Genomic DNA, 137,460 nt, shown 5'->3' with positions numbered 1-137,460 from the left:
CCTTTAGATAATGACGTTGTACGTAATACAGGATTCTGGATACGTATAACATAGTGCAACACAGCATTTAAGTAAACGTAAAACAAATAAATGCACTGGCATTATGGTAATATATTTGATCGTATTCTGTTATAATTTGATCGCATTCCTGATAACACTTGATATTTAGCAGAAATGAAGCATAGACGGAGAATAAGTGGAATGACAAAAGCTTTTCAATCAAAATAATGTTATTTACTATAAGAAAATCTAAAGTAAGATAAAAAAAACTCATTAGTCTTGACCGTTTAATGAAAGATTGTGAAGAGAGACAAGTCTTGATTAAAAACAATAGCATTAAGGAAAATGATACTTAAAGATTCGCAACACCATTCATTCAATATCGTTTGAGAGGAAGATTCGCTTTTATTATCAAAAGTAGTGAGCCCGTGTAATTAGCGTCGTATATTAAAAATGCAATTTTTTTAAACAAATGACCCTCGTTTGCACGTCTGCAATGGTACTGACATTGGTATGGATTTCAGTAGGACTAGCTCAACTTGTAATGTAAAGGTAACAAATGTTTTGAAGCTTTGTCTTTTACATACTAAAAAAATGAGGTATACTTCGTATAAAGGGCGTATCAGCGTTATCGCTCGGGTTCTGACATTTTGAAACACGCCTGTCCACGCATGCTTTGCTTAGTGTGAAAGTGGGCATAATCTTTCCGGAAATAACACTTATAACTTAAAAGAACTTCGCCACAATACAACGCAGAACCAGGTGAATTCAAAAATAATACCGATCCACAATTACCAACGTTTGGGGCTTCGCGAAAGTACGCTTGAGAGTCCCTGCATATGCGAACTCTTGATCTTGATTGAGATTCTGATTCCCTATTATTGGGGTATTCAAGGTCGTAAAAGCTAAAATGGAAACCTGACCTGTACTTGACATGTACATTTTTAGTTGATAGCTCGAAGGTGACGGTGGTATTTATGACGATGTCTACAGTAAGCAAATATCTGGTTTGTTACATGCCATACTTACTATTAATCTAAGACTTCAACTATATTAGCGTCAAAATTTCAGTGCAAGAATGGGAGCAACATTAAGCAAAAAAAAATATTTCGTAAGATCAATTGAGGGATCAATGTAAGAAAGTTTTTAAATAGCTATTATATATTGAATTGAAGCGTTAAATGTAAGACTAGCTAAGCAACACAAACAAAACTTTCTGGCATGGGATATTTACCAGTTAATATTAACGTAAGTCCAACAAATGATTTATCTATCATCCGTGAGTAAATTTTCCTAGCAATTGAATCAATGCGTAATAATATATTTCTCGCCCTTTTCGAAAAATTAAAATTATTGTTTTTATGTAGGCACGCCACGGAAAGATGGGGATATATTCATTGTGTCAAAATGTTTGCAACACCTAGAAAAAAACTGAAAAGACTCCGCAAAGAATATACACTTTCTTCTCCAGAATCATATTTTTAATCGATACAAGCGTACCCGTCCGTCGGTCTATCTCTGCGTGATACCCATTTTCTTCGTCGCAAAAATGAAAATATCAACTTGAAATTTCACAAAAAAAATTAGAAGTTCTTGTACCTAGATTGGTATTGACAGTGGGCCGAATCAGCCAAAGTTCACGCCTACAGTACAACGTAAGTTGACACCACCCCGGTTTTTAAGAGCAAAAAAAAAAAAAAAAATGGATTCGTTGTTCGTTATTTATAACCTACATAATGCAAAAAATTGTAAAAATTTACACGTAAATTTTGTAGCCGACCCTATAGTACCTGCACAAAAATACAATAAATTTGCTAGGCCCGCTCAATGTTACAATGTACGAAAATTTCATTTTTTTGTTTTTCGCAACGCTCAAAAGCAAGCTTCAGAGAATCCATAAAGGGCATGCATCCTTAGTCAATGTCAAATTCGCGAGCCCGCTACTAAACATACTACTATTAATACACGTATATTCCACAAAAACGAAAAAAATCAGCCACGCCCATGCAAGATTAGAGGGTATTAAAATTTGATGTTTTCGTTTCTTTTTAGTCCTTTTAAGGAAAAGGGTGCCAAGTGTATAAAAGATTCAGTTTCGGACGAAATTAATTTCCATAGTTGTTGTAAGGGAACATCTTGAACTTCTTCTAAAAGGAATAATTGCTGTTTTTACCGGAGAAAGTAAAAATCATAAGTTCATTTTAAATAACGAAACATGTTTATTTATTTTGACAAAAGCCGGAAAATATGAATTCAGTTATGTGATACATAATTCTTGCAAAGCTTTAACTGTTATAGGCTGAAAGTTGCATGGTTGTCGCTTCTTAAGCCAAAGTAAATGCTTCCCTTTTACAAGATCATCTATGGCATTAGATTAAGAAAATATTTGCGAAATTTAATTTTACAGTCCTGTTTACGGCTTAAAGATAACAAAAACTAGTCAAGCAGTTGAACGGTGGGCCATAGGTATGTATGTAGGTTCTATAAGACGCGTAATGCAAATTGTGTTCTTGAGGATGCAAACCGTATAAAAAATTGAATATAAATTTAGTAGGAGCCTTTTAAGCAGGTGGAGAGGAAGAGAATCGGATATGGCCAAATTGTTGTAATTAAAAATTCATATAAAAGCTAACAATAAAATATTAAAATTCGTTAGAACGTTTATAAATGCATTTACACCTTCAATTTATACGTTTATTGCTTCGAGTTGCAAATTGTTTGACGTTAAAACAAATGAAGACACTTATAGTAGGACGTGGTTAACCTCTACATACACTGCACCACTTTGCTTAATACGATTATTCATATAACGGTTTTTAAAAAAATGGTCCCATATTGGAAGCGATCGAAAAAGTAATCCAATTCGGATAATTTTTAATAGCGTTCGTCCTTGGGCCAAAACATGTCATTGTACCGTAATTCATCAGCAGACTTGCGATCCTAAGTTGAACACAAGAAAACAACAACATTTACAGACGGACGGGCATGCAACCGGGTAACTCTGAATCGATCGGTATAATACAAGGTGAATCTCTTTACCCTTACTGGGTGTTGCGTACGTCCGCACAAACTTAATATACCCACAAATGATATCGAGCATAAAATCGAACTGGTATATTTAGGGACTCTTATATAGAAATTCAATAAACAAGTTCTTTTTCGTTAAACCAATTTGCGAAATGATCAAAAGAAGAAGGAAACAAATGATTTTTAGCTTAGTTGAAACTTCCGGTTATCCTAAAGGGCAAATACCGGAAATGCAGCACAGGCTGTGTAAATTTCGTATGACATACATAAAAATTAGAAAACCATGCACACTAACAAACGAAATGAACAACGAGATATGTAATTAGCATAGAAAACTTGAGATAGAAAAAAAAAAACAATAAAAAAACATACACACACACATGCACACATGCATAAGCAAGTAGCAGCAATTCCTTTATTAGTTTTAGCGAAAGAGCATATAACATATATACGAATTGTTTAATTGGCTGAGTGCACAAAAATAAAACCTTATAAAACCGACACGCGACTATTGCAGGTTAAAAACAGAAAAACGCACACTAGCACTAACTAAGTTCATTTGGGGTGTTTGACCTATAACTGTATGTTTTAGTATAACTTTTCATCTACACCTTTATAACAGAAATGCGGTCAATTGTTCTTTTTTTTCCAATTTTTATTATATTGTTTTTTTGTTTTTTGATGAAAATTCGAAGAAATTTCCACATTTTTTATATTACTTAAATTGAAATTTTTTTTTAATCCATTAATAATTTTCAGCAATGCATTACTTTTTATTCGTAAAAACAAATCGAAAATATCACTCATTAATACATAAAAAAAAAAACCTTTTACATTTTATTGAATTTTCTTTAATAACATAATAACTTCACATACTTCTCTTGTAATAATTTACAATTTGTTCTCCCGAGTTTTATGTCTGTTTTCCTGAGCTGAATATTTGCGAATGATTACGATATCTCTTATAGTATTCATAAACTGAAAAACTTCCTCGTCCTGCTTTGGCAAGAAAAATATTCCGCTCTTAGAGAAATGTAGAAATTATGTTTCGCTCTGGCAAACGAATACAACAGAGCCTTCTTTACCATGTGCACAGTGCAAAAAATTTGATTTGTATAGTATTGTGTGGCTTGTATGATTATCTTACATTGTTATTGCATTGCTTTATGGTAATGCTGTTTACGGATAATGCTCCCGGGCAATTCGATGCATATAGAAGCTATTGGTAAAGAGAAGAATAAAGAAGATTAAGTTCAAAATATTTTATATTAATAAATCGTTTAATTTAAAGAAAGTCAATTTCATATTAATCTCAATAAATTATATTAAACACAAATAAAATATATATGTATATATATATATATATATATATATAATAATAATATTAGAAACAAGTATGGGTTGCAAGTTGAAATTATACTGGAGCAATGACAACGACTTGATTCGAAATCAAAATTTTTTTTAATCTTTTGAAGCTTTTCCCAATGCGTCTTAAAAAAAAACAACAAAACTTCAAAAAAATAAATTATCAAAGCAAGAAGAACCTGCAGAAATACTAAATAAAAGATAGCACATTTTTGCATAAATAAAATTTTGTTTTAATAAATATGTAACACATAAAGATAAAAAATAAACGAGACTCAAAATGTATTTTCTTAAGCTCTTAATCTTTAGAATTTCCCTTTATTTTTTTGCTCAAAACACGGTAAGAAAGAAATGGTTAGCGGAAGAGAGAGAGAGAGAGCGAGGGGGAAGAAAGAAACAAATATGATGAATGAATTTTCAATAAAAAAAAAAATACAACATAAAATTTCTCTTGCACAAATTTCTCTTGCATAAATGTTCTTTAATCCTTTGCGTTTACTCAAACACTGAGTTTTATTTCCCTAACAATTCTACACCCATATTAAATCATTGACATTGATTTGCCCTGGAGAACATTCATTTCATTTGGGCAGAAAAAAGATGTACATTTATATGATCCTCAATTGTTACACAAAATATTTTAATTTATAATTTTGATTATATGAACATAGCGAAACTTTAATATTTTCCTCCTAAATTATACTTATTTTTTTAATTACTCTTTGACTTACTCTTATACTGCTATGTGCACCAATAGCCGAAATATAAATATGAATTGATTTTACGTGTTTTTGCATAGCCGAGCATATAACTTGCATTTCGTTATTGCAACAATCCATATAGTTGGGAGTGTTTTAATTTTGCTGCGTACATTTGCATTGCCAGAACAAGAAAGAACGTCGAAAAAATATTCCCAACACCATGTAATTTTGAAATGGTTTCTTTTAAATTGGTAGTGAAGGTAGCTACACATATAAGCACAAAATTAAGGAAAAATTTCTTTGAAAATTGATTTTTTGAAACAAAAATCAATTAGTAATTCGAAAAAAGAAATGGTTCCCATTGATATATTGAAATATTGAAAGGGAAGCTCAGAAAACCATATACTCTATGATTCGAAAATTCTTTGCCGATGCTTGTTCTTGCTCTTGCTTGTTCCCCAGACATTCAAAACTAAGCTGAGTAAAAAAAGACAAAAAAATTTATAAAATTTATAGGTTTATATTCAAACAAATGAAATAATTAATACTTTTGCTACTTTACAGAAAGAATATTACGTGAGACATAAAGCTCTTTTAACAGATTAGGTGAAACTTAAAGCTCTTTTAACAGATTACGTGAGACTTAAAACTATTTTAACAGATCTCTATGCTAATTTGCAAAGCCGTCGGCAAAAGTCCCCAATTTGAGTAAGAATCTCTGGAGATAATTAATGGGGCTTGGTAACTCTGTGTCTATTCAATTTATGCTCTTCTAAGCAACATCCCTGTCAATAACGATGCTTACTCATATGTGCATTTTTGGAACTAATTCCTTAGAATTTATTGGATTTAATTTTAACACGCAGAATTCTTAAGTAAACAACTGCTATACAGCCTACTATACATTGATTAATCCGCTTCATTCATTATGTTACGATTTGAACCGATATGGTAAGAAAAATCTTTGTAAAATACTTTTTTTTTGCAGCTGTGTCTTAAATATTGTGACAAAGTAGAATAGAACAAATTTTATTTTTTTTTAAACTAAATAATAATATATTGTTATCTATAGAAATGAAAGGAAATATAAAATGAATAAAACAGACGAAAAGAGACTAGGCCTTACCTAGACATAGAACCTAGATAAATTATTTTAAAAACAAATAAACCAGAGTATGTAAAAAAGATCCAAAACGCGAATTCGATAGCGATGGTTCTTTCGAATTTTTTTGGTGCACAAGACATGCCACCCTACACTTAACTGAATATCACTGATATAACGGCTGTGACAGGGTTTAATCAGAGATAGTACAAAATTTCATTTCATGGCTCCACTAAGCGAATTGAAGGGAAAGTTGAGAGAAATGTCTTTCAATGCAGTATTTATACCACTTTTTTTGCGTTTATTATATATAAACGAGCAAGCCAACAAAGATTTACTTTTCATCTTAATCAAAGCTAGTAAATATATTAAAAATTAGATATTGTTGTAGTAATATGTAAAAAATTTTCATAGGAATTTGAAATATGGTGTCAGTGCTTACAAATGTTCCAAATTTATTTAGTGTATCAAGACGCATTAACAATAAGATACTAAAAATTTGCATAATTTAATGTTGATATAATGTACTATATCTACACAAAGGCGGTACATCAGAATATATAAAATTAATCTTTTCACAATTGCAACCCTGTTTTTCATTCGTTTCCACTGGTTTGTTTTGTTCTCTCGAATGAATATGACGTCCATTTTTATTGAGCTAAGCATACATTGGCAGACAGTTACTTGAAAGTTATATTAAAGCAACGATGGCTATTAACTTATTGATAATTTTGGCCAGCATTTACCAATATTGAATTATAACTATGAGTAAAATGTGATAAATTAAAGATAGACAAAGTGGATTTAGTGAACATTTAATAAAAGTAAAATGCAACAAAAGTAAACTCAAAGTTGCCGGGTAAGTAATAGTTTTTAAGGAAGACATTACACCAACAACGTCAAATATATAAACGTGGGTGCGCACTTTTTATAACTAATTGTGATTTTAATATGTATGAACCAAATTAAAATGGTTTGTTCGAGTAGTTTTGACCATTTTTCTTCGGTCTTTTGTGAATTTACTATTTTTTAGTAATTTTTTTTTTTTTTTTTGGCGCAATTTGCCTCTCCCTTTTTTTACATTGATTTCACGCAAGGTTAATATTAATTTCTGGCCTGGAAAGTAAAAGTGTAAAAAGGACGACCATACGTAATAATTTAAAATCTGTATGTGCAACAATTTTTTCGTATGTTTTCTTTATCATATGCTTTTATCAAACAATTTCTTATATCGAATCGTTCGCCGGTAAAAAGAATGTAAAGTGAAGTCATAACAACCGATAAAAGTAAAGGCTTATAACACAAAGGAATATAAACACCTGCTTTACCGCTTAAGTTGCTTTATCTACCACAAAGTATAAAACTTCATAGCATGACCCTTTCGATGAGGTGCCCAACTCATTTCCCTCAGCGATTTTCAAGAAAGGTGAAACAAGGCCAGACATAACGCATCCTAGTCCTGAATTCCCCGGTGCACTAAGTGCTTTATATCTATATGCAAACCCTCCACCCATAGCATATGATACTCCAGCACCAAAGATTCCAGAAGCTACACATACGGGAAGGCAAAAGTGAAATAATTCGTATATTTTACGCGTAATATTAATATGGAGGAATATTTATTTTTATATGTAAATGGTTGCGAGAATAAGTGTTAAAATTTGCTACAATTTTTATGTATTACAAAAAGATCGCCAGAAAAGCAACCGTGTGTTCGGTAGAGCAACGTTTTAACGGGAAACCATAAAGAAAAGAAAACCACATCTAGAGTAGATATCATTTGTTTATCAGGGAATTCAATGTTTTTTCTTTTTTGTCAATTAAGTAAAAAAATTTAATTTAAAGCAACAAAGAAATGTGTTCTAAAAACCAAAAAAAAAAAAACGTAAGTGGATTTTCTTTTGACTTGTCAACATGTGCGTGAAAACTTAGTGTAATGGAAGTTTCTCTTTTATTTTGTATTGTAGTTCGATATTGTGAGTTCGATTAAAAACGTTATTTGCTTTTAAAACCAGGCTGAATAATTACCGTGAGTATTATTGCGAAATTTCTTAAAATGGCAAACGAATCAACTTTTTTGCGATTAAACCGTGGACAGTACTTGATTAAAAAGGTCAAATTCGGATGAAAAGTCTTGATGTTGAATTTCGAGAAGCGTTCAGATTCTTAGTTTTATTCTTGTATATATACAAATCTTTTAAACAGTAAAAAAAGATGCCGATTTAGGTTCATGGCTTGTGCCAGCTAAACCTTATGAAGTAAAGAATTCACAAGATTTCCCAAATGTCAATATGAAAGCGGAAATTATGTATATGCTTTATTACCACATTCATAACACAACTGCATGATCATCACATTCCGTGAGTTCAAAGACCTTCAAGGCGGCAGCGAACGGTAAAATAGAAGATGGGGTACGTGGGGTTCATTGTTAACGTTTGACGGAAGGACCGCCAAGAAATTGATTTTTCTGTGAAGATTAAAATAAAGATTTTTGCTTATGCCAAATTTGAATTTCTAACGCTTAGTTGTATATATATCACAAACATCACTTATAAAAGTCAGTGAAATTATTTGCTCCGTTTACGGAGAAGGCTAGGTGATAAGGCGCTCCAAAAATACTTGAATATGAAAGTAGAAGGGTTTAACTAAATTGTCATGCCGTTTAAGAGCTTCAAAATGAGTAGAATATTAAAAATCTCTCCAAGAATTACTTTCTAAAATGAAATCATAAACAAAGGCAAAAGTTGTGTTTATCCAATATGCTTACGCTTATTGGGTACTTACGACATATACGTTTAGATATTGCAAGTAAACGAAATGAATCCACTATAACCTTTCAGATGAGTTGACAAATTCGAAACTTTTTCTGATGTATATACAAACCGTGTGGATTTTTTTGTTTTCGTATCAAAATCCATGTGGATTTCTGAAGTTCATACAGAACCAATCCTTGAAAGGTTTGCAATGTTTTGCAAACACCGAAAGTTTGATTACATTACGGTTACCAAATGCTTTTGTATGTTCAATATCCTTTGTATCATCTGTTGAGTAAGGATTAGCCAAGCGGTTTTTTTAAGCTAACAATATTTTGGCTTGGAAGAGGTGGTTCTTATGATGACGATGGCTGATCCTGAAAATTCTTTAATAAGAAACTATCTGAAAAATCTAGACTCTTGTCCAATGAACAGAAGTTGATTTTCAGAGACTTGATTCGTTTGCCTTCTCCTAACGAAAGATGATGAATTATTTTAATGTGTCTTGTTTTCAGGAAGCATATCGTAGTCAAGAAACCCAGGGGCTAATATATAGCATTAAATTGATACGTACATATATTAAACGTAATTTATTTTTGCCAAAATGCCGTGGGAGCCAACTACAGAATTTGAAGATGAGATTGTAAGTCTTCAGCCTCAACATGATTTTATATTTGCTTCATTATCGGAACAACCCTTCCAACCAAGGCCTCAGGCCCATATAGACTATGCTCTAAGCCGAAAGAAAAGGGGAAATTCTGAAAATAAATCTCCGAATAAAGTCAACTCAAAGTTAGAGCTCATTGGGGAAATTCAGCGTATAGCAGGCACTAAACCTTTAGGTGAGCAGCCGGCGTTAGATGATTGGGAAGATATTACCACGCTCGAACAAGAAAGTATCGCTATGATGCGCTATTTTGGTTATCATACTTCTACGGATGAACCGTTTAACGTTGATGTTACCTATGCTACGCATCCAGTGAAAAAAGGTGTTGAAATTGCTCATGTTGGGAGGGGTCGTAAGTTTCCTATTCTTCTTGACGAGGATCTATTTGAGTTGAAACCAAAACCTAAGTTGAATAATGTTGACAGCAATTCAAATGCTGGTGATCGGCATCGTTCGTTAAATGATGTTGGGGATAATCGTAAGCTTGACTTACCTCCTGTTGTGACCACCTTGGCAGCATCATCAAGTAATAGTTCTTTTTTTGCTGAAGAATCAGACAAGGACTCCAATGCACCTATTTTGCCTTGTAAACTGGCAGAAAAACAGCGTCATACTTTATTATTGAAAGGTGAAGGAATGAACTTTTACAAAAAATTAGACGACGAAACTTCATCGATGGCTGATGAACATAGCGTCTATGAAACGGCCTGCTCTTCAAGCGTATATGAATCGTCAAATGAAACGAGTTTCAAATCGTTTGATTCCTGGCCTGCCTTAGAATCATCCAAAAAGGGTACCAAAAAATCTAGTTTTAAGGTAAATGTTACAAACGCTGACACCTCCGCTGTCCGATCAATTTCGTATGCTTCCGTTGTAACGAATGCGCAGGAAAGTGAACTAAAACCTGGAAAGAAGAAGGGAAAAAAAGCAAATGGAATATCAAACGAAACTGCTTATAGTTTTCCATTGCAACGTTTCCTTACATCACGTCAAATTTGCAAAAAGAAACGTAGCCAATCTTGATCGTACATATATAATATTGAAGCTTAGTTCATTCATGCGTTCAAAAATATTTCATCTTTCCTATGACACATTTTTCCCACCGGCTATTGGAATAGTCAAAATAATGGAGAAAGCAATTAATTTCTTTTAGTTTGATCTGACTTTCTTGTATATTTCAAGACATTGTAAAAACATTTTTATTTTCTTCACACCTTAAATTGCTCTCAAGGCAAATAAATTTCCCTAAATCTTATTAAAATTAAATTGAACTTGCGAGACGAAACATTTCACTTCCTCAAGATACTCTAGTTTTTTTTTAAATATATCGCGAAACTAAAATGCTTAGTTTTTCGTCTTGTATTTACGTCGAAGTATTTCCTTCTGAATTTCCTTTTCTCTTCTCATTTATAATTCAGAACTCGTGAAGTGCAAACGAAAAGTTACACAAATTGAAATTCACCTATTTCTCGTTGGCAGAAATCATAGACTACAACAATTGCGATTGATATGGTGGTGGATCACTGCTGCTTACATCAAACAGCTTTTCGCAATAGTTTACCCCAACTTAAAGAGTCATCATCATGGCTGATATAAAAAACCTTTTTCATAACAAAAGGTGTCTGTTCTCCACATATTCATTTCGTATAACGATTTTCTCATTTTCTAAAGTTTAGTAAATCCATTCTCGTTTTCAACGCAATTCAACGAGTTCTGAATTACAGTTTTCCTTTTACTTGTTTCAATTTTACTGAATTTTCAATTATAAGTAAGTAAAAATATTAAAAAATGTCCTTCAACGCAATAACATCAAGTTTGTGATGCACAATTAAAAGATAGATTTACATTTAGTATTATTTAAAGTATCATTATGTACAATATTTTTATGAAAGTGATCTAACCACAATTTGTAATTTCTTTAATTTTAGTGAGTGTTACATTGTTTTGTTTGTTCTATTTATGACAATTTTCGTAACTTCATCCAAAATTTCTCCATAATCAGGTTATACTGCGTCAGTTAAAATATTTCTAAGCTATGGTTAAAATAATATGATAAGAGCTTGGTTCAGATTGTTTTTATTATTCAATGTAATTCTCCTAAAAACTTTTGCTTTTTTCCAATTCATATATCCCTTGGTGAGTACAAAAAGCAATTGGCGACGGGAAAAAAATTTTAAGCCCAATCTGGCCACGAAATTTTAAGCCCAATCTGGGCATAAAAATTTTTTTTAAATTTCAACTTGAAACGGTGTTTTTTTCTCGAAATCATTTTTTTTGAGCTAATCTCGCCGCTTATTTATTTAATTTCAGATCTTTTCAATGCAATTTTAATTGCAGCTTCAAAATATTTTGATAAGCTACAACTCGTTGCTTCTAAAGCCGATGAGTGGATGGATTTTTCAAAAAAGAAAAATGTATCATTTTTCCTTATCAGTTTTTTGAAAAGACCCCGAAATTTTTTAAAGGCATTTTTACTTCTCTAACTTTCTATATACAACACTAAATAAAAATTATTCAAGAGGATCCTAAGTTTTCCAAGCACTATTTGATGAAAAAAAATAAAAACTCACCTTTAGTTTTAAATTTTTCTTTATTAAAAATTCCAACAAAAGTTCGATAATCAGTTAAATCCGGCGAACGATTCATGTGTGGTTATAAAAGGTATACAAATAAATTTCTCCAGATTTTTGATAAAATTCAGGTCCATTTAATATATAATTGCTATAAAGTTTAATAATCAAAATACGAATCATCATTGCCGCTTTGGAGGCGAAATGGCCGTCGACTCATTTTCGCCCATCTTCAACTTATGTGGCCAGGCCCAGGCCTGGAGAATTTTGGGGGGGCATTGTAAAACTTCCGAACCTAAGAAGAAAACTATTTTCTTGGTTGTTGGAGACGGACGGACATATGCGAAATTTCATCATTTTCAGGGCAAACATTTGTTTGCCCAAAATACCGCAAACTATTTACTAAAAGCTTCGTAGTTTGCTGCAGTTTCATTTCAAGTCAACTTAATCGTTTCCGTAGCTTAGCGGGGCAAATTTATTGTTTGATTTCCAATCTCTCTACGCGACACAATTATTCTTCAGTCGGTCTTCGATTATAAACTAATAAATCAGAAACCGTGTCATGTTTCATTGATTTGATTCGAAAGACTTTTCCTCATACTTCTGCGCTACTTATTTATAATCAGCGCAATGTAAGTAAGGAGCAAAGATTAGTTACCTTTCACTTTTTACTGTTTTAACATTCGTAAAATAATTCTTTCAATTCTTTGTCGGAATTAACTGAAAATCCGGTGACATTAGGCGATAGGAAAATCAGCTGTTCTTGTTAATATAAGCCTTCCGAAGTCAGTTGTCTTAAAAAAAGTCGGTTTTTGCCAGGAGGTCTTACGAACCTTACAAAAGATGTGCAACCCTCGATTAATTTATCTCGAAAATTGAAAATCGCAAATTGGATAAAAGCTTAAAATAAGTCGCGGTTTTTCTATGCACACATTTTCTTGTCTGAACTTTACTAAGTTGTGGTTCTTTTGTGTCCACTGCCATGTAGCTCAGGGAGGATGTACTGTATAGAACGGCTAATAAACGGACACCGATTATAAAGTGGATGAATACAAAAATATACAACAGAAAAACATGTCTTTACCAATTTCTCTTTCGCTCAATTTTTTTTGTGATGTCAACTGAGCTAAGCCATGGTGACTCCCGCCCTCCATAATTTTAAGTGGGCTTTAATTATTGGAGATATGCAAACTCATCTCAGGCTTGTTTGCCCTCAGATATAAATTCTTGGTTAAACAGATGAACTCAAATGAACTCCCAAAGAGAGTAAAGCAGCTAATTTTGAAACTTAAAATTTTTTTTTTCAGCTGCATGGCTGTTTTCCATATTTTTATGAAAGCGGCAAAGGTGCACGGTTTATATAAAGAAGAAAAAACGTCGTGAAAACTTTAAATTTCTCAGATTAGGATATCACTTCTCATATATTTCCATCATATTATAAAAGATTCATATATTTATCAATTGAGTTAAGACTGAACAGTGAATGACAATTGCATTTTTTGGTTTTATCCATTTTAAATAAAAGGAAAGTAATTGGAACCCTACTATACATATCATATTCCTTCAAAGAAATACAAATGTCTGGTCTCGACGATTTCTCTTTAAATATTTTACTAAACAACGGCTTGTAAGGCACTTGACATTCTTCGCTTTACTCTACGATGCGTTTCATTTCTGTCTTTGGTATGTTTAGGATACTGTAGTGGGCACGAAGTGTAACAGCGACATGTTTGATGACAAGTCTAGCTATTCTCCTGGCAAGATCGCCAACAGTACTGCTTTGCTTCTTTTTTTTATATTTCTATCAAACTACGTTCTGAACGTTTATGTTTTGAAGTGCAGTAAAAGCTCTTTATTCGCGGTTTCACTATTCGCGGATGAAAAAAATGCGACCCAATTCCCATATTCGCGGCTATCAATTTTTTTTTCGCGGGTTTTGAAAATGTAAACAAACAGAATGAAGAGAACCTTATTACTCAATGAATAAAGTATTGTTGCGAAAATCCCTAGTTCATTTTAGCTAAGTAATTTCCCCAAATAACAAATTGCCTAAAGGGCGAAAAACTAAATGCTCATTCGCATCGCGTCATGCAGCTGCCGGCCGACGAAAACCATTAGCGGAAAAGCAGACAGGAATTAAATATAAAACTATGAATTTGGGTATAGTAATACGCTTTTAAAAATGTATATAAATAGAATATTTGTGGAAGGGAGTAGTTAGTAGAAAAAGAATTTCGAGTTGAGCAGCAGAACGATATCCAGAAAAATTTGCAAACCTAATTGCTGGTGGAGTATGCAAACCTGAGCAAGTATTTAATGCAGACGAAACTGCACTGTTTTGGAAGAGAATGCCAAACAATATATTTGCTTCTAAAAGCGAAAAGTCTGCTTCTGGATTTAAGACAGCAAACAGACAGTTACACTGGTGCTATGTTCTAATCACATCTGGAGATTGTGTCATTAAGCCACTGATGCTTTACAGATCGCTTACTTCTCGGGCTTTAAAAAATCAAAACGGGGACAAACTGCCAGTGTTTCGGCGTGCTAATAAGAAGCCGTGGGTTACGAGCGGTATTTTTTGCGACTTGTTCCGGAATTGTTTTGTTCCTGAAGTAGAAGCTTATTTAAAAAACAGAATTTAGACTTTAAAGCACTTCTAGTTTTGGACAATGCATCAGGTCATCCTCGCGAACTTGAAGCTAAGCATCCAGATATAAAAGTGACATTTTTATCTCCCAACACGACGAATTTGCTTCATCCTATCGACCAAGCAATAATCCACGCTTTTAAGCTCTATTACATTAGACAAACCTTCAAAATTATATTAGATAATATGGAATGTAATCATGATATGAATGTTATGGAATGTAGGAAGAAATTTGACGTAGCAAAATGCATCGTAAACATAAAAGAATCATTGAAAGAACTGAAACCACACACATTGAAGTCATGCTGGAAAAAAACGTGGCCTGCCCTGACTGTAGAAAATGACGAAGGATCTGTGCAACTTCAAACATAGCCGAAATCGCGAATGGAATAGGGCGAGATGGGTTCGAACAGATAGGATCAAGTGACATTCAGGAATTGCTTGAATCGCAAGATGAAGATTTGACTGAAACCGACTTGGACGAAATGTTAAATTCACCGCCCATTGAAGAAGAGGCTTCAACAAGCACTGGAAACGTGACATCTAATTTAAAAAGTCTTAGTGAAGGTTTAAGAAAGGCAAATGGTCTTCGCGATTTCTTTATAAACATTGGTCCGTCTGTGGAACGAAGTCCTATTTTTAAGAGGCAAATTGCTAATGCGACTGCTCCGTGTCAGTCTGAATTGAAGGAGCTTTTAAAAACTGTCAAGCAAGAGAAACCTACAAAATTCTTCAAAACATTCCCTAAGCCTTAAGATAATTAATCAAAATGTTCAAAAACTTTAATTAAATTGATTTTTTTTATTTTGTCACCTAGGAACGTATCCCCTATAATCCCATATAAATTACCGTTGCGTATTCACAGTTCCTGTTTTCGCGGCATTTTTGTGGAACGTATCCCCCGAAAATAAGAAGCTTTTACTGTATTTCATGGTATATTTCCAGTAACAAACAATTGACATAAAATGGATTGGTTATTGAATAGTAATTGCACTATCTGATTACGTTTACTCTGACGACATAAACACAAAATTGTATAAATTAGTAATTATTTATGTAACACAAGCGAATAAACAAAACAAGTACGCTACAATGAACAAAAAGAAGTTACCCTGTTCATCATCTCAAAGGTTCTGTTAATTCAGTCTACCTTTGATAATACATATTCTCTTTGCTGCTGCAACCCTCACACTGCTGCTTTAAAATTAGTCGGCGAAAATTAATAGAGTAATTTTTGTAAAAAAATAAATTCTATTTAAGAAATAATATGTAAGCATTAGGTTTAACTCTCTTATTTGATTGGGAATTGAATGAACTTATGTATATCGTGTGTGTCGTATTCCTTATTACTTAACGAGAGTTTAATGATAGATGCTACTGTACCTTTAGATTGTAATATTAGCTTCGAAGATAGAAAAATTTAAGAAGAGAGCATACCTAAATTATAATATAAAAATTGTACGTTTTTTTTTTTTTTTTTAGTTCCATTAGAGTACGAAAATGTTTCAAATTAAAAATAGTAATAATAAAAAATATATATAAATTTTTTAAAAAAGTTGCATTCGTTGTTTTATATGTTTAAACAATTTCCATACGTTTGTCGTCGATGCGCATTCAATTCTGATTTTTGTATTGCTTCGTATTGCTTCATCCTTTCAACTTATTGGCTTATTGAGTGTTTTTTATACCTAGTACGGAAGAAACTACATTTATTAGTTGATGTTCTGATACTGATTATTAAGCCAGGCATTGTAAAGCACATATTGCCTAACCACGAGACCCTGATTCACAAGCCAAAAATTCGAATCAAATATAGAGAAAGCTTTCTTTTTGGTTTAAAATCTCACATGAAATAAGAAGCTTCCTAATAAATGCAGGCTTGTCGAAGGACTAAGAGTATTTGCCTTAAGACAAGATTTTGATTGACACGTTTAGCGAACTACAAGCTTCTGACCAATATACCATACATTGTAGTGAATATAACGATTGCTTGTTTGCGCTTCAAAATAGGAAATTTTTTTCAAAATATTAATTGTGTATGTGGTGGGAATTGTGTATACATGGTTAACGATCAACACGGTGATGGACAATAAAAGTTTCAGTGGGCTGTAAAAATTGAGAGACCGGTTTTTTTTGTGCAGTTTTACCGACGTTTTGCATATATCTATTTCTACTAGAAGAGATCATATTTTGATTCCTTATTTTTATCGGTTTGCCACAGGCGCAAAAACGAAAATAGGATGCTGAAATTTGATACAAATGTTTCGGGAACATCTCGAGAACTAGATCACGTAGAAAAAAAGTGATTATAGCTATTCTTTTCATATAAATAAAAGTCACCAAAATTTCTTGGAATATTACATCCTTTCTATATATATTCCATCTTTTTTAAGGTCGAAAATTAGAAACGTTCGAAATGGCGTATTCGGTAGTTCTAGTGTTAATACTAGTTCTGATAGACGAAATGCGATTAAAAACATTTTGTAAGAGTAGCGCTGAATGCCATCCACAATTACATAGATTCACTTATTTATATATATATATATATATAAATGAGTTATATAAAATGAAATGGGAAATAATCGCCTTTGCATCGCATTGGAACCGAACGTTGTTATAGCGGTTTATTTTGTTACTACGATTCCGGACGAAATCGTTTCTATTAAGTTTAATACTGTAGTAGATATCCTTCTATTATATTACGTTGCTCTGTTTTTCTCTTTTTCTTTTTTTTTACCAAAATGAAAAAGGGCTTTCTTATGGGGCTTAACTATTTTATCGTGAATTTTCAAATTCGATCTTAGGGATTGTTTCTCGACGATTTACTTCGATTAATGCCTTTATTGTGACGCCATCAGGTTCAACTAGAATTCCAGAACTTGTCGCATCGCATCCTCAACATCAAAATTACTGGAACGTAATTTTGTATCCTAGTTTTGGCACTGGTCACTACACGTTCTCACAACTAGGAACATTATAAAAGGCAAGGCCGACCATTAAACACACTACACCATATTGTCTAACATAATTCTTATTTTTGTATGAAATTACTGTTATGCGACAATTTTCATCACCACATATTAAAACATCGATTTTTCTGCTCTACAAAGGACCAATTTTCGTGAAAATTCTTGTTAGAGTAGGATCCAAGACATAGGCCGAGTTGGTCGTAATTTAATTTTTTTATGTTAAATTACTATTATGATATAATTTTCATAATGAAGCATTGAATATTATACCTTTGTGTCGTGTGAATATTATACCGTTCTGTTTTTGTTATATGAGAGGGGTTCAAAAATTTTCTAAGATCGGTCCAAAGTTTTCATACCAATTTAGAATGCCAAAGTATTACTACTTAGTCACTTTTGGCAAGAAATTTTAAAAATTACAAGTTTTTTCATATAACAATTTTTCAAAAATGGGCGTTATATGGAGAGTGGTGGAAAAAGTGAACCGATCCGATGCGCTTTCATTAGCGTTCGTCCTTGGGTCAAAACACGTCAATGTACCAAATTTCATTAAAATATCTCAAAAATTGCCGCCTGCAGCTTGAACAAACATTTACTTGGACGCTACTAACATTCTTATATTTTCCTAGAGTGCTGTTATCGAAAATACTACATCATAAAACATTTCTTCGTAGCAATGCTTGGTATGGAAATGCGCATTAGCTTGACCTTGTGCTTGCTTAGTGGACGAAAAATAAAAGCAAAGCGTACTATGAAATGGAATTTTTATATTTCCAAAATCTCTCAAAACCTCTAGAAATGAGATATGTATTCTAGGTCAGCTATGTCTGTGTATCCGTCTATATACGGTAGTGAACAACAAGAAGGGCATATTAAGTTCCAAACTTTTTCTTATTATCAAGAGTGTCAGCTTGAGTTCCAAAATCGGTAAATTTCTTCTAAATTGTCGCCTTGAAATGCTGAACATTTTCATTTAGAACTTCAAATCGTATTTTAAATTCTTAATGCAATAATCTGTTAAATCGGTACAAAGTCTGAAATATCAAAAAAGCCTGATAAAGTTACAATTATTTGTAGTTTGGACAGTTACTTACAAATTGCTGCCAAATTATAGAAAAATTATAGAAAAATGTAATTTTACGTATTTATATGTGCATGACATACGATACGTTATTTACTACGATCCATATATTGAGTAATGCTCGCTCCATCTTGCAATCAAATATCGTACACAAATTCATGGCAGTTATTGACTCAACGGGCCTAAACGGAATATAATTGCATTCGCGTTTTAACTACAAAGAACCTTTTAAACAAATATATTAAGAGAAAATTTGCTGCACCACACTAATATGCATGCATTTGCAATTGTTTTAATCATAATACGCACCAACAACACCTTAAGTGCGTAAATGCATACATGTGTATTCATATATACACAAAAATCGTTTACGTAGTTATGGGACTGGCAATATGCAAGCATAGCATGTATGCACATCCGTATATACGTAATAAATGAAATTTAGAAATACAAAGAAAAAATCTTGAATCGAACATTAACCCGAAATATAGTCAACAAGGTGGATGAAATTGAAGCAACAATAGATGCTCAGAAAAGAGAAATAGCGGCAGCGCGTGAGAGTTAGTTTATCTCCCAGAAACTGGAAACAAAAGCAAAATGATAAGCAAAGAGAAAGACTGGTAGGAACCTTGAGGCCTTTTCCTCCTTTTTTTCCCAATTGTTTGTTCATGAACCTAAAACAAAACTTTCTATTCAATCTTCTGCTAGCAGGCGTACTCTCATTTAAACGTCTAACTTCTTTAATATCGTGCTTAATTTTTCTTACTTTTTTTTCTATTTTTTTTTTTTTTTTTTAAAGATGAAATGTGTTGCACACATTTATTTGGCTGGTTGCCAAGGTAAAATCGTAAGAAAAAAAAATAATGAATGAAACGGCACTAAAAGGAATGTTCAAGCAAACAAAAAAAAAAAAAGATTGTGTGATTGTGTAAGTGTTGCAGGCAACAAAAAAATTATTTTTCTTCTTTTCAAATATAATGAGAGTTCAGCTAAAGTTAAATAGGAGTACGGCAACACTTCTTCTTCTTCTTATATCTCCTTTTTGTGAGAGGATGTCGAAGCAGGTTTGCGGCTAGGTTAGCTAGTAAAAGACAGGGTATTAATTAAATACGTTAACAGGCAGCAAAGTGCGAAGCAAATTTTCTTAAATTGCAGTAAATGAAAAGAGATCATAGCAGTAGTCCGCAAATTAATTCATATCAGAATTTGTGAAATATGATTAAAGAGTAGATTCTAAGCTTATAAAATCTGTATACAATAATTATTAGGATATAATTGAGATGTGTTTTATGCTTATTAAGTTTTTGAATAGTTCATCAAAGAATGATGTGGTGTATGAATGCATAATAGTTTTAAAGATCCACGATTATAAAGATCCAGTTTTTCAATTAACTATTATTAACATATGAAACTCATATTAAGTTAAAAGAAAAACAAATGAAAACACTGTAGTAGGCCACGGCCCCGCATTAAATATGCTACAGCACTTTACAGTTATCACTGTAACACTTTACTTTGAAAAGTCGAAGACGCAGTTCGATCCGAACCATTTTTAATAGCGTTCGCCGTTGGTTCAAAATACGTCGACGCACCAGATTACATCGAAATATCTCAAGAATTGCCTGTCTGTAAGTTGAGCAAGAAAACACGAGATGGGCAGAAGGACAGACAAGCTTAGAATTACTTTCGGAATCGATTGGTATAATGAAAGGTAGCTCTGTATCAAATCCTACTTGGTATTGCACATGTCGGCACAAAGTTAAAATGCCGTTGTATCGCAAGTGGTGTAGAGCATGATGATAATGCCTTCAAGATTGAAATCCTGTAGCATTTACTTCATTTTGCATCACAATGAAAACGAATGCCATAGAGAGTGAGAGAGAGAGAGCATTTACGTCGGCCAATGCGTTGAAAAATGTCTTCGTTAAGATCGGGGATAAGTAGATATGCCCCATTACGCATATGTTAATTCTCCGCTTGCAAATGTGTAATGTTTATCCTGTTTTTTCTGAAGTCATGCTAAGTACGCTTGACATTTTCCCTTTACGTTAAGTGGTGTCTTCCATAGGGAACGCTTCTGACCCCATAAACTTTTAATAACTCAACTCTTTGGACTCTTGCGCTTCCTCGTTACAGCTTTTAATAGTTAATTAATTTCTTTACTCGAAAAAGATTAGGGATTGCATGCATTGCTTCGGATTTTTTACTTTAATTATTTGTTTATCGGAACTAATATACTGACCGTTAAATGTCGAGGGAACTATGGAATTTTAATCACGAATTTGCGTAGTTTACGAACGCTGTTAGAGTAGAAACTAGCACGGGAAGATATTTTGGATGATTACCTTCAAAATAGCAAGATAAAATTGCATTCGCCTTCAAACAAATATACGAGCTGGAAAAATATCTTGCAGTTGAACACAGATGATTTGTAAGTTGTCTCTTTGTATCTGAAGTTAGATCACTCACTATCTTTTGCAGGCTACGGGCTTTTACGGACCGTTTTTTGTTGGAATTTTAGATAGGCGTCATTAACTGCACATACAGAGTTTCAATAGTCAATATTTGCTATGATAAACTATTGAGGGCGACGAACAACGCTTTTGAGATCCGAACTGTGTCGCCAATGATCAAAGTTGGCAGCAAACTTCTTAATTTTTAGTGGACTTTACGCCCGTCCGCGAATGAGCAGTATAGATGTGTTTGGAATTTTTTAATGCGTTCCGTTTTACATATGTACAAATGGGATCCCATTTTAAAAAGACGTTACAAAAGTGTCATCTAAACCTTGCATCGTTTTCGGAGCTCTGCTGTGGACCAAGTCTTTGTTAACTCGTCATATATGACATCTGTTTTGTATTATAATTTTTACGCGTTAACTCCTTACGAATTAAGAAATCTACAGTTTTTCGTAGTGCCCACCACTTAACCCGCTGACGTAAATGACGTTTGTAGACGCCCATTGCTTGTACTTGTAGATGCGCACGACATCTATAACAATCTTATATTCTTAGTATTACAAAATAAAAAAAAGTGTGAGAGAGAAAAATGCTTTTGGAAGCATTCAATGATTTTAAAGTGAGCGTCAACGTGTTAAAGCCGATACAGAGTGTCTTTAGTTATGAAGTCCTCTTGGGACCTTGTTTGCCAATTATATTCTGATTATCTTGCTGATATGGCGCGGCGTCAAAATGTCACAAAAATAAGATCAACAGGTAGCAGTTCCCAGATCTCCGATGTGTATCGAATAGAGCTTACCGTTTCTCGATCTCTGCTAAGTAGGTAGTGTGCGTAGGTACACCAAAGTAGTAATATCTACACATATGCACACATTCGTATGTATGCACATAAAAAAGAAAAATATGTTTGTTGTTGCTTTATGTATATGTTAAATATCATGAGATGCTGTCACGAATAAGAGAGATGCTACTAAGGAAGAATTCACATTATACTGAATTTTTAAGTGCAAAAAGTATATATATATATATATATATATATATATGTATACATGTACGCATGGACGTCTCAGAATAACACATCATACGGAGGATGCATACACTCTCTAAACTTTGAATGTAGATAAAAGCAACAGTAACGAGTAACAGCAGTAAAAAATGGCGCGCGCGCAAATTTAACACATTTGCCGCGCAACTCAAGCGACAAAATGTTAAAACCAAAAAGAAATGGGGAAAAAAACTTCAAACCAAACCTCATGAAATAAAAAACGATTTCTTATGTTCACCAAAAAGACTCCACTTCACTTCACTTCACTTCACTTCAATACGTACAAGTCGCACGCAAACATATACATGGGCCTGATATTAAATCGAAGGACAGACGACAACTTCTTATTATAGTTCATCATCGGCATCATTACTGTTGTCGTTATTTTTATGTTTTATATTTTTTATACTAACATTTTTTTTTCTTTTTATTTTCGTTTTTTCCTTTTTCATCTTACACACTAAAACCACAGGGTATGGGTGAATAGGTGGTAGCGTGTTGCTGAGATGCTGTTGCTAAATGTATGCGATTTATGCATGAATTTGGTGCCTACGAGTAATTTTGTTGTCCATAAATTTTGCGTGTAGCTATGTATGCTCTGTAAATGTGCATCTGTGCTAAGTTATATGCATCTGTGTGTGTGTATGTATGTATCTATGTATGTATGTATGTATGTATGTTCGTGTTTGTGTGATATTGATGTATGTGGTGTTGCCTGACTTCATGTATCATCGGACCGTATATAAAAGCTGCAGGAAGAGCTTAAGGCTTCGTTTTTAACTATTTCAGCTAACCAATATATCGACCAACCAACCAATTCTCTCTATATACCTATAAATTGAGTGTATTGGAAGCCTTAAATTTTTTTTGTCTTTTGTTCTTTTCACTTGAGAAATAAATAAGCAAGTATAATAAAAGAAGAAAAAAAAAATTAAATAAATAAAAAAAAAAAAGAAGAGAAACCGGCGGCAGCAGACGCAACCCCTTAAAAAATATGTGTTAGTATATACTATTAAACCTAGGTTTTGGTTTCTTCAAATAATCGCCGATGCCTATGCACATGTGTTCTCATAAGAATTGAGAGTCGAGTCATCGTCGGTTAGAAATCCCAAAGAGAGAGCAGTGGTAGTTTTGAAAAAAAGAAGCATATCTTTTTTTGTCACATTGAGTTGGTTGCCGCCTGTTCATGTGGTGGTTTTGCAGTTTTGTTTTAACTCTAGCTTGCTTACGTTGCAAGGAATTTATCGAGAAAATATTAAATGCAAACTAAACATCAATTATTATTTATTCAAATTAAATTACTGCTAATGTTTTCGCTTCTCGTAATTACGTTAAACTAAAAAAAAAAATATTGTTTCGTTAAATAAAATTAGATTCACTTAAATTTATTACATATACAAAGAGAAATATGTTTTACTATGAAAAAGATGTTTTTTTTTTTATCAAACTTTAAAAAAAAAAATCTTAAATATATACTTAGACGTCATTTATAATTTTTTTTTGCTGGTCGAACGAGACGTTACTTTTTGTAAAACATCCCTGTGATAAACGAAAAACAAACAAACAAAAAAAAAAAAAAAAAAAAAGAAGGGAACCAAAAAAGCACTTGGAAAAGCGAATACGATATGTGTGGTGAAATAATTTTAATTGTTGCTAATTTTCTTAATACGCTGACAGTAATGTTCGTGTGCTTCACTACTCGTAAACGCGGTGTAAAATTCAAACATTTATCCCGAGCTAATAACATTTGAGGATTTTTCCGGGATATCTTATTAAAATAAGTAAGAAAATCTGCAAGAATTTGTTGATATATTACAAATAGTAATTCATCCTCAGGTAACAATAACTAACTCGTGATCACCAGATTCAGTCTTAATAAGTTTTGTGTTACAGGGATAGTCAGATTCATTCTTAATAAATTTTATTTTAAACCGAAAAAAGTTTTTCAATCTATTTGGCGACAATTTAGACCATTGTCTGCATATTGAACTTACGAATATTCGTGAAGAATAGCAGATACTGTCTGCTTCATGTTAAGATTGGATAATGGATATACTTTCTTGATATAAGGCGGTTAATTTTCTATCGTATATTATCTATTGCCTTTTCTTGTTAATTGTGATCGAAACAATTATTAAAGACTTGACAAAGATAGTCACATGCTTTCTTCTAATAATCGTTTTATTGGTGTAGTTGCCTGTTGTCTTAATTAGTTGAAAGCACATTGCAGAGACCGCGCCGTTCAATGTTATATCGCTCGTGTGAAAAATGTTTGTAGGGATAGTTGTTTTGATTTTGCTGATGAAATCAAATGTCATTAATAACTTATAAAAGCGAGATCAACTGAAAACATTCTGAAAACGATATTCTTATGAAAATAGTCATTTTGCTCGGCTTAAGCAGAGTACAGCATCGTTATGATGCAAATGGACATATAAGAATAATTAATTACGCCAATGTAACTAGAATAATGTCTTCACCCCTTGCCCTATTTTTGGGCAGACGGTGACTAGGCACGTGTAAACCTTCTTTGACCGGAGGCTAATTTTAATGACACATTTCAGGGAAATGTTGAAGCAAGCACTGTTCCATCAACAAATGATAAAATCAAAGGAATTACAACCAAAGTCGTAAGGCAAACTCAAATGTAGAAAACTTTAAAGACAAAATTTCATTATGGATATACGGATTTCTTATGTAGAATCGGAACTTGTTTTGATTAAGTGTGCGTCGCGACAGGTTAACAATCTTTTTCGCTATTCATCTCTTAGCTCTCTTGATATTATATTTCTTACCACTCTGAAGTGACAATTCATAAGTTTGACTTTTCTAAAACTCAACAAAAAAAAGCTGAAATCTCCTTTAGACCAGAATTTAGACTTCCACTGTCTAATGTGTAATTGTGAAATTCTTCTTAAATGTGAAAACGGTAATCTCCGGCGGCCGATTAATATTCTCCCGAACAATGTTTGCCTGCAGACTATACATAATTGGCGAAAACGTATGACGATGCATTAATGAATTTCTCAATTCGCTATTGCTATGACTAAATTATTTGCAAGAAAAATGGGAATATAAAGCTGAAAATGAACTAGAAATCGGAATTATTTTAAATTTTTTTCGTAAGTTAGATCGCTTTAAATTGTCCGAAGTACGGTAGACCCAAGTTAAATTATTCCATTTGTGCAAAATTATAGTATTTTTTATAGACAACTTCAAATCGGGTTCTACGCGTTACCATTATACTTTTAATTGGATAAGAGCAATTGTCTCTGCCTTTAGAAACTCTTCGAAGCAAGAAATTTCGCAATCACTAGTAGCTTGTAAAACCAATCTGAAATAAAATAAAGGGATGATTAGCAGATAAATGAAAAAAGCATACAATATGCTGTAATGCATTTTAAATTGGGTAAAGTATTTGCCGGGAATGGATAGGGGTATGTCATAAGTCAATTTACATACTTTTTACTAGCAAACGATTATTTTGCGTTTTCGAATGCTGGGCATTTTCATTAAAATACTCGCTAATAAGACAAACAAGAATTTAAAAATTCTCTAGTCCGACTATCCCATTTGATTAGCTATGTTTACGCAGATCAAGCGATTTTTATATCCTACCCCATCTTTTTTACAATGGCATATTAAGTTTATGCGGATGTGTGCAAAACCTAAAAGCGCCAACCGGTAGAAAGTCACTTTTCGCATCGATCTAAGTCTGTCTGTCTATCTGTCTTATTTCCTTTTGCTTAAACTACAGGCCGGAATCTTTGTAATATTTTGATGAAATTTTGTACACTGACGTGTTTTCGGTCAAGGACGAACGTTATTGAAAATGGTTTGGATAAGACCATATTTCCGACCACTTCTCAGATAACGCCTTATTCTAAAAAGTCGATCCATGGATTGAACATTAGATTCTGTATTGGTGGGCTGTGCTCCACTATAGCCCGTTTACTTGCTTTTTTTTTTTAAATGTAAAAATCAACAGAAGCGCTGTTGACATGCCCCTGTAGGCCGATACTTCAGTGATTTCCATGCTTAATAGTCATTGTGTAAGCAGTGTACCAGCTGAGTATAAGGTTTCATGGATTTAGAGAATTTTCGTCGACAGCGTCATTCATCGTCTTATTATCTCCTGCATATGACGCCTTCTTTTCTTATTTTTTTTTTTTAATTTGGCCAGCACGGATTGAATATAAACAAGTAAAGACAATGTAGTGGGCCACACTAGCTATTCATATAACCACCTTTTAGAGTAAGGCGTTATATGCAAAGTGCTCGTAATAGTGGTCCGATCTGAACCATTTCTAGTAGTGTTGGGCAAAAATACTTTATTGTACTCAATTTCAAGTTACGGTCTGTAGATTGAACACAAAAAAATAAGACGAACAGACAATCCTAACTCGGTTCAGAAAGTGATTCTGAATTAATCGGTATCACAAAAGGTGGGTTCTGTCGCAAGTCCTGCTGGGTGTTGCATACATCTGCACAAACCTAATATATCCTTGTACCGCAACTGATGTAGGATATAAAAGTTTCAATGTGACCTTAGTTCCAGAGTGATTTTTCTTTTAACTATCTCGTTGACAATTGACACAAAATTTGTTTGTTGTAACATAACTGCTTCAATGTTCAAAGCAGTAGAGTTAAAAGCGGTTCTGTTAAGGAAATTGAATTAAGAAATCAGCATGAAAAGATTTCTTGGAAAATCTCACAGAGATTTCGTCTACTCCTCTACTAAAACATGCAAATTTGATATTTAAGGAAAAAAGATAAAAATTCTATGAAGCTGTGTCGAAGGAAACAAACTTTAATCACGTACGCAATTATAAATAAAGTAGGAAATGAATATTCACAAAAGCAGTGACATATGAGAGCAAAGTTATCCAATGTTACGTCGCAAATAAAAACGGAAAAGTAAACCAAATAAAGACGGGATATGTATTTCTATCTAGCTTAGCTTAATTGCTCTGTTTTTAATTTAAATTTACTTATAAATTAATAATAGACATGCGCGCGAGTCGAAGATGTCAGGTATGTAAATCGAAATTGGCCGAATAACAAATCGCGGAATCAAATTTCAGCGGGGTCGAGTCTGCTTGCAGTCGTAGCTACACAGAGTTCTTGGGTGCTAACGGTATAATATTTAGCGCACACCCAGTAGGCTGCTGCCACCTCCCTGTCTCTTATCTTCTCTCTTACCGTCTCCAAGTTAGAAGACCTCCTCTATGCGATGCGATGTATTAAAAAGAAAAAAGTCTAGGGAATGTGGGCAAAATGGTAAAATAAGTAAATAGTGATTACGCGGAAAAAGAGGTGGCTTCCAACTTATATGATTTCATTTTGCTTTTGAAAATGATAAATATGGAAACGAATTCGAAAACATTTAGGGTTCGCTTATAAATTTCTTTATTTTTAATTGCTCTTTGAAAACTCATTTATGTATTTTCACCAGAATTTTTCTCTAAAATGTTGATTTCCATTTCTTTAACTATTCGAAATGCTTTTACTTTTAGTGAATTTTTTAGTGTTTTGATTTTCCAGTATTCACTAATAATAAATCCCGCATCTAACCAAGATATAATGACGAAAACGTAAATCCCTTGTACTATCACTTTCAGACGAAAAGTGTACATAAGCAATTTCTAATCTGAAGAGAAAGAAGAACTAAATAAGGTCCGTAATGAGGACTGGCTAGGTACACCTACCGGGCACGTGCATCCCAGGCTGCGTCTACTGTCTATCTCTCTTTCTCTGCCCACTTCGCTCTGAGCATCATTTTAACGCTGGTGTAGAGGGGCATGTCTGAGTGGTATACATAAAATGTATGCGATAATTATTCGTGATTTGCATGAAATTCTGAAGTATTAGCTTGTGTGCTGCTACCTACTGTGATAACCACACGTATAAATTCTGTGAAAACACATTATAAAAATTGCAGATATATATATATGTATTAGTTTGGGGAAAAAGAAATCCATTATTTTTATATGAACTTCAGGACTTTATTTAACATGCTTCGGATTATCCGATTTGGGTCAAATATGCACCGTTTTGTTGTACGATTTGTTGCCATTTTAAAGGTAACTTCAAAATACCTCTCTCATAGAAGTCCTGGTCTCTATTTGTAAAAAATTCTAGTAGTCGATTTTCACAATCCTCCCTAGATTCCAATTTTTTATCATTAAAGAAATTTTGCAATGCAAGAAAAAGATGATAATCGCTTGGTGCCAAGTCCGGACTGTATGGCGGATGCATTAAAACTTCCCAACCAAGCTCCCGAAGTTTCTGGCGAGTCACTGTAGATGTGTGTGGCCTAGCGTTGTCCTGGTGGAACACGACACCTCTCCTGTTGGCCAATTCTGGCTGTTTCTGGTCAATCGCTATCTTCAAACGGTCCAGTTGTTGACAGTAGAGATCAGAATTTAGCGTTTGGCCATATGGAAGCAACTCATAATAAATAATCCCCTTCCAGTCCCACCTAATGCATAGCAAAACCTTCCTGGCCGTTTGAGGTGCTTCACCGCTCTTTGAGCACGATCGTTTTCGCACAGGGTTATCGTATGTGATCCATTTCTCATCTCCAGTCACCATCCGTTTAAGAAATGGGTCTATCTCATTCCGTTTGGCCAGGGCTTCGCAGATGGAAATTCAATCCATCATGTTTTTTTCTGTTAATTGGTGTGGCACCCAAACATCGAGCTTCTTTTTGAATCCAGCTTTGTGTAAAAGGTTTAAAACTGTTTTATGGTCGGTTTTTAGCTCCTGGACGATATTACGACTGCTAACATGCCGGTCAACTTCGATCATTTTTCCGATTTTATCGACATTTTCGACGACCGGCCTACCTGTGCGAGGTGCATCTTTAACATCAAAAATTTCTGAACGGAATCTACGAAACCAAAATTGCACATAATTGGCTGTTACAGTATCGGAACCATAAACACCATTCACAATTTTAGCCGCCTGGCTTGCATTTTCGCCTTTGTCAAAGAAAAACTGTAAAATATACCGAATTTTCTCTTTGTTCACTTCCATTTTTAACACGCTATAACTCACAACTGAATGCACCAAACAAAAAACAGCAAAAGAATTTTTTTTACTGCGAAATGTACAGTATGTAAATGTACAGTATCGGAAATTGTTTGATTGATACTTTACGAGAAATCTATCATTGCAGCCATCTACCGAAAAAAGAATGGATTTCTTTTTCCCCAAACTAATATATAACATATATGACTAAATGTAATTGCGTGCGCAGCATTAGTAGAGCAGATGTTACTTGCAAACTAATGGTCGGAAGGTTACTAAATTTTGACCCATTCCGCTGAAAAAGTGGTGCTCTCTACAAATCATGCATTCGTCAAGAGGCATTCTACGTCTTTATATCATCCTACGGACTTACTCAGTGATATACCGTCACTTTATGGTAGAATTTTTGACGTTCGCTCCGCATGTCAATAAAATAAAGTTTATCGGCAAAACTACTTTCCCTTTCATTTCAGCTCGGAAAACGTTATTCTCTTACAAATAGGTCACGATATTGCCTTAATCATTGTATTTTCATTCTCTACGGCTCAGTATAGCCGCCATCAACAAGTGAGTGTCGAACAGTTAGTTTTTGTGAATGTGATTGCCCGTTTTTTCTTTTGGCTTTTTTCGTTTAAGCAAACGATATGATCTTGCTTATTAACTAAGCCAATAAACTTAAAGCGTTCTATTCGCTGCGTATGATTTGTTACAGAGATTGATGTGTTAGATCTAATAAACCATAATTATGCTGACCATCAATTCTCAAGTTGTAAGCCGTAGATAGAGCGCGTTTACATTCCACCTTTTAAAATCGAGGAACGGCATTGGTGATACGAAATCATGAAATCATGAAGTGCATAAATTCGAATTTTTTTCAACGTAAGTTTGTTTATTAAACTTTTAGGACGATTGTCGAAAAAAGTGTTTCTGCTAAATTCCAAATTATTTCTTGTACCTGATAGGCATACCTTTTTTGTTTTTTTTTTTTTCTCTCTTTTAAAGTAATGTGATCTGTGTAAATCTACCAAGAGTAAAAGTATCGAAATTGAAATATATACAGACAGACGGACGTGACAAATTCGATCTTAAAATCACGTTCGAGCTATGGATGTATAAATAGATGTAAACATATACGCGCATGTGTTAGAATTGCATGTATGTACCTGTAAACGACACCTACATGTATGGGTACAACCAAAAAAAAAAAAAAATAATAATAATAATAATCAAACCAGAAATGCTGGAATTACCACTTGTCGTGTTGCACACATGAAATCATCAGTTGTTAAGTAAAGCATAAAAAAAGAAAATGAAAAATAAAACCAAAAAAAGGTTCTTTCAGGGCGCTTCGCGAACTTCCACGCATCCTAAAAAATGCAACACCATAAATGAAATAAGCGCGCGTGCGCGTGTGTATTTGTAATTTGCCTGAGTTTATATTTTATTGCAAGTTTTCTATATGTGTCTCGCAACTAGAGATCTTGCCATTGAAAACAAATCATACCAAAATGAAAAATGACGACAGCAAACTGAATTTTTGTTTTTTGAAAAAGCGCTAAAATTGAAATAAACATAAAAAAAAAAAAAAAATGATAATAATAAGTTATCTACATCGTTCCTCTGTATTAAACTGGTGACTTTTCCTTTGTATATGTTTTTTTTTCTGGGATGCTGTTTGCAGTTAGCAACCCATCGACGAGAACGAGACGTTAAGGTTAACTAAAACGGGATAGTAACCTAAACTCTTCAACTTCCATTCGCATATTTATGTATACATATAAACGCATACATGTATAAATGTATCCATATCAACGATGAAAAAAAACAAAACATTTTGCAGAAACGCACACACACTCTCACTGTACCTCTGGCACTATGCAACAAGATTTTGGATAACTGGCAACTTTTATATGCTTTTTTTTTTTCTTTTTTACTATCACCAGCACCAGTACCAGCAACAGTATATACCACCACATCAAGTCCTATTAGTAGTTGGCAACGTGTATATACACATATGCATATCTGTGAACGGCCGAACATCGTTTTGCCAGCCGCTTCTACAAAAACTTTTAAATATTTCTTTTTGTCGTTATCCCAGTTTTTTCTTTCAATTTTTTTTCTTTTTTTCTTTAAATCAAATTTTTCACTCTATTTACTACCAACGCAACTATCTTCAGCCAACAGTTTTCTTACCTCTCTCTATTTATTTTTTATTTATTTTATTTTTATTTATTTATTTATTTATTTTTATTTTTTTTTTTTAATGATTCTTAAGCTTTATTTATGTTATACCCCTTTGTATAGGTCTATGATTCCTTTTGCCACGCAGAAACGATTGTTTGTTATTTATTTTACTCGTTTATTCGTTCGTATGGTTATCGGTCGTTGTTGTTAATCCATGAAGATGGGCGCGAACACTTGACTTGAACTCGCCCTCAAGCAACGTATCTCATAAATACATTGAGCTTGAAAGTGCACATAAGGCAAACTGAAGCAAGGCTTAAAAGTATTCCTTTATTAACATCGTGTAAAGTTATGGAAATCATTGCTATATAAGAGGTTAAGCTGATTTTTTTTTTTGGTTTTCATGCATGAAATAAAAGTTACGAAAGTTATACTTATCTTTAGACCAGCGGTTCGATGCTTACGACTGTAATGATCGCAAAGCTATATCCGTTAGTTGTTGTCGGAAACTTAAATAAAGTATTTGCCAAAATTCTCAAGTCTGAAAATCCCAATATCAGATGCGAACGGTGTGAAGATGGCTAAACCCGCTGGCGGTGATCAATTGTATACATCTTAATTGTAAGGGATCACTGCGGCGTGAATGCATATTATTGTACGCAATAGCTTCGGAGCAAACCTTCAAATTTTGTTACCTCTATAAACATGAAACATTTATTTTCTATTTATTTATTAATTAAGAGGTCAACAGTTTTTTTGAACTTTTGAATTGGAAACATTTTTGAACTGAATCCCTAGAAACCTTCCATTGCGGCGCACTCTATTGCATTGATCACCGACATCTGTTCGTGAAAATGGTAAAGCAATGCGAATACAGGCAATGATTAAATTCGATAATATTGACCTTTCTCTACATAAAATGACTTGAGTTATTCAGTACGTACAGACGCTAATCATGGAACTCTCAAAAATGAATTTTCGATATTCATCAGTTTTGTTGTTCGATTTGAAGAAATTTTTTACCAAAGTTTACCAAACACTTTTAAAAACTTATTATTATCCTGCTGCATCATATCGCAAATTCGCGGATTTATTTTCAACTGGTTAAAGGTGGGGATCTTGATTTCAATGGGAAAGGACGGCCTGGAGGACCAAAGAAGTTTAAAGACAATGAATTGCAATATTTATTGGACGAAAATCCAGCTTAAACTCTTAAACAGCTTAACAGTTGATGAATACATGTTCTAGATGCGATGGTATAGATCCAAAAGGGGTGAAAATGGCTGCCTAACCCAACAACGCAGTTTCATTACTTGCCAGGCGTACTGTGACTAACGACGAAAGGCGGATCTGCTACAGTAATGGGGAGTTCTGTCGCACACAGCATATTCACTTGGCGTAGCCCATTCTGATAACCACTTGTCCAGATCGATGTAGCATGGCTTGACTGGCACGCGGTTTCGAAGAAGTGCGAAAATATGTCGCTGCCAAACCCATATTCTTACGACATGGTATCGCCATATTGCCAGAAAGATGCGAAAGTCGCAGAAAACGATTGAAAATATTTTGATTACCATATATTGAACCTTAGTCATCTTAACAATTATCTTTTTCGAGCGAAAAAATTATCAAATTACATGCGAGATCCTGTTTCAGAACGTGGTCCGCAATGCTGTGCTGAGAAAAAGCCATTTAGCACAAAAGGATGTTGCTGTAACCTGATTTTGGTAGTACCTTGATCGACCAAAGATAGTCGCTTAGAGCGCGGCTTATCAGAGAGCTCGATATTGCCCATTTGAAGTTGTTTGAATCATCTTCCGCATGTTCTATCAGAGACTGCACCTTTACCAAAGGCTTTCAATACCGTTCTATACGTTCCTGCACCATTTTCTCCTTGCGTCTCACTTAATGCTACTATGGACTATATTCGCTTAGTTTATTTGTTAGGTCTCACTAATTAACTCTGGGCTAGACGCATACACTAATCTCCTCTAACCTTAATAACTTCACGGGGATTTTAATGCCACAGTCGAAAGGACATATCTGTCCTATGTGTTGGTAGGCTACTACAGTAAACATTTTTCTAATTAACCTGAAAATTTAAGAAATTCAACTAAAATCCACATCGAATGCGAACCATTCAATCCATATGAAATTTTCTTCCCCCCCAAAAAAAAAAACCTAATCTTAGACATTCGCTTCTCGATACAGCGATTAGGATTAGCTAATATCCAAATCGAATATTCTTATAACCCTATTAAGGATGGGGTAGATGAAAGAATGGTAAGATAAGAGTATGCAAACCAAATATAAATTCCAACGTAACGAAGAATAACTTTGTATTAAACTCACCCAAATTGAGGAACTAGAATGCAATGTGCTCCGACCCTCGGGACTGCTGGAGTAAGAGTGTGCAAATCGCTTCATATAAGCAGTTTGCAGTTTATGAGCTTTTTTGCCATTTAATTATTTCACAAAACTTCTTTTTAAGTCTGTTGCCTATTTACTGTTTGAAAAATTCTTGTAAAACCTTGATTTGCTGATGTCTATTCTTCCACGACTACAATACACGAAAAACACGTTATCAATTTAAATTTTTTTTTTTTTTTTAGCTGGATGCCAAGACGTTTTTTGCTTTTCCTTTAACTCTCTAAAAATAACTTATTGGTAACAGGCTTTTCAACTTATTTTTAGCTTTGTCTTCTTTTTTTTTTTCTTTTTTTTTTTGTTTCTTTCCGAGAGAATTTAATGATTGCGTTGGTAATGGTTTCTGTATGTGCACAATATGTATACGAGCAGTATATCAGTTCAGTTTGTGAAGGTGCTTCGTATTTTTTTCACCAAATGTTTGGGCAACAACAGCAACGACAACAACAACGACAACGACAACAATCGAAAAATCTCCATTAAAAAGAGGTTTTGCCGCATTAAGGATAACAGCTTAGTAGAGTTTTCCGCTCTTAACAAAGCTTTAGTTAACAGCTTCTAATTTACTAACTCGATCGAAGATAAATTTATTGATAATGCAAATCATTATCGCTTTGCTCCTTTTTTTTCTTTCCTTCTTATCTTTGTAGTTAATTAAAACTGCTTAATAAAATGAATGTCGTAAAAAGTAAGATGATACGAACCGATAAATTTCATTCAAATGGATTGCGATCGATTAACACGTTGAATGCCATGCGAGTTTTCAAGAAAATCTTCGCCTGCGCATTGCCATATCGTACTGTACTACAACACCGGTGCAAAATAATCTTGTATTAACAGTTACTTATCATAGTGAAAGATTATTAAATACCACCATAGATTATATATTTTGGAGAATTATACAGACTTTGGTTATTCGTCAACAGTGAATTAACATGATGCGGCCTTATGAGAACTTTTACTGTCTTCCGAATCTCGATGACTTGACGGTATTTCAACGATCAATCCTAAGATAATGAAAGATTTCCGCAATCTCTACTAAGAACAATTTTAAAGCTTTTAAAATACTTGCAGTAAAGTACTTAGGTGCCGTAGAATTACGTTTTATAGGCCACATAAAGTAGGTCCTGATCTAGGCGCCATTCGTAACCTGGGTAAAGCACATTCAACAGAGAGTCTTTTAGGGACTTTACCTATTGCCACAAAACTTTAACTAGAGTCAGCCGCTTTGCATGCTGTATACTCTTGTTTGATTTGGAACTGCTTTTGCGAATATAGCTCAAAGAACTGCAGAGCGTTGACGCTTTGGGCATAATCTGACAATACGATGAAAAGAATAAATTTTACAACAATGATAGATAAAAATTTAACGCCTAATTTGAATAGATTGGCTTGGGTAAACCCTTTTTGCTATTCATTATTGAATATAAAGGAAGAACCTTTTAAATCAGTTTGAGAAAAGTTTTAAGATCGCAATCGTTATTCCATTAAACAAACCTCTTTTGCTATTGACACAGATTCTGGATGTACGTGTGTTTTGTTGCGTCTCTCCTAATACGATGAATAGCGGGATTAAAATTATTTCTCAGATCTCCAATTTACTGATCCCTATACAAGCTGTTTGTGATCGTCTGAATTTAATATCGAATCCTCAGACAGTGTCGCCAGGTTATTGAGCGATGTACTTTTCGGGGATCTCAACGGTTTTGTAGTCAAAAGACGACAAAAGCAAAAAAGATGCGCGATCATTCCAGAAGCTGTACAATCTTGAAGCTTGTTGGCCGAAAGTAATATTATCACAAATAAAAATCTCAAATCATTGTTTTATATACGTCTTGACATAATGGATATCCATATAAATCATCTCGTATCCAGGCCATCAATGTCATTGCAATCTCGAACCCTTAAAGCCTTAACAAGTTGTTGTTCGAGCTATTGCCGCATTACACAAATCAAGGAAAAGTCTTCGCTTTATTAATTCTTGTCCCCAATTTTATATGGTTCAAGTTTTAAAGACAGGTATAGGCAATTCAAACTTCATGGACGTTCATTCATTTCTTTTTTTACTTCGAACTTGCGAACCTAGCTTTAGAAGCTTGACGGATTGATTTGAAAATAAAACGCTTCATTTACGGAATGTCTAGATAATACATTAAAATACATATTCTATAATATGCAGTCTTTCCAAATTTCATCCCTGACGACATAATAAAACAATTTTGATATTTGATGAAGAGTATTTTCTAGTCCACATTAGGACAAATTACAAACAAAGCGACTACGCTGTAGAGTTTGCATCTATCAAAGGAAAAGAAATAAAAATATATATACTCTATATGTGATTCGCTTTAATCAAATTTCAACTATCTTGGGCTATGTTAGCTCAGCCTAGGACCCAGTCCTCGTTACATCGGTCGATCTACAATCACTTCCCCATTTTATTTAAGCGTGTCTGTCTATTGTCCGTCTCGTTATCTTGTGTTCTACCCACAGGCCACATATCTTGAAATATTTGACTGCAATTTGATGCACCGATGCCTTTTGGCCCAAGGACGAACGCTATTGAAAATGATTCGAATCGGACCACTTTTTCGACCATTTTCCATATAACGCCTTATTTTGAAAAATCGATGTACAAGTAACTATTGGGTGGTGTACCGTATTTAACAGCGAGTTGTCAGCCACTACAACGTTTTCATTTCTTTTGAAATTAGGCGTATAATCTAACAAACATAGTTTGAAAAATAAAGTTGATATAAAATTTGCATTTTGACTCAGACTAGTCATCAGACTAAATTTAAAAGCCCTTAACACGGGCCCGCCTATAATTGGCAGAAAAAATCATTTGCCGAATGTAAGCTACAAAATAACTTAAAATGTAATATCAAGAAAAAAAATAACTAAAAGTAAACATGACGTCAACATATAGTACACAACAAAATTCATCTGAGCCCTAAATTAAGATACTGGGATATATATGGATGAGTGAATGTGAGCTTATTTATATCTTATTAATAGTGATAAATGAGAAAAAATGAAATATAAAGAAGTATTTTGATTCAATTTACCCGTCTTTGCATCCTACACCCCATTGTCCGACACAATTCTTATTTTTGTCATAGAAAACAAACTATACACCCTGTTTTTATATGGACTTACTATTATAGAAGTATATGTTAAAAATTTGGAAAATAAAGGCTTACTTTTCGTAGGAAAGTTGTTGTACCCAAAAATTAAAGTAGGTGTTCAAAATTCAGAAAAGCTTATTCTTACATTAAATTATTAATATGAGTCAATTTTCATCACAACATAATTAAATTTTGACTTTTCTGTCTAAAATTTTCATAAAGACCCTTATTAGAGTAGGCTAAATGGACCGATATGGTCCAATTTTACGATTTGGTTTTCATCATAAAGCATTGAAAATTATACAATTAAAAATGGCCAGACCCCGTCTAAAGTTTTCGCACCAATTTCGAATGTCGAAATGTTATTATATAGCCGCTTTTGTCAAGAAATTTTGAAAGTTGCAATTTTGCCAAATAACATCATCTCAAAACATGGAGAGCGGCCGAAGAAGTGGACCGATCCAAACCGTTATCCACCGTCCTTGAGTCAAAACACGTCGTAATAACCTAAAAATTGGAAACTGCGACGTGAACACCAATTTACATCAAACGGACAGAGAGGCTTACATCGATCCAATTATTCTGAATCGATCAGTACGATAGAATATGGGTCTATCTTAAGCCTTTCTGCGCGTTACATAAGTCCGCGTTAACCTTATATACCCTGTACCATAATTGGTTTACCGTATAAAAAGTTATATACAGGCAAACCTGTTTTTGTGCAGTAGATAGGGACCGCAGAAAAAAAACCGCACAAAAAAAAATATTCAAAAACTTCATAAATAGCTATAAGAAATAATTTTTCACAGCATATTAAAGAAAATTTTTTTTATGCGGCAGAGAGGGACCGCATAAAAAAAGTCTCACTTAGAAAATATGTCAAAGCTTTACGAAATAGCAAGAAAGTGCTTTCCAAACAAAATAAATAATTAAATTACACATTGAAACATTTAAAAAAATTTTAATTTCTCATTTTATACAAGGAGAAATTTTCAAAATGTACATAACGCAATATGTACTACTCGTCGTAGTTCAAAACGCGCATATTTTTGCGATGAACTCTCCATCGATGGGGATTCGTTTTCGAGTTGAGTCGTTAATCCAAAATATAAGGGCCTTTTCCGTTTTCTCTATTAAAATATTTCTAGAATATGATATTCTTTTACCACTTTCGTTTGTTGCAGAATTTTTAGATTCATTTATTCTACTTGCACGTTTTTGTATTGCTCTTATAGTGGATTCACCTAATTTATATTCTTTACCAAGAGCTGTGGATCCTTCACCATCTGCTAGTCTATTTAATATTGCAATTTTAGTTTCTAATGTAATTGTCTTTCTTTTCACTTTTTTTTGGTTACGATTATTCATTTTAAGGCAGTACTTATAACTAAAAATAAAATAAAAATCATAAAAAAACTATATCTAAATAGGGAAAACAATTAATTTACCTTTAATCTCACTATAAAATTAATCCTGTGTTAATGGTTAAAAGGTCAGCAATTAACTAAAGTTATTAGATGGCGCAGTGTGTATTGAAATTGGCTGATGCAATATATGCATAAGAACATTGAGCATGCCTAATGAAATAGGCTGATGCAATAGGTATGAAAATGGCTGTTGCAATGTGTACATACACACTGATAGCAAAAAAAGTGATGCCAACACAGTTCAGATTGACCTAACCTCTCGGCGAAATTCAATGTGTCGATATTCATATACCGCACAAAAAAAAATCGCACAAAAAGAATCGCACAAAAAAAAGATTCGCACAAAAAGAATCGCACAAAAAAAAGCGCATAAAAAAATACCGAACAAAAACAGGTTTGACTGTATATATCTTTATATGTAGATGTTATAAGCGTTAATACATATATTTCCAACCTTTCAACTGAACAAACTTAAGACTGTAGGAGGACTTAGTTCGGTTTGGTTACATAAACACCATTGATTATTAGATTGACGTATAGTTACTAGATTGGGTATAGTTACTACTTATGTATGTCGAAATATTTAAACTAAACAAATGATTTGAACAGTCATACTGGGAAAAATTTAGGGTTGCAGATAAAATACGAGACTTTTTTTTTTTGCCAACTGATTTGCCTTGCCAGTAAATGAACTCTATTCATATATTTGTTTCGTTAACACCGTAGCACAATATATAAAAATTTTATGTGTGCACTATAGATAAAATTGTGAATTCATAATCCTTAGTTTCGTTTTTAATAGTTGAACGTAGACGAAAGTGCGCATGTTCACATCAATTTATTATGTAGTTAGGTAAAAATATGAAAACCATGACCATACCAACCAAATTTAAATGTAAACACGAACATGCAAACAACACTAAAGAAATCATTAAACTCTTTGAATGTTCGTACATAATGTACACGCTTCGAAGAGTTATTTTTACTCTCATAGGAGCATAAATACTTTTTTCTTTCCTTTTTTTTCGAAATTTACTCCTCTTTTTTGATATTTATTGAGATACATGACCAGGTATTTTTCTTTTGTAAAAGACTTTTAGTTTTTGGTTTTACATATATTTTTGTGTCTGTATACATACCTATATAGTAGTATTTAACGCATAAAAGGTAAACGTGTATACCTTTAAGAATTTTAAGTGTTTTTGTCGAATAAACGTAGAAGCCAAAGTGCTGCTTATCAAAAAAAAAAAAAAAAAAAAAGAAAAAAAAAAAGGACAAATGATAATTATTTCGGCCACCGAAATTTCATTAAAGTTCGTAAAGTATAAGGTAACAGCTGTTGTTCAGCTGTTCGTCCTATCGAGGATGTCAGCAAAAAACTAATAAAATTTTTGCAACAATTCAAGTGTATTCAAGCCTATGGATAAATGCGTCAAACTAGACAAAGGCACTGCATTTGCAAATGTTTGCTTGTTATTTAAAATCTATACATTATTTTCTTCTTAATGACGTAGTTTCAAGAGTAGTGCGGAGTAGGGGCGGAAATGTGGCAAAACTGATGTGAAATCGTCGACTTATCGGGAGTATATCGTTCTCAAGCGTAATAAATTTATTGTAACATATCACTCAATAAGTTTCGTGTTTGACATATCTCTGGCGTCACTGTTGACAGACCCATACGATCAATGGATAGCATCAACTTTCAAACGTTTTGAAATTTCATGATGTTCTTGCAATTTGTTTATAGGTTACGGTTGTTTTAGTGACGCTACTTTTGTTATTTTGAAAAAAATAGAAAAATTTGAATTTCGTTTGTTGATTAGGCATTGGCTAGAAAGATGTTACGGCGACTTCTGTCTGTCCAAAAAAAAAAAGTTTGTGAGGAGTTTGCATATTTTAACGCAGTCGTATGAACCCCGATGATACTATGAACGATCTGGCCGAGCGAATTTGATGGTGGAGCCGCGTTTAAGACATGGATTAATCAATACACTGCAGAGTCGAATTGGCGGTCAGTCGAGTGGACGGCAACCATCGAAAAACCTCCAAAGCAACCAAAAAAGTATTGCCACTAACACAAATGTAACTTGTACACTGATGGTCCAAGCCTTATAAAATTTGGAAATGCATTGTTTGAAGACTGGCACTATCCAGAAATCATATGCATCAGTAAATAGTGTTGCCATATATGTGTCAGACCGGCTACTTATTGGGTGATGTGATACAGGATCCTTTGATTGTGAGTGACCCTCAGCACGTTAATTGGTGCCTTTAATTTCGCAAATTAACCCGCATTTTAATTAAATGAATATTTATTATCCTGTTGCAATATTTTGAACATAAAATAACCTGAATTTTTCATTTCAATTTTGCGGATACTATAAAACCATGAAGCAATTTTCTTCTGTCGTTCCTGCTTAGTACTATTGTGTAATAGTATTAGAGTTTGTAGTAGTAGTATGTAGAGTTTCATGTCAATATATTCATTATATTCAATTGACGCATAATTACACGTGTTTTCGTGGATATACAAGAGTGAGTTTTTCGATCTTTTCTATATCTGCGAAAGTGTGATTTCTGAAATGAGAACAATATGGAACACAGGATCTATGTATATGACCCTAGAATAAACTGACCAATTGAGCGAATATTGTGCAAAAAGTCTACCAAGACCTATGGAACCGGCAAATTCATGGTGATACTAAAAGTTATTTCCGATTATCGCGGCGTTGCTTGTTATATATTCTTCTGCCGTAAAATTGATTTGAAGCACTAAATATTTTTATTTTATAAACAATTTCACCTTACTAGTAATTTTTGTCTTTCAAATTTTATTTTTCATAAATGCTTCGATAATATATTCAAAACCGAAAAAAAACGAAAGAGAACCAGGAATTAAAAAAAAAAATTACTATATTTATTTTATTGTTATTTCTCTTTCTAACAATGGTTGTTTTCATGTTTCATTTTTTCAGATAATAATCAGTATCGCGAATAACAAATGATGCCTTATCAAAAAGTCAACTGGTATTTTTGCAGCAAATAATTGAGTTCAACAATACAAAGCTTTCAAAAAGTAGATATATAAGCAACCAACACCTTTAAATTTAAATTAATCGTATAAATTAAAAGAAAAAGGAAAGCCAGACCGAGCAACACGTATCTTTTCCTTGTGAAATTATGCTTAAGAGCAATAAAAACAACAAGAGAAATATCAGCAACAAAACATAAAAATCTCAATCACTCTATCATAATACAAAACGTAGCAATCTTCCTTATTGTCGGCTTGTCTTGTCACTCAGTCAGCCATTGAACCAAACAAAGCAGCCATCCACTAACTAAACGAAACTACCTAACCATCGAAAATACCATCTGTACATCAGCGTTATGACTTGAAGGCCAGACACATTATTCAAGCATTCAACTGAACAAAAAGTACAAACACATACATCTATCATTTGTACTATATTTCTAGCCTTTTATCGATTATAGGCGCATATAGAGGTGCATATACACTCACACATAAACAAACATTTACGCATATATATATGCACAAATACACATTTACAGAAACATATAGATATAGTCTTTTTACCATCAACAGCATTAACGCCGCTCTTTTGAGCTCTTTTGAGCGTTTGCCAAGCAGTATACATAGTAAAACCGGTTTCGAATTTGTTTGCCATTTCTTACTCGGTACAGCAGCCAAATTTGAAAAATTAGTGACATCGAAATCATCTAAAAGAAAAATTAAAATTGGATAAAAAAGAAAAATAAAACCAGATATCATTTTTCAGTTCATTTTCGTGGCATATAAGATTGTTGTTATTATTGCCCCTTATCGAAATAGAGAAAAGTGAAAGAAAGTTGTCTTGTGCCTTATTTTTATCTACACTATGTCCGCCAAAATATTGGCACCAACAACAGATGTTGACGAAGCTGGCAAAAACTCGGCTGGCAACGAAAATAACTCTACTGATGATGATAAGAGTGCCTCTATAATTGCAACAATGTCAGGCAATAGCAACGGTAACAATAATAATAATCGTGAATTTGTTGAAGGTTGGACTTTGGCTCAAACATTAGGCGAAGGTGCTTATGGGGAGTAAGTAAAAAAAGCAAACATATTTTGATTGCAATCATTATAAAAAATTACTTATTATATTTTTTTTTAGCTGAAAAAGAGCAAAAAAAAAAAAATTGAAAACCAACAGTTACATATTCGTACATAAAAAAATCTTTCCATTGCTTTGTGTGGTCGATCGTAAATGCAAACGAGAAAGTTTTAGGCCAAAACATTCCGCTTGCTTTGATATTTAACCTTTAAGTTGCACGATATATTCAACATAATTGCATGATACATAAAAGTTAAAGCAAAATGTAATTTCGCAATGATGTTTTGTTGCCCCTATAGGCGGCCATGAACTAGAAATGTTTAAAACGCTTTATATTAGCGAAGGGACAGTTTTCACGATCTTAGCGAGCACAATAATCAAGTTCGTATGTATTTCACCCTATAGTAAAGCATTTGATTCCGTTAATCACTATCTTGCAAATTTATGCATACTTGTATATTCTTATTTCTCGTTCATCCATTTTCATAAGAAGTGATAATAATAAATGCTCTCAATTAGGCTATGCTCTCTGCTTTCATTAAAGTTTTTTAACGAGTTTTGTGCGTCATCTCCTCGAATTTATCCGCGAGAGAATAATTACTTTATTAGAATAAATTTCTTCATGCATTTATTCGAATACTTAAAAATTTTATCTAATAATCATTAAAAAAAAAAAAAATGGCCTCGCGCGTGGTTGGGGAAATATAGATTTTTTTTATAGCATCACCTAGGCCGTACTATTAACATACCTCAATTCCCACTGATTGACCTTAAAGTTCTTCGATGTAAGTTTTTTTAAAGATATTGATTTAAAACAAGTAAAAACACTACAGCTCACTATTAAATACGCTACACCGTCTCGCTTCATGCAGTTGTTCATATAATGACCTTTCGACAAAAGTCATAGCGGAAGAGCGCGAAAAGGTGGTTCGATCTAAATCATTTTCAATAGAGTTCGTCTTTGGATCGAACAACGTTGGTGTATCAAATTTCAACAAACTTTCATTAGCTGCAATCGATTTAGAAGTTTTCCGGTAAATAAAAGGTGGCTCCATCTCAAGTCCTTTACGTCGTTGTATACATTCGTATACATTTAATATAATTCTGTGTCACAAGTTGTATAGGGTATAAATAAAAATTGGCAAGATTTCAGCAAAATTGGGCCAAAAACCTTTTTACTAAGCAACCAAAAAAAAATCGTGCATGTTTTACTAGAAAACGTTTTTTAATAAAGGTCAATGATGCGACGGACGCCATTAAAATTTTAGATGGTATTTTTGAAAAATCGTATTTTTAAGTCGCATAAAGTGTTGGACCTGCCATAAAACTCTTTGGACACCGCTGTCAAGTGTTCAACACAATAATAAAAAGTAGAAAAAAAGACTGCATTTAAGCGGTAAAATTACTTTATGTGCATTAGCATTGTGGACATTTTTTGAAATTTGTGTAGAAAAATTCAAAATATTAATATACGACTTTCTATAAACATAAGACGAACTTTTTTTTAGCGTACCGCCTATAACAAGAAGGTAACGATTTCCGGAAAATTTAACTTAAATATGGGTGTGCATCGGGAGGAGCTTTTCGTTTGCGAAACTTTTATTTTAAAAAGTTTTGTTCCTTAAAGAAATATTTCGCTTGAAAATTGTCCAAAGAACTCGCGAACTCAAATCTCAGTTCGGTAAAGTTTACTTTGGTCCTAGCCTATACTGAGTGCTTAGTGAGTAATGGCATAACGCACCTACCGATGCGATGGGTACGCACCTAGTAGGTTTGTTACTGTCACACCCTTATCTCTTCCCCTCTCTTCAGTTCTTTCTATTCACCATCATGTCACGCATATAGCAAACAACCTCCGAGTGATCGATCAAATAAAAATGTTAGTTTCGAATTCAACTAGTTATTATTTCGAATTATCTATCAAGTGCCCTCATATCAATTTAAATTCCAATAATTCTAAACTGACTCTACTTAACAACTTCCGAATGAATACCATAACAATATCTTGCCGAATGACGATGTTTATCGATGTTTTGCAACTTTCTAGGTTAATTGGCCCCCATATGACAGGTAGGCGTTTATTTGTCAATATTCGTATCAATAAAATCGAGTTACAGGTCAATTTAATTTATCATTGAATGAAATCTTCAATTCTCTTTCACTCATTTCTGAACAAAATCATATAAATGTTGAGAACATTGCGTGTATCCTCTGCGAATGCTGCTGCTCCTAGTGTAGTATATCAACGTGCCTATGTTATTTGGATAGTGCCATCTTATAGTGTAGACTAAACCACTGAGTGTTTATGACAAGTGCTAACAAGAAGCATTAAGGTTCATTCCTTTTTTATTTTTCACTTATTTGTATACAGAATCATTAAGGTTTAACTAGAAGAGAGATGGATGCAAAATATATATAGCGCGTGTGTCAAATTGGCACAGAGACTTTATCTCTACTCTACGTCACGTCTTTAATTCTCTTAGATTAAATTTGTTAAATTAAATTTTCTCTTAAGTATGTATATATGTACAAGAGATGTGCTCAAATAATCCCACACTCTACAGGTTCAAAAATACCGGATATCCAACTCCTAACCTGTCGTCTCGTACGCTGCATCCTAGAGTGTAATCAATTCCAAACGAAATTATTGAAGAAAGACGTTTGCGAATTTTCGACTTTTCCTCCCGTTTTATTTTATTTTAGTTTTTTTTTTGCTTTTCTTCCCTCCGGTTGAATAATACCCATTAAAGCCACTTGTCACTTTCAAATTGCGTTTTAGATCGTTTCATGCATATTTTACTATTTATCGATATTTGATGAACCTCTACACCTTCTACACCTTTATTTCGATCTTTTCAGCGCACTTGTTCACCCCCGTTATTAACCTTCTTGTTACCTTCGCTTATGATGAAATTGATATCATTCTGTTCATCTTCAAATTTATTCTCTCTTTCTGTTATTTTGAATTCCATTAATGAGTTCTCACAAGATTATTAAGGGTTGTATTATAATATATTGAATTGTTAGCTGCTTTTTTAAAATCTTGAAAAAATGAAGTCGCAAACTTTTTGTTTTATTTATTATCTGGACAATATGGATCGAATTATTTCCACCTTTTCATGTGCTCTTCTTGGGAATCAAGCTTGAATATGTTTCAAAAAAAAAATATAGATATAAAACATTATAGTGGGACGCGGCCAACCATTAAATGCCTTACAGCATTTCGTTTGACACAGTCAGCCGTGTAATGATTTTCTGAAATAAGGTTTTATATGGGGAATGGTTGAAAAAGTTTTTCGATCCGAACTGTTTTTAATAACGTTCACCGTTGGGCCAAGACATGTCGTTGTACCTAACTTCATCAAAATATCTCAAAAATTGTGACCTGTAGGTTGAACGCAAGAAAACAATGCAGACGGACAGACAGACAGACAAGCTTAGCCGTGACCAACCACGTTGGTGTATCAAATTTCATCAAGCACAAGAACAGCAAACGAGCAAATAAACTGAAATTGATGCAGAAACTGATTGTGAATCTGTCGGTATAACAAAAGATGGGTCGGTCTGTCTCAAGCTCTTTTGGGTGTTGCATAGATCCGCACAAACTTACTGCATCTTTGTACTACAAGTAGGGTGCAGGGTGAGTCTATCTCAAGTTCTTCTGCATAGATGCGCACAAACTTAATATATCCTTGCGCCACAAGGAGGGGTGTGGAGTATAAAAATCTGTTAAAAACTTTTAGTGGATGTCGTCCTTAATTTCAGAAAAATAATTTATTAAGATCTCAAAATGAGTTCTGGATTTTGCCATTGCACAGCATATAGACAACGGGGCTTTCGACTTTCGAACAAATACACTAAGAGAAAATAACTTTCTATTTGCTTATGCCAGTTTCAGTTTATGTCAGTTTTTGCTAACATTAAAATTTAGAACTTGCTTTAGGATCTGCATTGTAATTGCAAGTTGAGTTACTTGCTCATAAGCTTGAACGACATCTGCGTTTCTTACGTAAGCGTGATGTATGTCTAGGACAAACTAAGTACCAAAAGCAAACGTTGGAATAGCTGAAAGCCAGCTTCGTTTTGCTTTGCCGAAACCTTTATATCTGGTAAGGAAATTATCGATAAAATCCGACTCAAATCGGAAAATCGTCATTTAGACGAGAAGGAAGTGACTTTGAATTTCAATGCCAAACCATGAATCGGAAAGAGAAAGTTTAGTTGACGTTTTGAGCTTGAAATGTATTGCGACACGTGTTCATCCAGAGAAACACGATGTCCTCGTTCTTGTGCGGAAGTGTGTTGACGATTTGCTTTTCTCAAAGCTCAAATTCGAATTTCGCGAAAGGCATTCGCGGCATAAAAGAAAACTCGAGCAAGCAAGGGCCATTCGTTTTCTTTCGAAGAGAGGGTCCGCTGGCACTGTACTGAGCGCATGTCCTTCGACCGAGTTTTCCCACTTTCAATACCATCTTGCTTGCAAGTACTTCCAATGTTTGCGCCAAACTTGAGGACGATGTCTTCATTTTATATGTGCGAGCAGGAGAATGTTTATTAGGCGGATTACAAGGGTATATACACACTGAACTGACATCATTTTGCCCAAAGACAAATCCTATTGAAAACGGTTTAATATCCGACCACTTTTTCAACAATCTCCCTTATAATGCCTTATTTTAAAGAATCGTTGCATTGAAAACGAAATTGCAAAGTGCAAAATTTAAAATATGTAAATTTATACAAGTAGATGGACAAACAGACGGATATGCTTATGATGCATTTTACATATTATGGATTTTCTAAGGCCTTCTTCTCTGCATTGCAAAGGTTTGGTCAAAATGAATGTATCCTCCTTCTTGTATAGTGGGTAGTTTCTTGAAAAAGAGATATCATATAAACCTTGACAATTAATTACTGTTTGGTTCCAATTTTATGGGTTACACTGAGAGTAATTATATGGATGTTAAGAACATTTTAAATTTAAATTAATTAAAATCTTTAAAATGGTGCTATGAATGAATAATTATTTCATAAAGGAAAATTTAGAAAGGACATATCATGTTAACTTTTCTGAATACAAACTTAGTTACTACTAAAGTGTAGTCTTGCAGTTGGTTTTAAAACCAAAGAAGAAGAAAAAAAAAAAAGAGAAATTGTTGCTTGCAGTGTACTATCGTTTGTGATAATCAAGTTTCTTTGGTGGATACTTTAAAGCGAAGTAAATTACATTTTAGATTGTACTTGCAGTCCAAGTCCATGTGTGATGCACACAGGTAGCTGCCTATATGGAGATGTCACGCTCACGCTTTTGAAAAAGAAAAACCGAGAAATGAGCCAATAAACCGGAAATCTTTCAAACACTTCCTTCCGGCATTTTAAAGAAAGCAGAAAGAAATATCTACACATTTTCCTACTATTACCACGTTATGTATACCTTAGATGCTTATGTAAACATTTACCTACAATACTCGTATAATCATACAATGAAGACACTACATCGTCAGGCGCATGCCTAAGGGTAAAAGAGAAAATTATTTGCTGAATATATGCAACATGGTATACTACACGTATAATATTAGTACACAAACAAGTTTGTACCTTAAATAATGAAAACTGTTTTTTTTTTTTTTTTTTTAGAAAGAATCAAATCAAGTAGTGAAACCTGAAAGTCGAAAAAAGGACACAGAAATGTAGGCATATATATATACATATATATATATATATATATATATACATATGTATGCATAAATATATAAAAGGAATATTATAAGTGCATAAGTTTCTTTCCTTTCGTTTGCTCTCCCTCTCTCGTTCTCTTCTTCCGTGTTTAAGCATTAGATAAAGTAGTATTATTGTGTGTATCCTTAACGCGTATACAACTCATATACGTTATATGCGGTATACATACAATACATACAATAGTGGTGGTGGATAGTTCTTAATGGTAGTTTTTCTCTTTTATCAGAGAAACTAAAAACATGCCTTCTCTTCGTTTCAAAAATTTTTTAAATGTATATTCCTTTCTATATGTACCTATATAAATATATATATACATATATATATATATATAAAATTATTCTATTGTATTTTCTATATACTAACAGAGTAAAATTGTTGATTAACCGTCAAACCGGTGAAGCTGTTGCTATGAAAATGGTCGATTTAAAAAAGCATTCGGATGCTGTATTATCCGTTCGTAAAGAAATATGCATACAAAGAATGTTACAGGACCAACACATTCTCCGATTTTACGGTAATCGTTCAAGTGGACACATTGAATATATATTCCTGGAATATGCAGCCGGTGGTGAATTATTCGATCGTATCGGTAAGTGAATTAATACTAAAAATTTTCATTTAAAAATTTAAGTAAAAGTTTTACCAACAACTCTAATTAATAAAAGTGAACAAAGTGCTTGATATTTAGCAGTGCTTAACATATTTCTCTAAATGTGATTACCGCAAAAGCAAGTCGTTTGGTTAACGTATACGTAAACATGGATATACAGTGCGTTGCCCATTCTTAATCATTGTTTTTCCTTCTTGTTTATTACACACACACACACACACACACCCATACACACCCAATAGCTATGTATATAGAAAGCTATATACGCGCGTGTGGGCATCTATATAAAGGCAAATACAACTGGTCCACAAAAATACCTCTTCACGTTTTGCACATGTCCTATTGCCCGTTGCCTATACAAGAAATAGAAAAAAATCAAAATCCATAACGATTTTATAAAATCGTTAATTTTACATTTCATTTACATATCCATATATCCGGTATATTATTGTTTATAGGCTAATTAGATTGGAATCAAATAAAAGGATAATTCAGAGAGGGAGAGAGATGCATATAATAGACAAGAAATATTATTCCCACAAATACCGCACTTGCACAAACTTAACTCCAGCTTAACAGCCAGGCTTTATAAAGTGCGCATATTTTCAATTGGCCTGATGGACGTACATTTCACAAAACTATGCGTTTATCTATCTCCTTGATTGCGCTCAAATCAGATGCTGGGCATTCTCAGGCTACTCACAATCGCTCTAAAAATATTATGTTTGGAGTAAACATTAAAAGAAAAAAGCAATCAAACGGAAACATCGTTTAATCAGCCACTCAGTGCAATTAGTTCGGTTTGGTCGACCTACTTTCTTAGCAGTATCTTACCTTTCCTTGCATACTTTGCTTGCTATTTGTTATATATTTAACACAGAAGTCGAAGATGCTCTAAGTCGTTCGAAGTAAACCAAATTTCTGTTACTTCAGTTCCGCAATATTCATGGATGAATATACAAAAACCTTATAAAGTGTACATATTCTTGATCAGCATTAAATTCTACGCGTAAAGTGTCCATAATCTTAAGGTTCCAAATCGATGAAGTTAAGGCCACTTTCAACATACACATGTTCAAGAGATACGTTTTCACGTCGTAACGCAATTTAATGAATACTTAAGCGTAACACTAAAATATATCTAATCAAAGGCTTACGCAAAACCAAATGTTATTTATGCGAACTCACCCTCAGCTTATAATTTTAGCCTTAAAAATATTTGCTCGCCCCTGACGTGATTTTCAATAATTTACAAACGACTTGGCAAAGAAAATCGACTTATCTTATACTTGTGAAGTCTATATGTATAAATAAAATTTATATACTAACAAATTACGGTAACATGGTAACATCATTACGATTGAGAAAAGATAAAACAAAATTTACACATGCATGCATGCATTCGTTCGAAGATTTGTGCTAAGTTGCTTTCTTTTTTCGCGTCTAATGCACACAAATCAAAGCAAGAAACTGAAAAAAAGAATAAGAAAATGACTAAAATTTATAACACAACTTCCAACAGTTCACAGGGAAAAGAAATATTGCCACATGTGCGCTGATATTATGTGGGTGACAAACCTATGCAAGATTGTCGTCAATCGTCTAAAAAAAAAACAAAGCTTCGAAAAAACCATATATACATAAATATATATGTTTATATGTTATTATACATACATACATATATACATATATATATATATATAAGTTATATATATTAGTTCAATGAATGTTGATTGCAACCACTACGCGTAGGTTTGTTAGTTTTTCCCATTTCAATCCCTGAACACCCCGAAAGGGGGTGTTTTGACAGAAGCTCGCCTGGTTAGAATAGTCTAAGTAGGATAATTTGAAAATTTGCATAATTTATTTAAACAAACAAAACATTGGGCTAATCTTTGATTTGGATCGTGGTCTCAATGGAAATAAGAAGCACTTTATCCGTGCAAAAAGATATACACTTGAGTTGCTTGCTGCAGAGAACGCTAACATAGTTCATACTGAAATAGGAATATGTTTAATATGTACTTAGCTATTAATTCGCTCGTACAGGCTGGCGGTGTTCGTATTTCAATTTGATTTAATTTCTTTATGAAATATGAGAATAAAATGAAATGAATGGTGATCACTTTTATACCCTACACCACTTATGTTATACAGGGTAGAGTCTATTTGGTTAATGCGGACGTGTATAACATGTAGAAAGCTTTAAGATAGACCCATCTTTTTTTTTATATGAATTGCTCTGAGCCTGCTTCTCCATCTGTCCACCTGATGTCCGTCCATGTAAGATTGTATTCAAGCTATAAGTTGCATTTTTTTAGATATTTTGATGAAATTTGGTACAGTGACGCATTTTAACCTATCGACGTACGCTGTCGAATATGGTTCGGACCGGTTCACTTTTCCCATCACTCCCTATATAACGCCCTATTCTGAAAAATTGTTATATGGAAAAAGCTGTTATTTTCAAAATTTATCGGAAAAAGTGACCAATTAGTAGTATTACGGCATTCTAAAGTGGTATGAAAACTTCGGAACGGCTGAGAAGATTTTTGAACACCCTCTCATATAAAGAATTTTTACTTGTTTTTTATTATTGCATTGTTGTCGTTGTCGATTTGGGTTTTATCCTCACACGCGCACACATTTTAATCTTCTGCTTCAGGCCTTCTCTCTAGACACTTTCATAAGAAGAACTTTAAAACTTTTTGACTCTGCCAACCGTAGAAACTTATCGACTCACAACTCCTTAGAATAACATATGACGGGAGACGATAATGCAATAAGTGTTTTACTAATTGATCTCCTATAAAGCTGTAGCATTTGCTTAAAAATACAGGAACATTTAAATCAAATCCGATTCAATCTAACTATTCATGTTTGCAAAATGTTAGCCAAACAAAGTCGCACCCGACTTCCCGACGAACACCTCACGTCTTTAAATTTCGTTGATTTCGAAACTTTTCCACTCCCTGAATTAGTGTCGAGGGAGAAGTGTAAGAAATAAGCCGTGGGAGAGCTCTCTGTGACAATTTGTGTAGAGATAAATAAAGTCTTACAGATTACAATTGTAAATGTCTTCAGGAATCCGTATGCACTTATTCGTTACAACGCAAAGTACGCCTACTCCATCTTCTGATGCGCTGCATCAGTCTATTCTGCTACAAAAAGTTTTCGCAGACACCCAGCCGTACAATTTCTATAATACTTTATTAATAGTCAGTAGTGGCGGGATAAACATCTTCATTAGAAATGAATTGAGAAATCACAAATTGCAACGACATCCAAGTTAAATAACATTTGTACGACTCTCTTTGTAAGCGTTAATTAATCGAATATCTTGCGTAGATTTATATAGGAGCTTCATCGCATACTAGTTTCTGTGTCTGCTGCACACACAAATAAGATAGCAAATGGATTTTACAACAATGAAGATGAAAATAAGCAATTAATATTTAATACACATTGGCGTGGGCACAATACGAATACACCGCAATTCCCATCTGTCACTAATGATATATTTCAAGCTGCGCATATGTGTGCTTATGAAAAAGTAGTAACTTCACATTAACTGATTGGGTATCATTTAATATAATATATAACATAATTATTTCAATATTGGATTTGTAATACTAAGAAAAACACGTCAACTTCTGTATTGGATGGAGCTTTTTAGTTTTTCTATTATCAATCTAACTGAAATCGAAAATTTCAAACGGCGGTTAAGGACAATACAGAGTAATATTTAGCAAGAAAAAACACCGAATAAAATATTAAATCTAACGAAGGTAGCATTAATTAGTCCCCAATTCCAGCGTATGTGGGCGAAACAACTTCATGCACTTTCGAAACGCTTTAATCTTGTAGATATGTAGTACTTTAAGGGGGACGATCACTGTGTACTGCATGAAAGCAAAACGTATTCATATAAGGAAATTCAAGGAAAATTTAAAGCATACATTTAGGTATTAAAAAAGAAAAAATGAATCTTGAAAAGTATTAAAAAAAGGCAACGCAGAAACTGTTCTCGTAAAGCAGGGATAATAGTAAGTTTAAATCTAAAGCAAGGAAGAAATTACTTAACACTAGAGCTACCCTGTGGATCAATTTGACTTTGATTTGACATTGAAAGACCTTTAAATAACTACCTATAGTCAAATTTTCTCGATCTAGCCTAGTTTAGAAGATCTAACCTAGTTATGAGTTCTATCAAAGTGTTCGTTGGCACAAACATTCCTTAGGCGATTAAGAAATCAAAGATTAAGCAGCGAAAACACTGCGCCTACCACACTATCGACTATTCGAAATAAGGTGTTGTATGGAAAGTGGCTGATAAAGTGCTCCGAACTGCATCATTTCCAAAAGTTTTCACTGTTGCACCACGACATGGTGGTATATCTAATTTGATCAAAGTATCACAAAAATTGTGACCTTTAGGTTGAGCACAAGCAAACCAGGCCAGCTGAGATCATAATAAATTCATGTGAGGAGAGAAGTCAATAGGAAGTATTGGAGTTATATGCTGCGTACCGTTTTGAAAAATCATGCTTCGAGTAAAACACGGTCGAAGCTTCAAGAACCCGTAATAACACTATGTTCGAAAAATCCAATTTTCGGACAATTTAAAATTTTGCCACGCCCCTAGTCATTTTTTTTATACCATTGTTAAATATTCCAAGAATCATTTACGGTAATAAAAAATTGATTTTCTGAAAAATTATAGTCGCTCCCTCCTCTCTTAATGTACCTCTTGAAAGACCTACGATTTATGGCAAGCGTCCAATATAAAATGAAATTTCTAGATAACATGGTTTTATTCGGTCTTTTGCCATGCCCACAATTAACAAAAGATCTGCTTGAAGTGATAGGCAGAAGAACTTGGGGGAGATCCACTTTATATTAGACCGATCGATTGAGAATCACTTTCTGATCTAATTACAACAGGTGTGTCCGTCTTGCATTCTTGTGTTTAAGCGATAGGCCGCAATATTTCAAAAATTTTGATGAAACTTGGTACAACGACATAGTTTGGCCGAAGGACGAAGGCTATTGAAAATGGTGCGGGTGGGACGACTTGTTCGACCACGTCCCGTATAACGCCATAATTTGAAAAGTCATTATATGAATAACCGTAGATTGATGTACGATACTAAATAGCGGGCCCAGTGCCATTATAATTTTTAACTTGCTTAAAAGAAACGGACTAGACTTAGTCATGATTTTAAAAATAACTTTGTTCTTAGTTTCATCATGAAATATTATCGTTCATTTGTTGAGAATTATATTGTAAGCGTTTAAACTAGTCGAAGTGACTTAAAACGCGAGAACAATTTTCTGAAAACAAACAGCAACAAAAAATAAAGAAAACTACGATATAAGATATGTAATGATATGTAATTGCTTTACTAACACAACATTATCTTACGTGTGATATACACAAGACAGAAGAGCAATCATAATTTCTTGAAAACTTGTCGTCATCTCAACAAAAGTTAGAATTTTTGACATGACAAATCGACAGAAATGTCCCTGATTTTTTTTTTGTTAAGTATTTGTTCATTGGAAAAATTTCACATTTTTTGTATATCAATTATGAAAAGTAATAAAGTCGGTAATAAAGCGATATTATCTTACAGACCATGACAACGTCAGCTTATGTCTTTAATATATTCTCTATATAGTGAATTTCATATATATATACACTTAATAAAGTGTTTTTTTGCTTTATTATTAACATGTGTACATATCTTTCATTTTTGTTACATCAAACATTTTACGTTAGGCAAGTAATTCATTATGAAAGTTTTATGAAATATTAAAAAAAAACAAAATCAATTAAAGGATCTATTTTGGTAAAATCCTTAACATCCTTATGATTTTGACAAAATAGAAATTTTAAATTCACAATCCTGCATACACACGCAAACACAGACAGACAGACAGACAGATATACGTATATCTAAGCACATCCTTTGCTTCTAAGTAAGCAAGCAAACAAATAAACGTATGTTGTCGTGAATGTAAACAAATTAAACAATTAAAATTGTATAAACGTATCTACGGATGTCTGAAGCATCATGTGTATAACAGGTGTGCAAATAAGTGCTTACAAGTTCTTTAAAAGATGACGTTACATGACGTCTGAGCATTTGTCAAGAGTGATACTATTTATGGAATTTAATTGTTGTCATATTAGCAAGCTTTACCAAGATGTATAAAAGCGATTCGAAATCAAATACCATCATAAGTACTTTTTCTGTTGAAGGCAACCATCCCTAGCAAGAAGCATTAGGCCATATGGATTTGTTTGTGCTGTGTATTCGAACGTAGGAATCTGCAGACAGTCAAGGATTTCTTGTAGAACTCTGTCGTGTGCTTGCTCCGTAATGTGAAAACATATGGAACGTGATTTCGCTGATTTAAATGTCCGATGTGGCCTGAGTGAGACCCTTCAGAAAAACATTGGAAGACAATAATTTGTAAGCGAAGGTCGGTGAAGGCGATAAACAAACGCAACAAATGATGGTGGAACAACTAAATGTGATCATCAGTGCAGGCTTGCATACAATTAACAAAGTCACGTGAGTGATTTAGCATCATAGGTACAAAGGAAAGTCATTTGTACATAGTGCCGTCGATTATGATTACAAAAAGATTTATTTTTAAAATTAAAAATTTTAGTAAAGTGCCCCGTTATGAGCTGCTTTAGTTCAGTTAGCAAATAGTTAAGGAGCGCTAGTATGAAGTCGTCATGTCCGAATTATATTTCGTTTGGCAGGCCATACTCTTACAACGGATCGGTACATGAAATTAGCTACACTTGAGTGCTCGATCGGCAATGGTTCAAAGACTTACCCTCTCCAACTTCAATAATTAGCTATTGATCGTATTTACACTCAAGTGCTGGGTCGGTAGATGCTTAAAGGTCTACCGGTCGAACGCACTCTCATGACTTCCGAATATTCTCAACAAAAAGTGATGATTTTGAGCAGAATGTGAAGAAAAACAAATTGTGGGCGAAAGTATAACAAAAAACAATAGTTTGTTTTTTCAGCAAGACTTCCATTTGCAAAATCAGTTTACCGAATGTTATACTGGGCCCTCTCTACCCACCTATATTTGATTAATATCAAACGATGGCTTCCTGTTTACCTGAAAAAAGCTTTCATTTTTATAAGAACGCATGGATGCCTTGAAAAGACCAGATGTTCTATAGGAGCGGGATTTAAATTCAGTTAGAAGAATGGGAATAGTATGTAACTGGCAGGAGACAATATTTTTCATAAAATATTCCTTCCCAGTATTCTAACACAAGCGCCTTTTATATAGCAAAAAAAAAAAAAAAAAAAAAACCGGTAGAACTTATTTGCGCATCTACTACTTGCCTTTTACAAACATTCAAGCAATAAACAACAAGGACTGCGTGTAAACTAAGAAGTAGAAATTAAATTATATACCTTAACCAAGGGCAAGTCTTTTCACAATTGCATGGAAGCATGGAAAAGCAAGTTAGTTATTTATCCTTTCGTTTTGTTAATAAAAAAAAACTACGAAGATTAAATTCGTCCTACGGTCATTCTTGAAATACTCTTTCTTTCCTTTTTAAAAATTTTTATATAATTAATTACATTGGATTAGTTGAAACAGGCAAATAACGTTCGGCTAACCTCTGATCAGTACACTAACTTAAGAGTCAAAGAACTTTTTAGAAAGTTAATGTGAATTAACTGGAAAAAAATGAATTCTTACAGTATCCGATTAGGTTGTTAAGTGATTGACTACAAATACTTACAACAATGACCCCTAAGATTTGGCTCACGGTAAAAACTTAAGTGATTTTAGAATAATGTTTTATACCCATCTGCCGTAAAGGAGCATATTAAAAAATATAGAAATATTCATCGGTAATACATAATTTCTAGATCAGCATGACTGGAGCAATTGATTTAGTGAGATCCATCCTGCACTTCATTGATTAAAACCGCAATTACTGCCGCAAAAATTTTCATGGGAAAGCAACCATGTTCTTTTATCAGGCTAAGATCGAATATTTTGGAAAATCCTCTAATAAGTCATAGCACTTTAGGTTGTGTTCTAACTCCTACTTCGAAATCCCCTTACATCAAATGGAGGTTTCACCCACAATTGTCAAAAGACTGTATGTTCATAAGACAAAATACGCAAACAAATATGATATTTAGTAGCGTGCAATCATCTAAGAAATGCTGCAAAATCGTATAAAGCTTTGATCGGAAACACTTATAACTCACGCTGAGTCCAGCGCAAAATGCAATCGTATGGTCGTTCTACTGTACTAGCAGTTTAGTATATCGCTTTCTGTCCGTGTATGTTGGGCTTTCATTTACACAACGGACGTATGCTGAGTGATCGACCAAACAGTTTAAAAGTATGAAAATTTTGAATTTCAACTATCCCTAATGTTCTCTGGAGTAACTTTTTTCTCCACTACTAATCATTTTACTAACTTCCGTTTGGGCAACGCGCCTGTAATCTCTAGCATATATGATAGGAGACTTCGCTTTGACTCGCTATTGTTGTATTCATTGTTATCGCTAGTGTGCTAGAGTTCGTTGGTCGTCGACCATGCCATAAAAAGATCGTTCATGAGTCTGGTAAGATTTTTTCATTCGCTTGTGAATGCGTTCACAAACTGTTCGAACTGTTTACTTCTTCATAGTAATGTTAGCGACATCAAACATCATATTCGATAAGAGAACAACAAATTTGGAGTTTCATACCACAAACTTTAATAATCCTGCAAGGTCGATCTATGCCCACCAAATAAGAAAATCCATGTCAAGTTTCGTCTTTCTACAAAAACTTTTACGTACACTCCTAACTTTCCATAATCCACTGTAGACAAACGCATGCGGTCAACATGCTTATATGTGCTGCAGAAGAAAAGAGAAATTCAGTTAATAAAGGAGGCCATGAAGGAAGGAAATTTGTGGTTATGTTCATGGAGGGATAAGAACCTAAAATACTTCAATATTGTCAGAGAGGCAAACAGTAAGCTGTAAGCTCGAGAAGGATATATATATCTGTCCTACAATTTAACAAGTAAGAAAGTCATATGCGGCCGAATCTCGCGTACCCACCACTATCTTTTTCGCAGTCTACTCTCCAAGTTCTTTTACTTGACATCCATATCGCTAGTATTATTAAGAAAAAAGTAATGGTGGTGTCCACCCCGTTGCCTTATTTTTAACCTATTGTTAGGCAGATAATGTATCTTCATTTAAGGAGTGTACAAAATAGTTTTAAACATTCGGTCTTCGGTTTGCCTTATGGTAAATGAGCATAAAACCAATTTCGTGTGGACATAGTGGATATTTCTCCCGTAAGGGTTAGAGTGCCTCGCAAAGTAAATGCGGAAATTTTCAGCCTTCTAGCTTTTATAATTTTCGAGTAACGAGCAAAAATCCACAAATATTTGTTGAAAAAAAACGAAGTCGCGTTCAGTTTACGTTCCACTGCGCGCTTCTGCATCGACAGATTTGGCCAATTTTCAATACCAACCTGCGTGCGGAAACTTCGATATTTACAGTCGATATCTACATTTCTACGATTAGAAGAGTGCCAATAAACACCGCCCAGACACACAAACGGACAGGCATGGCTTAATCAATTGAGAACTTCACGGTGATCAAGAAAATATATAATTTATAGGGTCTCGGAAGCTTGATTTTGGGTGCTACATATATTTTGGGAAAAAACAAAATGAGTATACCCCCGTCTTACAGTGGTAGGTATAAAGACGTGCGGTGAAGGAACAATGTTCTGATTTGGTCTCCTTACATGGCAATACTTCTGCAACTCGTCAAAATCTGCCTTCAATTAACAGAAAAATTTTAACAGCATTTGCAAATTAATGAAATGTTTTACGAAAGTGGTCCACCGTTATGCGCAGCTTCGTTACGTGAATTTGCGTCAACTTATTGTCTTTGCGATTGGTCGGACAGTCAAACAAGTGAACTATTTAAGGAAAGATTATTGTCAGTAATTTGTAAATTAATTGCTAAGACAAAATGTGATTTAATATCTAGAGCAACCTAAAATTCGGACTAGACTACTTGTCATGGCGGAGGTTGTCTCGAACTGTCGCCATTTGTGATGCAGTGGTGATGGGAATGTTTTGTTGCCACCGTGACACACCGTAGCCAGTTACAATTGACAAAGAAGTATACACCGATGGAAAGAAGGGACAAGCTTATCTGGGCACAAGGGCAGAAGGGACAAGCAAACTGGGTGGGCGTGATGTTATGTCGAAGGCCGGTCTATACTTTTCCGTACCATTCAGCTACGTTTTTAACTGGAGACCCCGAACTTAGGTACTAAGAGCCGTATGATTTCTCACGATATGCTGACTCGTAAGGCGTATTTTGTACGATATTTAATTTATTCGTGTGCGAAAGCAAAATCAATTGCCTTTTAACTGGCGAATACGCAAAATTAAAGTGACATTGGTCAAAGAGTTAAGCATTCCGGCTTTTATGATACTAATGCTCCACGGGGAAGCAAATGGTTCCCCTTTTTCACGGCAATAATGCGCGCCTCCACTGGCGGCTGCCTCTGAAATAATTCCTACATAAAATCATTTCATTTGCTTTACATTTTGCAAATTGGCTCTCGTTCCGTTTTGTGCGGAAACTAAGTAAAAATAGCTCTTTCTAAAAACTCAGTCATTGAAGTTGTGCCTACGAATGACGTATTAACGAGCTGAGCTCCCTTTTGTAATGTAGTTTTATGTGCAAGTAAATATAAAGTAAAACCTATTTTTACTTCTCCCTTGCCTCCCACATTGACATGTAAAAGAAATGTGGATGATCCAATTGCTTTGTTACGCTTTCGAAAAGCATATGAAAACGTTTGTCATTTCATTTGATAAATTGCTGTGTATACTCATATGCGTTAAAAATCTTATATTTTCATTTCACATTCTCAGAAATGTTTTGCTTCAAATTCCTACATAGAGACGAAGTTTTATGTCCTTTTAAAAATAATCATAAAAGTCTGCAACCACTAGATACTAATAATAGCTCTGTTCTGCTCCATGCCTTTCCACAATCTCATGCATCAATTAGAAAACTGTAGTAACCTTTCGTAATAAGTATTGTCATGAAAATGCATCTGCGTCTCCATTACAGTGAAAAGCGAATTCGAAATTTACTTTAATTTACATTAGTATTTCTACCCATGTATGCCAATGTATATTAATGTCTTATAAAAGCAATTTATTTAATACTGATTGGAAGATAGATACGCAAAAATGAATTTTTAAACTCTTTTGTTTTGGCTTGAAGTTATCAACTTGCGCTCTTCCAGCCCCTAGTAGCCATAATTTCCTTAAAACTCATTTCGATTCCCTTGACCGGCGATGGCGTCATATAGAAAACCAAAATTTGGGAATTGAATTTCGTTGGCCCAAAGGACCAAATCTCTTCGGCTATTAATAGGTTGTTCGATAAATCATCCCATTCGACGGCATTACCATGCCAGGCCTCTTAAGCCTCATAAATAGGTTTTATTCTTCTATTTACTACTTAGCAACTTAACCTCTGCCTTTGCCACTTTTCGACTTGACGCTCACCTTCATCTGCGAACTTTTGCACAAAAGACATAGGTACAGTAAAAACAGCTCTTCGAGAAACCCTTTGTTTACTTCAAACATTTTTACGGGGAAAGCACATTTCACCATATGGACTTGTTGTTTAAGCGATTCAGAACTCTTTAATGAGAAGGTCATAACAAAATTTTTCGAGCAGAATACGGTCCTCCAGTTTGTGACCTCCTTTTTAGGAGAACAGAGCCACATTGCTTTTTAGTTGTACGCCGCAAAACAAGAGTTTTCGAAAGAAATACGCATTTTAGTTTGTGGCCTTCTTTTTAAGAAACTGAGATTTAGAAGCTATAGGAATTCAGCGACATTCTTTTATATACTTAACACCACTTGTAGCGCAAGCAGATGTATTCATTTCGTGCGAATGAATGACCACCCAGAAGAGCTTGAGGTGGACCTATCCGAAATCGAATCGATCTAAGCTTGTCTGTCCGTCGGTCCACCTTATTTCTTGTGTTTAATCTACAGCTTCTGAGATATCTCTGATATCGATCACTTCCCATACGACACTTTATTTTGAGCACTCGTGATATGAATAATTATAGTAAACAAACGATGCTGTAGATTGTTTAATGGACTGTTAAAGGCCGGCCAATTTTTCCCATTTTTGCACGCAGAGCGTTTCGTAAATTGGAAATGTGGCAAATTTCAACCTTCTGTTGTTTGTGGAAAAACCACACATCTCTGTTAAGAGAAACGGAGTTACGTTCAGTTTACGCTGCACTGTGGGCTTCTGCTCAGATCAATTAGACCTGTTTTCAGTATCAACCCGCATGCAAAAACTGCCAAATTTGAAGTGGATATCTTCACTTCTGCAACCGGGAGAGTGCCAACAAGAAGCACCACACAGACATGGGTTAATCAGTTCAGAGTTGCACCCATTAAAAATGACAACTAAATTATTTTTTTCTCAAAATCGGTTGAAACTCCTATTATTAATGATAATGAAAATAAAAAGTAAGTGCCGCGTTATACTAGGAACGCCAGTACCGATCAAATGTTCCTGGAGGCTGCTACAGCCTTTTTTTTTTTTTGGCTTTACTTCTTTTTGGTTTTCTTCTAGTAACAAAAACATGAATGTGGCTTTTAAAATGGATTATCTATGGTGAAGTTGTTTGCATATATTTAGCATAAAAGCAATTTTTGCTATGGCAACTAACGAAAAAAAGAGGATTTTTGACAGACTTTTTTTTCCAACCTTTAAGCATTCTAAAAAAATTGTTTTGGACAAATGGCAACACCACCACACCCATGCACGCGAGGCATGTTTAATTTAATGAGCACTGATCCAAATTTAGATTTTATAAATTGAAAACATAGTCAGGATAAGTCGACTATTACCCTACCAAACATTGTCTAAATTCATAGCACAAAACATTATACCCTGCTTTTATAGGAACTTACCATTGTGGAACTGTGTATTAAAAGTTAGACCTTGCTGCACATTTTTGCTTACTCTCTCTAAAGAGACCTTATAGAATTATATTATATTATATATATTATATATATTCTTGATCAGTATTAAGCTCTGAACCGGTTTAAGCATTTCTGTCTGCTCGTCTGTCTGCCCCTGTGTCTATGGTAGAGATTCCCTTGGTCGCAAAAATGTAGCAGTGGTATTAAAGTTGAACTAAGTCGGCCAGTACACATATACACAGTATACGTAACTTATAACCACGTCTGTTTTCAAAATAAGAAATGTCTGGTTTTTTGCTCGTTACTTATAAACCATACATAAACGATAAAAATATGCGTTTATATTCTGCCGATGGTTTGGGCTCCCCTGTATCAAAATGGAAAAATCGGCAACGCCTAGTCACTATTGCCAATATTGACATATGAAGCTTCAGTAGCCATATAAAGCCTACGCGCTTGATAAGTATCAAATGGTGGTGGATGGAAACGATTCGGACCCGACCGAATTTGAATTTCTTACTTGCTTCATTTATACTTAGTTGAGCGTTGTACGTATTTCATAGATCCTGACATATTTGACATTGGGTACAGCATTGTGGTTTTCATTGCAAAAATATGTTTCATAAGAATCCTCTGCAGAATACGTAATCTGTACGCTCTTTCACTTCTTTTCATGTTTACTACGATAGTGCACGCACCTTCTATTCAGAGTCACCCCTAGAGATATAAAAATTGTAGAGCATTTAATTTAGATTTGTATATTAAGCTTTAAAGCTTCCCTTCATAAAATTTCTCTGTCAAATTCAAATGAAAGCTAAATTGAGTTATTGATACGTTCGCAATAAACAATAAAACCGATTATGTAAATATGGTTTTCGGTTCACAGAATTTTATCAGCGAACACGATGCGAAATGTGTATAACACGTTATGAAGATTTACTTTTTTAAAAACCTTGCAACCTTTGGCAGACATCTATTTGATTGAAATTTAAATTTTCTGTATAAAAAAGTGTTTGACCAGACCTCTCTGGGCTTTTTGCTAGCCGAAAATTGATGTTTTTCACTAATTGTCCATTGTCCACTACACAGAAATCAATATTTCTAAAGAATGCTACGTATTCTGTAGATACAGGAATGCAGACTACATTACTTTTTTCTATTATGCCACACTTTACACGCCACTTGTAGTATAGGATATATTAAGTTTGGGTCGACGTAGGTAACACGCAGAAGCATTTAAGATAGACTCACCTTTTATTATACCGATCGATTCAAAACCATTTTCTAAACCGATCTAAGCCTGTCAGGTCGAAACACTGGCGTGACCCCAAGGAGAAACGTTATTAAGAATGATTGGTTCGATCCGCTTCAAAATTTCTCGACAGAAGTGGGTAAGTAAGAAATAGCGTATAGTATAACGTAGTTTGGAGACCTTGGTATATAAGTATATCAAAAAAAATGTATACCGCGTCGTATCGAAACCTTATTCGTGCTGTAAGAGACCATGTTACAAGATACCATGAAATAATGTAAATCAGTGCAACATGCATCATGTTGCATCGAAACCAAATTTTGAGGTGCAAAACTTTACGATGAAAATTTGTTGCGAAATTTCGTTCCGATTGTATGTAAAGAAAGAATTAAGTTATTATTATTACTATTATTATTATTATTATAATTAATTAAGCCAGAGAAATAATTTGCAAGAGTAAAGTCTTAAAACACAAAGATGTAAGTCTTGGGATTTGACCACACGACCATTAAGTTGCTAGTCGAGATCGAGTCGAGTCGGCCATTGAGGCCGAGTTAACTTCAAGTTTTCATAAAAACAAAGAAATATGAAATTTAACTTTGTGATGAAATATAAAAACTAAAAGTATATTCAAGAAATAATGATGAGGACCATAAAATTTGTTGTCATCAAAAGTTACTGGCCGCATCTCATCATATTAGCAATAAAGTAAAAGCAAAAACCAATTAAACAGAAACACATTCGAGTTTGTGAAATCGTACTGTATCGAAACCGTGTTGTAATATTCGCAAATTGTATGCCACGTTGAATCAAAATCATGCTTTACAAGGACTCTGTCCAATTGGGATGCCTGCCTATATATCCCCATATTTAGTCTATAATATGGGTATACATTTACTTAAGACGTCCATTTAGGAGTAAATGGATAGTGAAAAATAATAGTTCACATGTGCTCGTAAAATGACCAGAATCCAAAATAAAAGGAGATCATAGTTGTAGCTCATAGGATGTAGGTCCTTTCAAAAAGTAGTGTATGTAAAAAAACTCATGCCTTTTTTGTTTGCTTTTATTAGTTGCACACATGTGCAGTCTGTTTACGGCAGAGATTCGTCGAAAACCTGTGGAAGGTTAAGCTAGAACTGTGGACTCTTGCTTGCTGCTGGTACACAGCTCTTAATATTGATGTGCTATTCAACTCCACTCGTACGTTCGTTCGTTTGTTCGTTCGTTAGGCATTTATTTAAAAAATTTAAAACTTACTTTATGACTTCACGTGCCTGTCCTCCTCATAATCTCCTATGCAGCAGTTATCATTAGATTATTGTATGCAAAGTAAATTTTTTTTACGAATTTGCATTTTCTGACTTGTAGTTGATTTTATTTATTTATTTTTTAATTGTTTGTTGTAAAAAAAAAAACAAAAAAATTCATTCCCGAACTAAATAAAAAAATTAAAATAAAAAATCAATTACTTTTCTCATTTTTCGTTGCTGTAGTTACCATACAAAACGACTTACTCTGAACCTTTCGTATTGTGGTTCACTCTTGTTTCTTTTTTGTTTACTTTCCTTATTTATTTTCATTTTACTTTTTAGACTGAGGATGTATATGAATTTATGCGTTCTTGTACATTTCCATTTTCAACTAATTTTGTTGATGGCGTTTGCGCTATTGTGTTCTTGTGTGGTATTACGCGGTATAGCGTTCGTTGGCTGACATTTTTAACCATTTATGTCATTGTTATCCAAACTTTTCACTTTATTAGGCCACATTGAATGAAAATGTTCCACACCGAGAATAGGTGAGAAGCAAAGCCCTTTATGATTAACGAGCTGAATACACAATACAATGCGTAGGCGTCACCCATTACTGCATTTGATGCAATGAACTACAAAATTATTACATGTACGTAGGTTGGCTAGAAAGTTTGAGACTCGAACATGAAGATGGCATCACTTGTGCTGAAAAGCTGAGAAAGTTTACGTATGCATCGATACGTACTCCTAGTCGCTTAATAATAATTTTGCGATGGTTTGATTGTTTTGTGAAAATGGAAATAATGGGCTTGTGATTAATAAGATACGATTGAACGCTGTATGTAAGAACTCTGTACCATTATTCACGATCGTGCCAGCTTGGGCAACGACGAACGTTCAGGTCCATGTTCAGTGTTCAAATGGTGCGCTTTGAAAGATCGTCGAATTAATGAGATAGCAAACACTATAAACACGTTAAGCGAACATGTTTGTCTTATATTGAATTAAGATTCAGGCCTGTGAGGGATGATCGCATGTTGGGCGCCATCTGTGGTCATAGCGAAAATGAAACCCCTAGCCTAACATGTCGATATCTTCAACGGGAAGAGTGCATGAATTGAAGTTTAAATTGCTGCCCGACCCACCGTATCCTCCAGATGGAAAATCCTGCAAGAATTATCTGTTGACAAATCTTAAAAGGATACTTCGGCCAAAAAAAATTTAGATCAAGTAATAAAGTCCTTTTGGATATTGAAGGTTATTGTACGGGTCATGACCAGGGTGTATGTACAATGTAGAAAATATATAAATATAGATAACATAAGCAAAATCATTATAATGGTTACAACTTTTCAAAATAAAACATTTTAAGGGAATGGTAGAAGACGCGTTCTGATCCGAATCATTTTCATCCCCCAAATTTCATGAAAATATCTCAAAAAATGCGACCTGAAGGTTGAATTTAAGACGGACAGACCGACAGGCAAGTTTACGTCAATTCAGTACGTGAAGGTGAAAGGTGGGTCCACTTCAAGTCTTTCTGGGTGTTGCATACTTCTGCACAAACTTACTCATATACCCTTGTATCTCAAATGATGTGTGCTTTATATATAAAAATGTATATACACATACAGTGTGTATACAGATACATGTACATATAATTGCAGCAACATCACATAGCATCAATCTTTGAAATAAGTAAATCCTACGTTCCTCGTCAGTATAAGGTATTAATATTCTATATATCTTACTATAGAAAGCTAAAACAATCTCTGAAAGGAAACAAAAATTTTGCTTTATCTCAGTTAATACTTTCACGATCATGAGCATGTATCTGACTAAGAGCAGGCCACAGCTTTCTTTTAGTAAGAAGACAAATAGATCCAAACATAATTTATCTCTATCTTTATAAATTGAAAGATTTTATTTACATAATTCGTAAGCCGCACCTTACTTTCGCGTACATAATATGGTTTATGAAAGGCGCTTTGAACGACCATGAGCTAAATTAATTTGTGCTCTTATAGCAAACAACATAAAGTTAAAAAGTTTTAGTGGTTATTGTTTTTGCATTTTTCTTTGTTGTTTTGTTAAACTTAAAAGTTAATTTGTTGACCCATCAGCGAAGAATGCATGGCATGCTAAACTTGTCTGATCGTCTATAACACACATACTCCTTCTCATAAGAAGAATATCTTTTTAATTATAGTTTAAGTCTCCCATATTCCCACCCACAACCAGAAAGAAAGACGAAATGCGTAAAATATCAGAAATGCCATAAAAAGGAGATATTGTTACAACTTTTGCTTGCTCCAAGTAATTTAGTTCGTTCAGCTTACGCTAAACATAATATAATGTAAAAAACATCAAATGAAGTACGTTAAACAGTGACCACTGTTGGGCATGTCGCATTGTCGGTAATTGACGGACAACAACGACAAGCGGTCTGAACAGAAGCCAAGAGCGAGAAGGAAGGTTTGTACCTAGTCACTACGATTTAAAGACTTACACTTACGGGGAATTTCTGGTTTACGTGAACAGTTTCAGATCAATGGTTTGCTAAGTACTCCCGGTGTTTAGCAAACACAGATTGATATTTTTCTTACAGCGCGCATACAGCCTAGAACGCCGCTAACGACGTCACAGACCTGTTACGGCTCAATTTTATTATTGCTAGACGCAAACTTTTTGAGAATTTAGGGTTGCATAAAAGAACAAATCAACGGATCTACTTTTGTAAATACCTAATTCAACCAAACGGTCAAAAAAGAAGTGGCGTGATAGCGTGGAGAGGTAGGTCAGTTGTCACTTCTTTTGAGACCTTTTTTTTTTCTTAACGTGACGGAACATTCAGGGGTTATCCACCATGCGTGTAACACGGTGATGATTAGAAAAAAGTTGCGCAAAAAAAGGAGAGAGAGAGAGAGAGAGGATGAGTATGCCCAATTAATAAGCGTTATGCTTCTACCGATTAAGGACTCACTATATCTGTGATCAAAGTAAATTCTACCGCAATTGAAATCTGAATCCGCAAACGCTTCATTGCTAGTTGCTATGTCTATCTACTCGGTCAGTCACAGCGATAAAAAATAGCGGAGTAATTCTCATAGAGCCCATAAACTGTAGAGCTCTCATTTTTATAGTCGCCTGCCTGTGACGTATTTAAGTACTTTGCTCCTCACTGAAAATGGCAGACAAAGAAATGCTTCTGACATTCGTCCTAGAGTATACATTGCGTGTTGATTTTCTTAGCGTTACTGACATTGTGAGGCGTGCCGTTGTTTAGTAAAAAATTAATTTGTACGACATTATTATTTCAATTCACTTTATTTATTTTATTGTTTAATACATGATGCTTACAACTATATTTTTACTTGATATCTGTGTGCTTGTATATATAAGTTTAATTTAGTTTATTGCATGTTTTGTGTTTATTTGCAGAACCCGATATTGGTATGCCCCAGCATGAGGCACAACGCTATTTTACGCAACTCTTATCCGGTCTACAGTATTTGCATCAACGCGGCATAGCTCATAGGGATCTCAAACCCGAAAATCTTTTATTGGACGAACACGATAATATCAAAATATCTGACTTTGGAATGGCTACCATGTTTAGGTATTTAGGTACAAAATATATCATATCTAATTAATTGAAAAATCAAATATTCTTTAAATTTCTTATATTTCTGTGTATGCATATCTGTGATCAAAGAATATTTCCAAGAACTATAATAACATCTAAGAAAGTATTGTGAGCTAGCTTCTTAAGTTCCTTTCGCTAGGTTAAATAACCTAGAATCTAGTGAATTATATTCGAATTTGCTTGACAAGTTACACGGCTTGCGGCAGAGTATTTTTTAAAAATAAATACTTTTCTCACACTTAAAAGTAATCATATGCTTAATAGCTGACACAAACCTCACTATTCCATTGTTTTTGCTCAAAAAAAAAAAAAAAAAAATATGTATATATATCGAAAGACTCCTTTTCGCAACTCTTAGAATCGTTTACCTTCTAAAGAGATAATGCTATCTTGTTAGTAGGAAATCATGAAGAATTTTCTCGAAATTCCAATCAATGTTTCCCGCATTTGTTAAAATATTGAAAAACATTTTTTTTTTTTTTTAATAATAATGTTTTAAAAACAGAACGACGTAAGGTAGCTGTTCATTTTCTATAGCACCTCGTATAAGTTTTTTGGAATTTTTTCACCATCAAGTGAAAGGATGTAGTATTTCTTAAAAACAATGATTCAAAGGAAAATTGCGATTGAAATATTTGCGAAAGAATTAATTTTTTATATTACTATTTATGGATCTATAGTTTAAATTTGAAATCAGTCAATTGAGATACGAAAGATCTAGGAATATGACTAGTTGGAAAAACGTATATCTCAGTAGGGTTACCTCACTTGAAACATATCCTCCTTGAACATTTAAGAAACTATTTGAGATGATAAAAAGAAATACATGATAAGGCAAAAGTGTGCAAAATAGCTTCAGAAAGACCTTGTAAGCTCCATATATTTGGTGGGTATAGAAGATTTGGTCTAAGCTGAGTGATTCTTTGTATGGCAAATGAACATTCCTTTAACTTAGGGAATGCCCTTACTTCGTCACAGATTTTTCGTCCTTCCTCTTCTTGCAAAAATTCGCCGAAACAACGACAGATGGTGCTTTGTTTGAAACTTAGTAAAATTAAAGGTTAATTTTTCTTCCTTCCATTTCCTGATCACAGATTGGCTTTTGCGTGATGAAATTCACTTTGTCTTTCAAGTAAATGCCTTAAATAATTATATATAATGAATTATTGCTTTTAGATGTAAAGGTAAAGAGCGGCTTTTAGACAATCGTTGCGGTACTTTGCCTTATGTGGCACCCGAAGTGCTGCTTAAACCCTATCATGCACAACCTGCTGATATATGGTCTTGTGGAGTTATCTTGGTAACCATGCTGGCTGGCGGTAAGCATGCTATTATAAGCGAAATTTTATGTATATTGCGTAATATTTTTGTGTTCGTGTGTTTTTGTGACTGTATTTAAAATTTTGCCTGCACATAAAAATGTGACAAAAAATGCATTCACATGTATATATATATTAACTCTTGTAATTAATACGGAATTTGATTTGCTATACTTGTTTGTTTTTCTTTCTTTTGTCGTTCATTAACATACATAAAGTAATTTAAGACATTTAACGGCACAATGTCGAAATAGATTTACTGGTGGGGGCGTTCACAGAAACAAAATACTACTAGGGAGGAAGGGAATTAAGCAAGTTTTTAAAATTACTCCTCGAAACGAGTTACCATAATTCCGATTCCTAGGTAAATGTAAGAAGACACTACAATTCTTTCTATAATTCAAAAATTCTCTTCTTGAATTCGCTTATCCTAACGAACGGAAGATTTCTATAACCGTCTAGGGTATAAACTTAAGTATGAATACGCCATGAACCGCTTTGCCAACGTTGTCTCTTCGTGTAATCTTAACAAATGTTGGTGGGCGTTATAATTTCATCAGATAGCTGCAAAAAGTCCCAAATTCTTCATGGAAATATATACTGCCGCCTTTCGTTGAAATGTTTTCTTCAATTTGAAGTTTGTTATGTAGGAACTGAAGTTTAAATTGGTAAGCAAAACTCGATACAATACTTACTACGCCTCCAAATTTTGCATTTGGCATAATGTCATAGACAAACCATGTAAAAACACAATAGACGGGGACGGCCCATCAGTAAATAACCCGCATCATTCTACAGTTATGCATAAATCGACTTGTCAAAATAATGCACATGGGAAGTGGTCGAGAAAGCCGTCCGATCCGAAACATTTTCAATAACGTTCATCCTTGCATCGAAATCTGTCAGTGTGCTTCATTTTATGAAAATATCTCAAAAGTAGGTTGAGCACAAATTTACATGGGCCAAGATCAGACGGACAGACGGATGGTCGGACAGGCTGGCTTGGATCTATCTAGGTGGCTGCCTCTTAGGCCCTTTTCAGTGACATATACGTCCGCACAAACCTGATATCCCCTCTACCGCCTATGGTGTAAGATATAAAGACTGAAAAAGGAAGGAAAAAAGACCACATTTCCATAGTCCATATAGTATTGATTGGGACATGTTGATTTTTCCAATTTTTTCCGAATTTACCTGGAAATATTTATCGTGCGTCTATGTAGCTTAGGTGTAATTAGCAAAAACCTCGCAAATGGAAATGTTGGGCCCCATTTTCAGCACCAATCTTCGTGCGAGAATTTCCAGTATTTTTGGCGCCCAAAAGAATATTTGCTAGGCGGACAGAGGCGCTTACTTAAACCGATTTAGATCTTAATGCCGATCAAGACTGTATACACCTTATAAGGTGTTCGGACCGTTTCCTTGCGGGTGTTGCAAACATTTTGAAAAAAATGGCTGTACTTTCACCCTTCCGTGGCGGGTGTAAACGCATCAGAGATGAGATACTCTTCGCGGAACTGGAAACAGTATTGACTATTCCTTGAAAACTCTGCTTTGCTGTTCACAAATGAGAAATTGATGAAGCGAATAACATCTGAGAAACGACATATGCAAATATGGGAATGAGATGACTAAAAAACTATATATATTAAAAAGAGTGAACTAATGGAATATACCGGCACAATAAGGAACATGTTATTGGATGTGGTCAAACCACAAAACTCACTGCGAAAATAATACTCAAGCGGAAACGAATCTTTTATACCCACTACGTCTTAGCTTCGCTTTAAATTTCTTATTTAGTATTTATTTATTTGCAATTTAAAATTATATTTTTATAAAACAATAGCTCACTACACCTACTAGTATCATCGTTACATATGAGAGATAATTGGAAAACCTTACACTGGATGTAATATATAAATTTAAATAACGTTATAATATAGGTTAGGATTAAAAAAGAAAAATTGAGAAAGAATAGAAGGTAACAAAGAAAGTTTTATTTTAAGAAAGAAAGCAGAAAGAAATTATTATTATTAAATTTTGTATTGAATATCTATAAAAAAGTTTAAGAAAAGTACACGGTCCACGAAGACCATGAGAAGGAAGAAAAAAGTAAATAGGAAACTAAAACAAGTAGAGATCATATTTTAATGAACGGTATTATCGAAAGTAAATAGAAATAGAAATCAAAATAGAAATGGCTAGGGAAGTGCGGAGCCGTCACATACTGTTGTTCTTGGTATAACGACAATAACTTAGACAACCTGCAAGCTTTCAGAAAAATTGAAAATAAATGAAGGATAATAACAAATGCCCTTGTTTTGAATGTTAAATTCTTAGCTTATGACATAAATACTACATACATTTGTTTTTAAAGGGTAAACCGAAATGAATCCAAAGGGGATGCCCCATGGCAAGCTACGGCTCTCCACTGTTGCCTTACTATTCATGTCTGTCATAATGACTTTTCAAAATAAGACGTTCTGTAAGAAGAGATCGAAAAAGTGGTCCCATCCGAATCATTTTCAATAGGGTTGTTTCATGGGCCAAGAAATTTCAGTGTAGCAAACTTAATCAAAATATCTCCAAAATTGCGACCTGTCGGTTAAACAGGAGGAAACTTGACGGACTGACAAGCTTTAATCGGTTCAGAGACCGGTATAATAAATGGTAGGTCTATCTTAAATGCCTGTGGGCGTTGCATACATTCGCATAAACTTAAAACGCCCTTGTTCGCCAACTGGGGCAGGGTGCAATCATGCAATTATGGTCAAAATCTTACAGTTAATCACGTATTGAAAACTTCACATTCGGAATGACTAATCCTATTGGCAATGTGAACGTAACTGTCGAATATCAATAAAACGTCTGACTTTATTAAAATTACTAGACTGGATATCTACCGTCGGTTTACAGCTATCGGTATCGAGCAAACTTGAATATGATTTGATTACGTTAATGGACCGCAACTTTACAATCAAAAGATTTTTTCTTTGGACAGTAAGAAAAATGCATGCCTTATCGAGTACTGTAAACTCACTACTCCAAGCAGCGAGTCGACATGTATAGAGCTTGCTCGATAATGACAGCTGTGTACTGGAACCCTATACTAGGAGCGAGGATGAAGAAGGACTTCAGATAGATCCGCCCTTTTATTATACCGATCAATTCACAATCACTTTGCGAATCGAGCTAAACTTGTCTACCCGCTTGATTTCTCTTTATGAATTTTTTGTATTCAGCCTATAGATCGCAACTTTTGCTGACATTCGGTACACCGATGTGCCTTACACTAGGCACGAAACGCTGCTGAGAATGGTTCGGATCAGCCCACTTTTGTTTATTGAAGCAAGTGATGTAAGATAGTCAATGTTATGCCATGTCCTACTGTAATGTTTTTCTACTTAGTTTAAATAGAGCCGATAGACTTAGTTGTACTTATTTACTTGAATGCGAGAATATATGTTTTTGCGCACACAAATTATAATAATGATATTTAAAAGAATGAAATAATGATAGCAATAATAAATTTATGTAACATCAGTACACACTTTCCAGACAGGTTAGGTGTAAAAATTTACCATAGACGAAAACGTGGTTTAAAAGAATTCTATGCAAATTGATTCTTTTCAGTTTACAAAGTTTTTTCTTCGAGATTAACCAGATGATTGATAATGATACTCTTTTGCTTAGGTTTAAAGCCTTACTAATATCCAAACTATCATGAAATGTTTGCATCCATTGCACAGAATTCATTCGTGAGCATCTTATTATTAACTAATTTGCATGATAGGTGTGCGCCTATATGCTACATATATGTAATAATAAATAACAACAATTAATCAATGTCGATTTTGAAGCACTTAGAAAAAATGCGTCCATGGCGGTTATTACAAAAAAAAAAAAAAATCATATATATATGTTAGATATCATCAACAGACCGTCACACCTGACCATCAATCACATAATTTATCACTGTTTCATATTTTTGTTAACAAATAATCCATACATTTTGGTTGGTTCTTTGGTATTCTAGCTGTAGATTCATAATAAACTATCATCTAAAGCTTTTATACCAAAGCTCCAGCTTAAATTGCTTGCTGCACTTTGTTTATTAAATTAAAGCAAAATATGATTTGTTTCTTCCTTTTTTTTATTGGTATGCACTGTTTAGTTTGTTATATACCTTCAATTAAATTTATAAAGTAACAGTTTTAAAAACTTTTCCCTCTTTTTCTTCATAAATTTACAAATATTTACAGAGTTACCTTGGGATCAACCATCGTCTGGCTGTACGGAGTTTACCAATTGGAAGGACAATGATCGTTGGTCCACTCAAACGCCGTGGAGTAAATTGGATACATTGGTTACATCGTTGCTACGGAAAGTGTTGGCTATAAATCCCACCTATCGCATGAATTTAGAGAAAATATTTGAACATAAATGGTGTAAAATGCAGCTTAGGAATAACGGTAAGTTTTTACAATCCCATCATTTTATGATTAGTGTTGTCTGCCGCGGTTATCAAAAGAGAAACAACATATTTTTGAATACATTTGAAGTGAAAACGTAACAAAACAAAAAACAAAGAAGGAACACATTTGTACAGGTACTTAGTGACTCTCAATGATTGTATTGAATGGTTTGAGTGTCATTCTGTACCTACACGAAAGTTTTCTAAAAGCAACAAATCGTTATATTGTGAACATAACATTTTGAAAATAGAACGGCTAAGCATTAATTCAAAAATCAATTAATAAAAAATGAATCCGATACAACTCGTCCGGCTATCGCTAAGTATTTTTCAGAAAGGACGCTATTTATGAAAATTGTGATTTAAGAAATTGATTACATTGATATGAAGCAAAATGTTTTCATTTTTAAAGTCTGAATTCACAATGACAACATTTATTGAAGGAGTATAATAGTAAGAGTTTGTTCATCATTAGTAAAGCTTATAAGCTCGCTTGATAAAGTGTATATAATATATCTTGTCGGTATTTAAAGCTGAATATTTTTAGATCTTAAACCCAACACTCTGCCCACAATCGGAACCTTTCATCTCAAATTTATACATTTCCCTTTAAAAGAGGACATTTATGCTTACTTAGCATGCTATGTTTTTCATCTGCTTTCTATTGGCTGCTTTAATCCTAAATATCTTTATCAAAAAGTAATAAAAGCAATCAAGTTAATGAGACAAAAAAAAATAAGTAAGGAAACACATTCCACATTCCATTAATACACTGCGACGTGTGCGCAACTTTTTCTCGTACAATTCGCATAAAAAGTTTTCAATAGATTCCGTCCAAACGTACATAAAATGTGCGCTAATTACAACAATCATATGGCTTCGAAACGAATATGACTTTTATTTGTGATTTGCTTCGAAATAAATAAATCGCATGCAACTTTTTCTTAATTATATCAGCCAGCAATCCCTTTAAATCGAATTTTTTAGCTTTAAACCGAGCAACAATTTAAGTAAGTACGATTGAAGCTCTTTACTCACGGGGTACATGTTTCATAAATATGCCGCGAATATAGAAACCGTGAATACGGAATGGTAATTTATATGGGATTATAGGGGATACGTTCCTAGGTGACAAAATAAAAATATTAAATATATAAAAAAATACTTTATTCACTGAGTAATAAGGTTGCTTTCATTCTGTTTGTTTACATTCTCAAAAATACCGATCGCGGAAATTTATGGCCGCGAATATAGGAAATGGATCGCATTTTTTTTAATTCGCGAATGAAGGAAGTGCGAATAAGATGCTTTTACTGTACTTATAAAGTGAAAAGACTATAGTAGATTGTCGTTCACCATAGAATAACCTAAAACATCCAACAATTATTAATCAAAACAAGGAAAAACACTATAGTGCGCAGCAGGCAACCATCTCTTACGCACCCTGCAACACTTGGCTTAATACAATTATTTATATAACGACTTTTCAAAATAAAGCATCATATGAGAAGTTTCAGTAGCGTTCGTCCTTCGGCTAAACACGTCAGTGTACTAAATTTAATCAAAATGTAGTAGGCAGACAAGTTTAATTGCGAATCGATCGGGTATAATAGAAGGTGAATTTATCTCAACTTTTTCTGCGTGTCGCAAACATGCGCACGAATTCCATATATCTTTGACACCTATGGTGTAGGATACAAAAAATTTAATTTTAGAAAGTTTTACCCACATAACTTCATGGGTCTGTAACTTATGATTTAATAAAACAGATTACTTACAGGTTGCCTGTAGGAAAAATCAAACGATTTACTCGATTTTTCAACGAATTGGATCTTCGTTCCAATTTCAGTTTTTTCTTTTAAAAAATCGGGTTATAACAAGCAATAAAAAAATGTCGCCGTAGCCGTCGTAACTGTAACGGTGCCGTAATTGGGCCGTTTATGTGTGCTATGCGCATGTTATATTTCATTGCTTTGGCGCTTTAGCTGTATGATAGATTTGATACCTTCATAAAGCTAGATTACCAAAGCATTGAAAATGCGCCTACAACTGCAGTAATTTTCTCAATTAGAGAATTACTAGACTATTGTCGTCTACGTGTGCATATTATACATTATACATTATACATTTTTGTTGTTGTTATTGTTGTTGTTGTTGTTGTTGTAAAGAAAGCATTTACTTGTTTAATATTCATTATACATTAATTTTCCTTTGTTTTATTTCTTTTGCATGTTATTTGCTCTTTGGTGATTTTAGCTGTATGATTTACAATTATATTCCATAGAGCTTTATTACCAAAAACCAAATGATTTTTGCTTTATTTCCATGTATCATTTTTTTATTATTTATTTTTTTATTTATTAAATATAAATATAAATATGTATGTAAAATATATTTTTAAATAAACTTTATACATTTTTCATTTGTTTTTGGATTTCTTTAGATCGGTCACGAGATTTGGTCGATTCAGCTGCTGCCTTAGAGATTTGCTCTCCGAAAGCGAAACGTCAACGACAATTATCGAATTATCACAGTTGTCATAATATCGATGATTCGATAACGCGTAACTACTGCTCGCAACCATTGCCAGTGATCAGCGGTCATGTGTTCAAACCTCCAGATGATCCTCAAGAACATCGTTTAAATTTCTGTTTCTCCCAGCCTGCCATGCTAGATGATCTATTACTTTGCACGCAAATGAATCAAACTCAGTCCGCCTCGCAAAATGTCTTCCAACGTCTAGTGAGACGTATGACACGCTTCTTTGTAACCACGCATTATGCGGAGACCGTTAAATGCCTAACGGCCACCATTGAACGTTTGGGTTATACATGCAAGCTCAGTGAAGACAATATGACGGTAACAATTTCCACCATAGATAGACGTAAATTACGCTTACTTTTCAAAGCTTATATTATCGAAATGGACGGTAAAATTTTACTAGACTTTCGCCTATCGAAAGGCTGCGGGTTAGAGTTTAAGAGACGTTTCATTAAAATTAAAGAACACATGGCCGATGTTGTTCTAAGGGGTCCAGTTACTTGGCCCATCGCTATTGCCACGAATACTGTACCTTAGTATTAAGTATTTAAAATATATGAAATTAACTTTTATATTTTTTCCTTTAACTTTCAAAGAATGTGATTTTTTTTATAGGTTCATAAGTATTAGTTTGAAAGTTTCCTTTATATTACTTTTGATATTTTGATATATTATTGGTTACTACTCTTGTGTCAATTTAATTTTTTTGAATAATCTAATTACTTATCATTTTTTTTTTTTTTTCTCTTTCTCTTTAATCAAATAATCGTTAAATATATGTAACCGTTGGCGCTGAACAAATAAAATAATTTCTTTATAAAAATTGATTTGAAAGGAGATAATGGTTTTATTTCATAAAAAAATGGATATCATAACTTTAGATGTCGATCCACAAACAGTCGAAAATCTTTATTCGTAAAACGAACGAACCAAATCAAATCTATCCTCTCTACTCGCTATTCAAGTTTCTATACTCATTCTTTCGACTTCTTTCATATTCTTGGTTTATTCGGTTTTGTGTAATGTTGTTTTTTGATTGAAGAAATCAAAAGTAACGTGTGTATGTAAATATGAACATTTAACAAATTTACAACGCAAACTAAGCGGGTTTTGTCCTTAAATATAACTTTCACATAAGTGAAATTTTAATGCATAGCTTAAAGAAGTTCATATACACCGTGTCCAAAAAGTAAGACCAATTTTTCATTTTTCTTTTTTTTTTTAAAACTATTTTTCCAAATCGTCTTCAAAGCAATCGTCAAAATCCAATAATATTCCTCGTTAAGGGTTGACCTGGTGGAAGGAATTCCTAATACGGAACACCACCAAAAACGGAGAAAACTGTCAACATTGGTTTAATTTTTTAACGATTTTGGCGCGGTTTTCACGCTCTTGCTCACCTTTTGCACAATATCCGCTTGCTTCATCCGTTCTTTCCGAGTCGTGTGCGTAGTGTACATTTGGCTGTCATAGTGCTATCAATTTAAAACAACATATTTCTGATATTCGATATGCCACGCCCAATTTTACTTAAATATCGGTATATTAGTCTCATACAGTATCTACTATTTCCAATAATTTTAATCGCAATTCCCTTTGTAATAATTTCGGTCAGTTAAAGGCTGCATTAACACATCTGCATCTATTTCAACATTAGCATTTGTGAGACCGTGCTTTCGCTGACTGTGAAATTTCTTGCAAGAAATACAGCTGCCTGCTAGTCACAAAAAATACTGAAAGGGAGTTTGCAAAAGAAAAATCTCTTACATAGTAAAGCATATTAACTTGTTCTGCCTCCATATTATTCAGCAATGTCACAATATATTGTTTTTTGGATTTGCATGTAGCATACAAACTCAACTGTAATCATTTAATTTTTTTACTATATATATATCGAGTACGCACGCATCTATTTCCACTTCACTTGTCTGCTGCTCTTCATTGACGCGGACAGTTATTTTAAACTTAACGCGTGCTCAAGGACGTCAAAGTTAAAAACGCAGATAGAGTAAAATAAAAAAGTTAAATGGACATGGCGGTGAGGGACCACGGACAGCAGATACTTCAAAGGCAAAGAAGCAGACGGACCTTTTGGGTTCATTTTATGGTATCTGACCTGTTATGATTCCGCTTCCGGCGACACCATTCCGCTTAGTCTCTAGTCCATTCCTATATAAGGAGTTGTAATAGATAACACAAATTAAATAAGGAAGAAATATATATATATCTATACATATATACATATATATATATATCTATATATATATCTCAATATATATATATATATATATCTCAATATATATATACATATATATATCAATATATATATATATATATCTGTAATGAAAAGTTGGGTTTTTATACTTTCGTATAACCGAAGTTTTACTTGAGGAGAGCGTATTTTTTGAATTTTCTGATTTTTGTTTTTAAAGTAAGTTTATGTGCATAAGAGAAATTAGTAGGATTAAAATAATTACCGATGATGTGCATATCGATCACCCATCAGGTTCTTTAACAGTAAATCAAATTTGGAGTAATTAAGTATATATAAAAAAAAAGGTTTGTTGCAAATAAAAGAACCTCCTCTTCCCAGTCGTTTTTATTGACAAATTTGCTCTTAACCAAGAATTTTTGTCCGATTTCAGATGATTTTGATGTAAAATTCGAGAAAACCTCAGTTTTCTTGATTGTTTTTATAATTTACATATATTAGTATTCTTTGGTATCTTCAAGCATTCCATATACGACATAAGCCAAGGAATTCATAATTGTCACCATTTTTATTACATTTTCAATACGTTTTCATAGCTTTATCACCAAAAATTACATAACGAAATTATTCCCTCAGCATCAAAAGTTCAGAGTACCGTCTTTACATGCGCTCCCTACAGAAGGAACTGCAAAAATCTCTACCAAATTCCCCACCTGAGTCTGTAAAATATACTGAATTGATGGTTTATTATTCGTTCAAGATATTGTAATTTCTGTGTTATTCTTAATCACATGATGATTACACCATGCATGCACGCCATGCACAAGAATGCGACAAATAACGAGGCAAACATTGCCGATAAACAAACGAAATTATATTTCTATTAAAATTGTTATAAAAAAAAATTAATTTCATAAAAAAAATAAAAATTTAATAAACATCATAACCGTACATAGGTCCTTCCAAATAAGCTCTATGCTGATCAGGAGAATTACGCCTAATGCGGCGCCCAATAGGCTCCAAATCATTATAACATCTAGAGAAGACTCTTTCCACTGCTTCAATGGCAGCTTGACGTGACACATTACGCACAGCCAAAACGGAAGCCAAAGCTTTGGTCTTAACACAATTCTATAAATAAAATATGTTAAGATAAGCAGCTTGTAACACTGGGTGTCATTTTCTTAGCAGCACCTGATGCGCTTGTTTAATGTTAAAAAGCGAAGCATCACCTTGCATCATGGCACTCAAAAACGAGCAATGAGCTAAATTAGCTGCTCTGATTTCCGTGCAAGCCAAATGGTCAATGTTACGAAAATCTAATTCATTATTGCAATAATCAAACATATGAATCATTTCATGAGTAAGCACGCCCTGAACCATGCCTTGTTTTCTCGCCATATTTTGGCAAACCACAATTTGATTTAAGACAGGATCATAACCACCGGTAACTGTAGTATCGCAAACCTCACAAGAGATATGTCTACGCAAATCGATTGGGCAACCAGAACTTTTTAAAGCACCCATCATAAGTTTGACTAGTGGACTATTTTTGGCACACCAATAAACGTTACGTTCACATTTCAGTTTATCGATATTTTCATGACCTTCTAGACCCAAAAAAACACGCGACCATTTTGGCTTAAAACCTTCGCTTCTTCTCTCTGGATATAAGTCGTAACCCCATTCTTTAGGGGTACTGTCTTGGTCATTGTGGGAATTTGTTTCAGTTTTAGGCTTGTCGCTGGACGTTGAATCAGGTTTTGGCGATGTATCTATTTTTTCTTGGGCTTTAGCTTCCGCTTTTGTAAAAAATCCCATTCTATTAAGAATTCTTTTAATAACAATGCTTGTTAAATAACTTAAATAACTTATCACAGCTGTTTAATATACCGAAACACGACCCAAATGAAGTTAACAACTCTGGAAAGCATTCACTAGCGAACATGCAAATGTAACATGCGAACTGATTTCAAAACTATTTAATTGATACATTGTTAAACGCATTTATTTATTTTTTATATGTTTATTTATATGCATTCAGAAAATAATACAAAGGCCTTCAAGGGCCAATTTAATGTATTGAAGTAACTAGAGCTAACACACAGCACAATTCGCACTGAAACGTTTAAGTTTAAACTTAGCACTGGGTATATACAAATAATCATGTTCGAAACTTAATCATAGTTAACAGCATGCCACCTACTCTGAGAATCCAATGTATCATGGAAATACAGTCTTCAGTAATATAAGCGATTAACATATTATCCACTTTACAAATTTGGTAAAGATAGCTTAATCCGGAAGGAGTTGTTAAAGTGCGAAAAAATGCGTAAATCCAAGGATAGGTAGTTCCAGTTCTCCCACAAGTTATTACGCATGAGACCAGCAAGTCATCAACGCGCAGCATGAAAAGCAAAGGCGCTAATCTTGGGATATCCCGACATATACCCGACAGGTGGTCGAATAACACCATTGATGTCAACAAATTAAGATCTCTCAGTTAATTACACCAGCAGTTAAGTACACCAGCTTACACGCCGATTTAGGAACTACCCAGCTAGCTTCATAATAAATCCCGGGTGATTGACATTGTTAAATGCCTTCGGTAGATTCAGCGACGAGAACCGTTCTCATTACTCCTAATATTATCAGTTATGTCTATTAATAGGTCCGTGGCGCTATGCTTCTGACAAAACGCATGCTAGGATGGTGAAATAAGTCTCATCACAGCAGAAAGAGTCTGGTCCATGAGAGTATATTCTAAAATTTTGGAAATAACCGGAAGAATTGAAGTAGGTCTCAAATCATCAATAGAATGGACAATTTTAACTTTAGGTATAAACACAACACTTCCAATAGAAGAGAAAATCCGATTGAGCCAATATAGAATTACCATACGGAAAGATAAGTTTGATAAACAGAATAGGAATTCCATCATCACCGATTGATTTAGATTTAATTTTGTGTAGTACTACATTTAGCTCACGACATGATGAGAATGAGATTCACGGAACTTCAGATTTGTCCTAGGTTCACTATCAACTGTCAAGTCACAATTCGACACATTTACAAAACGATCATTCACCTCCTCCGCAGCAAAGTAAACGGAGAGTGATTCCTCTTAATGTTACAAGACCTTCTTAACACCCTCCATATAGTAGAAGAGTCCCTAACCACAAACTAGATGATAAAATATTTTCTTCTTTCCTTACGAACAATTTTCTTGGCCTTATCCCGGTAACAGCAATAAACTTGGCAATCATCTATAGATCCAATAGATTGAAAAGTCGCGTACTCATCAGACTTCCTGGGAATTACTTTTCTGAACCGCGGAAAAAAACGATTTCAAAAGCGAATACAAAAACTATAATCACGCTCGCGTTATTCAGAAAAATGGTTGAATCCAACTCAGCTACACAAGTAGAGAGCCCACCCCAATCAATATCTACACTTGATCGTAAAGCTGGCATAGATTAATGCATGATAAGCCAAAAAAGGCATTGCACCTGATTAGAATAGTTAAGCAAGGCATCATCACTGACCAGCAAATGTCAAGTAGTGACGTAGTTTGGTGTGCTAAGCTTACAACTCGAGCAAACAGATCTAATAACAATAGCTTTAGTTCTAGAGGTTGCAATTAAAATCACCAACAATAATGAGTACTTCGTTTTTTAGTAAATGACTAGACCCTAATGGTACCACCCGGTAAATAGACTACCACAGAAAGAATGATCACTGCTCCAATATCTAACTCAATGAACAGCGACTCGCACTCGCTCATTGCTATATGCATTAACTTCCTTTTTGGTGTAGGTTGCTTGTTCTTGTTCCTTTTTGGTGTAAGTTGCTTGTTCTAGTTCCTTTTTGGTGTAAGTTGCTTGTTCTTCTTCCGCATTCATGGCCACCAATCCTGACCAATCCACAACATCCTTAATTTGATCAACCCCTTGTTCACACTCCAGACTCCATATTAACTTTCGTCCCTTTAGTACTCAGCTTCAGTTCCGATTTGAAGGTAATTAAGGCAACATTCATCGATACCTGCAATTGCACAGTTAATTCATCTATCGTGGGTTTGAAGTAAGCGGTATCAAGGGAGGTCGGAGGGTTCCGTGCCTTCACACTAGCGGTATGCTATTTGTAACTCGTCATCCCTCCCCTATAGTCTGCACAAATATTGTAAAAAGCAGAAAGTGGCCCATCATCACTCGCCCTAAGAATATCTTCCCTAGATACCTTCACTAATACACGAGCTATGTAGCCATGTTAAACACATTTCGCAACCTACAACCCAAGTTATTGCACTTTGAACACTTGATGCTCTTCTTTCCAAGCGCCATTCTCACAAGCAAATAAATAAAGGCCACCTTCAACAGCAATTCATCTTTTTATTAATTTGAGCATTTGGTAAACCATGTTATTAATTGTTCGATTGAAAACTAGGCACAGGTTTATGTTGTTTATTTAATTTTCAAGATGGTCAGCATCGTTCTGGTTTGTTATGTTCAGAGGTGCTTTAATTTTCCTGCCCTTGAAGCATATATTGTTACGGTTATGTTGGCAACATTACTCGCAAATTCGATTGTTTGAACCGCCATTTGTAGAAAATTTGATAAAGATAAAATCGGTGTTTAAGAAAAAAGCGTCTATATTTTGATTAATAGTTTTAAAATATATATATATATATAAATTGTCTAATATTAATTCGACGGCTTATGATGTCTCAATTTAACTTTTTTAAAGAAATTAACAGTGCTCTAACAATGGACGGTGAATTAACTAAAGGCCCAGTTCCTCGTTGGCAAAAAAAATTAGAAGCTTCGGAGGCGAATTCTAGCTTAAATGTTACAAGATCGGGTTTGTCTGCCGCTTATAACCCAAATTTGTCGGGTACGAGCGTAGCTACAAAAACGCCGGGTAAATCATGGGATACAAAAAAAAAGAAAAGCCAAACTCCAAACAAAGGTCCCAAAACGCCTGGAGGCGGCGGTGATCGTTTCATACCAAACAGAGGTTCCACCAATTTTGAATTGGGCCATTATTTAGTAAGTCTTAATTTTTTAGTTCTTGCATATTAATATTTTAAATACATAAATTGAAAAATGTTGACAAATTAGTTGAAACAAGACCAAGAGAAATCAGAAAATGACGAAGAAAATGAGGGCAATTCTAACGCCAACGATGATAAACCGACTCCGGCGAAGCTCGAGCATCGAAAATTGATATCAGACTCTATGCAAGTGGCAGATAGTAAAACTACAAGGATTCTCTCGTATCAGAACAAGGCTCCACCTGCTCCTGAATTTCACGTCAATCCTCTTAAAGTAGTGTACACGACAAAAACCCCATTGTCTACGAAAAGTGGTTCTCGTTATATACCAACCACCTCAGAACGCATTTTAGATGCTCCAGATATTATAAACAATTTTTGTAAGTAATTTTTTAACTTAATCAACTGAGTAATGTTTGATATTAATATGGTGTACCGAATTTCTCATGCTAATCGTAATACCCACCCATGTAAAACTCTGTTCAGCGTAGACATTTGAACAAGGCTACCTACGTCCGTCCGTCTTTTAAAATTCGGCGGCCCGCTAAAAGGAAAATAAAGAAAGAAAGAGCGCTTTTCCATTTTGTCGACATTTAGATTCATCGCAGAATCACAGCATTTGCTAAATATTAAAAATTTTAAAGCTTTTTTTTCTCTCGAAGGAAGTCAAATGCAACATGAAATTTTGCACAAACATTTCCTTAAGTAATGTAGACGTGCTTTGTGAATATTGCGACGATGATAATGCCTCTGTGCTGCGCTTAAAATATGCTTAGTGGTGCTCAAAAATTGCCCCAGCATTAACTTCTTATTCATCTTTTTTGATAGATTTGAACCTTTTGGACTGGAGTACCGATAATATTGTAACAGTAGCATTGGGCAGCTGTGTTTATCTTTGGAATGCGGGTACTGGTAGCATTCAAGAATTGGTAGAATATGAAGATGGTGACCATGCGTGCGCTTTATCTTGGATACAAGATGGGCAAATTCTTGCTATTGGCAACAAAAGCGGTATTGTAGAATTGTGGGACTGTGCTAAAGTAAAGCGTCTTCGTGTAATGGATGGTCATTCGGCCAGGGTCGGAAGTCTCGCTTGGAATTCATATCTTGTTTCATCAGGTAGCCTCGATGGGGCAATCGTACACCACGATGTACGATCTCGTGATCATAAAGTCAACACTTTAAACGGTCACACTCAAGAAGTGTGTGGACTTAAATGGTCAACCGACTATAAATATTTAGCCAGCGGAGGCAATGACAACTTAGTTAATGTATGGACTGCCGTTAATGAAGGCGGTATAAGTACAGCTAATGAACCTCTGCACGTCCTTAATCAGCACCAAGCGGCTGTGAGAGCATTGGACTGGTGCCCATGGCAGCCTAATGTATTAGCTTCTGGTGGCGGCACGGCTGATAGGTGCATAAAATTTTGGAATGTCAATAACGGTAGTTTACTTAATTCGGTAGATACAAAATCTCAAGTTTGTGGTCTACTGTGGTCGCGTACATATAAGGAGTTAATATCGGCTCATGGTTTTGCAAACAACCAATTAACTATATGGAAGTATCCAAGCGTGGTTAAACAAGCTGAACTTACTGGCCACACCTCGCGCGTTTTACAATTGGCTTTATCGCCTGATGGCAGTACTGTTATTAGTGCTGGTGCTGATGAGACTTTACGATTATGGAATTGTTTTGCTCCCGATCCACACACAACCAAAAAACCTAGTTCCGCATCCAAGAAACCAAATCAAAGCGCGTTTCGTCAAAGCATACGTTAAGTTGCTTAAATTTTATAAATCTATTCGTATGATTTAATTTTTAAAATTTTTGCGTGTTATCCAATTTTACATATCATACCCATTATGTTTTAATAGTACTCTCTCTTTTTTACACTTTAATTTTTTACGTTTTATGAGAATTATTTTTTTTTTAAGTTGTGATTTTGTTTGGACAAATGTAATGTAATGTAAATGTAAAAGATATTTTTGTTAGAAATTTTTTTTGATACCTATTTAACTGTTGATTAATTAACATAATTGGTAAATAACCTAAATGAATTTTTAGAAAATTATTGAAAAACTTTCTTTTCACTGTGTTAAGTTACACAATAACTTTTGAAATTGTCATTGCAAATTTATAGATAGTGATTTTGACGACGAACATTTAATATACATGTATTAATGCTTTTAAAATAAACAAGTGACTTCACATTTTCAATTAACCTTAGAAAAACGTAAAACTTGTAAATTATGAGTAACATTAAGAAACCTTTACCTGGTTCCATAAACATAGTGTTATTACTAAATATATCCTCTAATATTCAGAAGGACTGTGAAGCAAATTTTTTATAATTTTTTTGGGATGAAAGGAAAAGTTATAGAATATGTAAAAAATTCTCTATCACGATATATTTCTGCAAAACCAAATTTTCTATAATGTTGCGTCTACTGAATGCCAATTATAATAATATTATAATATGTATACATATAATTATGGCTTAATATAATACAAAACAAAATTTTGCACAAATATATGTATATATACATATTATTATATTATTATTATCATCTTACATTGCGTTTCATTTCCGTTTCGTTTTTGCAAGCAGTCTTCATCTTTACAGTTGACTAATTTTTGACAGGAAATGTTTTCATTGAGCAAATTTTGATTTTGAAATCTTTGCTTGACATTTAACAGAGCTTTCTTACTTACTTTGCATTTTAACAGCGTTGTCCACTACTTATTTGCCACTTAACAGAGCTGAATGATGACTGCGTTGCCACTTTTTGACTATTTTTCTTATTTATTACAAGCAACTCTGTGATCTCTCCATTCTCCATACATGTTCGTTTTTTACTTTCATACAAAGTTTTTTAGCGGCAAATCAAAGCATTTAACAAGTGCACAACATAGTATCAAAAACTTTTAAATAAAAATGAATACCGATTTTTTATACGAAACAAAAATGATTATAAAATCTTTAGTATGTAGTGAAAACACAATGAAAAGGTTTGTTTTGATGATTATTTATTAATGAGTACTTTACATTTGACTATCTTACTATCTAACTATACTGAACTGTTGTCGGTAATTTATATAATAACTTATTATGCTAACTGAAGCAAAATAGTGGAATTAAACTAGGCTACTACTAAAGTTACATGTAAAGCTAGATTGCGTTATATTAACTAGGTCATAGCTTGACTTGCAGCATGTGGAAACATGTAGGATAGATCTTAACTAGGTTATAGCTACGCTTACATTATGTGGAGATATAATAAAGTGTGAACTAAGCATAAATGATTATTGAATGGGTAGATGACCATAAATTGATCATGCAGCTTAGTGTGGAGTAAAAGGAAACAGTAGGAGAAGACATACCCTTTCGCCATTTTTAAAATTTCCTCTACTCTTTAGATGTTATAAAGGTAAGAAGTTTTTGTTTATAGTTGCTGTTTAACCCTCATGTGTGTGTTTCATATCATTTCCAGATCACTGGTGAAGGTTGCAATGCAGTGGTTGGGAGACAAAGTAACGTCATCATTTTTAAAATCGGCTATCAACGAAAGGTGACCGGCGGTCCCGAGGTGATGAGGACCTATAGATGTATTCGTGCAATGACAACATTTACGAACGTGTTCCACAGAAAACGGCTAAACAACGCTAGTTGGCAGAAGAATAAAGCAGCACTCAAATCTATCATCAAATATCTAGGAAGGCTTTAAATAGAATCTTTAGGGGTGGATGATAATTCTAAAGTATTCCTTTTAAGGCAGAAGTGTTTTCCAAAGATTGATGAAAGCTCTAGAAACAGTTTACCATGTGTTAAGTGTAATAAAAATTAAAAACAAGAAAAATAAATAAAAACTTGGGCACCCCAAACTCTAAAAACCCGGCACCATCCTTAAAATGGAAGCACCATTCACTATAGAAATACCATTTAAAAGGTAAGTACAATTTAGTATATGAATGAAATTTAAAATCATTTAAAAAATGTAAAATAATACAAATAAATAAATTTAATTAAACTCTATTTGATTTATATCTAAATCTTGAATACAAATTATTATTACTTGTCTGGATATTAATAATTTTTTAGTTTCTACGAATCGTTATGCATTTGTAACTGTAATTTGTCATGAGGATTTCTGCTGAGATGTTGTAAGTCAAATACAAATAAAATTTGAATGGTCGCCCGTGGTCAACCACAATGTTTTGGTTCTTGTTTTTTGTGATTACTCTTATGTAGGCTTATTTCCATTCCCAGGAACTAGAGGTTGATTAAAGCTTTATAACATAGCATAAATTTCTTGGCAGCAAGTACAAACCTTAACAATTTAACTTCACAGTTATTTAATGGTGGGTAGGTCTCACTCGTTACAGATGAAATTTTTTAGAATTGTGAGGCATTTGGGACTAACTCCTTAAATTGTATACAAAGTTGATTATTGGTCTATTCCGTTTTTCATGTTCACTATTAACTAATTATATATATTTTTGTTATATATCTTATTGTTATTATAATAATATAATATAAGTATTTTTATTGACGTCGTACATACCGAATACAACATCTGCTGAAACCTTAAAGAAAAACCCCGCCACATGGAGACGGGATGTCAGCGTACAAGCGTAACAAATCATCATGGAACCAGCTGTAAGTGAAGATAAATACAAAAAGTAACATTCCGGTTATTGCTGCCACAGCGAAGGAGAACTTTGCGATATTAAATGGGTTTGATGCATGTGACGTGAAAAACCAAGAAGCACTTCATTAAAGATGGGAACGGGGACATTTCAAGTCTTTTTGATGAGGACGAAATGAATTTACTTAGTTTTTTAAGACTTGTCGATGAAGAAATAGATGAAATAGGCAGCATAGAATTATAAGAAGTGCTTCACACGGAAGAATTAGGTAGAATAGAATTAGAAGAAGTGGTCGATGCAAAAGTATTAGGTAGAACAGAATTAGAAGAATTAGAAAACCTCGCGTAAGTAGAGAGACCTGCATTAGGTGCTTTAAAAGTATTAGGCACCTCAACTTCGAATTCATTGGAGAATACAGCATGGCAGTAGCAAAATGACCGCCTTAGAGAATAAATTAAGGCGTTAAAAGTCGTGGACACGCGCTTCAAAAATCAACAACAACAGCAAGCAGCTCAACCACTGCAAATTTAAACTTAAACTAACATGGTACTAACCGCAAGGTAAAGTTGAAGAAAGCCGTGGAGAAGGTAAGCGGCCACGATAGAGTAGTGCAGATACATTTCGGTGAAGTGTACACCAATGGTATGGCTCATTTCAACTCTTCGGAGGATAGAATAGCTGGACGTAAATACAGCAACAGCAGCGCGAACGATTACCGAACAGTCCTCGTGGCAGCGCGAAATCTGTTGACCGCGTTCAAGTTTCTCTTAAGTTATTATCCATTAACGTCGCACAAAGAAGTCTTCGATGGCCTAGACGTGAAAGCAGTGGTATTTGACTGAAACGCCAGCAAAAATTTGGGAAGAGTTACAAAATAAGGCTTCTCCACGAATACGCGCATATATTGGTAGCGTTCCAAAGCAAGATGAGGAATAATGCCAGCAACTACAACCACAAGACTTTCACCGAATTGGCGGACGCGACGAAGCCCGAACACATCTTGTGACCGAGGAGAGAACGCAGTCGGCACTAATGCACACTGTGGATATTGCAGGTATATGTCAATTTTTTAGTGAAGAAGACGAGGTGGAAACGGCACAAACCACTTGCTTCGTAAGTGCAATAGTTACTCGTTACGTTAATGGACGGAGCTGAAAGGTAAAAAAGAAGAGTGCAGCAGATTTTTTGAGGAGCATTTTAAGACAAACCGTGTAGGGATTGACACTTGACAAATTTTTCCGAGAGAACTTTGCCGAGCTACCGGAGGAGCTCAGGGTAAGCCCAGATCTGTTGGAAATGTTTTTGGCCAATAGCAGGACGAGTCGTCAATGGAAATCGCTGCAATGGACAAGCGGATTCAAAACCGAGGACGATTAGGAACTTGGAGACCAGGTCGAAGAACAATTTGAACCCTTCGACCAAGATGGAGTAGCGTTCAACGATCTGGAAACGCGCTACCTCCTCAAAATATATATGCTGCTCTATTTATAACAATATAATAATACTATTGTTGTAAAAAAAAAAAAAAATTGCGCCAGGTTTTATTTATTATTGTTACTATATATATTATTATTGTAAATATTATTATAATTTTAAAGTATCAATGCCGTAGGCCTACAGTGGATGCCAGCTATTTAAAACAGTTGCCAACGCGTCTATCTCGTGGTACTTCAAGGTGGTGCGGAAAACTGTGAAGGGAATGGGGTTACCTGTGAAAAGGGGTTTCCTTTCCTTACGCAGAATACCCTCGGATGGTTGCAGCATTTTAATTCCACTTCAACATTTAGTCGTTATAGCAACGGTCCCTTAACCACTTATTATTTGCCAAAGATTGAAAATTTAACTAGTCTCACCTATGTAACTCCTTTAGCTGATAAATCCGACCACAGTAATTGAGGTTTCGTATTTTTTATGCAGTTGTATTGCGATACAATGAGGTAATTATGTACGTGAATTAATTATTTACTTTATTAAAAAGTTGGAATCTTATCTTACCTTCAGCACAAATTCAATATGGTGACATTCATCGGCAATGAACGCCTTGTAAAAGAACTTAAGACCCGTGATACCTGTTTGTATGCCAATAATTTTTTTTAAAGTTTTGAGTGCGGAGTGTGCAGAAAGTGATACCAGCATCCCAGATTCAGATTCAAATGACTTCAGAAATACATTAAATATGTCCTCATCAACCTGTACGTCCAAATATGTTTGGGAAAGCACGTAACAATGAAGAATAGCGTTTAACTATGGACTTGGGCAAATGCCATGCATATATTTCAGATAGATTTCTAAAACGAAATTCAAAATTTACCAAAGATAATTTTGCAAAGTTTTTACCGATGAATGACAAGACAAACGCTATTGGAAAAGGTTCGAATCGATTCACTTTTTCAACCACTCGTCATATATCGCCCTATTCTAAAAAATCATTATATGGAAGAAGTTGTAATTTCAAAAATTTCTCAGGAAAAGTAGTAAAGTAGTATTATTTCGGCATTTTAAACTGGTATGAAAATTTTGGACCCGCTGGAGCAATTTTTGAACCCCTTCCCATGTAACGAAAACTGAAGTTCAGCTAAAAATTATATCATAATAGTAAAGAACTTAACTGTGCCAAATTTGGACCAATTTTTTTATCCAAATGACTTCAGAGATAAGGACTTTCACTAAAATTAATCCTTTGTAGAGCCGGAAACTCCAAGTTTTAATAAGTTTAAATAATGAATAAACCGTCTATGCCTATTTCTGGATCCTGCCTTATGTAAGCATTAAACTTGTACTAAATTGGGTTGCGTTTTGCTTCTCCATAAATACATCCACATGAAAAATATGCCTTTATATAGAAACAAGGTAGAATGTTTGTGTTCTATAATAAAATAAGTATTGTGTTAGACAACGCGGCGTATGGTATGTAATGGTCGTCCTTGCCCTGATATGACAGATAAAAGAAGTTAACTAGGCCAATATTAAGGGTCATCAAAAATAGTTCATGCCCGATGCATATAGTATAACATATACTTGAGCATACACGATAAGGTAACTTGAGGCTAAATCAGATTTTGGGATTGAAATCTTGATTTCAATATGTGAAAGATACAGAAAGATAACTACGCCAATATTCACGTCATCAAGAATAATTCATGCCCGATGTATATATGTATGATTTACAGAAATTTCTTTCAGTTAGTATAACATATACTTAAGCACACGGTAAGCGTGCCGACATAAGTAAGTCGTCTACAAATCAAATACGATTTCCTTTTTCATTTATATCTTTTATCCAAAATTTATATCAAGTGAGAAAACTAAGGTATTAACTTGTTAAACTGTTTAAAAAGTTAATTTGATCGATTACCTCATTCGAAGGGTATACGTACATAAATGGCTTAAAAATAAAAATTCCATACAATTATTTCTATGTACGAATATAGTTGCCATTTTATTTGAGTTTTCTTTCTTTTAGAGCACGCTTTTTAACTACGTATTATTTTTTAATAATTAATTTTTCTTTCTTTTCTTTTGCTATAGAAATATTGTTATTTCCATTCCATTATATATATTCCATATATACTATTTTAGATACTATTTTAATACATATAAACTAATGTTATATAACAAACTATTCTAATATTCACTATTTCATAGTCCATATGAATTATGAATATATATATATATATATATATATATATATATGTATATATAAATTTTATTTTTTTTTTTTTAAACTATGCACTATATGCTAACTAGGTCGATTTAATGTGTATGTATAAATATATATACATATATTTATTTATATGTGTGTGTATTAATGCATTATTGAACTACTATTGATATAAAAGCCAATCGGTGGCCAAATCCATAACTGTATTATATAGAAAGAATTTATAACCAAACTTTTCTCTTTTACTTAATAGTATTATTATTATTTTCTTTTTTTTTTTCGTTAAATAATAAATTTAATTATCGTACATAATTTAATGAAATTTTTAAGTTAAACGGGTCATCCTAAGAAAGCCTAAGTTGATGAAGTCGGAATACTAAAATTCATTTCAAGTATCCTATATACATAAATATGTTCGCGTATACGATATGATATAATGTGTTTTTCTAATATTTCATTTCGTTTTAAATTCATAAATTTTCATGCTGTTATTCTTTTCCCTTTTATTATTATTGCAATTAGGAAACATTTCATTTTTTTACATTTTACATTTTAATTAATATTTCATCAATATTAAAATATAATGTTCTCACAATTTCATGATCATACGAATATAGATTATAAAGGAAAGTTATTTCAAGTTATGCTATTTATTGTCATGGCTGTTGCTACTCACAGTAACTTATTAACAATCAATAGCTTATATAAAAATTTGAAATTTCTTTTATCAAGTTCGCGGCGCATGTATGTAATGAAACGGGCTTCAATGCTGCCTAATCACCTAATATTGTAAGCATATTGTTGTAGTGTGCCGATACGGAGAGAGTACTGTAATCTGTTTACAGGCAGTACAATAAATGCAACGCACTCATCATCTACTTTTCTGCTATGATCCGCTCCGCAAGGTATCACATTTCGCCCGCCTGCATATAATTTAAACATAAGAGCACTTTTTCCTCATACACACAAACCAATAGAAACTTGATCTTAAACGAATATCGAATTCTTTTTGAATAAAGTCATCATTTTGGTCCAACGAAACGGATAGGCTTACGCTTCTTAGTAGTTCGGGATTATTGACAACGATCGCGTACCCAATAGAAGTCTAGACGCTGCGACGGTTCCACCCTCTTCCCTGCGCTTTTGTTTTAAACACATATATAAGGAGGGAAATATGAAAACATTACATTGAAGAGAAGAGTGGGAGAGAGAGAGAGAGAGAGAGAGAGAGAAATAACTAGTCCTGAAACTCGTTTTGTTATAAAATTGGTTAAATGAAAGTAAAATTTTGATTCGTGTTTTTGAGATTCGTTATTCATTTCGGAATTGCGGGTGTAATACATCGTCAAGTAATAGCAATCCACTGCTGCTCGGATTTTGTTCAGATATTTAAAACACTGTAGAGCTGTCATGGCATAGAAAAAGTGTATATCACTTTGACTTACAATGCAACAGCTAATTAAAAATGAACTCCATGAAGCATTTCAAATAATGTGCGTAACCGCTATAGCGGGAGGAGGATATACTTTTTTCGTTTGCAAAAGTTAGGGACTCTAGAATATGTATACACATATATATACATGCTTGGTCAGCCTACAAATTCTGAGTCAATTGTGCCATGGTCGTCCCTTAGTCACCTACTGTTAGAGCGTTCACAGTTGCACAAATTAAGACAACGTTGGGCACAAATTAAATGTCATTACTTTACCAAGCATAGTAGGTACAAACTTCAAAATTTTTACATTTACTTTCAAAGCGGTCTTAGATGTCATTAGATCCGTAATAGGCTAAAATTTATGAAAAACATTGATCTAAAAATTAAGAGAAACATTTCTTGGGGCCATTTGGGCACTCACTACGAGAAGCACACTCTGATCTCTACTCATACATAATTGAAAACATTGTTTACATTTTTACATCATAGCTTAAACGCAATAAATACTAACAAAAACTAAACTGAAGACAAAGCAATTCTGGCAATTTTTTTATACAACTTTGACTGGAATTGACTTAATCGATCAATTTTAGGTATAACCTAAGAACACCACTCCTGACGTAAACCTTTGCGAAAAATGATGTTGCGAATTGTTTTATTTGATAATCGATTTAATAAAAATTATTTTCCAGCAGCCCAACTTTGATAGTCGAAATTATGGAAGGGAATTAGAAATGGTCTAAGGCTTCATAGGAGGAGCTCTTCTAGCAAGTGGGAACAAGTTTAGCTTAAAAAGTAAGGCATTATTATCCAGTACGCTGTTAAGCTCTTTTGAAATTCAGTTCACCTTTGAAATTCAGTTACAATACAAGAGCTTTTCCTCTGCAAACATTTATCGCGCTAAGCAGTGTGTTAAAAATTTGTACAATCCGGAAATGTTTTATTTTTTTAGTTGCAAGCTAGTTGAGCTCGCCTCCCGAAAAGTTATTTTTAAGAAAATATCAGTCCGATGTTTACTAAAGCTATAGTTTATCAGTTACCAGCCTACAATTTTTGCGTTTTTTACTTTTTAGATTCCGACTGTGATAAATGGTTAGCAACAAGCTTTTCATGTTCTCCACAACTTTTCCACGTACTTACCAGTACTTCTAGTACTTCTTTGGGATCAGATAATGGCATATGGACTAAAGCAACGACGAACAAAAACATGCATATTTTCACGGGTCTCTGGGAGCTACCCACCTACTTTCCTTTATAGGAAAACAAATAGAAAAACATTAAGCTACGATGCCTATAAAAGTCCTTTTTGACATTTACGGTAACGTAACGTATTGAGAACCTCATCATATGTTAACTTTTTTTGATTTGAACCAATAATCTTAAGAAGGAAAATTTTCAGTTATTTAAAGTCGCAAGTCGATATATTTTGTAATCACATATAAAGACTAGGAGAAGATGAGCTAGGGAACATGACGACCAAGCGATTAAGTACCATATGCATGCAATGCGAATCAAAGATGCACCCGTTGATGACCAGTTGAAAAAGATGTATTCGTAAATTTTCTTATTGTAAGCGAATCAAAGAGAGTTATATGATCAGACTAAAATTTACAAGCAATGGTTGTTACAGTACCATATAAAACTTGGCCAGTTTTAAAAATATTTTATTTGTAAGCTTTTTATAAAGGAATAATACTTTATGTTGTATTACGAAGAAGTTTGATTCTAATAGCTATCAGAATCGCTAGCTTAAGAATATATTTATTTCGAAATTTACTTAACGGATTTGCATCGCTGTAAACATCATGTATGGAAATACTTTTCGTCTTCTTATATGTTTAAAAGAATTTGTAAGACTTGCTGGCGCTACGACCAATATATCTAGTACAGTAGTGAGCTTTCGGTATTCGCTGATTCTTCGCGATTGGTGAATGGTGGAGCCATTATACTGTAATATGTGTGGAAGGCAGGGAAAGATGTAATGGCAGCCAGCTACGTACTGTCTGGACTTAGTTCCAGAAGATTGACTGCAACCTTTAGCTATTAACTAAACCATTCGAAGTAGTAAGCGAAATTCTGAAGTCAGGTCAATGTTAAATTAAAAAGAAAAGTCAGCGTATTTCGAAGGCAGAAAAATGGCCCAATTTTAAACATATTTTGATGAAAATGGGTGCACCGATTTGTTTTGACACAAGGACGAACGCAGTTGCCTTAATACATTAGTGCGAATAAAATGCTATTACATTATCTTCCAGCTTTCATTGGAAAATGATGCTCATTGCCAGCGAAAACTTTTTCTCACTTTTTCGCGCAGTAAGTCTCCTTGAGCGAAAAGTGAATCGAGAGAATTGAAGCGATTATCAGCCAAGTCGTTCTATTTTTAACTGAAGAAATGACAAGCGGCAAGCTCAAACAACTGAAACGATTTCTTAACGGACTTACCAATATATAATCGAGCTTTGATGTGCTGAAAACTTTGCTCCTCTTGTGAAAGATTTTATATTGCGAACTTTTCGCGACTAATATTCAATTTTGATGTTTGCGCTACGAAAGATTGTAACTTATAGCAGAACTATTCGCTCTAACCTGCAAAAGTACCCTGTAAATCGTAGGAGTGGGATTTTGCAAATCTAAAGGGGTGCAGCGTTATCTGCGATTAGTATAGATCTCGATTTCCTTATCTCTGGAAGTATTCAAACAACTTGAAAAGATTGATGAAATTTTTTGAATGCAACCTTCTCTCTGCATCCATAATCGCAACACGAATCGTAACAGTCGCTCATACTGTTTGCCTGCTTCCAAGTGCAGACATTATTCCTCCAATAGTCTGTTGTCTAACATCGAGAATGGCGTCAAAAGTTAATTTAATTAGAGCATTTTGGAGTTGATAAAATTCTCAAATCAAGTCAATCTCGTCTATTCCTTTAATACTTAAAATTTATATACACGATCTTTTCGTAAAATTTGTTGCTTCATAAACGGCACGCGACGCGCTCACACGATTCTGTTTACGGGATGCAATGAGTCTAATAGATTCACGACGAGGCTGAGGAGGCTGAGCATGCCAAGTATTCCTCTTAAAGAATATGCATATGATTTGAACTTCATATCTGTTGATAAGCTATTAATGAAACTTCGACTGCGTGTCATAAGTTCGAACCATTCCTGCTCATCGCTTTTGAGGTACTGTACTGAGATTTATTCTAGCTTCTCTTGGGTTTTCAAAAGATCTTACGATCGGTCATCTAGTTAAAAAATAATACACGATTAAACAATGTTTGGAAATTATTCGAATACGTTCATTGCTTTAGCGTACATGATGTAGACATTTCATAATTTTCCCGCGACGATAAATCACTATGGCTGAATATGGCGACGTTGATGACGGTTTATAGTTAGACATATATATATATATATACGCCAGTTCGAGCAAGTACGGTCGGCGTAGGCAGTGTGCACGAATTATGGGCGCATTTATCGAAAATCACTATACTCGGAACATAATTTCCGATTATTTGGGAGTTGTCCTGATGTACGCGTATTGATTTGCTAACGTTTTACAACGGAAAATTAGGAATTCCCTACCAAGCTACCTACCTAGCTGCGGAATGGCCAAATCGATATTCAGCAAGTACGGGCAAAATATCCATTGAATTTCGTTACGAAGAAGAAACATACGGCAAAGATTTGTTGATTTTGCCGAAATGGACGCAAGAAGATACCTATATTTAGAAATCGCTTCTAAACAAAATATTTGCGGTGGCAAAAAAAATTCAAGTTTTCTTGTTATTATCTATTTTTATACATACTTTGTTTTTATGGATTAATAATGTACGTTTTTATATATATTATACTTAAATAAATATATATATACATATATATATATATATATATATATATGATATATATCTAATTCGCCTGTGCTCACAAAACTATATACTAAATGAAAGTGAAAAAAAATTATTAAAATAACGAAAGGGTGGAGAAGAAAAAATTTATCATTTGACGAAATTTATAATTTTCACATAGACATATATATAGCGTTGAAAGATTTTTCTTTTGAAATATGCAGCAGCATATACATGTATATATACATAAATATACATATATATATATATATATACATGCATATAGACACATATATATATATATATATATATATATATATATATTCTTAACATTAATTTAAAAATAAACGTATACCGTCCTCTTTATTACTCTTATGAAGATATAAGATGAGATGAAATAATAATCCGATTCATGTCCACGAATATTTATATATCGGCATAACTAGTTTTCTCCTTTATCTACTCGTTAAAGATTCGAAAAATTTTTTGGACTACGTAATATATCTGATTAAAAATAGGATGATCGTGTCTATGTTACGTGAACATAGACAATCTATTGTTTAGCTGCATACACGCACACACACATATCTACAATATTACATGTAAGCAACAAATATCAAACGCTATGTAACATGCACGCGCACATGTCTTCACGTATCGTAACATATCTGAAGGAGAATTTAGTCAACCTAACATATCCGATAAGCGTACCTAGTAGCATAGCAAAAATATTATTATTGCATATATAGCATTAGAGGCTGATATCTAGTTTTCAGATGTTTAGAAATGCACACCGAAGACTTATGAAGCCTTTTTCTTTTTATATCTAAAATCTTGGCTAGAATTATTTATGTTCGTTTTCTACTGCTGGTAGTTGCGAATACTGAGATAACGGTTTGAAACTTAAGATACGATGATCACAGAGCAGTCTCGAAAAGAAACACATCTACACTTGTTCCAAAACTCAGAAAAAAGACGAAAAAGCAAAATTTGTCACTTACTTAAAAACTACGGAAGATATTGATTTAAAATTTATTATATATGTTTAATGTAATCGTCCGGTTTTTCAAAGGCTTGGAGCGAAATTGATCTTCACTAATCATCAACATTATCAAAAAAATGTACAGTTGCCAAAATAACGGATACTTAAGATTTCCCCTAAAGCAATTGCAATTTGTTTGCTTGTCGCTAACTATAGCTGAATGTGTGAGATTAAATTGTAAAATCAAGTCTACTTTAAAACGATAATTAGCGCATTAATCAATATTAATGAAAGTGTATTTCATCTGATAAAATTATATATATATGTATATTATGCGATGCATATTTCTTAGTGTTATAAACTTAATATACCTTCTAAGACGTGCAGTAACGAGTTTCAAAAAATAATATTTTTAATATACGCTCATGTGTTTCTTTTTCACGCCTGTAAACAGATTTTTATAAAAACAAATTAATTACATATAAAAACTATTGTTAATACTAACGGAAAAAAATCTGCAGAGAGAGGATTTCGATATATTTTAATTGTTGTAAATATTTACTCAATGATATTTAATTATTTAATTGGATTCTTAGAAGACGCGTCTAATGTACAAGATATAATTAATTAGTTCTTAAATGCTAATCATTTGTGTCCTTTCCCTTAGGAGAAATTAAAAATGGGAACATAAAATTAAAAAAAAAATTATTTATTTTAAAATTATTATTAATTTTTTTTTTCTTTTTTTTTTTTTGATTATTTAGGGGCCCTTTCTAAATGCCAACATATATATTTTCTTTTTGGAGTAGCTGAGCTACTCTAAGTGCTTCGAGCATAGTTCGTTTTTATTACCAAAAACTAATTGAAACCACATTTAAATTATTGCACTTTACATTCATAATGAAATCTTAAACCTTACAATGACAAGGATAAGAACACAAATGATTAACTTGAAAAAATATTTAAAAAACAAAAAAAAAACTTTATATCGTTTTTTAAGTTAAAAAATAAAAAGTAACATATTTATAATTTTGATTGTAAAATAAAAAAAAAAAAATTATTAAAACTTTTAAAAATTACATACTTAGAAACAAAACAAATCAGTTACAATTACAAATAATTATGTAATAATGTAAATTGAAGATAACATCTAAGACATGTTTCCATGTTCGCAACAATTGAAAATGGCGGATGTAAACGCTGAATGGCTTAGTTATGATGTTCATACTATGTTCGCAGTAAGCAAGACGCCGCCATTACGGATCAAGTGGATTTCTCATTAAATCAACCGTCGATGACCCATTCGAACATTCGAAAAGTATGTTTAGTAGTTCGTTCATTTTCAGTTCCATATCCCGATTACTAATTTCAATTAACATTTTCAAGCTTTTCTAAGTCGATAACTTTTTGCCTCCTTTTCTCATACATTTTAAATGTTACCTTAATTTTTGTGTTATTCTATTATCTCTTAAGTTAGATGATTTTTAAAATCGTACTACTATTTCCGCATTGGGGTATAGTTTTGCGCTTACCAGTCATTAAAATGTTAGTAAACAACGGGATGTTGCTCAACGTTAGCTGGTATGTGTTGCAGTTGCTGCATAGCAGCTCGAGCCAAAGCTTCTGGATCCGTTTGTATTAAAGCAATTGGCACTTGTGGTGGTGGTGGAGGTTGCTGTTGTTGCTGCTGTTGGACTTGTGATTGTTGAGGATTTTGTTGTTGCGGCTGTTGTTGCTGAGTTTGATGCGACGTAGCCGTAGTCACTACGCTTGACTGAGCTTGAGCTTGCTGTTGATGATGGGTCGCCTGCTGTTGCTGCGTTTGCTGATGCTGACGCTGTTCTTGCTGCTGCTGCTGCTGCTGTTGCTGATGTTGCTGTAATTGATGATGAGCGGCCGCCTGCTGTATGGAAAGTTGTAATAACTGCTGATGTTGCTGCTGTTGTTGCTGCTGTTGTTGCACTTGTTGTTGATGAGCTGTAGCCGCCGCTACCAAGCTGGCTTGTTGATGTGTTGCAGTTGCCTGTTGCTGCTGTTGCTGTATTTGATGTTGTTGCTGTTGCTGCTGCTGTTTCTGACTATTGTGCGACGTAATTGTCGAGGTAACCAAAGGCACCAAACTAGGAGGCAATTGCACGGTATTTGCGGCCGCCGTTGCTGCTGCGCCTGCAGTTATCTGCTGGATAGTATGCATTGTAGGTGTTGCACTGCCCTGATGTGGAACTAAAAACAATTTTGGATGATTGATATCTGCACTAAGACGATCTGCTCATACTAATTTTAAATTTTTCCCTATTTTAAAGTCCATACCCTTCGCATTTACTCGCCCCGATGGAAAACAGATCGGCCTAATGCGCTAAAAAGCAGAAAGATTTCTAGATTCGCGATTGAATTGACGATTTCAAATAATTATGACCTTTACAGTTGGAAAGCGTACTTACTAGAGAGACTTTTTGAGAGCGATTTACTAAAAAAACTTTTCGAAAGTTTATGTCAATCTTTCAATCCGTCGTGAACTTATCTAATGATATATAAAGTCGTAATGATTCCAAAAGGGAATACTTTTTACATTGGTTGACTCTCTAACGAAATCTTATAAAGTATATAAATTGTTGAGAGGCGTTGTACATATTCCAATTGAAATTCAGAATAAAGTCAGTGCAATACAGTTATTATTACGCTTTTGTCGTTCAACAAATCTTTGACACTTGACAGTGGCAGAAAATTGCATAAAATCTCTCGGTATACTTACTCAGCTCGCTTATAACTGGTTTAATTTCTTGCTTGACTGTGGCCAACACTCCAGCTGGTATTATAGGATGCGGAACCGGTGGCGGAGGCATTGGAGCATTTGGATGATTCATTTTCATGTGACGTTTTAGGTTGCCGCGTTCCACAAAGGCTTTACTGCAAAGCGTGCAAGCATGTGGTTTTTCCCCCGAATGCGAACGCATATGGGATACCAGATGACCTAGTTAAATGAGAAATTGGGTAGAAAGGAATGGAATGAGGAGACAATTAAAATGTCCAAAATATTTGTTCACGTTTATTTCACCTTTGCATATGAACTTCTTCGAACATTTTTCACACGAGAATGGACGTTCCATTTCCTGGCCCTTCATGTGGCTACGCTGATGGAACAATAGATTACCCTTGAGCGGAAATGATTTACCACAAGTTTCACAAGTGAATGGACGATCACCTGTATGGCAACGAGACATGTGATTTATTAAATGTTCCTTACGTGTAAATGGCTTGTTGCAGACATTACAGCAGTGCGGATTATCCCCCGAATGTTGACGCATGTGATTGTTCAAGTGCTCTTTTCGTGTAAAGGTTTTCTGACAGTACTCGCATTTGTGAGGCGAATCGCCCGTATGTAAGCGCACGTGGTTAGTAAGATGCTCCTTGCGCGTGAAGGTCTTCTTGCAAACAGTACAGCGATGCGGCGACTCACCAGTATGTTGACGGACATGATTAGTTAGGTGTTCCTTGCGCGTAAACGTTTTCGTGCAGAATGTGCACTTGTGCGGTGACTCACCCGTATGCTGGCGTACATGATTAATCATATGATCTTTGCGCGTAAAAGCTTTGGTGCAGTAAGTGCACTTAAATGGCGTTTCGCCGGTATGTTGACGTATATGGTTGACCAGATGTTCTTTGCGCGTAAACGTCTTTGAACAGTACGAACAACGATGCGGCGATTCGCCGGTATGTTGCCGTACATGATTCAAAAGATGTTCCTTACGCGTAAACGTCTTCGAACAAAAATCACATCGATGGGGTGTTTCGCCTAAAAAAAAAATGAAAAATTGTAATCAAAGAGTTCAAAATCCCAATTAAATATACACACCTGTGTGCCAAAGAATATGGTTGGTGAAGTGTTCTTTGCGACCAAAACTTTTACCGCAAATTTCGCAACGAAACGGCGTATCATTGGTGTGCGAACGCATATGATTTGCCAAGTGCTCTTTGCGCGTATATTTTTTGCCACAGTACTCGCATTGATGAGGTGTTTGCCCTGTTTATGAAAACGTAAACATAGGCACCAATTTTTCTAAAAGTTTACTTACCCGTATGCCACATGTAATGATTGACATAGTGTTCTTTACGCGTAAAAGTTTTTTTGCAAATATCGCAACGATGTGGTGTATCGCCAGTATGCTTGCGTACGTGATTGACCATGTGTTCTTTACGCGTAAACGTTTTGGCACAAAATTGACAACGGAACGGGGTTTCGCCAGTATGTGCGCGAAAATGGTTATCCAGATGTTCCTTCCGGGCGAATGTTTTCTGGCAAACCGTACAAGCAAACGGCTTATCGGTAGAATGCCGTTTCATATGACGTTCCAAGGAAGCATTATTTGCAAATACATTAAAACATACCATGCATGTGAACATGGAGCAACCGATATGTATCTTACCATGACTGGTAAGATCTTCGGAAGAGTTAAAGCCTTGACCACAAACCTGGCAATTGAAAGGCTTGCGTTCACTGTGATAGCGACGATGCACAATTAACTGATAACGAAACGAAAAGATTTTACCACATATATCACAGACGTGATGGCCGGTGGGAACAAGCGTATTGTCGGCGGCCACAAGAGCCGTCTGAGAGTTTTCCTCCCCACCACTAACCCCACCTTCCATTTTGAGTTTAATTAGACCAGTTGTGCATGCATATGTAGGCACGGTGGTCACAGCCGTATCGGTATTAGTGGTGCGTAGAGCGGAACTAGTGGTAGGTATCACGCCTGCTATGGTATTGGCGGCTGTTCCTGAAGTTGAGATTGTAGCTGTCGCTGTTACTGCAGTCGCATTACTCGCAGGCGTTGCACTGCTGTTATTACTTTCATTCGGCAAGGCGTTGCTAGTGCCAGCAATAGAGCTTGGTATAGAATGAGCAGTTGCCGACAAATTGACATCTGCCTGCATTTTGCCAAATACTTCATGATAAGTAAATAACTGGGAAATGTCTTCGATATTCACTTTATACATTTCGATGCCCGTGTAGCTTTTACCGCCAACCACCCCGCTGTTGTTATCTTCTTTGATTTCAGTTTTCGGTGCACCCAAGGTGATGGTGGACGAAGCGGCCACTGGTGTTATGGCTGACGAGGTCGATATATGCTGCATTATTATTTGTTGTTGTTGCTGCTGATGCTGATTTGTGGGTACTACTGTTATCTTACCATTTGAAATAAACGGTTTTTCATCTTTAATGTTCTCTTGTTGTAGCAAGGCCACTTGCTGTTGCTGCTGTTGCTGAGCTGCATGCTGCTGCTGTTGCTGTTGTCGCTGACGACTGTCGTTATCGTTCGAATTCAAAGCTTAACAAATTAGAAAAGAAAATAAAAATCTGTTAAATTGTTAATTTATACAATATTTGCTCGAACTGATGCTCTTAGGTGCCAAAAATTGGTGGCTGACTGATTTAGGGAAGCTTAAAAATGTTACCGTGAATATGCATCTGTGATTGTTGCTGCTCTGCAGAATGACGTTGCTGTTGTTGCTGTTGGGTTGCAATTATGGTCCCATTTGGCAATTGTTGTTGTGGGCCTCCCAAAGGTGCGTTCGCTAACATCTGTGTTTGATGAACTTGCAACGTTTCGGCACAATTGCTATTATTTGAGGAGGCTTCCGTTTTTGTAGTTACAACTGCTGTATCGCTGCCCGCTCTCGCAGTTGATATTGTAGGCATTAAAGAGGATATAGCGGCTTGACTAACGGCTGAACTCAAACTATACGGTTGAACTTGACAGCCATGATTAGGAGGAGCGCTTTGCAAGAAATTGGTCACCACTAAGTATTTTCCCAACTGTAAAGAGTCGAAAGCAAAAGACACAGTTAGGAAACTACGAATGACACAAAATGATTGGATAGAAAAAGATATAAATAGCTTCGGCGGCGACTTCGTTTCGTACAATCAATGCCTAAATAAGCTGCATAAGCATTCGCTTTCCTTCTTTTTTTTTGTGTTCTATTCTTATATTCAATTCAATCTTAGCTTACATTTTGTGAATTATTCGGTAAAAGTGTTGCCGTTGCTGACGGTGTTGATGTCTTAACGGAAACTGCCGTTGCACTTGTGATAGCATTTAGCAAAGTTGGGATTGTAACGGTGCTTTGATTACTTTGCTGAGCGTGATGATGTTGCAGCAAAGTCGGAGAAGGCGTCTTAACTACCACATTACTATTAGGAGCTGAATAGCTCACAGACGGTGGCCCAACGACACTCGCTGAGGTTTCTGCTCCCGGCGTACTTGTAATTGCAACTACTCCCGATGATAATGCCGTCTGCCGTATGATGCCTTGATTATCAACCAAAAGTTTGCCTGGTGTCGATTTTGTTAAAACTGGCGATGGTAATGTTAATGATATAGACGGGGCAGGTGATGCTGGCGGGACATTAAGAACGCCATCACCATCATTGCCCTTACCCCTGTCAGTAATAATTGCAATATTAGACGACGACGACGACATATACGGCCGACTAGTTGCAATAGATTGTTGGTGTGGTTGAAGCGTTAAAATATGCGACTGTAACATTTGTTTTATCTTCTTTAATAAGTTTGTATTTAAAAAGAATATTTTTTTTTTTTTAAAATAAATTTGTTGAATATTTTTGGTTAGTTTTGCGATTGTCACTTGGAAATGATAAGTGAAATGTTGTTGAGGATATAATTATGGGCTTATCTTTAATCATTTCTACTGCTTGCATATATATATACATACATCATATATATGTGTGTATATATATATATATATATATATATATATATGAATGAAAAACTGATTTATATGTAAAGATGACAATTAACGGCATGTTAAGAATAAAGATCGTGTTAATCTTATTATGAGTAAATGACCCCTATGTACCCAACACCTATACTAAATTTCTTCTTCCTTTCGTTACATTTACGAATGTTATAAGACATTACAGAGCAAACAGCTTTCGTTTGTCAACGTAAGATTTTATCTTGTCTGTTTGTCGCTACGACATGTTGTTGAATTCTTTGGGATCGTCGTAATTGACAAGTAAGTTTGGAAGTGTGCGCACGTTCACTTAATTGATGACCGACTACAGTTTACAAATCGGTTTGGCCTGGGCTTAAAAACTCGCGTAATATGTCAAAAGATAAGACGTCGGTCGATAATTTGTGGAAGTTACACATAAATATCATCTTTAGTAATGCAAACAGCCTGTATGTAGGAACTGCCGGCTCCCAAACAACGTTCATCATTCACTTTTCATCAATCACACGCCGAATTTAATGTTTTAAACCAAGTGGTTTAGGAAGCGGCGGCCGGAAGGCTCAGAGTACGGGCAATATCTCAGTCAAGTTAACTCAACTTTTGCTAACTAATTAAAGATCTGTGCGGTCAGGTAAAGTTGTAATAGAAAGAAGCCATTCTCCTATTGACCTATTCTTGCGGGTTAACTTAGAGAACGAAACTAATCAACTGACCATGATGGACAAGCTCATGTTGGACGATTCAAAAGCAAACCATTCCCATATATGGCGGGTTTTGCCTCTGTTTCAATCATCTTGCTCTGCGACCGGTTTAACATCTTGTTGCCCGAAGTGACTTTTCACTCTCCAATCATTCCAATCGGGACCGGTATATAAAAATTTGGCCCATTAAATTTTTCATCATCTGCACATATATCTGCATCCAGATTAATGCAAGTAATTCGAAACTGCTTTTTAGCCCACATTTAGAGCAACAATGCGTGCGTGTCGGTCTTCCTCATTACCAGCGAGGGGTCGATATTTTCAGAGCGAAAGAGAGCAAAAATTTCGCGTTCTACCGGCTTTGATGAAGCAACTGCACCATAAACACCAGGAATATTTTCACAAGTCTGTAAGGCGCTATTCGTTAGCTTGTTCGAAATGATAGCGAATCTCTTCAGAATTATGGTTTCTTTTCAAAATGCAAGTTCTTTTGACTGGATAATGAGACTTTATGCATGCGGTAGAGTTGGGTGTTGCCAAATTTGTGACAATAATTGAATTTTTCTTTTACTTAATATATGGTCGTGGAACACTGTCGCTACTAGATGTCAGAAGTTTTTTCATTAAGAAAGCTACGCAAGGAGTTCTAAAATGTGTTTGCTTTTCTGTTTACGGAGATTCGGAAATGTAGCGAAGCCGTTTGATTGCACATAAATGAGAAAATATTTCAAGTTAAAGACTAAAGCTTGCCAAGTGTATATTTTTAACTTAATTCCACAAGAATAACATAAACAACAAAGTTTGACATGACTTGACGCTGCAAGACAGCAATTAGAAAGTATTCCCGACATTTCATTTACCTATGAGGAACCTTACCCCGATTACACTTCTGGTCTAACCAATATGACTATCCATAATTAGCAAGTATTAGCAAAAATAATTGGGCCTTATTTCTTAAATCTTCCCAATCGATTAAGAATATAACTTCAATTGCTCGACCAATTTGTTCGCAATCATATTCCACTAGACAGTATATTATTTATTGTTTATTGTTTACAAGCGGAAGAAAATTGACCGAAATGCACTGAATGACTACAAAGAAGAACTATTGACATATTTGCCGGTACAGCGCTGTCTTTTTAATAGGAAACATATTTCATTACAACAAACTTTGAAAATTTGAAAACTGAAAAGGTCGAACAAAGAGTCTGGTTACAATTGCAGAGGTGGTCCGTATAAAAATTAGAGCTCGTATGCATGTTTTTTGATTTGTACAATTACATTGTGAATATGAGAATATGCAAGACGTAGTAAAGCGTAGAGTATGTGTGATATTTCACGCTAGCGCTGAGTGCTGCGGAATTCGACTTAAACCAAATATAACTTCTTTTGTTTTAATGATTGTTTCGTTGTTGTATCAAAACCTATTTTTCTCAGTATTTATTCCCGCATACCTAAAGCCGAAATGTAATTTTATCGATTTAATTCTTGGATGCACACGTACGCATTAATTTACATTTAGTTACTTGATTTATTCGCTCGCGCTCTCTCTCTCTCTCTCTCTCTCTCTCTCTCTCTCTCTCTCTCCGTCCCTTCCGGGTTATTCGCTAGCGAAGAACAAACCATTTGGTTGCGTCTCGGCTTATGAGAGTCTTATGTTATCCTACTCATTTAAACTCTCGCGCCCTCTCTTTTATTCTCGCCACATCTCTTCACCCTTCCTACCTAGCACTCTCTCTCCCTTTTTTTTTTCGTCTTAACTGCAATTATGAAATTGCAAAATATTGATGAGCATGTTAATCGCGAATGAACACAAGTTTAAAGTTCAAATTTGTAAGCAAAAACAGTAAAGTTGTGGGTATTAGAGACGAGTTACAAAATAAGATATACGGCGTCACTCTTTATATTTGCTGCATATCGGCGCTTATCACATCCTCGAGAAAGTATGGTAAGAAAATAGGTTTAACTGAAAGAGTTTACGTAAAAGTTTTTTACATTTATCGATGTGTGTCAGTTGAGTGATCGAATTTATATGGAATTTGTCCGTGCCCTGGACAAATATCTCCGTCGTATAGCAGCGCGCCTCTCATTAAACTGAGAGGAGTCATTTTTCAAGGTTGTTCCTGTTCCTAATTACAGTGAATAGATTACTTCCTTTCGTTACTTGATAAATGCATGCGCTATTGGTTTATAAGGACATATCAATTATTAATCGGGCTTATGGTGCGTACTCCTCAATGACACAAACTGCGCTACCTCAACAACCAGGTATAAGACTAGAAGTAGCCTTATTAAAAAAAAACTAATGAATTAGAGGAAGTACAGAAAGAACACAGCAGAAAAGGATGGTTCACTTAAGAAATTTTTTTAATGGAGAGTGTGAAGCAAAGGTTAACGTTGTTTCGGCGTGTGAAGCAAAGGTTAACGTTGTAAGGCGTCTCACAAATATTGACGGACCATACATTAGTCAATAATTTCCGGACAAAGTTTCTCACGACCTTCAATTTTTAATACATCACAGTTGGTGCAGACACGCTTCCGTTTGACATTCACAAACACACTCTAGGCGCCAGATCAAAACCATACAATGCTATGGGGCAACAATTTGTACTTCAGTTCATGTAGTTTTGCCATTGCGATCATCGAGTTAGCACACGGTCCCTTTGTTCGACATTATGAGAAAAAGTGGTGGGTATCCATTTGGAAACGTACTTCCCCATGGCCAAATTTCCACACAAAATAGTAAACATCCCACTTTTTTGCAATCTTTAAAGTGTCGACCATTTCTTGTAATATACGATTTTTCCGGTTATCGGCAATAATGTTCAGGACTGACGTTCCCGCTTCCTTTGGGCGGCTGCTGTGTGCAGAATCCTCGGTTTTCGTTATGGCTTTGTTTAAATTCAACAAATCATCGAAAAATTTCTTTCATAACATCTCCAAGCCAATCAAATGGGAATGCTTAAACAACACAAGAAACTCGGATTTTTGTATTATTTTGAAAAAGTCACAACAAAGTCACGGTAACTCGTAAACGAATGATCTTTCGGATAGAAAATTTCGAGGCGCATCTTTTAAAAATTTCCACTTTCTAGAGACGTCATCTATGTAGAAGCTCAGGAAATTGTTGATCACTGTGCTATGTGTACACAACAGCTATAAATTTGCTTCGAGTTAGATATGCACCTTAGTCCATCCAGTCACTTTCCCTTTTAATATTGCAACACTTTATATAGAGATTGGTGGATTGGATCTAAAACCATGTCCTCGAATTAAAAACATTATAGTGGCTCACGACCCTACATTAAATACCTCACATCACTTCACTTAATTGGCATAACGACTTTTCGAAATAACCTCTTACATGGACAGTGGTCAAAAAAGTGGTCCTATCTGATTCACATTCAAACAAATGTTGCTGTATCGATCAGTATAATAAATGGTTCTGTCTCAAGTTCTTCTGTGTTATATATATCCGCATAAAGTTAGTACCCTTTTCCGCCGCATTTGGTATAGGATATCACGACTTTAACAAGTTAGAAAATTGTATTCGGCCGCGACCGAATCGTCTACATCCGTCAAAACTGTTCTAAGAAAGACTAAAAAAAAAAAGAAAAAAGTAAATTTTTGTACTCTATTTCATTAAGTAAGTGTGGCCGACTTTTCCTATTTTTTTCGAATAAAAGTGGAAATTTATATTCGGGTATTGGTTGTGGTTTATGAGTAACGAGCAACAAACGTGGAAAGCAGAGATGTTCTCATTTTTTTTTTTTCATAGTGCTGTGGATGTTGTAGGCATATGCTTTGACCAGTTGGGATCATTTTCAAATTCTTTCACAAATGCCCAGCCGATATCTTCATTTTCATTGCCGGGAGTATAGTTACCACAGACAGTATATAGTTGGGCAGACGGACAGAAGGACATGGTTTAAGTGCGTACCATATTTGAAAATGGCTACGAATTTATATACTTTATGGGGTTTTTGAATCTTGCTTTTGTGCCTAAATGAAACTATGGCATCCTTTATTAATTGGGTAGGCGCGGCCAATTTTTTACATTGGCGTAGTTTGCGAGTAGTGAGGGAAAAACACATTTTTATGCCGTTTGAAAAACAGAGATGTTCCCAGTTTACATGATAGTGTAGGCGTGCCCTTCGAGTAATTTACTCTATCTTCAATGACTGCACGCAAGGACTTCTAATGTTTTTGCCAAATTTGAAGTCGATGTCTTTATTTTGACGGCCTGGTTGCACAGTAAGACGGACAAACATACTTAAAACGATTCAGAGTTCGATGCAGATCAAAAATATATGTTTGCTTTGGGGTGTCTCTGAAACTTCCTTCTTAGTGTTGCAAAGGTTTTGACAAAACCTTCAGCGCTCGGGAATGGCAATAATAATTGAAGACCTTTTTAACAGCTTCCTACTTTATATATACACTTTAATATTATATTAATCTGAGTTTTTTAATTGGAAAAAAAAACAACACTTATCAATATGAAAACAAAAATAGGAATTTTGAAAATTTTGAAATTTGCACTATTTATTATGAAGGAAGAGACCAAGTGATTGTAGCGATACTAAGCTAGAAAGTGTTGAAACATCATCATCAACATCTATTCTGCTCTAAACTCAACAATTTATGCTAATTCTAACACAATTTCATTTATTGCTCTCCAATTTAATTAAATGAAATAAATTCTTACTCCATCGAGTAAAATGATTTGAAAATTCCTTTAGATGGCAGTACACATAGCTTTCTTGTGTGTGTGTTTTTATACCGATCACCGAAGGATGACGGGTATATTCATTGGGTAAAAAGGTTTGCAACGTTCAGAAGGAAACTTCAGAAATTTCACAAAGTATATGTATTCTTAGTGAGCATCAAACTCTAGATGGATTTATGCAAGTCCTTCTGCCTGTCAGCCCAGTTTTGCATCTGTCCGTCTGTCTAAACTTATCGACTTCGAATTTGGGAGAAACATTACAAGTTCTTGCACACAAATTAATATTGGAAATGCGCAAAATCGGTCGAAGGAAACGCCTACAGTGCTACGTAAAGTGAGGACACCTCTGTTTTTGAAAAGGAGTGAAGTATTGGTTTTCATTACTCACAAACCACAGCGGATAAATCTGCATATATGTGAACGTACCTTTTATGGGCAGTGCTGTAGTACATCTATAAAAATGGAAAAAATCGGCCACGTACCACTCAATTTTATAGTGTATCATGATTTCATTTTTTCTTCAAAACCCTTATAACGCACACAAGCAAACTTGAAAAATACTATGATGTATGTAAATTATTGGCCAGTTTCAAATTCTAAATCCGCCTAAGCATTTCCGCCTGTTCGCAAAAATTAAGATGTAGTCTACAAACGTGGAGGAGAATTTTAAAAGGACCCAAACTGTGAGCGCTCTTTCCTTCCGCGTCTTTTGCTTATTAACCATAAAGTACAACACATACACGATGTGAATTTCCACTCTTATTCTGAAGATAGAAAAAATCAGCCACGCACGTCCAGTGTTATAGAGCATAAAGATTTAGTTCTTTCCTTTTTTCTTTTAGGGTTACGGTGACGGATGTAAAAGATTCGTTCAAGACCGAATATAACTTTCTTAGTTGTTCATTATGCTTTCTACAATTGTACAACATGACATGTGCTTATTAAATATAATGCAATGTAGAGATTACAGCAATATGATTTTACCGCTTATTTACTTTACATATGCACACTTGTAAATTATATGCGAATATTACATAAAAGCATTATTAATATTCCATGATTACTGGTTTTTACAATGCAAGGCGTATTAATAGAACAATTTCTCTAAGGAGTTACACATTTTATATTTATGTAAAGAATATACAATAACAAAACATTACAAATCTACTTAAATAAATTAGATAGTCTAAAAAATATTGATCCTAATAATGTCAATACATGTATACATATAGAGTAAAGAAAAATGCAATTGAACGAAAAGAATATATGAATTTTGAGCTCCTACAAGAGGCTCAATATTTTTTCAACCGTCTTATTTATCTAATCAACGTTATTTGCAACAAAATGGAATGAACTTTAATCACAATAATGATTTATGTGATGATGTTTTAAAAATATTTAAGAATTTTACCTCATTTATATGTTGTTGTTGTTGTTGTTGTTGTTGTTGTTGCTGATGTTGTTGTAATTGTAAAGGCTGCCCAAGATCAATTTGTTGTTGATGTTGTTGTTGAGGAGGAGAATTTCTATTATGCTGCTGATGTGAATTTTGTAATTGTTGTTGTTGTTGTTGTTGTTGTTGTTGTTGCTGCTGCTGCTGCTGCTGCTGCTGTCGTCTTTCATTCTCATTAGCAACAATCGTTGTTATTGATTCCACTGCTGACGTTGGAGCAGTAGTTATGACAATAATAGGGGAAGTAGAAGCTGTCGTAATAAATGTTGGCGACTCACCAGGTGTTGCTGCCGTTGCTGCGCTTGTTGTAACCGTTGCATGATCTGTATTCATTTTTTATTAAAGGATCCGAAATGTAACCACATTTTTGCTGCGTGTGAATTACATTACAATACTTAACAAACTGTAAACAAATCACAAAAAGTATGAAAAATAATTAAATCATTTATTCAATGTTGAGTCAGTTAAGCAAAGATGCTAGGATACTTATTGGGGAAATTATAGTTGCATTAAGGTGAACCTTAAACCCATTTATGTGGAAGTAAGGAAATTAAATTCGCCCGTTTTTTAAACGAAATTGCTGCATATTAAATGGACCGCTCTATATATTATATCATTTTGTGTATCTGTCTATTGTAGTTTATAAATCGTAAGTGTCTTGATCTTCATAAAAGCAACGTTCTGCACTGCAAGCATTTCGTTTACACGGTTTGGCCCATTTTCAACACGAAATGCGTGGAAAAGCTTTTAATATTCTAGACACATTTAAAGCTAATGTCTTAATTTTTGCGCTCGCAGAAATGTTTACCTTAAGCATTACGCGCAAGCCCTCACGCCCATTCCGAATATAATAGTTTATAAGGTTTCTGAAGCTTCGCCCTGGGTACTGCAAACGTTTTGACAAAATTAATATACTCTTATCCTTCTGTGACGGGTACGTAAAAAATGCAAATTTATTTTAGGCGTCTTAATTGACCGATTATGCTTAACCTTGAAATGCCCGTGGAAATCTGCTGCAAACCTTCTGTGACATTTTAATTTTGACATTTGACCAATTTGAGCAATAAAATGGGGCCTAAGGGACGGAGTGGGATTGCCAAGCCGACTTGGACTCATACAATTATAAAAAATACACGTAGGTTTTACGGGATTTTGCAAATATAATCGAGAAAGAGTAAATTCATGATTCGATAAAATATCCAACATACATTTAATTTTTGTGATTCTAAATGCATTCTATCAGAAAAGTACCGAGAAATCATAAAAATATATAAGGGCCCCCTTTGTAAAGATTTGATTCAAAGCAACACAATTATGCATCGACTCAGATCGTTTTCCAAAAAACAATATTTTCTTGTTTTGGGAAGAGCAAAACAAGAGAGGAACGGCCATTTTCCGCTTACATGTTTTCGAACAGTTCATCGCACATCACTTGAAGCTAAAATGGGTACTTGGAAGGAGGCATATTGAGTCTGTCGAAAGTGTAAAGAAAGATTGCTGAAGAAACGAACAGCACTACTTAGTTCACGTATATTAACGGGCCCAAATTTTTGAGATGTTTTGATGAAATTTTGTGCACGGACCCGTTTTGACCCAACGACGAACGCTATTGAAAAGGATTCGTATCGTACCACATTTTCGAACACTCCAGCTATTTTTTGATTAGCAATTCCAAAACTCTTATTTTCACACGAAATAATATAAAGAAGTAAACATGTAGATTTTTCTAAATTATGGAAAGAGAAAACAATAGCGATAGAAACATTGACTCAAATTAAACGCTTTGCTAAGAAATGAAGAGAGAAAAAGAACTTATTGAAATAAAAAATGCAATATAACTTCAATTTTGCATAATGAATATGGGCAAGTGTGTGTGCTAATGCTTAAACGTTTATTATCCATGCTTCTTCTTCTTATTTTTTTAACTTTGGCACATTCTGTTTTCTTCTATATCACATCAATAAAATTTGTTAGCGATTTTAAAGATAGATATAATTCAGCAGAGAGAGGAAGAAAAACGTCACCGAGAGAAAGAAAGAGAAGCAGAGAGAGATAAACTTAGATGTTTAGAAATACTCCTCTACCGTTTGCCATAATGACAGATTATATTTTATTATTGTAATTGTATTCGTTTTAGTATTCTCATACAGCCACATGCAGGCACACACATATATATATAAACGACAACTGTGGAGTTCTTTGAATATACCTAATAATACTCTCAGTATTCATTCTTACCTCTCTTAGCATTTCTATTTATACATTCATTTTCGTTTCACTCCTGCCAATCCGCCGCCTAAAGCTCAAATACACAAACACATAAGCAACTTTCAGACAAAATACAATGCAGAAAATGTAACTTTGCTCGCTTCGAATCCTCCGCCCTTCCCTAACGTATCGTAGTAGTTTTGTATGCAATATTAAAGCAAACTAACTAACTAACAACAACAACGCATTTGATTTGAGAAGCTGATGTTGAGATATTCCGAAAAAATCAAACACTTGATGCAAAACCAACAAATAATGTAAATGAAAATTTGTTCAAAAATTATTTATTTTGCGAAAACTAATGTTCTCTTCGGTTATGTTTCTTAATTGCTTGAAAAGATACGAGCAAAGAAAGAGAGATAGAGAGGGAGAATATGATAAATGTGTTTATATATTATTTTGATATATATAAATATATGTATATACACGTATAGGTTCTACAGCTACATTGAGATATACATTATTAGTGTGCGCCGTTTGGGGAATAAATGAATTTTGTGTATTCGTCTTTTTCTGCCTGCCTCTTTAATTAGAGTGCACTTCTTAATTGCTAAATAAATATTTCAAATAAAAAATATACGATAAATATAAAAGTGAAATAGATTTTGAGAAGAACTTTGCATGCCCTCGATGACATCTCCAGTAGATATATAAAAGAAAGAATGCATTATACTTTTGCGGTAAATTTCACATCTCTTCCTACCAGCTAAGCATGGAAATACGATAAAAAAATATACTTTTCGCGTCGGATCCATCCTCGCAGCCTATTATTCAAATGGGAACGGTAGCAAAAATTCATATACAAAGCTAAGTCTAGGCCTTCTTAGGCATAGACCAAAAATCTAGTTTTGGGATTCTATGATTCGTCCACAATCACACATAAATACAAAAACTGTTGCTTACAGCTTGTAATTATCTATAAATTGCACGGAAAGAAAGAAGTGAGGAAAAAGAAAGCGATAGGGAGATGATGGTCGCAGACATCCAACTGTAAGTGTTATGTCTTCACTGGCCAGGCACCCACTCTACGTATAACCAAATTATAATCTAGTATGCTTGCGTTTTCAACCCGCGATTACTCATATGGTAATCGAGATTTTTACCTGATCGCCCCTACTCATTCGGCTTATTTGTTTACTAAACTCTTCTGAAACTTCGAAGCCTACAAGCACGTGGTTTAAATAAACACGCCCACAAAAAAAGGGTTACAGCTCCCAGCCCATATCAAACGTTGAGCTAAAACTTGATATAAATATTTCAGAGGACCGCTCGAAAAGGTTATTGAGGTGCCCATAACGGATGACCCAATCATGACCATCTAGGAATGCAACGTTTACTTATTTACGCTCATTTTCCATGTAAACATAAGCGTATCCATTTTGAAAATCACGCTGATTACTAATTACGATTTAAGTCCATTTTTTTGAAATATTTTTGGTATGCCCTTGATGCTGGCTGGATAAGTTACAATGTTAAAGAATAAATTCTACTAGGCAACCTCCAAAAGACGAAATTCAAGTAATTGCAAAATTGCAATTTTAAAGCCTTGATCTGATTTTTTGAAAAATCGCTTTGAAGGCAATCGCACCAATATCCTTTCATAATAGCTTCGAGACTTGTTTCCCAACATTACATAAACGAATCCTGCCGTAATAGGTCGGAAAATCAAATACGTTCATATGCATGTAAATGTGCACAAGTAGAAAAGACCATAGCGTTCGAAAGTTGTCTTCCAAAATATAGTTGATAGATTGAAGAACAAGAATACGTACTGTTCATTCATTTGCTCCTACAACTAAAATGTCATTAAAAAATATTTGACAGAGTCGTTCGCTGGTAACTTATTATCAAATGGTAATAAAGTATATGGATTGGATTGTTAGTTACTAATAAGCTATTAATATTAGGCCATTGCTCAGTTTACACAAAAATATATTTCAGCTTTCTAAGTTTAACAATTTCCGAGCAACGAGCAAAAATCCAAAACTTTTTGTTAGAAAATGTTTAGTTGCGTTAAGTTTATGCTCCACTGCGCGGTTCTGCTCTGACCAATTTGGCCCATTTTCAATGTCAACCTGCGTGCAGAAACTTCCAATGTTGCTACCAAATTTGAAGTTGATATCTTCATTTTTGCGATTTGGCGAGGAGAGTGCCAACAACGTCCCGACCGACAGACAGACATGGCTAAATCAACTAAGAATATCAACTTTATAGCGTCTCTGAAGCTTCCTTCCTTTTGGGTGTTGCATACATTATGAAAAAAAAAAAACAAAATGAGTATACCCCCATCTTACAGTGGTGGATATAAAGAATACAAGGATTTCTGATCAAGTATTCATCTTTTGGACAAGTCTTGCAACTTTTAACTACAATCGACACTAACTAACTTGATTCGTAAAATGCAAAAGTTTCTCACCAAGCGTTACTAAAGCAACAAATTTACCTGACGCGCGATCATTGTTTATTTAATTAAATTTAAGGAATTATTTCAAATCTTAAAGGCATATATATAATCAATTCAAAAGCGCTTAGAATGCCAACGACTCGAGATGCGTAGAATTAGACTTAAAAGCAAATGTACGCTCTCCCCTTTAAAGAGCACTTTCTTCTGAACTTAGTTTTTTAACGCTCGTACTCCTTTTCACTCTTGAAGTGAACGAAGAAACAAGAGAGAATTTATTTGAGTGCAGAAATCATATATAGAAAGGGGTTATATCTGCGTATAATAAAATATTACAAGTGTTTAGCCAGCGTAAGATAAAAAAGTGCTCTTTCTTCAAGATTCACATGCCAGGCGAGGGTTTCCAATTATTTACTTATCTCTAGCAAAAATTTCCAGCCACTTGAACATTCACTTCGATTAAAATTTGCAAAACCAAGTGTAAAACTGAATTTTTTTTTTTAATTGAAGCAAACGTATTCGCAACAATTGTTTATTTATAAGAAAATGTACTGTCAACGCGGCAGCTAACAGTTTGTTTTGGCCCTAATTGCAAACAATATGCAATGTACATTTAGCGTCGAATTTTTCGTTGTTTACTTAAAATAAAATCTAGTATGTTATGACTTTCATTGCACGATAGCAAAACCAAGTTAAGACTGACACACATTTTCGTAGACGCATATAGTTTGCCGATACGCATAAAGTTTGTCATAAACTAAATGTAAATTGTTATTGCATATTTTCAAACACACACACACACACACACACGCACATTTAGACGTGGAAGCTCTAGTCTAAGGAAACCAACCAAAACTCTCCTGTATACCGTTTTTATTTTAAGAGATAGAAAAAAAAAATTAAATTTCAGTACGCTATACGATGTTGGGATTAAGCGATTTAATTCTAATTTTGTACAAAAGCTATAGCTTTCCCTTTGAATGATTTGGCTCGCTTTTAATACCAATCGGCCTACGGGAACTTCCAATATTTTTGCCAAATTTGAATTTAAAACCGATGCCTCAATCTTTCCTATCTGGAAAAAGGCCTCCAAACCCATCTATTTGCTACCAGCTGTTCATAACGTTTCTTTTACCGCTACTACCAAAAGCTGGAGGCATATTTATTTCGTCAAAATGTGCAAAATTTTGAAGAAAGCTTCGGGGATCAAATATATATTATATTCCTAATAGGCATCAAATTCTTAATCGATCAAGCTAAGCTTGTTCGTCTGTCTGTCTGTCTGTCCACTTGGCTGCGCAATATAAAAATTATGAATAGCGTTAAATTCTTAATTACTCTACGAATATTTTTTCGTCTATCTGTCCGTCTGACTGTGGTAAACAGTCGGAAAAAATTATAACCATGGTTTCCAATTGGGCAGAAACAATATAGGTTGTTATTGAAAATGTGTCAGACGAAACTACACGCCCACAGTACAGTGTAAGCTTAGCACACTTCTTTTCCAAACCCAAAATTACTGGATTTTTTGCCTATTATTCATAAACTATAATCACACCAACGATACATATTTTCGAATGCAATCTGTGGGTTCAATATTATAGAATATTGAAACTCCATTTTCTAAGAAAATAGCGCTGCAATCATTTACATGTAAAAAAATAAAAACTTTCAGAGCCATCTCGTTTTCCGCTGAGTTTTCGCTGTATTTTCATTAAAAAGAAAGGATAGTTCAATAAATACATAGTGAGTACAAACAAATTTGTTCTTTGGATAAGCAAAATTTCAAAAATTTCTTTCGGAGGCAGCCGTCCTTCGATAAATTTATGCACGCAAGGAACAGATCAATGTTTTCAGATCGTTACTCTTATCACCCTTTCTTTGAACTCTTATCCTCTTATCTACGGATAAGGAAGCTACATTTGCTTTGCGGCGAACCTCTATTAGGCAATATATGAAATTAATGTAAAGTGTTTAAAAGAAGTGAGTGTAGTGTGTATTATGCTTTCCTATGACAATCATCTTTGGACACATTTTTTTGTTTGGTCCGTGTGTGTGTTGATATTAAATTTCTAAATCTTTCCCGCTATACATTCGTGGTTAGACGATTGCGGAGGAAAATGTGTATTGTCAAAATCGACGGTCGCTAAGCAATTATAGAAGTGCATACAAGGATGTAATTTCTTCTCTAAATTTCGAACCTGAAAGTTCCCAAGCAATTAACAAATAGACAAAAAAATGGCAAACTTGATTAAAATTTTCTATTGCTGATCAACAGATATATACTTTTAAGCTTCTTGACGATCGCTTGCTTGCTTTGTTTATTCCCGGAAACTTTCATATAACTTATCCAAGCTCATTCTTCGAGTCTTGCAATCTTTATTTCAGGTTTTATTTCTTCTCCTATCATGCACTCTTTAATGCGGCGTTTTTATCGCTAACGATAACAAACAACTGGAATTAAGTTTTCTTAGTCTTCGTTATGGGCAGTAATCGTTCTCTAAACCAGCGTGAAACAAAAGTACTTGGAAAACTTTAAAGACGAAAGACGAAGAGAAAAGTATTTCGGAATTTCACGAAGATGACACACATTATTGAGCTTAGGAGTTAGAAACAAATTGCTAATTAAAAGCACTGGACGTTAATGTAAAGAAAAGCAAAGTGCGCTCTAAAATAGTATAATATTTAGTGCTATTTCTATACGAAGCATATAACGAAAAGCTGTATTCAAATGTTTAATCAGTCAACCATACCGCGTAACATTGTTATATGCAAGTGCGCATATTATGCGATTCTTTTCGAATGTATCTCCAAAACAGAGTTTTTTTTCATAAGCAAAAGAAAAAAAACATGTAGCGCCAAAAAATTATTTCCCCCTTTATCCCAAACGAACGGTTGCAACCCTGAAAAGTATGAACTAAGATTTTTGCTCGTTATAAAATTTCACATACACTCACGTACACGAAACTAAAACACAATATATTCACAAGCATACGTATATATTTACAATTATTGCTCAGAATGACACGATGACGTTAATGTATTTCGTTATTTGGTTTTGCCGTATAATTTTGTATTCATTATTTATTATATTATTTGTATGCTAAATACACACGTACGTACGTACGTACGTACATACATGTATATATTTATAAGTCTAAAGTTTCTTGCTTTCGTTCAAATTAGAGTTTTTTCAGTTTTTACATTTTCATTCTAATTTGCACTTTATATCAATTTTGGTATGCCTATGTGTAAGTGAGGTTTACAGCGAACACTTTATATCTTCAAATATATGTAAGCGGAATAAGTTTTTTTTATCTATGCTTTAATTTTCTGAGCTTTAACTAAATTCATTCTCATGGTATATTTGGAAATATTAGCCAACTTTATCCTAATAACATTTGTTTTTTAAAATACAGATTAGACATTTAGACTGAACTAATTTCAAATCGAATTTACTAATCGTAATCGTATAATACATATATATCTCTATATACATTTATTATTAACTACGTCATTTATGGAAATTGTTTTTACTTTTTGTGCTTTGTTCTTATTTGAAAATACTAAACGTACATCACCATTACCACAGACGGTTGCACTAAAATTTCTATATAAGCGTGTAAATGTCGGTTTTAAACAAGCAAATGTATAAAAAGACAAAAAAAGAAAAAACAACTAAAGAAAATGAAATCCCTTTTTTTTGTATATTTAATATCACCCTAGCGAGGTGAGACGCGATTAAGGTGCGTAGACGTTCAAAATCAACTACTAAAGTCAATGAGAAATTGTTTTTTACAAGGCACTCACAAAAAGCGAGCAATGTTAATAGCGAGACGATGAGAGATCCGAACGTACATAAATACTTACACATAAAGAGGAAGAGAAAGAGAGAGAGAGGTGTTCGCAATAAAGCTAACACAATGAATATTACGATAGTGTTTGTTCTTCTTCTGCAGAATTGTGTAGTTGTAGCGGAGTAAACACTCACTGCCGTACTTAACATATTTTATTTATGTATATATTATTCCTTCATTTCTTTTGGGAAGGATAGCTCCAAACAGAAATTATTGCTGTTGTTGCATTTATATTAAATGTAATGATTGCCCGGAATTTGTTTTTTATTATAACGCAACACCGCAAAGATATATTAATTCTGAATTCTTAAGTCTTCGTGTAGGGGATACCGATTTATGTATCCACTTTTTCTGCAAAGTCTCGCTTTAGTAATAAAGAATTCAGGTTAACGCGAGCCCTTAGCACAGAAAGTGCTTTACAAAATGTTCGCACAACAAAAAACACTGATAAACCAGCGAAAGAAGCAGCTTGTTGCAAAAGGTAAGTATAAAATTTTTTTCAATAAAGGCAACAGTTAAGGAGTAATTTTGCCGGCCAGACTCGAGCGCGGTAGATGTAATACGGGTCTAAGTAAAAATGAATGTAGATTTCATGAGCCGAAAATGCGTTGTTGTATAGGATATAGATATATATAGATATATATATAAATGTATCTATATGTATAACTAAGACAGTAATTTATTAATCTCCTCTCTTTTGCAATTAGAAGAAAAATAATATTCAAACTATATCCGGCTCGAGGAAGTGCCGCAAGCAGTTTTTTCGGGGTCGTAGAACGGAGCCTCTGGATATTATGCTATCCCAATAAGCCAAGATCGGGAACGAGTGATCCCAGATTCAAGCTTGAACCGCAAGAGCCCTCACTGAACCCGGAATTTCAACGAGTCTAAAGGGCTGTATGGCGCGGATCATATTGCTAACATGTTCAGTGTGTGGGAATGGTGACCCACAACAGCAGGGGCTGATCGTCGAAGGTCAAGCCATTTGATATTAATCTCTTATAATTTCTATTAAATTGTATTTGTATTTGTCCAGAGATTATAAAATATGATTGCAATCAAAATTCAACAAGGTACAATGCACGAGCAAGAGAATGCTTCTGATTCTGTACACCTACATTAACACTAACAAGAACGAGGAGTAGAGAACAGAGGAAGAGTACATGTGTCACTTTTGCATGATATTAGTGCTTATCTAGCTGACAAAATAGTTCCCTTTTTATTAGCGGACATTACCAAGCGCTTATAAAACAGCATATATAGCATAGCGTAGTGGATGTAATGTTGTATATATATAATAATATAACAAGAACCTAAGTTAAAACTTGACCAGTGAAAGATGTAAAAGAACGTTATTGTTAGTATTATACAGCGACTCGTTTTTTCAAAAACTTTCAAAACTTTTGTCATTAGGCTTCCTTCCCCTTATATTCTTGCAAAAAGCGGGAGAGAATCCAGAAGAAATTGAGAATAAAGTGAAAAGTCAACGCATGCTCAAATTATACAATACAAGAAAATTTACAATACATTTGTTTAACATATGGTTTCATAATTTTTATATAAAACATTTAAATAATAAAGCAAATATTTTAAATTAATGGTTTACGAAAACAAAAGCATCTTACTTACGGACTAAATCTTTTCGATATACCAAATTATATGTAAATATAAAAGTAGTTTGAAAGTTCGCTTTTGATACCCTTTCTACTTTATTTTTTATGCATTTCAAATTTCAATTAGAATGCAGACACTCCTTACACTTCACCACTTATCATTGGTCTCGTTTATGCCTATGAGTTTGCATTATAGATATTTATTCTTTTATTCTCTTCTCATTCTAGTTTACACATCAACGCACACGCTTATAAGAACTAATCGGCCAGAAAATGAGTAAGAGGAGATCGGGAAAAAATATATATAAGAAAATTTTTTTAATGGCCGACAGATATCACCTCAACAAAATTGATATTTCACCTTTTCACTTAAATTTATTGCAACAAATTAAAACTCCTTATTGGCTTTATGTTTATATGGGCGCACGTAACATATTCTACAAATCAAGAATTTTCGATATTTTCAGAGCAAGCCATTAATCCGATAAGAATTTTCTTTAATATTTAAAAAGGATTAGAATTCAAACGAGAAAAAGATTACATTTACGAAAAAATCTGTTTCATTAATATTATTTTAAACAACACTCTTGATTTTTATATATATTTTTTTTAATTTCTTTTAATAAAAATCTCCAAGCCAGTGAATAAAAAGGCGAAACGAATAATATTTGCTGAAAATCTTGTTCTCTACATACTGTTAAGGAATTTCATAATTCCTCTCTCAAATTTTCAATAGTGATGCCATAATGAAAGTTTTGTAACAGTATTTACGCAGAAAACAAAAAACGAAAAAGTGTGTTATTAAAAGCACTAAAATACAATTGATAACAATAAGGACGACATTTCGAAATCTTTCAGTGCAATAATATCTTAGTAGAGAAAATATATTCGCAAGGAGTGCACATTAATGAAGCGAATGAATGAATTTGTAATAGTGAAAATTTCATTTCGATTGCTAATATTTTAATTCCTACTTTTTCTTAAATACGATTGTTATTATACACTTAATTGCGTACGAATAGCGTTCTGTACCGAATCTTCAACATTCAGTGTTGCCCTGTATGCAATGATTATTGGTGTATAAGAGACCACAATATTGGTAATACTGTGTCGAAAAATCATGATGTTTACAAACACGCCGGAGTTTTAATATACAAAGACGTAATAAGTGATATTTGTTAAAATTATTAATTAAAATTATAGAAGAAATACTGAAAAAGTAACCAAAAATATTCCAAACGTTGTTAATAAATAATAGCTATTGTGAATGTTTGAAAATTATAGCTACTAAATAGTGAAAATTTCAACCATATTTAAGCTGTAAAATTATTTTTTAAGGACTCTGCTTTACGATTAATGCAAATAGGCATTATTTAATACATACATACTTGCAAAGGAAAATTAAAGTTATTGTTGTTTTTGTTCAATGCATATGTATCTTAGTACATACACATAGACATGAGAAAGTGAATCAGTTTCAAATCCAATTGCGTGAATTTATCAATTACTGAAGGAATGACATGTTGCTGCAAGGGCAAACGGTCGTTGCGTATGTCGGATGAAATACTAAACGTGCAAAGGTATCAATATGCGAAAAGTCATATAATGCAGCAAGGATATCTTATCATCAACATCAATTAAATCATTTTGCAAAAATTACCATAAAGGATATTAATACACTGTAAGCACTCAGTGTGCTTAGCATATTTTAGTTGCAACAATTGCTAAACGAGAACAAAGAAGGTTCTATACAATCATTGCATTCATTTGCAAGCGAACAAGGTGCAAAACAGGCAATACAAAAGTGGTTTGTCAACTTGTGGCGTCGTTAAGTGTTAGCCAAAAAAAAAAAAATAAATAAATAAATAAAACGTTGTATTTTCAACCATCCAGGGCATAAGCGTTAAAAAGCTGTGAACAGTTGCACTATTCCATCAATTGTGATTAGTACAAGGAAATCGGTTGCATTGCTTTCAACCGCATTTACGTTTAAGTTTATTAAATCTCTTGTTATTGTTAATGATTGCGGTATAAAGAGATATATATAAATAATATTGTTGTCAAAGTCATGGCCGCCATAACTCGCAGTGTCAGCGGCAGCCCTTCGTTTGCTTTAAATTCTGCGGTTGACCCCAGTTTATTTCCTCTAAAATCAATCAATGATGTTGTGAACTTTTTTAAACGTTCTCTAGAGCAATACCATACGCATGGTATTGAACCAGATTTGACGTTGCTGTCAATTGTGGCGGGCTACATTGAATTATCGTTGACAACTGGAGATGCAGCTCATGCAGCAGCTACTTCTGCTGCCGAACATGCTTCTATGACTGCGGCAGCAGCAGCTTCATCATCCGGCCCAGCAGCTCTCGTAGCTGGTATTGTAAGCAGTGGTTTATCATCAACGGCAGGTGTGTATAATTTCTCTGTGCTTTTTTGTGCTTATGATTTATTCTCGTTTGCGTACTGAAAACTTAAAATGCAACCATGTGGAGTGTGTTTTTTCAATTTATAGTAGTTAACGTAAAGCACAGTGCAGTTAAAATGAAAAGGAAAAAAAGATTTGGATATCCCTGAAGACTTAATATCAGAATTTTGTTTATGCACTTACACTCCAATTTCAAATATGAAAAGAAGAGTATTTTATTGGTTAATTATTCTTGTTCGTTTGTTAGCAAACTTTTTTCCTTTATCAAATTAAATTTGTTACCAAATGCGTTAAAATTTTCCAAAAAGTAGGCAGGTCAAGAAGTTTATATTTTGCTCAATTTTAAACATTCATAAATGTAAGTTATTTTTGCAATTTTTTCCATGCGTTTTTAAAAATCGGTATCTCTTTGTTGTTGCACCGACGTTTGACACCATATAAACATATTCAAGAAAAAAAGAATAAGGATTGTTTAATTTCCTTTTTTAGGTAATTCTGATATAATTGTCGGCAATTCGGTACCGTTTCCTACCGTAACATATGAACTTGTTTCCGGTCTTTACAAGAAGTTCCAAAGTATTCTGTCTATTGTGGATAAACCTAAAATGTCGTCGATTTGCAACAATCGGCGGGCATCTCGTGAAGTTATCAAAAAAGTCTCCGATGTTATATGGCATTCGTTAATTCGTAGTAGTTATAAGGATCGCGCTCACCTACAAAATCTGTACAGTTATTTGTCTGGGAATAAATTGGATTGCTTTGGCGTTGCTTTAGCAGTCGTAGCCGGATGTCAAGTCCTGGGTTATCGCGACGTACGACTAGCTATATCGGAAGATCATGCGTGGGTAGTATTTGGTAATAAAAAAGTGGAAACAATTGAAGTTACTTGGCATGGCAAAGGTAGTGAGGACAAACGGGGACAAGACATAACAGCAGGAATTGAGTCAGGCTCGTGGCTCTATTTAGGCGGCTTGGCGGTTGTGTGCGATAAACCCATGGAGGTTGCAGCCATAGCATCTGCTATAAATATTTCTTTATCCGTCAATAGTGATTGTGTTGAAGTGGCTGAGCTACAGCAACGCTTATTGGGTTTGCTTTACGATATGGGTCATTTAAAAAAGTATCCAATGGCTTTAGGTAATGTAAAAACTGCTTATTTGCTATTTTAATAAAAAATAATAGTTTTATAATTGCAGGCACTTTGGGAGAGCTAGAGGAAGTTAATCCAACAATAAAACGCGTGTCTTGCGAGCATCTATACCGTGAGGCCATAGAATCGGCGCGATTACACTATCAGAATCATCATGTTTACCCCTATACCTATCAAGGTAAGTCTTGCATGTGTTAAGTAAATAAAAATTTAATAGAAACTATGAATACATGAATAATTTTGTTCTTCTGTTTCTTCACCACAAGGTAACTACTATAATCGTCTAAACAAATATAGAGAGGCTTTTGGCGCTTGGGCTAATGCTGCTGATGTTATACGTTTGTATACATATCAATGTCGTGATGACGAAGAGATCTACAAGGAATTGCTAGATATAGCGAATGAGATGATACCCTACGTAATGAAAACTGAAAGTTCTGGTCATTCAGCACGTAGCATTTTGCGTGATTCAGAAGTTTTTGCTAATCTTCTAAGATTTTATGATGGCATTTGTCAATGGGAAGAAGATAGTTTAACGCCAATTTTGCACATCGGCTGGGCCAAGCCCCTAGTTAATAACATATGTAAATTCGATTACGACATACGTTCCCAAGTTGTTATAAAAGTGCCGGAAGATGAACCGCTGGCGGTTCAACGAGGCATAAATGCATCAGAATATAATCAAAAAAGCGAAAGCAAAACTGTTGGAGACAATTCTGTGCAGCAGCAGTCCCTTGAAGGCAATAATAACAACTTGGTGAACAAAGAGGAGGTAAGAAGAATAAGGATTCTTTTGTTAATATTTTTCATTTTCTTCGATTTGTTCGGTTTTCTCTAATTTTTTGTTCACCATCTCAAATATTTAGTATTATCGTCAATTCGTACTTAAATTCTTTCTACTAAAGCGAATTTAATCACAGGTACTTATTATTGATCCTGAGTTGCAAGATTGACTTCGCCATTTTAGTAGTAGACACTAATGTTGAGATGCCCCCAGAACCAAATTCTTTCCCTACAAAACTATTCTTTCCCTATAAGACTGATTCTAAGATTACTTTGACAGAGATTAATTGTGCATGAAAGGCAACCACTTGCATTTGAATTTCGTAGCAAATTTAGTAGATTTTCCTTATACATATTTGTGGAAGCAAGCTTCTCTTCCAGATCGTTAAAGAACTAACAAATCAGCAATTTTTGTCATGACCTTTAACATCACCACAAAATGAAGCGGAAATACTGCTTTAATTGGTGTACAATATTTTATATCTACGCGAAGCAAAGATCTACTCTTTCGATACTTCGATGGTATATGGAATCATACAGAATATATATGTCGTACATATTTTCAAACTACACTTTTATATGATTTTGCACTCGCTTATGCAGCCCAAAAATGATTTGCACATGCTTCGATTCATTTATTAACTAAATTTGGAATTTTTTAACTAGTTGGTTTCAAAATCTTCCCATAAGAGTAGCTAGATAATGCGAATTGTTAAACTAACTGAATATTGACTTTATTTCCTCACAATAACGGATTATACTTTTTAACAGAATATTCACATCAATTTCTTACACTAAATCGAAGCATTGCAATTGGGCATACATTGGCGTATAGGAGTTGCTAAATTGAGTCCATCTCGGTTCCTTGATATATTTTATAGAGTTTCCCATAACACTTCTCGACGTTACAGATATTTTGCAACCTTGACCTGTTCTCTTCGATGAGCACTAAAAATTATCGAAACGTTATCGACAACAAGCTATCGCAAAAGCAACAACGGTATAAGTTACACGCAAATGCATGGTTGTTAAAGAATCAAAAAAAATCTAATTGGGGTTTGTAAAACACGAAATTAATTAGAAATTCTTCATAAATTTTGGTTTTATTCTTGAATTGGAAAACAATCACTACCAAATAGTGGTGATAGTAAAAGCAACGGATAATCATGCTGGTGCGAGACAAAATCAAAGGAGCCGGTCTCTTGACTGGCTAACATGAATTTGGTGGAATTGCCATCTTGAAAACAGGCAGTATTGATATAATGAGTGTGATTAAATTGTTCAGCATAAATTCGTTAAATTGAATCAAAATTCGGATGTAAAGTGTTCAATCTCAAATTTATTTCGTGTTTACACATTTTAAATCATTACATACATTATAAAAAATAAGTTGTACTTTGAAAAATCAAACTAAATTGTGTAAAAAATATTTGACCTCTTTACGCTATGAATAAATGGAGGAATAGCACTCATGAACGTATGTAATCGACATAATCTAACTGAATTGTAAATAATATAACGGGAAATCATAATGACATTTATGCGAAGTGAGAACGAAAAAATTTATCAAAAAGATGCATAGAATTTTAGAAATCGTGTTAAGACAAAACAATTCGAGTAAAGATAGAACTTGTTTCTTTTTAAGTCGGATTAAATCATATTTCATATTAAAAAAATTTTCGTAAAAAGATAATTATATATACATATATATAACAAAAAGTTTCCGCTGCTAGAGATTAACTATTTATTTGTACGTATGAATTTCTATACACATATATATAGGCTCACATTATGCGTTGTTTTATTTCGAGAACGTTCGATTTTTTCCTCGTATACCTTATGTTCGTCATATTGCTTTCATTTTGTTTGTAGAAGTCGCGGTGTTTATTCGTTCAAAGTTTATTTCTTTTATGATATGATACAGTCGAAATTTATTTTATTTATTTTCTTTAAATTGCTTTCAATTCAAATTTTTACATCCGATAAACATATATTTCAGAAATTCAACGAGGCCAAGAAATCGGAAATGCCAACAACGTTAGCTGATTTAACGGCAGCTTGTGGGGAAAAAATTTTAAATCCAGATTTTCTGCTGCAGGGAGGTGGACAACCATTTGCCGAACAGCAAAAATTAAATAATAAACATAATAGCAGCAATAACACTTCACCCGACCAAGAAAATGGGTCGGACAGTAAAGTTTCTACTAATGATGTTAAGGACAGCAATGTTAATCAATCAATAAATATGGCGAAAATAATAAATGTCGCCGCAACCTCTACTATTTCTTCACCACCTGCACCTCCAGCATCATTAGATGAAGAAGACCCCCTACAATTTATGCTTAAGCGTCCTGTGATTACATTATATAGTCAAAAAATGAAAGGCTTGAAGGATTTGTTATTGGCCGAGAAACTAAACACGCATGCGATTTCATTACAAGTTACCGCGCAGTCGGTGGCCAGTAAAAAAGTGCGAGGTGTTGATAAAATGGGCAATCACACAACAAATTCAGTTTATGCCAGCGTTAATCTGGGTGCTGGTGGCGGTGGTAGCGGAAATGCTAGTAGCAGTAGTAATAACAGTGCTACACAAGGCCCTGACCCAAAAACAACGGATCAACATGGTGAATCAATTGCCGTTTCAAGACCCAAACGTTCGAGACGTGAATGAGTGCAATGTAATAATTGCTTCTGCAACAGCGGGCTGTGCGGGCGGTAAGTATTAAAGGGTGTATAAATATGCTGAACAGCGAACAAAATTATAAAAAAAAAATAAACATTTGCCTCGGAAGTCCTTATCCAGATAGTTTTGTGTTATTAACGAGCAATAATAATGTTTTCAAATATTTACCTAAGCACACACAAAAGAAAGAAAAACATTCAAATCAAAATTTCCGCTAATCTTGCTATACAAAAAAAAAAAAAAAAAAAAAAACGAAAAACGCTAGGCGTTCTTTTATAAATAACAATATTAAAAATGAAAGCTAATTTTCGCCTATTTTCTGTACAAATTTTATTAAGATAGATTTTATGTATTTATATTCCCACCACGCGAAAGGAATCATTTAACAATTGGCTTATTGAAGTTGTAGCCAAGAAACCAAGAGGAAAAGATGTACTAATTACTGTCTCCATAGTAGGCAAGACATCCTAATTTGGCTTTGCGAAATCCGCTTGCAGAGAGCTGGCAAAATCAAATTAAACTAAATTTTTAAAATCGGATAAATTGAGATGGCTGAAACTTGACATACCTATTCTTGGATTAAGTCCATAAATCAATTTTGAATATTTGAAAGTTCCGAAAAAGTTTTGATATTTTAATATGTTTTGATCGATTACTTATTGTAGATCTAGTTTCATCTTAAAATTTAACTTATACGACCACAATTGAGTCGTCAAAACATTAATTACCAAAAATGTATTTCAAGTGGTGGGATTGTTAGAATACTTAAGGAATATGCAATTTCCTTTCTTATTATTTTCAAATCATTTTGAAGCTAATCGCGCGCATAAATTTTATATTTATTATATTTAAAGGAAAATCAAAAAACTTTTTGTTTTTATGGTGCTCACTTTTTAAACTTTTTTTATTTAACATATTTTACAATTCTTTTACACGTATACTAATTTATTATTCTTCTTTTTTTTTATTTATTGTTTAAGCCTATATTAGAGCTATTTTTCATTAATAATATTTTTATTAAATGACAATACATAACGGGATTTTAATTCTTAACGCGCTTCAATACGTGCCGGCACAGACAATTTTTGTTTTATGGATACTTGTTGCTTTTAAAACAAATGATATATGGAATATTTGCAATTTAGTTTATGCGGTGCGCCCTAATTATTGTTGAACTCTTCAAACGTTTCATTGGGCTACGTTTTTAGTTACAAATTTTACCATTTATTTGTCGAACTGTGTACGCTTGAACGACTTTTGAAAATTATCTAAATTAAAGTTTGCATTTGCTTACGGCAATTATAAGTTCACTAGTTATAACTATGCCGATATGAAGAAAATTGAAACTCGGATCGATAAATAGATTTCCTATACTCAACGCGCAAAATATGTGGAACTGCTGCCTGCTATCATATGGAAAATTCAATATTTTCGCCAAAATTGTGCAATAGATCTTATAGTCGGCAAAGGAAGTGAAATTTAATAAAGAAAGCCTTAAATCGCATTATTCTTCTTCGTACGTTTGGTTTGTCGGTATTTGCAAGTATTTTAATATATTCTTAGTAACTAAGTTTATTTGATACAGTTTGCTTTTTGCTGAAATTAAAGGAAGGACGAAATATTATTTTCACCAGCGAAATTGGATAACTATTTTGTACCTGTCAAATGGTTGAAGGATATATATATTCTTTTTTTAAATTATAGGAAAATTTTTTTAACCAAAAACAGACAAACTCACGGCCTAGAATTTTCAATTTTTTTTAAACTATCTACGCGTACAAAATGTGAAGATTAATTTTAATTTACTACTTACTGTCTAACCCTTCCGAGTGATCTAATTGTGGAAAATGTCTATGATACTGACCACTCGTTTGTAATGAAATATGAATTCCTAAGATAAGCAAAAACGTTTGTTTAAAACTACAAAATACATATATACAGAAATACACACTCTCATACACAGCGCAGATATTTTTTCACAAAAAAAAATTTAATTTGAATTCATAAACTTTAAGAAATTTTTTTTTTTCTTCATCAAATTCTTTGTCATAATATCGGTTGGAGAGTAGACCTAACTTTGCTTCGTCGTCGTTAAGTACCTAACCTGTATTATAGTAATTCATATCTACGTATTTTGTTAATTTTTAATGGATAGAGTTTATGACGAAATGCAAAATCCCTTGATTATTGATGTAATGTTTTGTTGATTGTTCGTATTATAACGCATTTCTTATAGCAATTTTCGCATGAATATGGTTTCCTTGGCAGCATTAGGGTTTGCCATTCATTCACTATGCTGAGAACTATTGTGTTTCGTTTTCTTACCTTTCATGACTCGAGACAGTAACCCATAAAAGAAGATATATGCAAAGTATAAAGTTCGATCAATCAAGTTTGGCGAACTGGGAATGTTGCATTAATCACATACTTACTTTTTAATATCGTTCTTGGCGTTTAAAAGCTGCAGATTGTGTGAACCTGGATTGTGACAATATCGGAGCATGTAGATCGTTGGATGAGCAGGTGGAGTATATTTCCCGGTCCGTTCGTGGTGTCAACGACTTGCCCCTTGAGAAATGTCGCAAGACAAATCGACGGGGGGTCAAGTGGTGGACGGCTGCTCTGTCCGCGAAACGTAGAGCCGTACGCCGCCTTTGGCGGAATTTTCAAAGTGCAAGGCGGTCCGATAGTGCGGATGCTGCCCAACTCAGAATCGATTTAAGGCAAGGCCTGTATGAATACAAGCGCATGCTTTTAAAAGCTAAGGAAGATGACTGGAAGGCTTTTGCCTCTCGAAACCGAAATGATCCTTGGGGTCAGCTCTAACGGATTTCCAGAGGCAGAAAATCGCTGGAAGTCTGTGGTATAAGCGCTAACGGGACAGTGCTTACCACCCGGAGGGAGTGTCTGAACGTTTTATTGAGCAGCTCGCCTCGCCCTCACCAAAGGGGAGATGCAACCATAACGTATCTCGTCTGGTACTCGGGTACTTAATACTCCTCATGGCAACGTGTGCGCCGCCTTCGGCACCGTATGTTGCGAGGATTATTAACCTCGGGGAGTTCGAGTGTTTCACACTCCGTATGCCATCGGGCACCGTGGGGTTAAACCTTCTCGGTAGTGTACCCACGTTAAACCCTCGGAGCCATCTGTGACAATATCGGAGTTGGAAGTAGCGTACCAGGGAGAATTGTAATTGATATTTCATATTTTGATCGCTGATCGCGTTTTGATTACTTATGGAGACAAATCACTTTAGTTTTCGACGTCGCTTTGGACAAAGGGCACAGATATCGAAGAAAAAATATACGCTCTTTAACTATTGACCTTCATTGAAACCGTTCCGTTGTTGAATGCTATCTGAAATAGACAACCTATAAATATTATAAAAATATAAAAAAACAACAGGAAAAGCAAAAAAAAGGGTGAAAATTTTTGAAGAAAAATTTGAGATCTATTTATTTATTAATACACTCTCGTAATACGTTCGCCCAGACCATCCAGGCCAATATATGAATATACTATGCAGTAAGACCAACCCTGAACATTACACCAAGATTCTCAAGTTTACGTAGCTCATATATATGTATATATGTACATGCATATATAAAATCAAATCACAAATCATACTATCAGAATTGGCTCCGTAGCCAAACAATAGAAAAGAAGCGAAATATACGGCAAACTACAAAACGCAGTCCCAACTGGTTTTATTTTTAATGCACACGTTCACATATGTTTATAAAGTAATCATACGAATGTGAAGTTCGCGAAATATTTCAAAAGTTTGGTACGAAAAACATTGTTAGAGTGGGAGAAAATACCAAGCTCATTGGCCAAACAATTCCAGAAACGTGCCAATCTCACTAGAAAAGGTCTCTCAAAAATCAATCTGCAAGTCGTAGGAATGTAAACTTGGAGATTTCGAGAAAATCGCAGAAAAATAAATTTAAAGGGAACATTATTATTATTATCACTTAAGCACTTTTGCAAACACCTCCAATTTCAACATATTCAAGATGGAAGCTACCATCAGAAATTGACGGTAGGAGCAAACATAATCCCTTTGATCTCGGAGGAATATATATTTAGCAAATTGTCGTCAGCAGTTCACCGCAACACACGACTCAAACGACTCACATTACGTTCGTAGGCCACGTGCGAAATACAAGCACAATTAAATGATAGAAAAACATCATAAGTAAACATTAGCCAATCACATGTCTCCGAATTTGCCTGTAAATACAAATCGTTCACGTACAAAACAAATGAAAGGGAGATCTCTGAGGAACACCACAGGTAGCAAACTTGATCTAATTCCCTTAAAATCCAGAAACTGTGATCTAATATCAAAATATGAAGAAATAAGACGAAGAATTTCATAAAATATTATGCCTGAAAATAGGCAGCACTACTTAGAATTCGTCCATCAATCCTAGACAAGAACGGAGTCGGATGGATATCTGAGGTCATACAATGCACATTGATTCTTTGCTCCATATGCCTCGCCAGCTCAATTCTACTGTGTTGACTGCTGCCACTTTGTGTTAATAGACTGACAATACTCCTTTTTCCTGCTTCATTATTATGATAAGCCCTGCCGTCGTCAGATACCACTTGTGCATCGACTATGATCGCACAATTAAACAATTCTTCTCTAAAACAATCCCGCTTACGTTATTCATATGGAATTTCGGAGCTTTTCTTTTTTTGGAATTATTTTCTTTCATTAGCTACTAAAAAGTGTTAGGTACGGAAAATAATTATAAAAAGAAGTTTGCTTAGTTGGATTCCGCTATCTCACAAGTTGTTGCTTTTTTATTTCAGACAACGTAAACACTGAACCGCCAGAAATCTTCTACAGTAATATACGCAGGCGCCACACTTTTTACTGCAAACTTTCTTATATGTCTGCACCTAAACGCCGACTAATGCAACGTTTGTACTTGAAAACACCCTGTCATCATTTGTTGGCTCTTAAATTTTATCACATTTCTGGTCCTTTGGGGAATTCCTCATACTTCCTCATAGTCGTATCTTCCAACATGCCCACTACATTTATTAGCTCATCTGCTTCATTCATTATAGGGTTTATTGTGAAAACGCGTATTACAAGTCTGCTCTCTCGTGCCGAACATGGTAAGGCTTCGGACTGTGATTTTGTGGCTCGCTTCTTTGGCATTTCTTTATTTTCCGGCATTAAGGACGCAAAACGTCCTCAGTACAAAAATATATAATACAATTAAATACAGTTAAATACAAGTTTGGGATTGCCCCACCTATGATGACTATTATAATGTTGTCGAGATTAGCGAAGAGTAGTAATTTACTTTTCGATGAAGCAACAGAATATTGCGTTGGACGTTATAAACAGCACGTGCTTAATAATCACAGAAAATATGTCGATGTTTAGATAGACAGTCATTGACAAGAACAATAACAAAAATATTAGGAATACTTCAGCAATGTTCGTTTCGTACTTTGATTCTGTTACGTATATACACTTTCTTCAAATATGTTTGCACGTGGATTTGTCCTTTCACACAAAAGAAGTTGCAATTTATCTAAAATTATTTCAACTTGTCAAACCGTCCGGACAATTCCGTCGCTAATGTCCTTCTGGCGCGCATCATCGGGAAACAGAAGACGTATGTATTCTTTCACTTTAGACTCTGCATGCGTTAGGATCTGAATGAGGTTTACGACGACGTTCTCCCACTAGCACTGTTGCAACCATTTATGAACTTTTCTTTTCTTTATAGAGATTGTAAAAATATTTTTTTACACTCTTGGTTTTTAGTCAGTAGATTAGGACGCCACCAGGAAGTTTTTGGTAAGCATTTGGCCGTCAAGTTTGCAAATTTGATCGTGATACATTGAAGAGTGTCAGTTCTTGTCTCCAGTTAGGTTGTTTTTATTTTTTATTTAAAAAAGAATTTTCTCCTTATTTGCTTATTTTTATTCATTTTATATTTTGACTTATAAAGTCAAGTCAACATTCCTTGAAACTCAGTTTAATAGTTGTTTGTAATAGTATTTTATATCTTGTTTCTTTATTTTTTTAAAGGGACCACAGCCTAAATTTCTCTTGATGGTGTCTCTACACTTGCTTAAGAAGTTATATGTATATGAATCAATATCCGCATACTATTTTATTCAAAACATTTGTCACGGTCTTAGCCCCTTTCGGCCGGTAGAGCATATAAATATATATATATATATTTTTTTTTTTTTGACCTGGGGTTTGGCTCTCGGAGCCTACTGACAAAGAAAAATAAAAATAAACTAAAAGAACGAAAAGGTCCGGTCGGTTGTCTGCTGTCCGTCTGTCACCAGTGAGTCAGTCGGTCATCGTCTAGCGTCGGCCCTACATCGCCACCATATGCACGCCCCTACGTCTCAGCCACAGCGGTGGCAGCTCGCGCTTAGCCACTCATTGGGAACAACAAAATCAAATAGCCTAAAAGTAACTTACAGTACAAGCATCGGCGTCGGTGCAGTGTCGGCCGCGGTAGCTGCTACATCGGCGATCTTCAACTCCAGGACGCAGGATGTTCCGGCTCACTTCTTAAAAGTGTCTGACGTTCTTCTGGCGCTAGATGTATGCCTAGAGCCAGAGCACCAGTTGTAGCACTCAAAACAGTTATTGTAGCGGTACCTAAGAACACTTGCTATTTTTTTAATGCGTTGCTTTCCTTTCTGCTTTGGTTATAACCTTTTAAACAATTTGCTCTTCTGATCAGTGGAACTATTGTTTGTAGTATGTGCTAGTATAGTAACAATAGGAGAAACGTTTTATAATTTGAAGGATATTTAAAAAGTGTTCCTTTTTTCTTTTTCGTTTCGGTTTTAAAATAATTTGTTGTTTATGGTTGCGATATCGTTGTTTTTGTTGTAGTTTCCAAAAATTTTTTATAAATTTTTTCCTCTTGTTTTTTTTTTGTTTTAAAATGGAAAAAGGCCTAGGAGGGATTGATTCGATTTTTACGATATTTGAACTAAAAGCTTATTTAATTATTCAAAATTTTTTCTTTTCTTTTCCTTTATGTCAAGCCGTCTTCTTCTTAACGAATGTTACATGTGCACACATATATAAGAATTGACTAAGTAATTGATTGTTGTTTTTCTCTTCTAATCGTAGCCCGAGAACATTCCACAATAAATTTGAAAATTTTTAAATAAATTTTTGCTTGTTTCCTTTTCATCAATATTTACAGAGGTAGAGGACTGTGGTTGCGTTTTTCACCACCCTCTTTTAGTGGTCCAGCCTTCTGGCCACCATTCGCCACTAGCAACTTCATCGGAGGACGTCATTTCTTCGGAAAATCAATTTCTATAAATTGATTACAGTCAAACTAACACTCGCTTGCGCAAACATACGTGTTGACAGTTTGCAAGCCAAACATCAACTGAGCGCTGGCTACAGGACGCTTGTCTGCCATTGTTGTTTTCGTTATATTTTCTGAAACATCTTTTTTACATCTTTGCTTTCTTAGCTTCATTGCGATAGCCTTTCTTGTGATCAACTGCACTGCATTGCTCACATTAGTGTTTTCGGTGCGAGTATTCGTGAGCAAAATGTATGCCACCACAAAACCAACGCGGACACTTTGGAACGGACATTTCTTTTTTCTCCGCTTGTACTTGATGTACAGACGTACTGATCTACTTTTGCTTTGCAGACTTTTTCATAAGCACTGTATCAACTTTCGGATTATTCAAGCGTTAACCTTTTTTTTTTAAGAGCTTCCAATGTAATGGAGCTGCCGTCATTGTCAATTTTATTCAATAACTTAGTGCGACTATCAAAATCCGATGACAAAAACCAAGCACATGAATTAAAACAGAAACAATCCGTATACCTTAAATTTTTATTGACGATGCCTGCGTATATGATAAACTCTGCATGATCATCTTTTGTTATTTGGAAACAGTTATATCTAATATGTAATTGCAACATATAGGTGCCAAACAGTTCATTGAGTTTTTCTATGGTATTCTTGAACTTAATTGATGTCTTTGGTAAGATATAAGTCGTATATTTGTTACAAACAATTGGGTTGAATTTTTTTAACAATAAACCTACTTTAGGTGCGCCATACAGCCTAGCAAAGTCTACAACAAATAAGTCTTCGTATCGATCAAATGTGTTCATAATATTTAAACTCTTTGATGTTGGTACTAAATGCTTTAATTACGAACTCGAA

At 34.3% G+C, this 137,460-nt stretch overlaps 6 protein-coding genes and 1 long non-coding RNA gene across 13 annotated transcripts; 4 read left to right on the top strand and 3 right to left on the bottom strand.

Annotated features, from left to right (window-relative positions):
• Positions 1-9,469: 9,469 nt before the first annotated feature.
• LOC119633092 lies at positions 9,470-11,859 on the top strand. The gene has a single exon (XM_038026314.1). It carries the CDS (start codon positions 9,553-9,555, stop codon positions 10,636-10,638), a length of 1,086 nt encoding a protein of 361 aa, XP_037882242.1. The 5' UTR covers positions 9,470-9,552; the 3' UTR covers positions 10,639-11,859.
• A 30,517-nt stretch (positions 11,860-42,376) lies between these two features.
• On the top strand, positions 42,377-77,423 carry LOC119633091 (serine/threonine-protein kinase grp). Its single transcript, XM_038026313.1, has 6 exons — positions 42,377-42,689; positions 48,804-49,027; positions 68,055-68,232; positions 69,436-69,578; positions 73,844-74,053; positions 76,499-77,423. The coding sequence occupies exons 1-6, from the start codon at positions 42,481-42,483 to the stop codon at positions 77,131-77,133; spliced, it is 1,599 nt and encodes a 532-aa protein (XP_037882241.1). The 5' UTR covers positions 42,377-42,480; the 3' UTR covers positions 77,134-77,423.
• A 112-nt stretch (positions 77,424-77,535) lies between these two features.
• On the bottom strand, positions 77,536-80,667 carry LOC119633697 (mitochondrial inner membrane protease ATP23 homolog). Of its 3 annotated transcripts, XR_005246884.1 has the most exons (5): positions 80,003-80,667; positions 79,761-79,939; positions 78,713-78,765; positions 77,997-78,329; positions 77,891-77,905 (listed from the first exon to the last, which is right to left on the bottom strand). XR_005246884.1 is itself a non-coding variant. In XM_038027381.1 (4 exons), the coding sequence occupies exons 1-4, from the start codon at positions 80,627-80,629 to the stop codon at positions 78,250-78,252; spliced, it is 939 nt and encodes a 312-aa protein (XP_037883309.1). In that variant the 5' UTR covers positions 80,630-80,667; the 3' UTR covers positions 77,536-78,249. The 3 variants fall into 3 exon arrangements, 2 of the variants coding, with proteins under 2 accessions (XP_037883309.1, XP_037883310.1); XM_038027381.1 differs by having other exon boundaries at positions 77,536-78,329; XM_038027382.1 differs by lacking the exons at positions 77,891-77,905; positions 77,997-78,329; positions 78,713-78,765 and adding an exon at positions 79,444-79,688.
• Positions 80,668-83,439: 2,772 nt separating this feature from the next.
• Positions 83,440-85,824, top strand: LOC119633636 (cell division cycle protein 20 homolog). The gene is made up of 3 exons (XM_038027279.1): positions 83,440-83,856; positions 83,929-84,241; positions 84,690-85,824. Exons 1-3 carry the CDS (start codon positions 83,527-83,529, stop codon positions 85,640-85,642), a joined length of 1,596 nt encoding a protein of 531 aa, XP_037883207.1. The 5' UTR covers positions 83,440-83,526; the 3' UTR covers positions 85,643-85,824.
• A 2,608-nt stretch (positions 85,825-88,432) lies between these two features.
• On the bottom strand, positions 88,433-89,820 carry LOC119634176. Its single transcript, XR_005246930.1, has 3 exons — positions 89,720-89,820; positions 89,066-89,662; positions 88,433-88,519 (listed from the first exon to the last, which is right to left on the bottom strand). It is a non-coding gene; the product is annotated as an uncharacterized LOC119634176 (long non-coding RNA).
• A 9,673-nt stretch (positions 89,821-99,493) lies between these two features.
• On the bottom strand, positions 99,494-112,063 carry LOC119633067 (zinc finger protein 37-like). Of its 5 annotated transcripts, none has more exons than XM_038026280.1 (9): positions 112,032-112,044; positions 104,450-104,998; positions 103,895-104,255; positions 102,511-103,767; positions 102,291-102,458; positions 101,709-102,230; positions 101,493-101,639; positions 101,190-101,408; positions 99,494-100,660 (listed from the first exon to the last, which is right to left on the bottom strand). In XM_038026280.1, the coding sequence occupies exons 2-9, from the start codon at positions 104,984-104,986 to the stop codon at positions 99,984-99,986; spliced, it is 3,888 nt and encodes a 1,295-aa protein (XP_037882208.1). In that variant the 5' UTR covers positions 104,987-104,998; positions 112,032-112,044; the 3' UTR covers positions 99,494-99,983. The 5 variants fall into 5 exon arrangements, with proteins under 5 accessions (XP_037882208.1, XP_037882209.1, XP_037882207.1 ...); XM_038026281.1 differs by having other exon boundaries at positions 101,493-102,230; positions 102,511-103,548; positions 103,630-103,767; XM_038026279.1 differs by having other exon boundaries at positions 101,493-102,230; positions 104,450-104,977; positions 112,032-112,063.
• An 11,390-nt stretch (positions 112,064-123,453) lies between these two features.
• On the top strand, positions 123,454-129,469 carry LOC119633937 (menin). Its single transcript, XM_038027785.1, has 5 exons — positions 123,454-124,620; positions 125,127-125,774; positions 125,834-125,965; positions 126,054-126,559; positions 128,570-129,469. Exons 1-5 carry the CDS (start codon positions 124,281-124,283, stop codon positions 129,239-129,241), a joined length of 2,298 nt encoding a protein of 765 aa, XP_037883713.1. The 5' UTR covers positions 123,454-124,280; the 3' UTR covers positions 129,242-129,469.
• The last annotated feature ends 7,991 nt before the right edge of the window (positions 129,470-137,460 follow it).

The sequence above is a fragment of the Glossina fuscipes genome, unplaced genomic scaffold (genome assembly GCF_014805625.2).
Source record: "Glossina fuscipes isolate IAEA_lab_2018 unplaced genomic scaffold, Yale_Gfus_2 2, whole genome shotgun sequence".
Taxonomy (NCBI): domain Eukaryota; kingdom Metazoa; phylum Arthropoda; class Insecta; order Diptera; family Glossinidae; genus Glossina; species Glossina fuscipes.
Note: the sequence above shows the minus strand (reverse complement) of the source record. Positions and strands in the feature narration are given on the sequence as shown.

Excerpts from the sequence above, each read along its gene's own strand:
- LOC119633092 (XM_038026314.1), top strand. The coding sequence starts at position 9,553 with ATGCCGTGGGAGCCAACTACAGAATTTGAAGATGAGATTGTAAGTCTT.
- LOC119633937 (XM_038027785.1), top strand. The coding sequence starts at position 124,281 with ATGGCCGCCATAACTCGCAGTGTCAGCGGCAGCCCTTCGTTTGCTTTA. Across the intron at positions 125,775-125,833 it reads AAAGTATCCAATGGCTTTAG|GCACTTTGGGAGAGCTAGAG; the intron begins GTAATGTAAAAA and ends TTATAATTGCAG. Across the intron at positions 126,560-128,569 it reads ACTTGGTGAACAAAGAGGAG|AAATTCAACGAGGCCAAGAA; the intron begins GTAAGAAGAATA and ends CATATATTTCAG.
- LOC119633636 (XM_038027279.1), top strand. The coding sequence starts at position 83,527 with ATGATGTCTCAATTTAACTTTTTTAAAGAAATTAACAGTGCTCTAACA. Across the intron at positions 83,857-83,928 it reads TTGAATTGGGCCATTATTTA|TTGAAACAAGACCAAGAGAA; the intron begins GTAAGTCTTAAT and ends TTGACAAATTAG. Across the intron at positions 84,242-84,689 it reads AGATATTATAAACAATTTTT|ATTTGAACCTTTTGGACTGG; the intron begins GTAAGTAATTTT and ends CTTTTTTGATAG.
- LOC119633067 (XM_038026278.1), bottom strand. The coding sequence starts at position 104,986 with ATGTTACAGTCGCATATTTTAACGCTTCAACCACACCAACAATCTATT. Across the intron at positions 103,768-103,894 it reads ATCACAGATGCATATTCACG|CTTTGAATTCGAACGATAAC; the intron begins GTAACATTTTTA and ends TAATTTGTTAAG. Across the intron at positions 101,409-101,492 it reads GAAGAAGTTCATATGCAAAG|GTCATCTGGTATCCCATATG; the intron begins GTGAAATAAACG and ends TCATTTAACTAG.
- LOC119633091 (XM_038026313.1), top strand. The coding sequence starts at position 42,481 with ATGTCCGCCAAAATATTGGCACCAACAACAGATGTTGACGAAGCTGGC. Across the intron at positions 49,028-68,054 it reads TGAATTATTCGATCGTATCG|AACCCGATATTGGTATGCCC; the intron begins GTAAGTGAATTA and ends GTTTATTTGCAG. Across the intron at positions 69,579-73,843 it reads GGTAACCATGCTGGCTGGCG|AGTTACCTTGGGATCAACCA; the intron begins GTAAGCATGCTA and ends AAATATTTACAG.
- LOC119633697 (XM_038027381.1), bottom strand. The coding sequence starts at position 80,629 with ATGGGATTTTTTACAAAAGCGGAAGCTAAAGCCCAAGAAAAAATAGAT. Across the intron at positions 79,940-80,002 it reads ACATTAAACAAGCGCATCAG|AATTGTGTTAAGACCAAAGC; the intron begins GTGCTGCTAAGA and ends TTTTATTTATAG. Across the intron at positions 78,330-78,712 it reads CGGAAGCGGAATCATAACAG|TATTTTTTGTGACTAGCAGG; the intron begins GTCAGATACCAT and ends ACTCCCTTTCAG.